We start from the raw sequence: 113,741 nt of genomic DNA, 5'->3' as shown, positions 1-113,741 counted from the left end.
CATCATTTTGTTTTTGCAGTTTACGGATATACAGGGGCTTCTCACAAAATTAGAATATCATCAAAAAGTGAATTTATTTCAGTTCTTCAATACAAAAAGTGAAACTCGTATATTCTGTAGAGTCATTACACACAGAGTGATCTATTTCACGCGTTTATTTCTGGTAATGTTGATGATTATTTCTTACAGCCAATGAAAACCCAAAAGTCATTACCCTCCTTGTGGAGTGTGTCAGTGACTGCCTTCTGGACATCTGTCAGGTCAGCAGTCTTCCCCATGATTGTGGAGCTACTGAAACAGACTAAGGGACCTTTATAAACGCTTAGGAAGCCTTTACAGGTGTTTTTTGTTAATTATTCTTAATTACTGAGATAATGACTTTTGGGTTGTCATTGGCTGTAAGCCATAATCATCAACATTAACAGAAATAAATAACTCTATAGAATAAGTTTCACTTTTTGTGTTGAAGAACTGAAATAAATTCACTTTTTGAGGATATTCTAATTTTGTGAGAAGCGCCTGTATAGCAGCCAGGCGAGGTCAATAGCACACCCTTTTGTCCTCCCTGAGCCAATGACGCTCTATGGATATGCAAAATGTGTGCAAAGTATGACACACATACCCCAAAACTGCTCCATTCTGGGTTCAAGCAACTGAGATCCCAGCGGACTGTATAGTCTCTGTGGCAAAACTTGAAGCTTGACTACCTCAATGCAAAATCTCCTACAGGGCCCCCAACTGTCGCAGGTTTTTAAAATTCATTGCCATTTAATATGGGTCAAAAGGATTTTTGGGGTCCCTTGTAGTGTGAACATCAATATGGACTCAAAATGTCCATTTTTAACTATACAGAATGCATTCAGACCATGACGGAGCAGCATTGCTGGTCAGACAATGTTCATAGTGATACAAGCTGGAGAAATGGTCACTTTCATTGTCCGCAGAAAGAGTTCTGGTTGTTATTGTAACACATGGAGGTTTATTAACCTCTGTGTACTGTGGACTTAGGTTATCTTGGGACCTTTTGATTTGTCTGGGTTTATTGACCATGGTCTGATGTTGGCCTGGTATCTCTGATTCTTCTTATCCGGAATGCTGGTTACCAGAGGGCAAAGGCCGAAGCAGAGTTACTACATAGTGCAAATCACAATATAAGGCCAGGGAATGTTTTTTAAGATACGACGGGTCTTTTGGGTTTTCCCATAATTGCATTTCTCCCCTCGCCGCTTTCGATTTCTGAGGGAAGAGGGCACCAAGTATGGGGGTTTAAGGCTACTTTCAGACTTGCGTTAGGAGGCGCAGCGCAGGCGCTAAGCTCCGCCCCCAGTCACGCCTCTTCCAGTCAGCACCTCCTATGGGCGCATGACATTGCATGCAAACAGTGCACCCTATATTTAGCGTTGGGTACGCTGGCCGTGCGCTGGTATGATTTTGCCGGCGCATGCGCCCTTTTGATGCTGCGCCGACGTGCGCCAAACACACCATGTTGCATTTTTTGTGCGCTCGGCGCAGCGCCAAAAGGGCGCATGCACCGGCAAAATCATATCGGCGCACGGCCAGTGTACCCAACGCTAAATATAGGGTATGCTGATCGCATGCAGCGTCATGCGCCCATAGGAGCTGACCAGAGGAGGCACGGCCGGGGGCGGCGCTTAGCGGCGGCCCTGCGCCTCCTAACGCAAGTCTGAAAGTAGCCTTAGATCCCGCTTTCCTTGTTGGTAATTGGGAGCTGTACGGAAAAAGAAGGCGGACGAGCATTTGCACGGTCACGTCCATCATGGAGGGGAGGAATTAATAAACACTCAGGACAATGATGGTGATTAGTGAACGTGCTGGGATAAGGTGTTATCTGAGCATGCTCGGGTGCTAACCGAGTGACTTCGGCGTGCTCTAATATGTCTCAAGCCTGTTCTACAGCCGCAACACATGCAGAGATTGCCTCTTTGATCTAATGTTTATCACCCACAAACAAGTTATCCAAGGCATACTGGGAGTTATAGTTCTACAGCATCATTTACAGGTACAGTAGTGTTCAAAATAATAGCACAATGTGTTCAAAAACATGAGTTAATCACACATCTTTATACTAGCGTTTATTTCCAGCACTGGGAACATTGCACACTGTTTTCTAATTCTAAACATGAAGAGAAATGTTTAGAATTTATAACTACTTTACAGAAAATAACAAAAAATGCACACTGGGCCGTTTTTAAAAATAGCAGTGTCTGCATTTATCTTTGCAAATTCACAATATGTACTATTTTTTAGGATGATTTACCATTCCTGTGAGTCACTAGCCTAATATTTAGTTGTTTGCCCACAGCTTTTTTTTAGAGCTGCTTCACATCTATGTTGCATAGTCAGTCAATCAACTTCTGGCACCTGTTAACTTTTATTTCAGCCCAGGATACTTTTGATGCCTCAGAAACGACATTTTTGGTGTCACCCCACAAGTGTTCTATCGGTTCGGCCGCTCCATAACCTCAGTTTTGTGGACTGGAACCAAGATTTTGCTTGTTTTCTGGTGTATTTAGGGTCATTGTCTTTTTGAAAAACCCATTTCAAGGGTATATCTTCTTCAGCATAAAGCAACATGACCTCTTCAAGTATTTTAAATATGTGCAAACTGGTCCATGATCCCTGGTATGTGGTAAATCGGTCTGGCACCATAGTAAGAGAAACAAGCCCATATCATGATGCTTCCACCATGCTTCACTGTCTTCACAGTGTACTGTGACTAGAATGCTGAGTTTTGGAGTCGTCTGATGAACTGTCTGCGGCCCTTGCACCCAAAAAGAACAATTTTACTTTCATTAGTCCACAAAATGTTTCTCCATCTCTCTTAAGACCAGTTGATGTGTTCTTTGGCAAATTGTATGCTCTGCAGTACACATCTTTTTATTAACAGTGGGACTTTGCGGGGACTTCTTGCTCAGAGATTAACGTCACACAGGCGTCTTATAACTGTCACAGTCCTCAGAGGGAAGGTAAAAAAAAATATTCAGAATTGAGAGTCCTCAGTGGTTGATACCTTTTAGAGGGAAGGTGACACTTGTCTGTGATCAAAGTATAGGAGTAACCCCGGCACACTAATAACATGAAAGTAAAGTCTTCTCAACGACAGCCGGCCTCCTCCACACCTGACTAGATTTAGGACACAAGGACGGGAGTCACGTGCTGACCCTACACATCGTGGTTACTATAGGTACTGTTCCAGCAGCTGGACTACAAAGGCAAACCTATACCACTTATACACACACCTCAAAACCAAGGATCTAGTCATATCCCTGATGAAAGCTCGAGATGTAGAGCTGAAACGTTGGATTGTAACACCACCCTTTTTTGGATTGTAACACCACCCTTTTTTGGATTGTAACACCACCCTTTTTTGGATTGTAACACCACCCTTTTTTTTCACAATCAATAAAATCACAACAATTAAAGACTGTCGTTGAGAAGACTTTACTTTCATGTTATTAGTGTGCCGGGGTTACTCCTATACTTTAGTCTTGTTTTTTCCCAGAGCACCTAAGTTGGGGTTTGAGCCTGTCATATCTACTTTATACTTGTCTGTGATCATCCTGTAGCCGATCATTGGTAACGTGGGACTTGTCTTTGATCATTCTGGAGCTGATCACTGGCTGAGCCTTTGCCATTGTGACTCTTCTTCCATCCATTAGAACAGTCGTCTTCCGTTTTCCTCCACGTCTCTCTGCTTTGGCGCTCCATTGTAAAGCATTGGAGATCATTTTAGCTGAACAGCACTTCTTTATAAGTTTTACCCTCTCCAGTCAACTTTTTAATCAAAGTCCGCTGTTCTTCTGAACAATGCCTCGAACGACCCATATTTCTCAGGCTTTCAAGGCGAAATGCATCTACAACATTTCCTGGCTTCACCCTTAGATAAGGGCCACCTGATTCCCACCTGTTTCTTCACAGAATGGCTGACCTCACAAATTGAACGCCACACTGCTATTAGTCTGAACACCACCATTACAATTAATTATTCTAATACACAGACTCAAACACATGCAGACCGTGACTGCCGAGTCTGTTGGTTTTATTAGAATCTACTGCAACAACTGGTAAATCGACATGTGGTAATATAAATTATACCAAAAACAGTGATTAATCCGCTCAGTCATATTGGACTGTGAGTATTTTGAACACTACTGTGTTTTTGCATTATTCTTCTGTGTTCTTAGCAGGAGACTGCCCTCTGCTGGTGAGCAGCCTTACTACAGCATAGACCAAGGGAAATCCCAGCAAAGAACCAGTGGTGCAATCAGAGGCAGTAGTGTCGGAGGAGCTTTGAGCTGCCCAGATCCAGAGAAGCACTTACAAGCTCTTTTGTTATAGAGCATGTAAGCGCTGTGCTCCTTGTCTAGGAAACCGACCACTGCCGATAAAGACTACAGTAGTGGCCGGTAACCAAGGCAATGCACAGTAAACTGTAAAATTAAAAATCTCCAGAAATTTTTAATAAGGAGGTAAAACCTTTAATAATTTTATCAACGCTAATAAAAATTGACTATTTCTTACGGTCATCATTTCATAGATTCAGTTTTTATTTTTGCCATATTTAAAAAGACAGAAGAGAGAAAAAAGCAAAAAAAAAAAAATATTAACCGGATCCATCGCCACCCCCTATCCCCGGTATTTACACATGTAATACATTTACTTGGGGTGTCGGAGGAGGTTTAGGACAAAAGGTAGAATAATAAGAAACAACAAAGCTTTATGTATAAAGAGCACAGTCACTATTACACGGTTGTAATTCCTTTATAATTACAGAACACCGTATGGGGAAAGAGTTGACAAAAACTTTGCAAACTCCAGTTTTACTATAGTGAAAGACCTGTAATAGACAAATGACTCTGGGCAACAAGCTCTCACATTTTTGCAGCACAGAAATGAGAAAATTATCACATAAGTGCACTTTATATACTTAAAATGTAAAAAAAAAAAGAAACAGAAATGAAAAAAAAAAAATTTTTTTTTTTTTACGATGACATGTCTATTGATAAAGTCTATAAAAAGGTCTAGATACTAAGTACCGATGCAATAAATAATAAAAAAAATAAAATACACAAAAAAAAAAACAAAACTGAATCCCTGTTCTGGAAGGGAAACACAAGTCCGTAAACTAGTAGCACAGCTGACAATTCATATTCGACTGTCACATACAAGACGACAAGGACGGTACGACATCGAGGTAAACAGCAAATAAATTAAAATAAAGAACATGATATACCGTATATCTAAGCATGACGTCCTCTACACACGGATGGTGAGATCTGCAAGCCAAAAACACATTGTACCGATACTCGGCCGGCCAGGAATGGGAGTTTAGATCAGTTCGAAAGTTTAAAAAAAAAAAAAAAAAAAAACCACAATGTACACATACGCAAGTAAAAAGGAAAAATTACTGCATGTATTTAAAAAAAAAAAAATTTTCAGACACGGAGAAGAATCCTGAAAATACAAATTTTTCAAAACACGATAATATTAAACCAATGGGTTAGGTTTCAAATAATAATAATAATAATAAAAATAATAATTTATTAAAGAGGGTTGTAAACTGCAACATCCATCAGGATGAAAACTTTGGGTTTGCCAATGCTTTGCAATAGCGATACACGAGGGAGCTGTCTGCAATCTGTCCGTCTGCCAACTTTCCCGTTCCACCAAGCGTTCAGGAGTTTTCAACGCAGACAGAGGAAAAAGTCGCTGCCAGATACTTCTTGCCAGAACCTTATCTCCCCTGAAAAAGCAGAAGGATTGGGCATCCAAATTCTAGCGGAGTTTTTTCAAGCAGAAAACGCTTTAGGAAACTCTTATTTTTTTTTTTTTTTTTTAGAGAGTTATTCTTTTCCCTGACGCAGTTTTGAAAAGTTTATTTTCCCCCGAAGCTTTTTTTTTTTGCAGGTTTTTGATTTGACAGCGTTTAGCTTACAGAGGTTTCCTTCAGAAGTGACATGCACTTTCCTTTTTTCCAGCAGGCGTTTTTTTTTTTTTTTTTTTTCAATTTCTTTAGAAGAAAATAAAACACAAATAGAAAAAACTGAACAATTAAACAAATTTTCCAAAAAAAAAAACTAAAATTTTTTTTCTAAGTAGGATCCCATACAAAACAAAACAACAACAAAAAAAAAAACAACTCAGCGTGATCATACCCTAAGAAATTTTTTCAGCAGAAACTCTGCAAAACTGGAGGGGTCGGCCGACTTATCAAGTTTCTTCAGATCGATGGTTCAGATAATGCTGGGATTTCACGCTGGGAGAGGGGAAGTGAGATCATCATTGTGTACGGTCTGGACACAGATCTGCTCATACCACACTCCGTGAAATACTGGAATAACGAGAAAGAAAAAAAATCCTGACGGCTTTCTATAGAATTTTTTTTTCTATAAGTTTACAACCTCTACAAACATGTATAAGCTTTGAGAGCTTATAAAGGGACAGGTGAAAACATAGGCTGATCATCTACACACAGCGGAGGCCATATTATTGGTCAACATTCACAAAACACGTCATCACTGAGGTACGAGACAAACGCCTAATGGCCGCCTTCACTGTGTTTAGGTGAAGTCACCGGAAGGTTGATATGAACACCGCATCTCGATGAGCTAAATACTTACAGATCACCGACACTTGTGATTTATTGCATATGGTCGGCAAATAAATGCCGAAATATGACACACGGTAACACGTAACAGACGAGTCTTAATGTGGAGAACACTTTGGTTTACAGAATGCTTACGTCCGACTATATAGATATATGTATATAAAAAGCTTACAATACATTCTGGATCAGTTTAGTGTACGGTACACAGTCTTTTTTTTTTTTTTTTTTTTTTAATAATGTCCGGTTTTCATGATCTTCTTTAGACGAAGTGATACTTGGCTTCGTGAATGGCTTTGAGACTCCTCTCATAGTTCCAGGTTTCATGGAGTGATTTTACATTAATGCATCGCGGGCTGCGGTTCAGTCTGCATCCCGATGAGAGATGAGGGCTGCTGCTGGCCAGAACTGGTGTTCACCGCCGGCCTGGGGTTTAGACGGGGAGGCAAAGAGCTAGCTGGGCGAATTAACGGTGGCGGGGGCTGGTTGGGAGTCGGCCTTGGTTGTACGAATCGGGCTTGCTGCTGAAGTGGCGGCGGCTGCCGATGTAAGGCCGGAGCAGCTGGAAGCGTTGGCCGAAGAAGAGGCGGCGGCGGCTGATTCAAGGTCGTTACCGAAGCCGGCGGTGCTGGGGCTACGGACCGCTCTGGAGGAGACTGGCCGGTGGGTGGTGGTGGTGCCGCCGTCTGGCTGCTCTGGGTCTAGGAAAAAAAAAAAAAGGATACAAAAAACGGACATCAAACCAAGACCGTTACGCTTACAAAAAGATTCTGTTATGTCAATACAACGATAGTATAAAATAGCGCTCCAGTCATTATATATAATTCTAGACATATTCAATGGCACCAGACATATTGTTGAATGCTACCTTTTATCATCTATTCGCATTTTATCAGTAACGTTTAGAAAAAAATAAAAATAAAGCAAAAAAAAAAAAAAAAAAAAAAAAATCTCAACTGAATACTGTGGATACACAAACACACCTCATCCTCTTCATCAGTGCTCTTTCCTGATGGGACATGAGAAGTGTTTTTTGTGTCATCCCCTAAGGTAGAAGCATCACCATTAGAGGCCTGGGTTCCTTGTTCTGCTTCCCATTCCTGCAATACCTCCTCTAAGTTAAACCGACGCCTGTAGTTTACAAAGAAGTTCTTCACTTGACCAACAGTCTTGTTGCCAATTACATCTGCAATAGCTTGAAAATCTTTACCATATTTGCGGACACCTGGAAGGCAAAGTACAATATTCACCAAAAGACGATCCACTCAAGCGGAGCTTTCTACGTCAATATATCTGCAAGGACGGCTCAGCCCTATAGACGGGGAAGGGATAGAGGGGGGCGGCATTACCCTAAGAGGTTTCGTTACCTATATGGAAACGGTGGGCCGGTGGCAGCTTAGTCTTACACATAGGAGGGAAAATACATTATACCAGGACACAAACAAATATGGTCCAGCAGTAATAAAATGGATATACATAAAAAAAATAATAAAAAAAAAATTTAATCATCCTTTCACTGGATTCACTTCTTAAACTAGAACCGATAATATAATTTTGCACAACCGATAGAATTTTTTTTTTATAGAACCGATAAAAAAAATAAAAAATTGTGGATTGCAATACATATTGTAAAGGGAACAAAAGATAATTAAAAGTCACAGTACTTGGAGAAAAATAGTAAAAAACCCTGAATAAATTATTGAAAAAAAATAATAAGGCAAGGGGTCGTTTTGACCCCTTTTGCAGTTCTAGTGTTTTAAAGCTTACCTAACGTTTCTCCTAAGCCTCTGTACTTGGACGTTCTCTATGGTGAAGCCTACGTCGATTCTGAAGTAGAAGACTTCTGTTGACTATTTCAGTCCAAAAGTCTGATTTTGTAACAAAATAAATTAAATCACATTTTTTTCCCAAGTATAAGGACGATTCTTGATTTTAGTCTCAATATATATACTTTTTTTTTTACTAAAAGAGTTTGCAAAAGAGAAGACTGAGAGGAGACTTAATAGCTGTCTACAAATATCTAAATGGCTGTCACATTGTAGAAGGATCAACTTTATTCTCATTTGCACAAGGAAAGACTAGAAGCAATGGGATGAAACTGAATGGGAGGAGACACAGATTAGATATTAGAAAAAACTTTTTGACAGTTAGAGTGATCAATGAGTGGAACAGGCTGCCACGAGAAGTGGTGAGTTCTCCTTCAATGGAAGTCTTCAAACAGAGGCTGGACAGACATCTGACTGGGATGATTTAGCGAATCCTGCTTTGAGCAGGGGGTTGGACCAGATGGCCCAGGAGGTCCCTTCCAACTCTACGATTCTATGATTCTAAAGGGGCTAAAATAATATAAACTGATTTTATTTTTAAATTAGGGAATTGGAAAGAGTACACAGTCCTCTATGCAAAAGCCTCAATATCCATGCACTGAGGAGCAACAGGATCTTCTGCTCCTAGTGATCAGTGAGGGTCTCAGCGGTGGGGGTGGCCCACAGTGATCAGATATTTACCCCCCCGGTTAATGCCACCCTCTTACATACTACAGTACCCCATAGATGACTGATGCCATTATATGGCGCCTGTTAAAGATGATTTGTTTTAGGATTTTCGGGATGTACCCCATTAACCCCTTTCTGCTGCACCCAATATTCCTTTTGGGACTTTTGTTTTTTTTGTCTCCCCTTCTTTATCCTTATGTCGGCATACCTGCAAGAGGGACGGGTTGGTTTATTGAATAACATTGCAGTATACAGTAAAAATGAAGATCTTGTAAGAAGCCAGTTTAAGGATCTGCAGGCCCCCAAGCTGCCATTGCAACCCATCAGCCTGCAATCTTGTCTCGGGACAGCGGCATCTAAGTAGAAAAAGCAGCGATCAGAAACATCTCTGGTTGCTGCCGGTTGCCAGCTGTATAGCACAGCTGGCATCCATTTACACAGGGGGCGCAGCCGAAACACCAACCAACATTCTTGCAGGGGCGGCACGGTGGCTCAGTGGTTAGCACTGCAGCCTTGCAGCGCTGGGGTCCTGGGTTCAAATCCCACCAAGGACAACATCTGCAAGGAGTTTGTATGTTCTCCCCGTGTTTGCGTGGGTTTCCTCCCACATTCCAAAGACATATTGATAGGGAATTTAGATTGTGAGCCCCATCGGGGACAGTGATGGAAATGTGTGCAAACTGTAAAGCGCTGCGGAATATGTTAGCGCTATATAAAAATAAAGATTATTATTAGTAGACGATGAACCTGCAAACCTCACAGCAGAGACCAGTGGATCCCCAAAATAGGTCTACAAGATACTACGCAAAGTAAATCCACTCATTGCTTTTCCCAGTGACTTGGCGTGCACACACACGATATTCTGGATTATTTCACTCTTCTTCCTTTATAAAAGTATTAGATTCAAATGTAATACTCAACCAACTCAGTATAGTGTCACTACAGTTTGCCTTCTAATTCTTCGAGCACATTTCCTGGGCTATTTGCTGCAGGTCTGACCCAACTTTTACTACATTTGTGGTTCAGGGTATGAAAATGACAGAGTAACATCCGGGCCGAACCTAAGCACAGGGAAACATCCACAATCTATATTATGTATAGGGTTTACAGAAGAAGATAAAATATAAAATACATGTCTTATTTTCCCGTAAAACTTCTTTGCAGACATGTTGAGGGCTGTCTGGCTGCTTATACACAGGCCAGACTCATTTTTGGATTAAAGACCAGATTATTTTTTATATCTTTAGCTTTTGCCGACTTAAGTCAGACAAGAGTATTTGATTTTTTACAATTGTTCTCATTACCCTAGGCTGGAAGCTATGCACGCGAGAGCACATGGAGGATCCTGGTTGGACGGATCATTATCTTTACCATCCTCTGTGTACTCGTATATTGTGAGCTCACGTGAGCAGGACCCGCGCTCTTACTGAAGTCAGACACTTTGGCCCCCGATTCATCTTTTTTTTTTTTTTTCGTCTTGTAACATTCGTTGCTGTTTTTTCTTCTTGAACCAAATTCCTCCAAACGGCTCACACGGGTAGATGCACAAAATCAAACAGGCTTTGGTTTGTTTTTAGTGCCTTTATAGTGCATTAAGTCGCATGGTTTGCTAAATTGTTGCACAGTTGTCTTCAAATGTGCAGAAAAAAATAAATACAAAATTAGACCAATATTGCACTCAATTAGGATGCTGGAGTACAATTCTGCAAAAATCTGACAACATTACACAAAAAGAAAATAAAAAACAAACGTGAACCTAAGTTAATTATTTATATAAGAAAGCGCAAATTAAGTAGAGAGTAAATTGCAAACGTAAAAGCTACTATAAGGACTGGATCACACGAGTGTATACTGATGTTTTATCGGGTAGCAGTCGGCCCAATCGTAGCCTGCTGTGTGTGGCTTCGCATATTGGACCACGTGCACCCATACAAGTCATCAATGTCATCCGAGTGCAGTCCGATTTACGTGGGCAAAGACAATGGAGAAGACGGAGAAATTACATTCTCCATCCTCTCCGCACCTGTGATAGGATTCTCTGATGCGAGAGAAATGGATCACAGTATACTGACACTTGGATCAGACTCATCAATGTGTCTATGGGTGCGCAAAAAGAAAAACTAAATCGGATCCCATACAGGCCATACGTAGAGTATATATATGTATATCTTGTAGATTGTGAGCCCTCGTGGGCAGGGTCCTCTCTCCTCTTGTACCAGTGGTGACTTGTATTGATTAAGATTACTTGTTTTTTTATTATGTATACCCCTCCTCACATGTAAAGCGCCATGGAATAAATGGCGCTATAATAATAAACACACACACACATAATATATATTATATATATATATATACACTCTGTGTTCCAAATTATTATGCAAAAAGAGTTTAGGAGTGATAAGGTTAGAATTTTTTTGTTTGTCATTTAAACTCATTGATGGTGATGTGTGTCAGGGCTCTTTATATCACTGAAAGCAATTGCAGATATCTGTGCAAATTAGTTTGGCAGGTGTGTCCAAATAAAGGCAAGACTACTTAAGAAGGCTGTTCCACATTATTAAGCAGCCTACATTTTTCTGCCAAAATGGGAAAGAAAAAGGATGTCGGCTGCTGAGAAGCAACAAATTGTGGAGTATTTAGGTCAAGGCATGACTACAATCAACATTGCCAAGACACTTCATCGTGATCATCGCACAATCAAGAAGCATGTAGCCGATTCCCAGCACACACGTGTGCGAGCTGATAAGGAAAAACTGAGGACTCTTTCCAACAGGCAATTGCGTCAGGTTAAAAGAGCAGCTGCAAAAATGCCTTGTCATAGCAGCAGACAAGTTTTTGAAGCTGCTGGTGCCTCCAACGTCCCCCGAACAACAAGATGCAGGGTCCCTCAGAGATTTGCAGCTGTGCGTAAGCCATCCTGTCGACCACCTCTATCCACTGCACACAAGCCGAAACGGCTCCAGTGGGACAAACGATACATGAAGACTGACTTACAAACTGTTCTGTTCACCGATGAGTGTCGTGCAACGCTCGATGGTCCAGATGGATGGAGTGGAGGATGGCTGGTTGATGGACACCCCATGAAAACACGGCTAAGGCGCCAACAAGGAGGAGGTGGAGTAATGTTTTGGGCTGGAATCATGGGGAGAGAGATTGTCGGCCCCTTTAGGATCCCTGAAGTGGTAAAGATGAACTCCATAATCTATGTGGAGTTTCTAAAACAGCACTTCCTGCCATGGTTCAAGAGGAAGAACCGTGCTTTCCGCAGCAAGATCATTTTCAGCATGATAATGCACCGTCTCATGCTGCAAATAACACATCTGCATCTCTGGCTGCTATGGGCATAACAGAGGACAAACTTATGGTGTGGCCACCATCTTCCCCTGACCTCAACCCCATTGAGAACCTCTGGAGCATCATCAAAAGGAGTGTCTATGATGGCGGGAGGCAGCTCACATCTAAGCAGCAGCTCTGGGAGGGGATTCTGTCCACATGCAAAACAATTGAAGCACAAACCATCCAAAAGCTGACAAATTCAATGGACGAGAGAGTTCAGAAGCTTCTTTCCAACAAGGGTCCTATGTGCAGATGTAACATCACCGAGAAGAAAGTTTTGACTTGAAAACTATTTGATTTCATTGTGTAATAAGCTGATAATGCTTATCATTTCACAATGGACCATTTTTTTGTTCAAAATAAAAATAAAATGGTTGAAAACTCTGCTGTGCATAATAATTTGGAACTTGCATTTTGAGTGTTTCTTATTTTTAAAAATATACTGTTTTCATAGGCAGTTTGTTCAAAAACATTGCAATTATACTGGAATATTAGATGACTGGAAAATAACAATGACTGCAATTCATATAGGTAATTTAGAGAAAATATGAGGAAATATTTTTTGCATAATAATTTGGAACACAGTGTGTATATATATATATATATATATATATATATATATACACACACACACACACACACACACACACACATACATACATACAGGGGTTGGACAAAATAATGGAAACACCTAACGTTTTGGCATCATAGTCTTCGAACATGTTATAAACATGCAAACCGTGACATATGGTAATGTTTTGTAGTTGATTATTTGTGTTATGTGATATGTAAATTAACTGTTTGCTTTGCAGAATTGTAAGAACATTGATGAGAACCTGATACAAATGGCAGACCTCTCGGATTTTCAAAGAGGCCAAATTGTTGGTGCTCGTATGGCAGGCGCTACTGTAACAGCAAGTGCCCGAATGCTTGGCGTGTCAAGAGGTACTGTCTCCAAAGTAATGACTGCGTTTGAAAGAGAAGGAAAGACGTCTGCAGCAAAGCACAGGTCCGGCCGAAAGTCGAAGTTGACTGAGAGAGACCGTCGGACTCTAAAGCGAATTGTGAGAGAGGATCGCAAGACCACGGCTCCGAAAATCACTGCTGAGCTCAATGAACACCTACAGAACCCAGTTTCCACGAAAACGGTTATTTGGGAGCTGCACAAATCTGGATTCCACGGAAGAGCTGCAATTCGAAAACCGCTGCTCTCAATGACAAATGTTTCCATGTGTTTAGCGTGGTGTAGAAACCTCCAGAATTGGTCCCTCGAGCAGTGGAAACATGTGAGATTCTCAGACGAATCATCGTTTATCCTATTTCCGACCTCCGGCCGAGTGTACGTTTTGAGACAGCCGAAAGAAGCATTCCATCCAGACTGCCTTCTCCCAACCGTAAAACATGGTGGAGGTTCTGTGATGATCGGGGGTGCTATTTCGAGGAGATCCGCCGGGCCAATGATATCCCTTCATGGAAGAATTAACAACCGCGATTATTTAGGCATTTTGGGCGACCAAGTGCATCCTATGGTTCAAGCACTGTTCCCGGAGGGGAACGACATCTTTCAGGATGATAATGCACCAATTCATACAGCTAGAATCGTTCAAGCATGGCACGAGGAACATTGTAATGAAGTTGAGCAACTCATCTGGCCCCCACAATCCCCAGGCCTCAACATTATTCGCATTTATGGTCGATTTTAGAGCTTCAAGTTAGACGTCGATTTCCGCCGCCATCGTCGCTCAAAGAACTGGAGGGCGTTTTAACTGAAGAATGGGCTACCATTCCTTTGGAAACAATTCACACCTTGTATGAATCCATACCTCAGAGAACTGAGGCTGTAATCGCCGCAAAAAGTGGACCTACACCATATTAAACTAACTTTTGTTGATGTTTCCGGGTGTTTCCATTATTTTGTCCAACCCCTGTATATATATATATATATATATATATATATATATATATATATATATATTCTAGGTTCTTCAAAGTAGCCACCTTTTGCTTTGATTACTGCTTTGCACACACTTGGCATTCTCTTGATGAGCTTCAAGAGGTAGTTACAGGAAATGGTCTTCCAACACTCTTGAAGGAGTTCCCAGAGATGCTTAGCACTTGTTGGCCCTTTTGCCTTCACTCTGCGGTCCAGCTCACCCCAAACCATCTCGATTGGGTTCAGGTCTGGTGACTGTGGAGGCCAGGTCATCTGGCGTAGCACCCCATCACTCTCCTTCTTGGTCAAATAGCCCTTACACAGCCTGGAGGTGTGTTTGAGGTCATTGTCCTGTTGAAAAATAAATGATGGTCCAACTAAACGCAAACCGGAAGGAATAGCATGCCGCTGCAAGATGCTGTGGTAGCCAGGCTGGTTCAGTATGCCTTCAATTTTGAATAAATCCCCAACAGTGTCACCAGCAAAGCACCCCCACACCATCACACCACCTCCTCCATGCTTCACGGTGGGAACCAGACATGTAGAGTCCATCCGTTCACCTTTTTTGCGTCGCACAAAGACACGGTGGATGGAACCAAAGATCTCAAATTTGGACTCATCAGACCAAAGCAGATTTCCACTGGTCTAATGTCCATTCCTTGTGTTCTTTAGCCCAAACAAGTCTCTTCTGCTTGTGGCCTGTCCTTAGCAGTGGTTTCCTAGCAGCTATTTTACCATGAAGGCCTGCTGCACAAAGTCTCCTCTTAACAGTTGTTGTAGAGATGTGTCTGCTGCTAGAACTCTGTGTGGCATTGACCTGGTCTCTAATCTGAGCTGCTGTTAACCTGTGATTTCTGAGGCTGGTGACTCGGATGAACTTATCCTCCGCAGCAGAGGTGACTCTTGGTCTTCCTTTCCTGGGGCGGTCCTCATGTGAGCCAGTTTCTTTGTAGCGCTTGATGGTTTTTGCCACTGCACTTAGGGACACTTTCAAAGTTTTCCCAATTTTTCGGACTGACTGACCTTCATTTCTTAAAGTAATGATGGCCACTTGTTTTTCTTTAGTTAGAATTTGTATTATGGCAAGAAAAAAGCAGCTAACAGTCTATTCAGTAGGACTATCAGCCGTGTATCCACCAGACTTCTGCCCAACACAATTGATGGTCCCAACCCCATTTATAAGGCAATAAATCCCACTTATTAAACCTGACAGGGCACACCTGTGAAGTGAAAACCATTTCCGGTGACTACCTCTTGAAGCTCATCAAGAGAATGCCAAGAGTGTGCAAAGCAGAAATCAAAGCAAAAGCTTGCTACTTTGAAGAACCTAGAATATAAGACATGTTTTCAGTTGTTTCACACTTTTTGTTAATTATATAATTCCACATGTGTTAATTCATAGGTTTGGTGCCTTCAGAGTGAATCTACAGTTTTCATAGTCATGAAAATAAAGAAAACTCTTTGAATGAGGTGTGTCCAAACATTTGGTCTGTACTGTGTGTATATATATATATATATATATATATATATATATATATATATATATATATATATATATACACACACACACACACACACACACACCTAAACGCTATACATATATTAATAGGACGACTGCACAGCCGACATAAGCAGTAGTCACTCCACAGTTATGTCACGCTCATTGCCAGACCCTGGAGAACAAGTCTAATATCTGTTACTTATGTACTATATATCATCTATTCCACTCATATACACAGCACGGTACAAAGTAGCAGTATATGGACTAACTACAAACTGCAGCTTTGGCTTACAAACATGTAAAATAGCAAAAATGCAGTAAAAGTAATGTAATAATAAAAAATAAAATAAAAACAAATTAAAAAGTTAAAAGTAAATTCTTTATGGCTCATTGCCCATGAATCAATTCTTCCAATAAATAGCAGAAAATAACGTCAAGCTTCCTGTTCTCTAACTCTGGATATGATTGTACTGATTCCATAATTGTCAAATGACAAAGCTTTTTCTCCATAAATAAAGCTTTCACAAACTATATACCGCATTTTTCGGACTATAACCCGCACCCCAAATTTTGGGAAGGAAAATAGATTAATTTTTTTTTTTTGTAAGATGGGGGTCCGTATTCCAGTATCTTACCTGGGGGGCAGAGCGGGGTCACAGGAGGCATGGTCCCATCTTCAGAAAAACGGAGGCCGGAGACGTGGGGCAACACTGCGGGCCCTGGATCGAAGAAGTGGGTGCCCCCAGCGGTGCAACGCTGCTGTCAGCTGTGAGGCAGAGTGGAGTGCATTTCTTCCCCAGTGGCCATTTTCCTGAAGCAGTTGGCCGCTCAATATCTCAATCTGTGCAAGCGCCGCCCATGGCTTCCAGAAGATGGCTGCCGGAGGCAGCGCATGCGCAGACAGATCTCAGATCGGCCGAGATGTCAATCCGTGCAAGCGCTGCCTCCAGCGGCCCATCTTCCCGAAACTGTAGGCTTCAGGAAAATGGCTGTCGGAGGCGGCATTTGAGCGGATTGACATCTCGACAGGGCCGAAATCCCAGTCTGCACATGTGCAGCCTCTGTAGGCCCACGACTTCAGGAAAACTGTGATCAGGAAAGCAATGCCCTCCACTTTGCCTCACAACTGACTCCGGACCCACAACATCGCACCGCTTCTGACCCCGCCGGCTTCCTGTGATCTCGCTCCACCATCGCCACAATCCCCCCATAAGCTACATTCGGACTATAAGACGCACCTCCCATAGTGAGTCTTATAGTCCGAGAAATACAGTATACACAGACATGTTGGTACCTTCTGGTAAAGTAAGAAAACCCCACACTGGTCACTGAAATAACTTGAAACGGGCAACTAAAACTAAACGAATGACCCTGGCCTGGACAGAAAAGATGGTTCCTTTAGCTTCATATTTTGTTGCACGACCTTTCTTAGGCAATCGATGGAAACAAATGATTTCTGCAACTCTCAATGAGACCTCTGCCTCAGTCCACAGGCATTTTGGTCGACTCCTCGTGAGCAAACTGCTCCTTGTGTCTCAGGTATGAAGATTTTGATCCAATGCTTTGCTCTCAGCCATTCTTGGATGTTTTATCTGTATTTTGGGTCATCATCCTACTGGAGGATCTATGACCTGTGACTCAGGCCAAGATTTCCTACACTCGGCAGCACATTTGACTCCAGAATGCCTTGATAGTACTGAGATTTCATTGCACCCTGCACAGATTAAAAACCCCTGTGCAAAATGCAGGAAACATCCTGAGCCTCCTCCATGTTCACAGAAGGTACAAGGTTTTTTACTTTGTAGGATTCATTTTTTCGCCTGGGAACATAGAACTGATGTGATTCCAAAAAGCTCCAGTGTCATCTCCTCTGTCCAAAGGACGTTCTCCCAGAAGCTTTATGGCTTGTCAATATGCATTTTGGCAAATTCCAGTCTCGCTTTTATGTGATTTGCTTTCAACAATGGTTTCCTCCTAGATCATCGTCCACGAAGTCCACTTTGGACAAGCAAACGATGGGACGGTGCGATCACATACAGATGGACCTTGCTCTTGGAGGTCACCTCTGATCTCCCTGGAAGTTGTTCTGGGCTCTTTGGTTATCAATTGTATTATCCATCAGTTTTCCTCTTGCAGCCGTGTCTTGGGAGGTCGGCTACAGTCCCATATACGTGAAACTATAATTTTGGAGATTTTCTTATGGCCCTTACCTTTAACATATTTGTCTATAATTTTCTTTCTAATCTCCTGAGACAACTCTCTCCTTCACTTTCTTTGGTCCACGTTCAGTGTAATCCACACCATGATCCCAAACAGCACAGTGACTACTTTTCATCCTTCAAATAGGTGACTGGCTACAAGTTTGTTAGTTTAACAGGTCCCTATGGTCAACTTACTTTCAATCTGTTCTAGAGGTACCATCATGTTTAGCCTAGCCATTTTTATTAGTTTTATTTTTCTGTTGAACCACAATTCAAAAGCAATGTCTGATTTTCATTAGCTGATATTCAATAAACGTATATTGAAAATTACTTTGGTCAGTTTCAAGTTCTTTCAGTGACCATTATGGGGTTTTATGTCTTTCTTAGAACAGTACCAATAATTTTGTCCAAGTCTGTAATTTCTTTTTTTTTCGTGTGTATACATCCATACAGTAACCAAGTGAAAATATTCCATTTTTTTCCACCCCCTGCTAAAACTGTTACGCTTCCTTCCAGTTTTTCATTCTGACCACATCATTTCTCTCTCTTACCGTTACCAGGCTGCTCTTCAGCCCCTAAAAATACATGTTGTAGGCTAAAGAAGTGTTTTCACACAGCAGAACACATGCAGTTTTTCACCCCCCTCCCCCCTCCCCCCCCCCCCCAACAAAAAAAACCCTCCAGAACATTGAGGGTATGTGCACACGTTGCGGATTTGCTGCAGATCTGCAAGTGATTTACAGTACAATGTTATTCTATGGGGAAAGAAAAACGCTGTGCACATGCTGCGGAAAACGCAGCGTCTTTTTCCCCGTAGCTTGTCAATTATTTGCACGGATTCAGCAGCATTTTTACACCCATTTCATTATAGGAATCCGCAGGTGTAAAAACGAAGGCCAAATCCGCAATAAATCAGCAAAAAAAGTGTGGATTTTGACCTGCGGATTCTGCCAAGAGATGCAGATTCCATGCAGAAAATTCCGCACAGCAATCTGCAACATGTGCACATACCCTGAAGTATACAACAATGCAAATGAAAGGGGTTTACCCAAACTCTATACATAGGGGGGAAAAATCTGCATAATTAGATCCGCATATAACACATGCAGGTTTTGTGAGGATTGTCGGCCTCTCTGCAGATGATATCATGAGTGCCCTTCACATTGCAGTTTAGTCTACATTTTGAGGTACAAGTGTCTCTTTTATACTTTTTCCCCTTCTGCTTATTCAATCCCTGGTTTTGGCAAAATAAAACTTCAATGTTTACAGTACCCCCAATACAAGTTATAAATTGACCCCATTATACAAAAAGAAGACATGTGGAAAGGCTTCACTTTTTGATCACCACCGACTACAAGAATGGGTGGGATGCACAGCTGCCATCCCTCCTCTATTCTTATTGACTCAGTACTAGGTTAGATGTAAACTCAGCTGATGTGTACAGGGCCTGACACAGGGCGACGTTATGTTCACATAGCAGAAGTAGAGTGGATCAGAGAGTAAAACTCAACCATTGCTGCCTAGACTATCATCATGTATCCCGTTTCAGTAAGTTTGTTTCAGAATATTGTACAGAACTGCATCATCATCCACTGATGTTTGATTGACAGCGCCTCCATCTGTACAGAGGACGGGTGACATCCCAGATGACAGTGGTAGTAGTGTCACAAATAAACTGTATTGTGTATTCAGGATTACAATACACCATTTTCACAGCACCGTGAAATGCATCATTATGCCTGTGTGATCTGCACTTACCTTGCACTGCGAGAAGTTGTTCTTCTGTAGTCCAGCGGGCATTTATTTTCTGATTGGACTGCAAGCAGGAAAAAAAAAATCAAAAATGAAAACATTAATAAACAGTACAGACAAAAAAGGTATACCATTCACTGAATCAAGCCTGGAATGACAGCACGGGCTTGTACATAGAGTGTTCATGTTACCTCTGCAGGTTTGAACTCTTCTATGCCTTCTTCCAGCTTTTGCTTTAGTGCACTGTTGACTTGTTTAGTGTTCTGGACCTGTAAGTGAAAGAGAAAATCACAATATTAAAAAATAAATGAAAAAGACCGGGCCATAAGATGCACCCTCAATTTTGTGGAAGAAATTAGGAAAAAAACATTTTCTTTTAATAAAATAAGGGTCCATCTCATAGTCCGAATTTACGGTAGCTTACCGGGGGTGGAGCGGGGTCACAGTACGCAGAGTTGCTGCTGCAGGAAACCAGCAGTGGCAGGAGTGGGGGTGATGCAAGGCTGCAGGCCCTGGAGTTCAATAAAATGTCGGCGGTGAGGCAAGAGCGGAGTCTCCGCTCTGTGCATGCATTGATTTCCCTGTGGTGAGCTTCAGGAAAATGGCCTCAGGAAGAGGCGAATACACAGACTGATATCTTGGCTCAATGCCGCCGCTGTCGCCGGCTTTCCGAAGCAGGGATCCTGCCTCCTGTGACCCCACTCCACCGCCGGTGGCATACACATACAGATTTCTTTGGAGTTACGAATTTTAATTGCTAACGGTTCCATCGCCACAGCAAACAATAACGGTGACAATGGACATCCCTGACGAGTTCCTCTGAACAACCCAAATGCCTCCGAGGTCTCCCCATTAATCCTAATATATCCTTTCGGGTCTACATACAGTAACTTAACCCAGGAGATAAATCTGTGCCCAAATCCCATACATTTCAATACTGCCCATAAATAATTCCACTCTACCCTGTCAAATGCTTTCCGTGCGTCTAGTGAGGCCACCACCCTTTCCCCCCTATTATCTGCTGGGATTTGAATATTTAAAAACAGTCTTCGCAGGTTAATGGCGGTAGATCTATTTTGTAAGAACCCTGATTGGTCTGGATGTATCAATTTTGGAACAACTCTAGACATTCTTATCGCCAACATTTTGGCTAGTATTTTAACATCTGATGTCAATAACGAGATTGGTCTATAGGATTCTACGGATGAGGCATCTTTCCCTTCCTTAGGAATCACCACGATTACAGCCTCCCACACATACAGATTTCAAATTGTATACCCCATTTTTTAAGACCCCTGCTTAAATGTGGATCTTGAGTCTTCCATCAATTTAATTATTACTGCAGTGGTTACTTCCCCCATGGTTTCCGGATGTCACCAGAACCGTGTTTGGCCTAACCCTAGTTTTTTTGCTTTACTGTTAGCCAGTCAGACTAAATGGTCTGATCAGCTATGCATGATCCCTGCAACCATCTCAATTTTCCATTAAAAAAAAAAATAAAAAAATCAATAAATAGAAAATTCCCACCTGTCGTTTTAAGGCTATCAATTCCATATCCAGCTGACGAAGAATAGTATTGGCAGCGTTAGGGCCACAGGACACGGCTACGACATCATCCTTACTTATATACATCCCCTTTGGAGGACGACACTTAGACCTCTGGGAGTGGTGACGATGTTGTAAACTTTGGTATTCTCTTCTACCGAACGCAACCTTGACCGGCTGAATACACGATTCTCCGCCTGCCTGAAAAACAAGGACGAAAAGCTGTTTGTGTCTCTACATTACATGTTATAGCATCTGCTGAGAGGTTCTGCATTGTCGGATAACAGATTGACATCTGAACACACGAGGTACGTGCCATTAATCACATATTTAAGAGTTTTCCTCATTCTAGGACAATTGTACAGAACTCGGAATAAGTGTCTCTGGTAATCCTGCCTCGCTCACCGCTGCTGCTCCTTCATTCTCAGGATTGATGGGGGACCCAGGTCTTTACGTACCGGCATATTCTAGACCAACGCCATCACATTCATATCCTTGGTCAATTCCATTGTGTATAAAACATTATTTACTAGCCCATTCCTGTAGATTCCTCCAGGCTGAGCCCAGACAACGTATCATCTTCATTCTCAACCCTTGAGGTGCAAGCAGGAGCAGTGCAGGTCCAGAAATGTATTTATTTATGATGCTTGACATATTCTACAGACATCATTGGGAGTCTAGATTGTGAGTCCTTATCTGTATATCTGGAGCCGGGGAGGAAACTGAATTACCTGGAGGAAACCCACGCAAACCCAGGTAGAGCTGAGGACTCCAGCGCTGCAAGGCTACTGTGCTAACCACTGAGCCACCAAATAAAAGATCCTGTCCGGGTTACGTTACAGCTTGTGGAGGTTCTCTAGGGTTAGGTGCAGGTAGACAAGTAAGCTGACCCTGGCCACAGGCTGAGAAAAGCTATAAAGTGCTGGAAAGGAAATGAAAGCATTTATACTTGCTCCTGTTTGTCATCAGGGTTGTAGATAACATACAACAAATAAGAGGCAGTGATCGGGGCGTCATCACATCACACGCTGTACAACGAGCGGCAATTACCTCTTTCTTGGTTTCCTTTTTAGGGTCATAATCGCTATCGTGTCCGTCCTTTGGTTGCGCTTCCTCCATGTCCTCCTCACTGAATGCAAACACAAATCATTTACAAAATTACTCTCAGACCTTCCAAGATCGGACTGCAACTTCGGGGATTCATGAGACTTTGAGATACGACTTAATTTTAAAGCCACATTCGTGCACCGTAAATACATAAAATATGTACAAGGTTTTGGGGATTGTTCCGAAAATTAAAAAAAAAAGTCAAAATGTAAATGGAGCGCGCAACATAATAGGTGGTTTATGCTTCATGTCAGCAATCTGGGCAGACTGAGAAGTGCAAGGATCCTGGGACGCTCTATAGTAGTTAAATGGCTTGTCCAATGTTCATAAAAATGTCTATGTAATGGTATAAAATAATACACAATACCCCGGCAGATGAGAAATGATGACGTCCTGTGATCGGACACGTCCCATTCACCTGGCCACTGCAGACAATTACTGGCCTTATCAGTCATGAGATGTCATCACTTTCAGGCCCGGTGGAGACCACCAGAGCGGGCCAGCATCGGTGCCACAGGGGATGGGACAGGTATATTCCTCTGTCATTTTATACCATTAGATACCTGCACAGACATATATTTAGGGTGGATGACCCCTTTAGATAACAAATTAAAATATATATTTTAAAACTGAATACTTAAAAGATAAAAATGTAATCTATGACCTTTCTAGAAGCAGAAAACTCTTAGTAGCCCAGCTAAGCTCCCACACTGAGCACTTGACAAGTTTCTGTTGTTGCAGATTTCCTGCACTTATTATGTAAATTAGGTTATTTGCGTTTTTTCATTACATGCGTTTTTATACTGTTTTTGATGCTGTGGTATCTGCTTCTTGCGGTTATGTCATGCTTTAACCCCTTAACAACTGCCTATATGCATTAAAATGGCGGCTGCTGGATGGCCTTATCGGGAATTCTTATTATACATTTATAATTTATTCCACGGTGCTTTACATGCGAAAAGGAGCAAATATAGACAAGTACAATAAACATGAGCAAAACAAGGCACTCACTAGTACAGAAGGAGAGCGGACCCTGCCCGCGAGGGCTCACAGTCTACAGGGGATGGGTGAGGATACACTAGGAGAGGGTAGAGTTGGTCGTGCGTAGGTACAGTAGACTGAGATCACTGCAGGTTATAGGCTTGTCGGAAGAGGTGGGTCTTCAGGTTCTTTTTAAAGGTTTCCGTGGTAGACAAGAGTCTGATGTGTTGGGGTAGAGAGTACCAGAGTATGGGGGAAGCACGGGAGAAGTCTTGTATGCGGTTGTGGGAAGAAGAGATAAGAGGGGAGTAGCGAAGAAGATCTTGAGAGGATCGAAGGTTGCATGTGGGTAAGTACTGGGAGACCATGTCACAGATGCATGGAGGAGACAGGGTGTGGATGGCTTTGTATGTCATAGTTAGGGTTTTGAACTGGAGCCTCTGGACGATAGGAAGCCAATAAAGGGCTTGGGAGAGGGGAGAGGCTGGGGAATAACGGGGAGACAGGTGGATTAGTCGGGCAGCAGAGTGTAGGATGGACTGGAGTGGTGCCAGAGTAGGAGGTTGCAGTAGTTGAGGCGGGATATGATAAGGGCGTGCACTAGTGTTTTTGTGGTTTCATGGTCAAGGAATGCACGGATCCGGGAAATATTTTTGAGTTGGAGTCGGCAAGGGCTTGGATATGAGGCTTGAAAGAGAGGGCAGAGTCTAGGATCACCACGAGGCACCGAGCATGCAGGACTGGGGAATGTGAGCAGCCATTGACATTGATGGATAGGTCTGATGGAGGGGTAGAGTGACATTCTGTTTTGTCCATGTTCAGTTTTAGAAAGCGAGCAGAAAAGAAGGCTGAGATAGCAGACAGACATTGTGGGATTTTGGTCAGTAAGGAGGTGATGTCGGGTCCAGATAGGTAGATCTGCGTGTCATCGGTGTAGAGATGATACTGCAAACCATGGGATTCTATGATCTGTCCCTGCCCGAAGGTGTAGATGGAGAAGAGTAGGGGACCTAGAACTGAGCCTTAAGGAACACCGACAGACACGGGGCGAGGTGAGGACGTGGTGTGGGAGAGGGAGACACTAAATGTCCGGTCAGTTAGATATGACGAGATCCAGGATAGGGCCAAATCTGTGACGCCAAGAGATGAGAGAATCTGTAACAGGAGGGACTGGTCCGCAGTGTCGAAGGCAGAAGACCGGTCCAGGAGAAGGAGGACAGAGTAGTGTCGCTCGCTCTTGGTGGTTAGTAGATCGTTGGTGACTTTAGTTAGGCCACTTTCAGTTGAGTGATGCAGTCGGAAGAAAGACTGTAACCGGTCAAAGAGGGAGCAGGAGGAGAGGTGGGAAGAACAGGTCAAGATGTACATGCTGTTCCAGTAGTTTTGAAGCATAAGGGAGAAGAGATATCGGGCGATAGTTAGACACAGAGGATGGGTCGAGGGAGGGCTTTTTGAGGATGGGTGCGATCAAGGCATGTTTAAAGGTTGAGGGGAAGACACCATTTGTAAGTGAAAGGTTGAAGAAATGTGTTAAGAGTTGGGATAAAGACTGTGGCGAGGTTAGGGATGTGAGATGGGAGCAGGTCAAGCGTGCAAGTGGTGAGGCGTGATCTTGACAGGAGGGTGGAGAGCTGATCATCTGTCATGGTGGAAAAGTTGGTTTTGGAGATACAGGGCTGAGCAGCTAAGAGGGGCATTGAGGGCTGTGGCCAAAACTTTCTCTGATTGTATCAATCTTCTGCTTAAAGAAAGACGCAAAGTCTTCAGCAGTAATGAGTGGAGAGGGAGGAGATGCTGGGGGATGGAGTAGAGAATTTAAAGTGTTGAAAAGCTGTTTTGGGTTGAGAGACAGGGAGGATATGAGAGATGAGAAGTTTGTTTTGCGGCAGTGAGCGTGGACTTGAAGCTGGTGAGTGACTGCTTGTATGCGTTTAAGTGCTGGGAAAAATGATATCTCTTCCATCTCCGCTCAGCGACCCTGGAAGCCAGTCTCAGTTTTTTGGTCAGGCTAATCAGTCAGGGTCGCCTGTTGATTGTACAAGTTTTGCTGTGCGTGAGGGGGGTGGCCGAATCGAGTGTTGCTGTTATTGTGATGTTATATAAAGTGGCAGCAGCATCTGTGTCATGAAGGTAAGCTATGTCTATAAGAGGGAGAAGGGACTCAGAGAGTGATTGTAAATTGAGGTGTTTGAGATTTCTGCGAGGGTGAGCAAGTTTGTGGAGTAGGGGTTGCGCAGTAGGAGAGGAGGGGGAAGAGAATGTCAGTAGATTGTGGTAAGACAGGGGGAGGGGTGAGGTAGTGAGATTAGTAAGGGAGCAGAGGCGGGTGAAGATAAGGTTCAGCGTGTGACCATCTTTGTGAGTGGCCGCGGAGGACCATTGAGTGAGGCCAAAGAAGGCAGTGAGCGATAAAAGTTTAGAGGCAGATGGGGTGGAAGCATCAATGGGGATGCTGAAGTCACCCATGATGACAGTGGGGATGTCAGCAGGGAGGAAATGAAGTAGCCAGGTGGTGAAGTGTTCAAGAAAGGTGGAGATGGCTAGTTCTGGGGGGCGGTAGATGACATCGAGCTGGAGGTTGGGGGCGGAATAGATACGAACTGAGTGCACCTCAAACGAGGGAAGAGTTAGCAGAGGGTGGTAGCGGAATTGGGGTAAAGGAGCAGGTATCGGACAGGAGCAATCAACTTCTCCACCACGTTTGTTGCTGGGGCGAGGGGTGTGAGAGAGATGGAATCCGCCACAAGAAAGTGCAGCTGGAGAGGCCGGATCAGACGGGGTGAGCCAGGTTTCAGTGATGCCAAGGAAGGAGAGTTTGTTGGTGATAAAGAGGTCATAGATAAATGACAGTTTGTTGCAGACAGAGCGTGCGTTCCATAGTGCTCCATGTAGGGGGACCGGGGGCTGGATGAATGGGTATGAGGTTATCATCATTGCAAAAACGTGTAGAGGATCATGGCAGGGTGTTAGAAATGAGTGTGGGGAAGTGTTGAGGATGGCCAGGATTTGGGGATATGTTGCCTGCAATGAGTAGCAGACAGAGCATTAGAAGGTGGGAGCAAGATAGGACATGATGCGGCCACGTGTCTGGAGAAAAAGGATTGTGTGCGGAGGAACAGTTCTGAGGAGGAGGTGTGATGGCTGGGAAGGATGGAGGGGGAAATGACTAGTTCCTTTAGGTGGGGGGGGGATTACAGGAAATATGAAAAAAAAAATAGAGTAGTATGGGTTGAAAGTGAAAAGAAAGTGAAACATTTTAGTGAATAAGAGTATAGCACCCCCCAGAGTACAAAAATCTCTTTGGAGAACATGACCAGGGCTGGATTTTCCGGCTCCTGATCACATGATCGCTATTATTCAATGAATAAAGCAGATCAAGTAAAGAAAAAGTATATCAGCTATTAAAATCACTTCTCTCTCTTCTGGCTGATATACATGTCAAAGGAGAGTGAAATGATGTCCCCAAGCCCCCTCCCGTTTCTTCTGCCTTTCCCCGGACCTCCACCTCCTCTTACTGAAAAAAAAAATTGGCAGGCACGTGCACACGCCAAAATCTGCAGGTTTACACCAGCAGGGAATTTACCTATTGGAGCCTTTTGATCCAGTGACCCTATCACAGTGATCATAAACCAGTAACTAGTAAATCCCCTTAGTCAGATTACTTTTTTTTATTTTATAACAATTTTTATTTATTTCATTCTTTGCCATTAGAGTTAGGTTTAGGTTTTTTCTTTTTAAAAAAAAAGTAAAAAAAATAAAAGAAAAATGATGACGATACTCGAGTTTGCATTGGGTGCTTGGGTATGCACCGAGTATCACGGGTGTTCGAGTGACAACCTCGAATCTCCGCCCCGCATGTTTCTCGGTTGTTAGACAGCCAAAAAAAAAAAAAAAAAAACAAACCATGCGGGGATTGCCTGCTACATGGGCAATGCCTGCATCTTTTCTAATGGCTAACAGCCGGTAACATTCAGGGCCAAGACTCGAGGTTGTCACTCGAGCACCAGCGATACTCGGTGCATGCAAAAAACAAAGCAGGCAAAAAAAAAAAAAAAATATTGCAATTGCTTTTTTTTTTTGAATAAAATCGTCATATGCATCCCAAAATGGTATTACTAAATTAAGCTTGTCCCCCCAAAAATAAGCCCTCTTACGGCTACAACAGAAAAATAATTTAAAAAAAAAAAAAAAAAAAAAAAAGTTATGGCTCTTTGGAAATACAACAAACCATTTTTTTTTTTTTTAAACAAAGCTCAGAATTATTATTATTATTATTTTTTTTTTTTTAAAAGGCAGAATTACCGTACATTTTGGTTTTGTTTCCTCCGCATTGGATTTTTTCCCCATTTTTCAGTAAATTATACAGGAACGTGAAAGCTGTAGTTAAAGACTGCAACAGGTTCCACATAAAGCAAGCCTTCGATATGTCGACAAGAAAAAAAAAAAATGTTGTGGCTGCCCTTGGAGGAAGGGGGATGAAAAAAAACGAAAGGAGGAAACAAAAGTTGGGCTGGCCATGAAGGAGTTAATGCATGCAAAATGTGACATTGTGTTAAAGATAAGGAACCATTGTATTCATGTTACATGATCTCATAAGTAGAGTTGAGCGACTTTAGTCGGATCGGGTTGTTTCAGATGAAACTCGTCCGACTAGGGCAAAAAAAGTCGTGAGTTTCGTCCGAAACCCGACCCCAATGCAAGTCAATGGGAAATGAAATAAAGTCGGCATTGAGCGGATGACATTCATCCACTCAATGCCGACTTTTAATCCCCATTGACTTGCATTGGGGTCGGGTTTCGGACGAAACTCACGACTTTTTTTGCCCTAGTCGGACGAGTTTCATCTGAAACAACCCGATCCGACCAAAGTCGCAACTCTACTCATAAGTAATTCGAATATTTGGAGGGTCGGTGTCTTAGTACCTTTCGCCTGGGTTATTTTTAGTTGCTAGCTTCCTTGCTTGACGATCCATCAAACTTGTCCGAGAACGTGTTTTCTTCCAGGAGTAGTAGTACTTTACCAGACTGGCGATGGTCTTATCTGGAAGCTAAAAGTCTTGGAGTTTAATATTTTGTTATAATCTATAGACAGAACTAGAACTACTGCCGGGTAGCCAATGTGCCTGGATCGCTTCTACAGGCATCGAATGGACATTTTCTCTATTAATAGGTATTAGGCTTGGGCTGCATGACATCTTGGGTCACTGTTATAAAATAAAGTAACCCCCATCCCCTTTATAAAATAAAATTTGTCTCCTGGCCCCGAGAAAGCAAAATGAAAGTTTCCAGCCGTTCTAAAACTTAACCAATTTATTAGTACAGCTTAAAAAGTCCTAGGTAAATTAAAAATATTGCATTAAGGCAAAAACCGACACGTTTCAGACATGAAACTGTCCTTACTCATGTCGGTGCCGGGTCTTCCATGACGCTGTCATATTACGTGAGCTCTGCAGCCAATCGGCGGTCAGTACCGGGTGCTGCGTGCTCATTTCCTCTGTCTGAACATCGGATATGCCACGTAAGCACAGCAACCTCATGTCATGCAAGCAGTAAGAGTGCCGGTATGCAAGGTACTATGTTTTTTATTTTACACAGAGGACTATAGCATCTAATTAGGGATTCTCCAAATAGTGAATGCAAAGATGATGAAACTGTTGCTAAGCGGGCAGTCAGACGGCGAGAGGTCACATAGCAATACTCGGACTGGCCGTCGGCTTTCCTGATTGGAGCGTGATATCATGTATTTCTATGCAGCAGTCACGCTCAGATCAGGAGAGCTGCGATCCTTACGCGAGCATTTCGGCCGTCGTACTTTCTATAAGCCAGAAATGTCTCAGATGGCAATACCCTTCCTAGATTTATTTCAGCCCTTGGGATGGATGCAACATGACAATGTGGCCCTCAAAACAGAAAAGGTTATAGACGATCATACATCTATGAGATGAGAGACTTCATATCATCACGCTATGGCGGCACGCTGTATATTACCATTTGCTGAATTCTATGGAAGCTTTTCCCATGGAAGCTGAAGGCTTGTTCAAACAGGACTTTATCTTCAACCGTCCACTCATCAGGGAAGGGAGTAAAATTGGGCAAATCAGCAAGTGACTTCTCGATATTGTGTTTGTGCCAAAACAGCATGCCAAGCGCCTTTAGACAAGAAGCACACTTATGTTACATGTATGTAAAATATTCACACACCATGTATCTAATCAGTGTCCTCCTCATTCTGCACAAAGCATCAAAAGTATAAGAACTGCCCCATATACCTGGTATACAGGTGCAAACTGCAGACATGACAGTGGTGGGGGGGGGGTTTCTTCTGCAGCCTGTTGCCTTATCGCCAGACACAGGACATGAGAATATATATATATATATATATATATATATATATATAATGTAAATTGCTCCTTTATTCTATACACTACTGACAACATGTCTTTGAATTTCCAAGCACTAAAGTTTGTATTAATTTTCAGAAAATGAGAAATGGTCAAAATAACAAAAAAAAGCAGTGCTTGCAGACCTCAAATAATGCTAAGAAAACAAGTTCATAATCATTTAGAAACAACAATACTAATGTTTTAACTCAGGAAGAGTTCAGAAATTAATATTTTGTGGAATAACCATGATTTTTAATCACAACCTTCATGTGTCTTGGCTGCTTTCCACCAGTCTTTCACACTGCTTTTGGGTGACATTATGCCACTCCTGGTACAAAAATGTAAGCAGTTCTTCCTTGTTTGATGGCTTGTGACTATCCATCTTCCTCTTGATTACATTCCAGAGGTTTTCAATGGAGTTCAGGTCTGGAGATTGGGCCGGCCATGACAGGGATTTGATGTGGTGGTCCTTCATCCACACATTGATTGACCTAGCTGTGTGGCATGGCGCATTGTCCTGCTGGAAAAACCAGTCCTCAGAGTTGGGGAACATTGCCTGAGCAGAAGGAATCAACTGTTTATCCAGGATAACCTTGTATGCGGCTTGATTCATGCGTCCTTCACAAAGATTAACCTGCCCAATTCCAGCCTTGCTGAAGCATCCCCAGATCATCACCGATCCTCCACCAAATTTCATAGTGGGTGCAAGACACTGTGGCTTGTACGCCTCTCCAGGTCTCCATCTAACCATTAGACCAGGGTTCCCCAACTACAGTCCTCAAGGGCCACCAACAGGTCATGTTTTCAGGATTTCCTTAGTATTGCCCAGGTGATAATTGCATCACCTGTACAAATCAAGGGAAATCCTGAAAACATGAACTGTTGGTGGCCCTTGAGGACTGGAGTTGGGGAACCCTGCATTAGACGACCAGGTGTTGGGCAAAGCTGAAAATTAGACTCATCAGAGAAGATTACCTTACTCCAGTCCTCTATGGTTCAATCCTTATGGTCTTTGGCAAACTTCAGCCTGGCTCTCCTTTGTTTCTCATTGATGAAAGGTTTTTTTCTAGCTTTACATGACTTGAACCCTGCCTCTAGGAGCCTGTTATGAACTGTTCTTGCCGTGCACTTCACCCCAGCTGCCATTACTTTTGTAGGTCACTTGATGTCATCCTGCACTTGCTGAATGACATTCAAATAATATGCCGGTCATCCCGGTCAGTGGAGAGTCTATGAAGGCGGATTCACCGCCGAAAAGCTTTGTGAGGACATAATAACCAAGTAAAGAAGTTTCTTTTCCATCCAAAACAAGTGTCTCTATTGGTCTGAGCGCCTTAATCAGCCGTACTTCTCTTTCCATGCATTTTACACCCTTCTGGGTGAGTGGCTTGGTGCAGCATGGACCCAGCAGACTTCCAACCATCCTGCAAGACCTGAAAGACGGAGGACCAGTGGTGACATCAGCATCACGTGACGCCCCTTGTGCCCGGCTAACCTCTGAACCTGGAAGCCAGGACGACGAATGGTGCACGATAAGCACAGCAGGCTCTGCAAACGTTGTTATTCCGGCAGCATAACCATGGCAGGTTAGAGTACTTTGTTCCTAACCTCCGCTAGTTTACCACCGGGTATCACACCAGGAGCGCCCCCTCCTCTCTCCTATAATGTCTGCTGCTTGACCTTGTTGTAATGGACTGCCGTCTTAGAAATTTTAAGGATGGAGGCAACATGATGCTCACTGTATCCCTCTGCTAGTAAAGACAGAATTGAGCCCTTCTTTTCCTCACTCAAGACTTTTCTTTTCAACTCCTTTGGCATGGTTAAAAGTTATTTTTTCATTCCTATTACTTTTGGGATATTACTAGCACTTGTTTTGCCATCCAGCTTGTCCTATTGCAAGAGGATTGTGAACACCACAGCAGGGTTTTTTATACTTTCCTTCGTTAAATAAGATTTGGTTCAGGTGATCACCTAATCAGAAGCACATTAAGTAGAATGAGGTGTACTCTGGTTGGAATGCAACTGACACTGGAATGGAATGGCTGTCACACATGGAGAGAAGCTGATTTTTATAAAACTGTGCAGTGGTCTCTTAATTTTTGTCAGAGCTGTATATATATCAATTTATTAAGACAACCGGCTTCGGCAGAAACTCCCCCCCCCACTGTCATGTCTGTATATTATATAATTTATTTTCTCAGTTTTAATTGCTATATAAAACAAAATAGGATCAAATAAAGAGAGGAAATGAAAGTGGAATAGGACAATTTTATTTGTGCATTTTGTATGTTTTGTGTTTGTCCTAAAAGTAGGATGCGCAGCCTGACAATTATTTTACCTGTTCCACATTGTAGCCATGTTTTTCTTTTGCTACTGCAATGTATTCATCCACTGCATTAAATAAAAAAAAAAAAAAAAAGAGGGAAGAAGCATTTTTAGAGATAATCTTATAAACGGTCTACTTTAACATTTACAGATCAATCGCAAGAATACGAAAAAGTGTGAAAGTCTTTATTGAGGCAGATGGATCCACAGACACACTGGCTTTGTGAAAGACAATTACTGCAAATTTAAAATGTTGTGTGCACATACCCTTAAAGTTACAGTCATGGCTGAAAGTGTTGGCACCAGTGAAATTGTTCCAGACAATTATTGCAATTACATGTTTATTTCCTTTGTATGCATTGGGATAAAAAAAAAAAAATTAAAGAGAGAAAGCAGCCAAATTAAACATAATTTCACACAAAACCCCCGAAATGGTCCAGACAAAATTGTTGGCATCCTCAGCTTAAATATTTAGTCACACACAGTTGGTATAAATATCTACAATCAATGGCTTCCTATAACCATAAAACGCTTCTTACACCTCTCAACTGGAATTTTGGAGCACTCTTCTTTTGCAAACTTCTCCAGGTCTCTCATAGGTGATGGCGCCTTCTCCCAACACCAATTGTCAGATCTCTCCACAGGTGTTCAATGGGATTTAAATTCGGACTCACTGACGGCCCATCCAGAACTCTCCAGCGATTTGTTTCCATCCATTTCTGCATGCTTCTTGAAGTATGTTTGGGGTCATTGTCCTGCTGGAAAAACCATGACCTAGGATGCAAACCCAGCTTTCTGATACTGGGCACTACATTGCAAACCAAAATTCTTTGGTAATCTTCATATTTCGAAATGGCTTGTACACAGTCATGATACCAAGTGCCAGAAGCAGCAAAAAGAACACAGACTGTAGGTACGGTGTTCTTTTTATTGTAGGCCTCATTCCATTTTTTGGTAAACAGAATCATGTGCGTTACAAAAAAGCTCTATCTTGGTGTCATCTGTCCACAAGAGGCTTCCCCAGAAGGCTTTTGGCACACTGCAGTCTAGCTTTTTTATGTCTGGGTGTCAGCAGTAGGGTCCTCCTGACATAACGTTTCATTTCATTCAAATGTCGACTGATAGTTCGCGCTGACACTGATGCACCCTGAGCCTGCAGAACAGCTTGAAATTCTTTGGAACTTGATTGGGACTGCTTATCCACCATCTGGACTATCCTGTGTTGCAACCTTTCATCAGTTTTTGTCTGCCGTCCACATCCAGGGAGATTAGCTACAGTGGACATAAATCTCCTTTTACAACATGCATTTTAATATTGAATCCTTAAAAAACACCTAACCAAGTGTAAAAAAGTATATAAACCAATTGATACACAAACAATATTAGACCAATGAACCTGCCTGCCAAGACCCTACAATAAACCTATTCTTACTCCTTCCTTGCTGTGGAGGTTGGCACCCTAAGAAACGATTGTTTGGCGCCCCCACGCAATGTGGACTGTCCCTCCCTTCCCTGATAAAGTCCTATCAATATAGGTGGGAAAACAATAGAGTGAAGAGAAGAAATGAAAAGGATAGATCCTTATAAAACTAAGTATAGCACGGGCTGCTCTATGGGTCTGACAGCACAAGAGCAAAAAAAAATCAAAACTGTCCAAAACACCATGCAAAAGAATAAATAACCACAGTCTGCCCGCACAACGGCTATGTGGCAGATCCTCATGCAGCGGCTCTACACAATAGCACAAATAGAGATCATTTCTCATGAAAAAGCAATATCGAACAGATGATGAAAATTAGCACGAGATGCGGATACCCCAATTTGGCTCTATGGCAAATCCTCATGAAGCAGCTCAAGCAATGACATTGAAGCACAAAATAGAAACTATTTCTCATGAGACAACATTGTCAAACAAACGGTAAAAACGTAGCATGAGTTGAGGACACCCCGACGCGTTTCATCGGGAGGACAAGATAGCATAGATGCCGGATGCCATGATGATGCTTTACCATTTGTTTGACAATGTTGTCTCATGAGAAATAGTTTCTATTTTGTGCTTCAGTGTCATTGCTTTGAGCTGCTGCATGACGATTTGCCATAGAGCCATATTGGGGTATCCGCAACTCGTGCTAATTTTCACCATCTGTTCGATATTGCTTTTTCATGAGAAATGATCTCTATTTGTGCTATAATGCTATTGCGTAGAGCCGCTGCATGAGGATCTGCCACATAGCCATTGCGCGGGCAGACTGTGGTTTATTCTTTTGCATGCTGTTTTGGACAGTTTTGATTTTTTTGCTCTTGTGCTGCCAGACCCATAGAGCGGCCTGTGCTATATTTAGTTTTATAAGGATCTATCCTTTTCATTTCTTCTCTTCACTATATTGTTTTCCCACCTATATTGATAGGACTTTATCAGGGAAGGGAGGGACAGTCCACATTGCGTGGGGGCGCCAAACAATCGTTTCTTAGGGTGCCAACCTCCACAGCAAGGAAGGAGTAAGAATAGGTTTATTGTAGGGTCTTGGCAGCAGGTTCATTGGTCTAATATTGTTTGTGTATCAATTGGTTTATGCGATATTTAATACACTGGGTTAGGTGTTTTTTAAGGATTCAATATTAAAATTTATGTTTTAAAAGGAGATTTATGTCCACTGTAGGATTATACTTTCCTTGGAATATATTGCTTAAAGTGAGATTAGCTACAGTGCCATGGGTTGTAAACTTCTTGATTATGTTGCGCACCGTGGATGAAGGAACATGAAGATCTATGGGGATGGACTTGTAACCTTGTGATTGTTGATATTTTTCAACAATTGTGGTCAAGTCCTCAGACAGTTCTCTTCTCCTCTTTCTGTTCTCCAACCTTAGTTCGGCACACACAGACACACAATGCAAAGATCGAGTCAACTTCTCCATTTTTTATCTGGTTTCAGTGTGATTTTCATATTTCCCACACCTGTTACTTGCCACAGGTGAGCTTGAACGAGCATCACATGCTTGAAACAAAGTTGTTTATCAACAATTTTGGAAAGGTGTCAACAATTTTGTCAGACACATTTTTGGGGTTTTGTGTGAAATGATGTCCAATTTGTCTCTTTTTTTTGTTGAAATTGCAATCATTTTCTGGGAGAAATACTTCATTTTCTGGAACAATTTCAAGGTTGCCAACACTTTCGGCCATTGCTGTATGTGCACACGATGTCTTTTTGGGCAAACCGAAAATAAACTTTTCAAATCCTCCTAAAAAAAAACAAACAACCTCAGTGAAAACACTCTGTGTGCACATAGCCAGTTTCTGCTCCAAAGTTGCCTATAAAAACAGAGCCTAAAATGCACTCGTCTCTTAAGTTTTGCCCCATTTTGCTTACACGTTGTGACCTCGGGAGCTCATGATGCAAAAAATAAGTAAACATGGTATATACCCAACATGATCAGCAACCTAAGTGATCCGATACTTACACTTCAGATCGGATATATTGTGGTAGGGAGACCACACCAGCATTCCTCCATTATCCTTATCTGTGTATTTGGTAGCACCTTAAATATAAAGGGCAAAGTCAGAGACAAACACCGGCCTCGACTAAGAGGATTATTAGTAAAGTAATTGGTTATGCAAATGTCAGCAATTAATAGAAAGCATAGCTGTCATCCGTCCAAACAGTCGGGTCCGGGCTAAAGTAACATCTGATAAACAGTGCATAAAATGTGCCATCCCATAGCATTAACTAGAGGTCATAGGTGTTCGCTACCGCTGGACTCGTGGCTACATGACCGGCCACTAGTTTTGTGTGAAATTTGGCATTTAGGAAGTTATTTACGCGTTCTAACTCATTTTTGTGGTATGATGAACCCTGTAAGGAAAAAAAAAAAAAAAATACAAAGCAGGCATCAAATGGGAAACTTCAGCTGCAGATTCAAGAACGGCCAGGAGAGCAGGTACAGGACGACACTTCTTTGTATACCACTATCCAGCACAGGGTCACAAAGTGTGAGGAGAGGCACTGTGGTCAGGAAGACACAAGTCTGTGCCAGTGATGGGCAAAAAGCCTGGGGAGGACAGAGTGAGAGAGACAGCACTGGCTGTGGGAGCAGATGGATAAAAAGCCCTTCCCTGCAGGGCGCGTATGGGTCGTTAATGTGACTATAGTTGGGGAAAGGTGAGCCGGTGTGGTGGGCTGTCATGCAGGGAGAGATCACCAGGATCTTCTGTGACCTATTACTTTCTGCTTATCTATGTCCTGAGTCAATAGTACTGGCCAAAGCATCACGTCACCAATGGTGCTCTGCAACTTTGTCACCCAAGGTATCCGTTGCTCTCTACTGATTCTGTAGGGAAACTACAAATCCCAGCATTCCCTGACAGCTGCAGACCTTCAGTACATTCTGGGTAGACATTTGATGCTGCACTTTACAATTTGTTTAGCACTGCTGTAGACGTATATTGTGCTGCGTATTAGTGTTTAGCGCTGTTGTGGAGGTATGTTGTGCTGCGTATTAGTGTTTAGCGCTGTTGTGAAGGTATGTTGCGCTGCGTATTAGTGTTTAGCGTCACTGTGAAGGCATGTTGTGCTGTTTATTAGTGTTTAGCGCCGCTGTGGAGGTATGATGTGCTGCGTATTAGTGTTTAGTTCCACTGTGGAGGTATGCTGTGCTGCGTATTAAGTGTTTAGCGTCACTGTGAAGGCATGTTGTGCTGTTTATTAGTGTTTAGCCCCGCTGTGGAGGTATGATGTGCTGCGTATTAGTGTTTAGTTCCACTGTGGAGGTATGTTGTGCTGCATATTAGTGTTTAGCGCCACTGTGGAGGTATGCTGTGCTGCGTATTAGTGTTTAGTTCCACTGTGGAGGTATGCTGTGCTGCGTATTAGTGTTTAGTTCCACTGTGAAGACATGTTGTGCTGCGTATTAGTGTTTAGTTCCACTGTGGAGGTATGTTGCGCTGCGTATTAGTGTTTAGTTCCACTGTGAAGACATGTTGTGCTGCGTATTAGTGTTTAGTTCCACTGTGGAGGTATGCTGTGCTGCGTATTAGTGTTTAGTTCCACTGTGAAGACATGTTGTGCTGCGTATTAGTGTTTAGCGCCACTGTGGAGGTATGCTGTGCTGCGTATTAGTGTTTAGTTCCACTGTGAAGACATAGTGTGCTGCGTATTAATGTTTAGCGCTGTTGTGGAGGTATGTTGTGCTGCGTATTAGTGTTTAGCGCCACTGTGGAGGTATGCTGTGCTGCGTATTAGTGTTTAGTTCCACTGTGGAGGTATGTTGCGCTGCGTATTAGTGTTTAGCGTCACTGTGAAGACATGTTGTGCTGCGTATTAGTGTTTAGCGCTGCTGTGGAGGTATGTTGCGCTGCGTATTAGTGTTTAGTTCCACTGTGGAGGTATGCTGTGCTGCGTATTAGTGTTTAGCGTCACTGTGAAGGCATGTTGTGCTGCGTATTAGTGTTTAGCGCTGCTGTGGAAGTATGTTGCGCTGCGTATTAGTGTTTAGCGCCACTGTGAAGGTATGATGTGCTGTGTATTAGTGTTTAGCATCACTGTGAAGGCATGTTGTGCTGCTATTAGTGTTTAGTGCTGTTGTGGAGGTATGTTGTGCTGTGTATTAGTGTTTAGCGCCGCTGTGAAGGTAAGATGTGCTGTGTATTAGTGTTTAGCGCCACTGTAGAGGTATGTTGTGCTGCGTATTAGTGTTTAGCGCTGTTGTGGAGGTATGTTGTGCTGCGTATTAGTGTTTAGCGCCGCTGTAGAGGTATGTTGTGCTGCGTATTAGTGTTTAGCACCACTGTGGAGGTATGTTGTGCTGCGTATTAATGTTTAGCACCACTGTGGAGGTATGTTGTGCTGCGTATTAGTGTTTAGCACCACTGTGGAGGTATGTTGTGCTGCGTATTAGTGTTTAGCGCCTCTGTAAAGGTAAGATGTGCTGTGTATTGTGTTTAGCACTGTTGTGGAGGTATGTTGTGCTGCGTATTAATGTTTAGCGCCACTGTGCAGGTATGTTGTGCTTTGTATTAGTGTTTAGCGACTCTGTAAAGGTATGTTGTGCTGTGTATTAGTGTTTAGCGCCGCTGTGAAGGTAAGATTTGCTGTGTATTAGTGTTTAGCGCTGTTGTGGAGGTATGTTGTGCTGCGTATTAGTGTCTGGCGCCTCTGTAAAGGTATGTTGTGCTGTGTATTAGTGTTTAGCGCCGCTGTGAAGGTAAGATTTGCTGTGTATTAGTGTTTAGCGTTGTTGTGGAGGTATGTTGTGCTGCGTATTAGTGTTTAGCGCCGCTGTAGAGGTATGTTGTGCTGCGTATTAGTGTTTAGCACCACTGTGGAGGTATGTTGTGCTGCGTATTAATGTTTAGCACTGTTGTGGAGGTATGTTGTGCTGCGTATTAGTGTTTAGCACCACTGTGGAGGTATGTTGTGCTGCGTATTAGTGTTTAGCACCTCTGTAAAGGTAAGATGTGCTGTGTATTGTGTTTAGCACTGTTGTGGAGGTATGTTGTGCTGCGTATTAATGTTTAGCGCCACTGTGCAGGTAGGTTGTGCTTTGTATTAGTGTTTAGCGACTCTGTAAAGGTATGTTGTGCTGCGTATTAATGTTTAGCGCCACTGTGGAGGTATGTTGTGCTGCGTATTAGTGTTTAGCGCCACTGTGGAGGTATGTTGTGCTGCATATTAGTGTTTAGCGCCACTGAGAAGGTATGTTGTGCTGCGTATTAGTGTTTAGCGCCACTGTGGAGGTATGTTGTGCTGCATATTACTGTTTTACGCCACTGTGGAGGTATGTTGTGCTTTGTATTAGTGTCTGGCGCTTCTGTAAAGGTATGTTGTGCTGCGTATTAGTGTTTAGCGCCACTGTGGAGGTATGTTGTGCTGCATATTACTGTTTTACGCCACTGTGGAGGTATGTTGTGCTTTGTATTAGTGTCTGGCGCCTCTGTAAAGGTATGTTGTGCTGTGTATTAGTGTTTAGCGCCGCTGTGAAGGTAAGATTTGCTGTGTAATAGTGTTTAGCGTTGTTGTGGAGGTATGTTGTGCTGCGTATTAGTGTTTAGCGCCACTGTGGAGGTATGTTGTGCTGCATATTACTGTTTTACGCCACTGTGGAGGTATGTTGTGCTTTGTATTAGTGTCTGGCGCCTCTGTAAAGGTATGTTGTGCTGCGTATTAGTGTTTAGCGCCACTGTGGAGGTATGTTGTGCTGCATATTACTGTTTTACGCCACTGTGGAGGTATGTTGTGCTTTGTATTAGTGTCTGGCGCCTCTGTAAAGGTATGTTGTGCTGTGTATTAGTGTTTAGCGCCGCTGTGAAGGTAAGATTTGCTGTGTAATAGTGTTTAGCGTTGTTGTGGAGGTATGTTGTGCTGCGTATTAGTGTTTAGCGCCACTGTGGAGGTATGTTGTGCTGCATATTACTGTTTTACGCCACTGTGGAGGTATGTTGTGCTTTGTATTAGTGTCTGGCGCCTCTGTAAAGGTATGTTGTGCTGCGTATTAGTGTTTAGCGCCACTGTGGAGGTATGTTGTGCTGCATATTACTGTTTTACGCCACTGTGGAGGTATGTTGTGCTTTGTATTAGTGTCTGGCGCCTCTGTAAAGGTATGTTGTGCTGCGTATTAGTGTTTAGCTCCACTGTGGAGGTATGTTGTGCTGCATATTAGTGTTTTACGCCACTGTGGAGGTATGTTGTGCTGCATATTAGTGTTTTACGCCACTGTGGAGGTGTGTTGTGCTTTGTATTAGTGTCTGGCGCCTCTGTAAAGGTATGTTGTGCTGTGTATTAGTGTTTAGCGCCGCTGTGAAGGTAAGATTTGCTGTGTATTAGTGTTTAGCGTTGTTGTGGAGGTATGTTGTGCTGCGTATTCGTGTTTAGCGCCGCTGTAGAGGTATGTTGTGATGCGTATTAGTGTTTAGCGCCACTGTGAAGGTATGTTGTGCTGTATATTAGTGTTTAGCGCTGCTGTGGAGGTATGATGTGCTGTATATTAGTGTTCGGCACTGATGTGGAGGAATGCTGTGCTACATATTAATGTTTAGTAACCCTGTGGAGGTATGCTCTGCAGCATTTTAATGTTTCGCTCCCCTGTGGACATATGTTGTGCCGCATATTAGTGTTATCACTATTGTAGAGGCAAGTTCTGTGTCACTATGGCATTGGCTAAGTAATAAAGGCATGCTGTGCTGTGTTGCAGTGAAGGTATGTTGGGTGGTGCTGAGCAGTCTTATATGTTCTGCATGACTGTACACAACTCTTACTAGAGACTGTATTAGGCTCTGTTCACATCACAATTGGCATATATGCTAGGAAAAACTCCTAGTCCATGTGCCAAATATATTCGTAGTGCTTCATTCACTCAGAGCGTTTCCTTTTTACCCTTAGTATTTGCCATCATATTTGTTTTTTGCTGTATGAAAAAGCAGAGTAGACAATTTCAGAAAAACAAAAATACAGTAAACAAAAAAAGAGCCTATGTGTGACGTAGCCCCCCTGTAGGCATATACAGCGAGATGCTTCACAGCTGTAAGTTCGGAGAGTCACTCAATTCCTCCGACATGATGTGAACAGAGCCTAATGACATAGTCAGAAAATTAACACCCATTAATGGGTGCCAACAGCATGAAAAAAACAGCGTTGACCAAAACTATTATTATCTATTTTGTTTCTTAATAAGTGCTCGGACCAATTATTTTTGTCTGTGCTTTGAGAGGGTCATTTTTGTCATATAACTTACACTGTGATCCTTATGAATTTCAATTGAGTGTCTTAATCAAAAGGGCCGACCCCTATAAAGATATTACAAAATGAATCAGCAAAGAATTTGACCTATCTTGACCACAAAAAAAAGGTTCACGTAAAAGAAAGAATTTCTACCCAAATGTAATTTTTTTCATTAGTATCTTTCACATTTTTTTTTATGTTGAACTGGACACACAATGCAATAGCGGCTACAGGGTTGAATACAACATATTTTTTGCAATTTTCCCTCTCCATTGCAGAGATATTAGCAATCAAAGTATTTGACACCTAATGAGTTAACTTTTTTTTAAGCCCAAGGGGTTGTTTTTGGACAGTTTTCACTGGGGGCGTGTACTTTTCTCCCTGTATGATGCTGACAAATCATAAGCAGGCAGCAATACTCAAAAGGAAATAAGACCATGCCCCCACCATAGCTTAGAGCAAATTTCTCAGCGTGTGAGACAGATAATGACAGCTAGTTCTGATCTAACCACCTGAATCAATGTGGGGGGAGGGGCAGTGCAGCTGAGTTTAGCTGTGTCACATTGCATTATCAGCTCTCCTGATAACGGAATTTGTCAGTAATCATAGTACTATCCATTATGCTTTAGCAACTTTTATTCGCTCTGCAGTTAGATCAGCCTGTCATTTATCTCTCGCACATGAGCAACCTACCTGTTCTGGACTACTCCTGTGTGAGATGTAATGAGACCCTGCTCTGCTCTCACTATAGAGCAATTAATAGAAGTAATGGACGAACCCCATGGATATGCGAGTCCAGCTGAACATCTAAAAAAAAGTTTAGTTTGGGTACCTAAACGGTAACAAAACCCGATTCAGATGAATGGGGGGCCCGCACATCAGTTGTTTGCCCTGCTGTCATCTAAGTGACAGTGTGGCAAACTCAGTAACTGATCATTACTGCCGGTCAGAGAGTTGCAGTTCCCATGCGAGCCAGCAGCTGTGACTGGTGGTAAAAAGGTTACCGCCGGTCACAGGCATCAGCTAACGAGAAAGTACTATTGTCATCAGCGAATGCCTGCTGTCGCTGATAACAGCAAGAGCAGGCGCCCCTAATGGGAGTATTCATCAGCCGTTGCCTGTGCTATAAATGTTTAAAGAAAAAACAATTATGATACGCCTCTTCTATTTTTGATAACCAGCGCAAGCAAAATAGACAGCTGCGGGCTGCAACCCTCAGCTGTCACATGTCGGTTTATGAAGAATAGAGGGGTCCTACAAGTTTTTTTAAATTAAGTAAATTAAGAAAAAATAATTGAATGAGGTCCCTCCCATTTTTTGCCAACCAGCCAGGCTAAAGCAGACAGTTGTGGGCTTATATTCTGAGACTGGTATGGGGCCATTGATATTGGCCCCCCAGCCTGAAAATATCAGCACACAACCACCCCAGAAAAGACACATCTATTAGATGCTCCAGTTCTGGCGCTTTGCCCGGATCTTCCCACTTGCCCTGGTGCGGTGGCAAGTGGGATCATATTTGTGGGGTTGAAACACGCAGTGAGCAGTACAATAAGTGAGGTCACCAGGGTTTATCAGCTATGAACGCCAGAGACCTTTCTCATGGGAGCTGAGTGCTACACACTGCAGGAGCGTGATTACGCTCCTGTATCAATGTGAGTTGGCAGGCGTGGATAGCGGTTGCATCACTGATGTGACCTCTATCCAAATCATCGGATCTTCGTAGGACAGAGATGGATTATATTCACGTTGGACAGGGAAGGGATAGAAGGGATATGGTTGTTCATTATTTTTCTTCATTTACAGTGGACAAAGGCATCGGTGGATTAGACTAAAGGTGAGTATAACTGTGCTTTTTTCAATTTTATTTAAAATAAAGGAGTTTGTCATTATTTCAATTAAAGCATTTTATTGTGGCTGTGTTTTTTTTTTTTTTTTACAATCTAACTTATAGATGCCTCTCCTCTGGGCTTGATGTCATCAGCTATAAAACAGATGATATCCTCTAAGGCTATGTGCACACGTTGCGGATTCTGCTGCGGGTTTTTCCCGCACAGAAACGCAGGTAAAACCGCAGGTAAAGTGACCTGCGGTTTTCCTGCGTTTTGGTCTGCAGTTTTGCCCTGCGGTTTCACACCTCTACTATGTTAAAGGTGTGAATCCGCTGCGGAAACCGCCCAAACAATTGACATGCTGCGGTTTGTAAACCGCAGCAAAACCGCGCGGAAAAAAACGCAGCGTGAGCACAGCGTTTTCGAAAACCCATAGGCTTTCATTGTACTGTACCATGTCAGCGGAACTGCTGCGTTTCCGCAGGGCCAAAACCGCTGCGGAAACGCAGCAGAATCCGCAACGTGTGCACATAGCCTAATAGATGCGCCTTTTCTGGGGCAGCTGCGTACTGCTATTTTTAAGGCTGGGGGAGGCAATATCTAGGGCCCCATACCAGTCTGAGAATACCAGCCCAGGGTCCCTGCTTTAGCCTGGCTGTTTGTCAAAACCAGGGGGGGGGGGGGGGGGGGGGGGAGGGGATGACCCCACGCCGTTTTTTTTTGTTTTTTTAAAACTGATTATTTAAAATAGAAAACGCAGCCTGGTTGACAACTGAGGGTTGCAGCCCACAGCTGTTGGGTTTGCATGCGCTGGTTATCAAAAATAGAAAAGGCCCCACGTAATTTTTTTTAAAGGGATTGTGCAGAGTAACCTACAGACAGTGTCAGGTCGGCGATGTTATACATACTGATTAAAATGATACCTTGGTTGATGAAATCCGTGTTATGGTTGTTCTTTAATTTTTATTTTCAGTTCTTAGTTAATGATATGATTGTGCATATTCAAACTAGGGGGTAGGTAAGTGAGGGATCTGTGACCTGTCAGCAGTCTGCATTATGAATATCTAATCAGAGCACCACATGCAGACCCCACTCCAACCCCCCGAGGCCCGTCCTAGGGCATGAGCATATCATTAACACAAAGCTGGAAATGAAGATTAAAGAACAACCATAAGATGGATTTAATCAACCAAGGTATCATTTTAATCAGTGTAACGGCGCCGACCTGATATTGTGTGTAGGTTACTGTGCACAATCCTGTTGACAAGTTCCCTTTAAATTTATTTATAGCACAGGCTGATGAATAATACCATCAGCGGCGCCTGCTCTCATTATTATCAGCGAAAGCAGGCATAGGCTGATGAGAGTACTACTCCCTCATCAGCTGACGCCTGTGACTGGCGGCAACTTTTCCAACAGTCACAGCTGCTGGCTCAAGCTGTCATCTGACAGGGTGGGAACTGCAGCAGCGAACTTTACTGTTCGGGTTTACCCATCTCTAATTAACAGTTATTACAGACATCTCCGAACAGGCAGTTGGGGGGGGGTCAGTTCAGCAGTGCAGAGTTCGTTAGAAGAGGATAGCTGATAGAAGGATATTTAATGTAACAGCTAAACTCAGGAGTGCTGCTACTCCCCCACACAGGGCCCTAAGGCCTCTTTCACACTTTTACGGATTTTCAACTTTCAAGTTTTTAAAAACTTGAAAAGCTTTAAAACTTTCAAGTTTTACGGATGGCACAGGATCCGTTTTTTGACGGATTCGCAAAATGGGGAAATTTAAAGGACCCGCTGTGGGAGAGAGAGAGAGAGACAGACAGATTTTTTTTCCTCCACCAGAAAGGATTTCAGGGTTAACTTTGTCCCTGACATCCTTTCTCTGGGCATGCGCACTGGAAAATGCGGATCCAACCACAAAAAAAACGTTGCAGGGTCCGTCCAGGCATGCCGACGGATGAAAAAAAATGTGGCGGATCCTCACAAAAACGGATCCAACAGATAACCATCAGTCAGGATCCGCCAGTAATGCAACTCAATGGGGAAAAAAAAACGGATCTGCAAAAAAAAAATTGCGGCTCCATTTTTTTCAAAACCTGGCGGATTTTAACCGATTGTAAAAAACGGAAGTGTGAAAGAGGCCTTAAGGGTATGTTCGCACGGTCAGTAAACAATGAGGGTTGGACGCTGCGTACATCTGCAGCGTCGAACCCGCAGCATCCAGATGTTACAGCATAGTTGATGGATTTCAAGAAATCCCATCTCCACTAAGCGTGCTGAGACGCCTGCAGATCACCCACGGAGACAGAAATACGCCGCGTCTTTCCAGACCGCAGCATGTCAATTTATCTTGCGGAGACATGATAAATATCACCCGTACAAGGTATTGGACACGGTGATTCTGCACGGTTGAATGAACACATGCGGAATTACCTGCGTTAAAAAAACAGCAGCACTTTGGATGCAGCGGACATGTGCTGCGTTCAAAGCGCTGCAGATTCCTGATCGTGGGCACATGCCCTAACTGAACGGTGTGAGTCATCGGTGCTTTATAATCATGCAGGAGATCCAGGCATCCTGTAATTACACCTCACACTGATAAAGCTTCTCTAAAGGGCCTGTTACACATAGCGAGAACGCTAGTGATATCGCTAAAGCGTCACCGATTTTGTGATGTGGTAGCGATATCGCTACATGTGACACTCACCTCCGACCGCCCCCCCCCCCCCCCCCGAGCCATGTACGCGGGCAGAAGATGTCACCCTCGCCGTGTCTGACAGGTATCGACTGCCGAGCATCGCTGTGTTGCTAGTGAGATCTGCCTGTGTGGCAGCTCACTAGCGACCATTTAGCGATGCACCAGTGATCCTGACCGGGTCATATCGTTGTCGGGATCTCGCTGTTGCATCGCTAAATGTAACGGGGCAGTAAGCTATGGAAGGGGAGTGTTCTTCTTTCCTTTATGTGTTGCTGCCTGCTTCTGATTGGTCAGCATCATACAGGGAGAAGAAGCACACTTCGCCAGCAAAAACTGTCTGATAACACAAACAGGCTGAAAAAAACCCATTAACTCATTTGACTGCTAATATCTCTGCAAAGGAGAGGTGAAATAAAAAAAAATAAAAAAATCTGACATAGTGTGTTCAGTTCAACATGGAAAATTTGATTAAAGGTCCTCTTTAAAGAGAGTTCTGCAGTGCACTGTCCCTCCCTTTCTGTGTGAAATCTCCAGAGTCCACCAATGATGAGCTTCAATTCATAAGACCACTAAAAATCAGCCGTAATCTGTCGGGAAATATGCACCAAAAAAGTAGGAGTAATTCACAGTTCCAATAGAAATCAATGTGTAATTTCTAATGCATGGACTTATCGGAGCAGAGCGACCTGCAGGATATTATCTGTTCTCTGCGGGACTTCTAGAAAATGGTTTGCTTTAGGATTGTTGAAAATCCTGCCGACTGAGACAAAATTAGTCTTCTCTTAAAGGAGATTTCTACTTTTAGAAAACTGGACCAAAAATCATTCCTGTAATGTAAAATAACAGATAGCACTGACACCCTTCCCTGAGCGGCTCCCAGCCGCTGTGCTCCGGACTCTGCTTTGGCTGCAGCAGTCATGTTAGCTCAACAACTCACATCACTGCTGCAGCCAATCACTGAGCCCAGCAGCTTGTGCCATCCAAATCTGCCGAGCTCGTCTGTTATTTTACGTTACAGGAATCATTTGGGGACCTTTTCTACGAATGATGAACTCTTTGAAGAGTATCACCTTGGCTTGACCTATTAATCTCATTGCATAAAGCCTTACCGGTACCTGGATACGGATCTTTCAAAACTGAAAAGTTAATTGCATTTCTAAACAAAATACTACTTGTTGTTTTGGTCTCGTGTAAAGGCGACCATACGGGAGATAGACGTTGTCTGAGGATTCATGAGTCTTCAATTCGGAGAAAGCTGCTTCCTAAAGCGGGAGTCACACATAGCAATCTCGCTAGCGAGATCAATGCTGAGTCACAACTTTTGTGACGTATCAGCGATCTCACTAGCGAGATCGCTGTGTGTTACAGCGATCAGCGACCGGCCCCCCTGCCAGTATCGCTGATCGCAGCAAGAAACCTCTGGACATATTTTTGGTCGCTGGTCTCCCGCTGGCCAGCACGCATCGCTGCGTGACAGGTGGGAGACCAGCGATCAGCTGCAAAAAATATTGTTATTCTCACCTTCCGACGTCCCGCGCAGCCATCCTGCCTCTCTCCACGCTCCCGGTCCCAGTGCTCCTTTGTGAGAATGACCGCGAGACGTCGCGCTGCCGCGAGACCGTGACATTCTTGCGGTCATTCTCGCAAAGGATTACTGGGACCGGAGCGTGGAGAGAGGCAGGATGGCTGAACGGGACGTCGGAAGGTGAGAATAACTATATTTTTTATTTTAATTCTATTTTTTTACAGGGATATGGCATCAGCGCTAACGAACACAGCGATGCCGGGCGCTCGGCGTCGCTGTGCTGATCGCTGGTGAAGCTGTCTGCTTGACAGCTCACCAGCGATCACATAGCGACTTACCGGCGATCCTGACACGTTGATATCGTTGTCGGGATCGCTGGTAAGTCGCTATGTGTGACTCCAGCCTAAGTCCTCTGGCAGTGGCTTATCTCCTTTGAAAACAAAAAGAATTGGGCGTTGAAATTCTAACGAATGGATCAGTCTCCCACCACCATCTACAGTACAAGGGGAGAGTCGGAAAGCCCCCCCATCAGAAATGTCCCCCCAAAATCGGCAGGTTATACTGACTTTCATCTAAAGTGCAGATTGCGGAGACTGTGTAACAGGCTTGGGAGGAATATATTCACAAATTTTTATCAGTTCGGAAACACCAAAAAAACTCTCACCAACAAGCCCTAAAACTTTTATCATTTATTAAAATAGTGAGGTGAATAGACCATTATACATAACACATACAGTCTAAATAATTGTGATATAATAAGAAGGCAATTGCCTAAAGGGGGTTTTACACTAAGCGATATCGCTAGCAATATCGCTAAAACGTCACTGGTTTTGTGACGTTATAGCGATATTGCTAGTGATATCGCTATGTGTGATACTTACCAGCGACCGGCTCCCCCGCTGTCCATCGCTGATCGCGCGAGAATGTCCGGCTCCATTTCTTGTCGGGCGCTTCCTGCTGAGACTTCCTGCTGTGACGATGAGCGACGCGTGGAGGCGGGCGGGAGGACGTCAGGATCGCTGTGTGTGAAAGGTGAGTATCGTGCGCTGCGTCGCTGCTGCATCGCTGTGAGATCTTTCTGTATGAAAGCTCACTAGCGATCATTTAGCGATGCACCAGCGATCCTGACCGGGTCGTATCACTGGTCGGATCGCTGGTGCATCGCTAAATGTAAAAGGGCCTTTAGTATCAACGGATGAGACCCCGGGGTGTCAGCTCTGTCAGGCAGATAGGACAGCTGTACTGAGAGATCAGCCTAAAACTAGACGGGGGAGAACTTGTTAATGTTCTCAAGGCAGCTGGGACCACAGCCACCAAGAAAACCACTGGTAACACATTACGATGTAAAGGTTTAATATCCTGCAGTGCCTGCAAGGTCCCCCTGCTCAAGAAGGCACATGTGCAGGCCCGTCTGAAGTTTGCCAATGAACACCTGGATGATACTGTGAGTGATTGGGAGAAGGTGCGGTGGTCGGATGAGACAAAAGTTGAGCTCTTTGGCATTAACTCAACTCGCCGTGTTTGGAGGAAGAGAAATGCTGCCTATGACCCAAAGAACACATCCCCACTGTCAAGCATGGAGGTGGAAACATTATGTTTTGGGGTCGTTTCTCTGCTAAGGGCACAGGACTACTTCACCGCATCAATGGGAGAATGGATGGAGCCATGTACCGTAAAATCCTGAGGGACAACCTCCTTCTCTCCGCCAGGACATTAAAAATGGGTCCTGGCTGGGTCTTCCAGCAACACAATGACCCAAAGCATACAGCCAAGGCAACAAAGGAGTGGATCAAAAAGAAGCACATTAAGGTCATGGAGTGGCCTAGTCAGTCTCCAGACCTTAATCCCATAGAAAACTTATGGAGAGAGTTGAAGCTCCGAGTTGCCAAGTGAAAGCCTCAAAATCTTAATGACTTAGAGATGATCTGCAAAGAGGAGTGGAGCAAAATTCCTCCTGACATGTGCGCAAACCTCATCATCAACTACAAAACACGGCTGACTGCTGTGCTTGCCAACAAGGGTTTTACCACCAAGTATTAAGTATTTTTTTGCCAGAGGGATCAAATACTTATTTCTCACTGCAAAATGCAAATAAATTTAGATAATTTATACAATGTGATTTTCTGGATATTCTATCTCTCAATGTTGAAATTCGCCTACCCTTAAAATTATAGACTGTTCATGTCTGTCAGTGGGCAAACTTACAAAAGGGATCAAATACTTATTTCCTCCGCTGTATGTAATGACACACTGTCCAGGCGGAGGAGAGCAGAGCTGTGACATTACATTCCCTTCTTGCCGCGCTCCTCGGCAGTCGCGCCTCATCAACAGAGCAGAGTGGAAGAGAAGCCGCTGCTCTGTCGACACGTCGCCGGCAGAGGGGACTCTGTGCTGGCGGACATCGGCACCTGACACAACAGGCAGGTAGGTAGCAATTACCAGACAGTCTGTTCTTAGGACCATAGTAAAAAAACAAACAAACCTGATAGGCTAGGTTCAGATTGCGCATAGCGTTGACGGGCTGCGTTAACGGTATAGCATAATGTGATCGCGCTATGCTATACCCTCTAGCGCAGATGAATCATTGGTGCTAGCAGTGACGGCGCCTCAGACGCTGCAGCCCGCGTCCGAGGCTCCGTCACTCAATGACTGCACATCACCAACGCGTGCTGCGCCACATAATGGGGGTCAATGGCAGCGTTAACGGACTACTTAGCGCAATGTGACCCCGGCCACACAGTCCTGGATAACCCCTTTAATCGCATTATCCTTAGTGATAGGTGTTAACGTGTCTCCACAGGGCTTTATTCGCCCTCCCCAGGTCTAGTGATGAGTTTCACCTACTCCCGATTGCGGTTATTTTCTGACGTCCCATCCACATCGCTGCAGACGATCGGCGGCTAACTCTGTCTCCTCGGGCAGCGCTGCTAAGCTCGGCGACTGGCTGCAGCGCTGGTGAGAATAACAGCAGAGGCGGAGACCCAGCGCTGGACCAGGGGAGGGGAAGTAAAGTCCTTTTTTTTTTTTTCTCTCTTTTTCTTCAATGCAGTGGCAAAAGGGTTTCCCGAAACTGCAACACCCTTTCTTTTTTTTTTTTTACTATTGCCCTGAGGCTCCACTCTGGACATGCTGGGAGTAGTAGTTCTGCAACAGCTGTAGAGCTACAACAGAGGAAACATCGCTCTATGGAATCTTATATATGTATGGTCAGATCTTATATATGTATTTTTGGACATTTTATGAATACTTTACAGTTTATATATATATATAATCCATAGAAACGTATAAGGCCACAGCTGTGTGGAGTCGTCGGGCCCCGCTCACACCGCTCCTGCACAGACGCAGGTACCGCACAGCCGTGCCCGCTCTCTGCAGCATCAGCCCTTATATCAGGCCAGTGATGACGTACATCCTGCCCCCCCTATAATCTCCCCCCTATACCGAGGCTACCACCGCCGCCGCCCCGGCCCCACACACAAGATGGCAGACGTACCGGGCTCGTAGTCGGGGATCCGGGCCTGGAAGTCGGCGCCCACCCTCATGCCCACATCTGTGGAGAGAAGAGCAGAGGCTCTAGCGGGTGCTGAGGCCGCACTCACACTCGCACTCCGGGGAGGGGACGGGAGGCTCAGTCACACACACAGATCGAGGCTACCACCGTGCTCGTCGTCGCTGCCGCCGCTCTCCTCGGAGTAGTGGCCATTGGAGGCGCTGGACGGGCTTTTGGTGCCATTAGAGCGGTTCTTGCCTAGAAACTCGATGCTCTTATCCATCATGCCCGGCATGGCTGCGGCTCCCGCCCGGTGTCCGCTGCAGGAGGGGGACTTGTTAATATGGAGGCGCACTCACACGCCGTCTGACTGCTGGTCCTGGTATCACTCCGCTGTCGGGATCGGGGCTCCTGCTCTCGGGGAGGTCACGTGACCGGAGGACTTGGTGGGGGGCTTGGCGGCTGCTGCCTGTGAGGTGGAGGAAGCAGGAGCGGGGTCTGGGCTGAGGGAGGCGATGGCGGGGGCCGCCGGGATTAGCGAGAGGAGGGAGTGGGCGCTGAACTCTTTGACCTGGTGGACGCGGCCGCCGTGAGGTGTCCTGGTGCGGAGTGACACGGCTGCTGGTGACGTGCGCGGCGGGGAGAGGGGACCGGAGACGGCGCAGTGCTGTGTCCTGCGTCACCGCGGAGGGTGTACCGTGCTGCCGCCGTCACAGCATGGCGGGGGCAGCCCCGAGGGGAGAGGGACCCCCCACTGTGATAATGGGGGGCACAGAGACCCCCCCCCCCCCGCTGTGATAATTGGGGGGCACGGAGACCCCCCCCCCCCGCTGTGATAATTGGGGGGCACGGAGACCCCCCCCCCCCGCTGTGATAATTGGGGGGCACGGAGACCCCCCCCCCCCCCGCTGTGATAATTGGGGGGCACGGAGACCCCCCCCCCCCCGCTGTGATAATTGGGGGGCACGGAGACCCCCCCCCCGCTGTGATAATTGGGGGGCACGGAGACCCCCCCCCGCTGTGATAATTGGGGGGCACGGAGACCCCCCCCCCCGCGATAATTGGGGGGCACGGAGACCCCCCCGCTGTGATAATTGGGGGGCACGGAGACCCCCCGCTGTGATAATTGGGGGGCACGGAGACCCCCCGCTGTGATAATTGGGGGGCACGGAGACCCCCCCCCCGCTGTGATAATTGGGGGGCACGGAGACCCCCCCCCCGCTGTGATAATTGGGGGGCACGGAGACCCCCCCCCGCTGTGATAATTGGGGGGCACGGAGACCCCCCCGCTGTGATAATTGGGGGGCACGGAGACCCCCCCGCTGTGATAATTGGGGGGCACGGAGACCCCCCCGCTGTGATAATTGGGGGGCACGGAGACCCCCCCGCTGTGATAATTGGGGGGCACGGAGACCCCCCCGCTGTGATAATTGGGGGGCACGGAGACCCCCCCGCTGTGATAATTGGGGGGCACGGAGACCCCCCCGCTGTGATAATTGGGGGGCACGGAGACCCCCCCGCTGTGATAATTGGGGGGCACGGAGACCCCCCCGCTGTGATAATTGGGGGGCACGGAGACCCCCCGCTGTGATAATTGGGGGGCACGGAGACCCCCCCGCTGTGATAATTGGGGGGCACGGAGACCCCCCCCCCCCGCTGTGATAATTGGGGGGCACGGAGACCCCCCCCCCGCTGTGATAATTGGGGGGCACGGAGACCCCCCCCCCCCGCTGTGATAATTGGGGGGCACGGAGACCCCCCCCCCCGCTGTGATAATTGGGGGGCACGGAGACCCCCCCCCCCCGCTGTGATAATTGGGGGGCACGGAGACCACCCCCCCGCTGTGATAATTGGGGGGCACGGAGACCACCCCCCCGCTGTGATAATTGGGGGGCACGGAGACCACCCCCCCGCTGTGATAATTGGGGGGCACGGAGACCACCCCCCCGCTGTGATAATGGGGGGCACGGAGACTCCCCCGCTGTGATAATGGGGGGCACGGAGACCACCCCCCCGCTGTGATAATGGGGGGCACGGAGACCCCCGCTGTGATAATGGGGGGCACGGAGACCCCCGCTGTGATAATGGGGGGCACGGAGACCACTACTGTAATGGGGGGGCACTGAGACCACCCCTACTGTAATAATGGGGGGGCACTGAGACCACCCCCTACTGTAATAATGGGGGCATGGAGACCACCCCCTACTGTAATGGGGGGCATGGAGACCACCCCCCACTGTGATAATTGGGGGGCACGGAGACCACCCCCCACTGTGATAATGGGGGGCACGGAGACCACCACTAATGGGGGCATGGAGACCACCACTACTGTAATAATGGGGCACTGAGACCACCCCCTACTGTAATAATGGGGGGGCATGGAGACCACCCCTTCTGTAATGGGCATGGAGACCACCCCCTACTGTAATAACGTGGGCACGGAGACCACCCCCTACTGTAATAACGGGGGCACGGAGACCACTCCCTACTGTAATAATGGGGGGGAACTGAGACCACCACCACTGTAATAACGGGGGTGGCATGGAGACCACCCCTACTGTAATAATGGGAGGGGGGGGGAAGGCAAGGGGACCCCCGACTAATAATTGGGACAAGGAGACCACCCCAACTGTAACGAAGGGGGCACAGAGGCGCCTCCCAGACTGTAATGATTGGGGCACGGAGACTCCCCCCTGACTTTAATGATAGGGGCATGGAGACTTCCTTCCAGACTGTAATGATGGCATGGAGATTCCCCATCCCCCCCACTGTAATGATAGGGGCATGGAGACCTTCTCCCGGCCAGCAATGATAGGGGCATGGAGACTCCCCCCAAACTGTAATGATAGGAGCACAGAGACCCCCCCCCCCGCCTGCAATTATAAGGGCATGGAGACTTCCTTCCCCCCAACTGTAATGATAGGGGCACAGAGACCCTGTCCTGACGTGTAATGATAGGGACAGGGAGACCCCCTCCTAGACTGTAATGATGGAGGCACAGAGACTCCCCCCAGACTGTAATGGTAGGGACATGGAGACTCCCTCATGGACTGTAATGATAGGGGCATGGAGACCCCCTCCCCGACTGTAATAGGGGAACAGAGACCTCCTGGACTGCAATGATAGGGGCATGAGGACTCCCTCACAAACTGTAATAATGGGGAGGTAAGGAGACTCCCCCACTGTAATGATGGGGGCATGGAGACCCCCTCCCCGACTGTAATGATAGGGCATGGAGACCCCCTCCCCGACTGTAATTAGCAGTGTACAGAGACCCCCTCCCCGACTAATGAGAGGGGAATGGAGACCTCCTCCCCGACTGTAATTAGCGGTGCACGGAGACCTCCTCCCTGACTGCAATGCTAGGAGCAGGTAGACAACCCCTGACTGTAATGGTGAAGGCACAGAGACCCCCTGACTGTAATGAAAGGGGCATGGAGACACCCCCAACCGTAATACAAGCATGGAGACTCCCCCCTACTGTAATAATAGAGGCACAGTGACTCCCATATACCATGATTGGACACCCCCCTCCCTCACTGTATTCCAGGCATGGAAATGTCAAATCCCACCATAATAGAACCTCCAGGACCCCGGCAACAGATACCTACTGAAACGGCACCTCAGCTCTAGGTACCCCTGTAAAAGAGCTCCTGTACCAGACAACCCCATAACTTAGCCATAGAAACATCGTCAGCGTGTCGTCCGGACGGCCCATATTCAGGCATCTACTATAGGGTCCTGTAACATTGCGTAAGCCACAGCTTGTAGACCCCCGTCACACTGTCAGCTATAGAAACCCCCATAATTGTGCCTTAGCCACAAAAAGCCCCATAAGTGTGCCAGCCATAGAAACCCTCTAGCCGTGCCATAGCCATGGAAACTTTCATAATATTGCCTCAGACACCCCCATAACAGTGCCTCCCCATTAACAACCTATTATATCTCCTTACCTATAGAAACCCTATAGCCAGAAAAGTATAATATACATCTGCCATAGACTCCCCATAAGAATGCTTCAACCACTAAGAATGGTGCCATCCACAGATCCCCTCATTACATTGTGCTTTCCACAGATCCCCTCCCACCCCATAGCATTGTGCTGTCAACAGATCCCCTCCCCCCATAGCATTGTGCTGTCAACAGATCCCCTCCCCCCATAGCATTGTGCTGTCCACAGATCCCCTCCCCCTCATAGCATTGTGCTGTCCACAGATCCCCTCCCCCTCATAGCATTGTGCTGTCCACAGATCCCCTCCCCCCATAGCATTGTGCTGTCCACAGATCCCCTCCCCCCATAGCATTGTGCTGTCCACAGATCCCCTCCCCCCCCATAGCATTGTGCTGTCCACAGATCCCCTCCCCCCATAGCATTGTGCTGTCCACAGATCCCCTCCCCCCATAGCATTGTGCTGTCCACAGATCCCCTCCCCCCATAGCATTGTGCTGTCCACAGATCCCCTCCCCATCATAGCATTGTGCTGTCCACAGATCCCCTCCCCCCATAGCATTGTGCTGTCCACAAATCCCCTCCCCCATAGCATTGTGCTGTCCACAGATCCCCTCCCCCCCATAGCATTGTGCTGTCCACAGATCCCCTCCCCCCCATAGCATTGTGCTGTCCACAGATCCCCTCCCCCCATAGCATTGTGCTGTCCACTGATCCCCTCCCCCCCATAGCATTGTGCTGTCCACAGATCCCCTCCCCCCATAGCATTGTGCTGTCCACAGATCCCCTCCCCCCCATAGCATTGTGCTGTCCACAGATCCCCTCCCCCCATAGCATTGTGCTGTCCACAGATCCCCTCCCCCCCATAGCATTGTGCTGTCCACAGATCCCCTCCCCCCCATAGCATTGTGCTGTCCACAGATCCCCTCCCCCCCATAGCATTGTGCTTTCCACAGATCCCCTCCCCCCATAGCATTGTGCTGTCCACAGATCCCCTCCCCCCATAGCATTGTGCTGTCCACAGATCCCCTCCCCCCATAGCATTGTACTTGCCACAGATCCCCTCTCCTCCAAGTGTTATGCCATCCACATTTCCTCCCCCATAGCATTGTGCCATCCATGGATATTCCCATACCAGCATGTCATCCAGAGATCCCAAATACCTATCGCCCACATGTCCCCCATAAGTGTGTCTTCCACTTGACAGTATATCGTCCACCAGTCCCTCCATAACAGTTACCTTACTAGTCCTTGTAATGTCTGTAAATGACACCAACTGAACCCAATGCATCTATCCCCCATGACAACGTGTCATCCACAGATTCCCCATAAATGTGCCCGCCTGCATTTTCTCCATAACAGTGAGTTTTCCACCAGTTTTCATTTTTGCACTTTTTTTTCCCTTCCCATCTTACAAGATCCATAACTTTGTTTTTCGTCAACAGGGCATGTTTCTTGCGTGATGACGAGTTGCACTTTTGAATTACACCTTATGTAATGTAAGTGGGATAAAATGGTAAAAAAAACAAAATTCCACTCTTGTCTCTTGGGTTTTATTTCTTTGGGCATTCTCTGTGCGTACAATTACGACAATACCAAACTCATGCAATTATTTTTATATTTTACTGTCTTTTTTTTTTTTTTTTTTTTTTAATTTTTTAACTTTGTAAAAAATTATTTAAATAGGTTTGTTTTGTCATTTTTTGTGTGTCCCAAAGGTTTATTTTTTTGTGGGTGAGATGATGTCTTTATTGGGCTACTTACAACTTTTCAATCACTCTTTATTCCATTTTCTGGGGTGATTTTTTTTTTTTCTCCCCCTTTTACAGTGGATTAAATTATTTCAGGTTTTGAAAAAATTTGACTTTTGGGGATGTAACCTGAACTTTTAGGCATTTTAATATTTTATTTTTAATCTATTTTTTTTGGGGGGGTGCCTCTTTAGGGGACGTGAACTTACTATCGTTTGATCACTGTCCATGTATTGCAATACTGTAATTGTAGAAAATCATGCTCATTTGGTGATACCGCAGTTTGCCTGAAATACTGATGAGAAAATGAATAGAGAAGATGATGCTCTGCTTAATTTGATCATATACCAGTCTTAAAGCAAATTCAGACAACTGTGCCCATTTGTATACATGGAAAAAAAAGATTAATTTATTACAAATTTTGAAAAAGAGAATTAGGCACCAGTTGCTGGAATCAAGCACTGTTCACTGAGTCACACCTCAATGCGCCTTAGGAACTCTGTAGGGTGGTGCACTCACATACAGGGGCTTCTCACAAAATTAGAATATCATCTAAAATTTAATTTATTTCAGTTCTTCAATACAAAAAGTGAAACTCCTATATTCTATAGAGTCATTACGCACAGAGTGATCTATTTATCTATTTCACGTGTTTATTTTTGTTAATGTTGATGATTATGGCTTACAGCCAATGAAAACCCAAAAGTCATTATCTCAGTAAATTGGAATACTTTATAACATCAGCTTGGAAAATGATTTTAAAATCTGAAATGTTGGCCTACTGAAATGTATGATCAGTAAATGCACTCAATACTTGGACGGGGATCCTTTTGTATCAATTACTGCATCAATGCAGCGTGGCATGGAGGCGATCAGCCTGTGGCGCTGCTGAGGGGCTATGGAAGCCCAGGTTGCTTTGATAGCAGCCTTCAGTTTGTCTGCATTGTTGGGTCTGGTGTTGCTCATCTTCCTCTTGACAATACTCCATAGATTCTCTATGAGGTTAAGGTCAGGCGAGTTTGCTGCCAATCAAGCTATCATGTCGGACGCTATTCACACCACAGCGTCCGGCAGGCAGAGGTAGTTCCACCTCCGTCCACTATAGCCTCAGTGGCGCCGGCTTGATTTTCTCAGGCTATCGGGGGTTAATCTAGCTGGAGATCAGCTTGGATGTTTGGTCACGCCCACGGTCTTTAAATAGTCGTGCTGGCCTATGGGCGTCGCCGATTATAGCTTGTGTTTCATACCAAGTGGTTCCGGTCTGGAGTGGAGGTGTTGGAGAGAGAGATTCGTATCTGGTGGCGTATGATCCGTTGTTACCTTTTCGCCTTCCCATATTTGTGTTTTGTTGTGCCCTGTTCACATTACTGTATAGTCCTGTGTGTATGCGGCGCGGTGCAGTTTAAGTTCTCCCTGTCTGTCATTACTGTGTGGGGCTTTGGTGGTTTGTCTCCTCACTGGGTGGAGGTTTAAGCTTAGGGCTGAGCAGGAGATAAGGAAAGGTTGGAGGCTCAGGCGTTTGCACCATCAGCAAAAACCCTGGGTTGAGGGTCAGACAGGGTTTCCCCTAGTTAATGGGACACCACAGCCTTAGTTGACCTAAGCCCCGCGTGACATTATAATCGGCCTACATTTTTTCAGGAGTCCATGGATTCCATAACCCGCCAGTTGGCGGCGCTGTCCTTACAGGTCTCCGAGTTGAAAGGGGCAGTTCAGCAGCAGGGCCTGGTAGTAGCGAAGGTGCAAACGGCATCTGCAGGTATCGGTGCAGAGCCGAAGATCCCGCTGCCAGAACGATTCTCAGGGGAACGCAGCAAATTTGTCATATTTCGGGAGGCCTGCAAGTTATACTTTCGCATGCGCCCGGTCTCCTCAGGTAATGAGGCTCAGCGGGTGGGTCTGGTGTTATCATTACTGAGTGGTGACCCCCAAGCATGGGCATTTTCCTTACCAGCTGACTCTGCTACATTTCATTCTGTCGATAATGTTTTTTCTGCACTCGGGCTCATTTATGATGATCCTGACAGATTGGCTCTAGCGGAATCTAAAATCTGCGCCCTCCGTCAGGGGGAACGTATGGCGGAAGACTATTGTTCGGAATTTCGCCGGTGGGCAGTAGATACACAGTGGAACGACCCAGCGCTGCGGAGTCAGTTTATTCATGGGGTTTCAGGAAGAGTTTAACAGGCCCTCCTGATGTATGAGACTCCTGCATCGTTGGAGTCTGCCATGAGTTTGGTTATACGTATTGATCGCCGTTTGCGTCAGGGGGCACAGGAGACGCTACCCCTGAGGGAAAGCAGAGGTGCAAGTGTGGTTTCTGCAGGTGAGCCCACTGAACCTATGCAAATTGCGGGGGTGTCACAGGTTAATCGTCGCGTTCCTGGGTTCAGGAAGCCCGGAGCATGTTTTTACTGTGGTAAAAGAAATCATTATGTTAACGCTTGTCCTGTACTACCGAAGAAGGTCACACCGGCGGAAAACTGTTAAGCTCAGAGGGTATGGAGGAGGCCCAACTGAGCGTATGCATATCCTCCTTGATGGTATCTCAATGTATGCTCCCTGCCAAGGTTATTATCGCGGGCAGAGAGCTACCAATATCAGTGTTTGTGGATAGCGGTTCCGCCACCAATCTCATAGATGAGGAGTTTGCACACACCGCCGGGTTTAAGATCGAAAAACTCCCTCATCCCATTCAGGTGGTTACCATTAATGCCGCTCCCCTCCCACAGGGGGAGATTACAGAGTTTGTAGCTGAGGTGAAACTTCACATTGGGGTCCTACATTCTGAGTGGGTTACATGTAGGGTCCTCCGTAATCTCCCAGCACAAATGGTCCTGGGTTTTCCATGGTTGTCCAGGCACAACCCGGTGATTGATTGGAAAACTCAGGACATAGTCCAATGGAGTGGTTTCTGCCAGGACAATTGCTTGGCCACATGTGTGTCCGCCGTGGCGCCCAGCCTTCCGGAGGCTTTGCAGGATTTTGCGGATGTATTCTCTGAGAGGGGTTGCTCAGAACTGCCTCCACATCGAGCCTATGACTGTGTGATTAGGTTAAAACCCGGGGCCAAATTACCTAAGGCCAGGATGTTTAATATTTCTGGTCCAGAGAGACAAGCTCTGAAAGACTACATTGCGGAGAGTCTAAGTAAAGGACACATCCGGCCTTCGTCCTCGCCTGTAGCAGCGGGGTTTTTCTTCATTAAGAAGAAAGATTGGGGGTTACGCCCGTGTCTGGATTTCCGGGAGTTAAACCAGATTATGATCCGTGATCCCTACCCGATGCCTTTGATCCCTGATTTGTTCAACCAGGTGGCGGGGGTGAAGTGGTTTTCCAAGCTTGACCTCAGGGGGGCGTATAATCTCATAAGGGTCCGTCAGGGGGATGAGTGGAAGACGGCGTTTAACACTCCTGAGGGTCATTTTGAGAGCTGGTTATGCCATTTGGGTTGACAACCGCGCCTGCTGTTTTCGAACATTTTATTAATGATGTATTTGCTCATGTCCTGGGGAAATTTGTGATTGTATACCTGGATGATATCCTCATTTATTCGAGCGACCGGGACACTCATTTAGAGCATGTCAGGCAGGTGTTACAGTTGCTCCGGGAGAATAAGCTCTATGCTAAGCTGGAAAAATGCTTATTTTTTGTTCAGGAGTTGCCTTTTTTGGGATATATTGTGTCCGCCGCAGGGTTTAAAATGGACACCGCGAAGGTGCAAGCGGTGCTGCAATGGGAAAGGCCTGATAATCTGAAAGCGCTCCAGCGGTTCCTTGGGTTTGCTAATTATTATAGGAAATTTCTAAAACACTTTTCTACTATAGCCAAACCGCTCACGGACATGACAAAAAAAGGTACCGATCTGGCTAGCTGGTCTGAGGTGGCGATACGTGCATTTGAGCGTCTGAAGAACAGTTTTGCTTCAGCCCCCATTCTGGTGCAACCGGACGTGTCTAAACCTTTTGTGGTGGAGGTTGATGCGTCTGAGGTGGGAGTGGGGGCAGTACTGTCACAGGCCTCATCTTTGAGTGATATGCATCCATGCGCCTACTTCTCCAAGAAGCTGTCGCTGGCCGAACGGAATTATGATATCGGCAACAGGGAGTTGTTGGCCATCAAATTGACTTTTGAGGAATGGCGACACTTCTTGGAGAGGGTGGCTCACCAGGTCACAGTCATCACCGACCATAAGAACCTGCTCTATCTGGAGTCGGCCAAGCGTCTGTCTCCTAGGCAGGCTCGCTGGGCATTGTTTTTTACACGTTTCAATTTTCTGGTGACTTACCGTCCCGGGGCTAAAAACACCAAGGTGGATGCCTTGTCCAGGTGTTTTCCGGGGGGAGAACCTCGGGAAGAGCCGGTACCCATCCTCCAGGAAGGTGTAGTGGTCTCGGCTCTCACGACTGAGGTAGAGGCGGAGATTGCCGAGGCCCAAGAGGAGGTACCGCCAGGACTTCCCGCCAACAAATCATTTGTACCCCTTCATCTTCGTCTTAAGGTGTTGAGGGAACACCACGACTCAGTACTGGCTGGCCATCCAGGGGTTAAGGGCACCTTGGAGCTGGTATCGCGTCGTTTCTGGTGGCCCAAAATCCGGCAGGACGTGGTCTCGTACGTGGCAGCTTTCATCACGTGCGCTAGGGCCAAGTCGCCCCGAGCCCGTCCTGCTGGCACGCTACAGCCTTTGGGGGTACCTAAAATCCATGGAGATTTCTGTCCATGGCCTATTATCACTGACTTGCCAGCCTCGGCGGGGAACACGGTCATCCTGGTGGTGGTTGACCGGTTTTCAAAGATGGCGCATTTTGTGTCGTTGCCTTCCTTGCCCAATGCAAAGACGTTGACTCAGGTGTTTGTGCAGGAGGTGGTCAGACTCCACGGAGTTCCGTCGGACATAGTATCTGATAGGGGAACTCTATTTGTGGCGAGGTTTTGGAAAGCTTTTTGCTCACGTTTGGGGATCAAGTTGTCACATTCATCGGCGTTTCATCCACAGTCAAATGGTCAAACTGAGCGCATGAACCAAAATCTGGAGCAGTATTTACGATGCTTTGTGTCCGACAACCAAGAGGAGTGGTCTACTTTCCTTCCTCTGGCCGAGTTCGCGTTAAATAATCACCACCAGGAATCATCGGGAGAGTCTCTGTTCTTTTGTGTTTACGGTCAACATCCTCAATTTTGTACCTTACGTCAGGGTGACTCGGGGGGCGTCCCGGAGGAGGACCAGCTAGGAGCTCAATTATCATCGGTCTGGAGGAGGGTGAAACAGCGATTGTTGAGCATGAGTGTGATGTACAAACGGGTGGCTGACAGTAGTGTGCCAGGTCCGGACCTGTGTGTGGGTGAATGGGTGTGGTTAGCGACTAAAAAACATAAAACTCAAAATTCCATCTTTAAAATTGGGTCCAAGGTTTATTGGCCCTTTTAAGATTGCTGCCATCATTAACCCAGTTGCTTATCGGTTGGAACTTCCTTTGGTATACAAGATACACAACGTGTTTCACAGGGCTTTATTAAAAAAGGTGGTAGGCTCTGTGGACACGACGCCGATGCCACCTCCAGTCATGGTGGATGGCGATTTAGAGTTTGAGGTCTCCAAGGTAGTGGACTCTTGAGTAGTGCGCCGTACTCTTCAGTATTTGGTACACTGGTGGGGGTATGATCCGGAGGAGAGGTCTTGGGTGCCAGCCCCGGACATACTGTACATGCGGATCGGCTGGTCAGTTCTTTTCACCGTCGTCATCCGGACAAGCCGGGTCCTATGAGTCTTTAGGGCCCCTGGGGTCCCTCGTAGAAGACGGGGTACTGTCATGTCGGACGCTATTCACACCACAGCATCCGGCAGGCAGAGGTAGTTCCACCTCCGTCCACTATAGCCTCAGTGGCGCCGGCTTGATTTTCTCAGGCTATCTGGGGTTAATCTAGCTGGAGATCAGCTTGGATGTTTGGTCACGCCCACAGTCTTTAAATAGTCGTGCTGGCCTATGGGTGTCGCCGATTATAGCTTGTGTTTCATACCAAGTGGTTCCGGTCTGGAGTGGAGGTGTTGGAGAGAGAGAGATTCGTATCTGGTGGCGTATGATCCGTTGTTACCTTTTCGCCTTCCCATATTTGTGTTTTGTTGTGCCCTGTTCACATTACTGTATAGTCCTGTGTGTATGCGGCGCGGTGCAGTTTAAGTTCTCCCTGTCTGTCATTACTGTGTGGGGCTTTGGTGGTTTGTCTCCTCACTGGGTGGAGGGTTAAGCTTAGGGCTGAGCAGCAGATAAGGAAAGGTTGGAGGCTCAGGCATTTGCACCATCAGCAAAAACCCTGGGTTGAGGGTCAGACAGGGTTTCCCCTAGTTAAAGGGACACCACAGGGGCCCCGGGTATTTCAGCCTTAGTTAACCTAAGCCCCGCGTGACACAAGCACAGTGATACTGTTGTTTGTAAACCAGGTATTGGTACTTTTGGTAGTGTGGACAGGGGCCGAGTCCTGCTGGAGAAAGACATTTACATCTCCAAAAAGCTTATCGGCAGAGGGAAGCATGAAGTGCTCTAAAATTTCCTGGTAGATGGCTGTGCTGACTTTGGTCTTGATAAAACACAGTGGACCTATACCAGCAGATGACATGGCTCCCCAAACCATCACTGATTGTGGAGACTTCACACTAGACCTCCAGCAGCTTGGATTATGTCCTCTCCACTCTTCCTCCAGACTCTGGGACCTTGATTTCCAAATTAAATGCAAAATATACTTTCATCTGAAAGCAACACCTTGGACCACTGAGCAGCAGTCCAGTTCTTTTTCTCCTTGGCCCAGGTACGTCATACAAGAAACAGAAGAGAAAAGCAACATATCTACTTATGGGAACTCCACAATACGTACAAAAGATAAATTTTCTTTATACTTCAATGCCTGACACATACACAAAACAGCAAAAACATTAAAAACAGATTAAAAGATGCAAGAAATTGCAATCATATCAAATCATCAAAGAATGATATAATTTTCCCACTGCAGAAAAACCCCACATGGCATATCCTCCCCTGAAGAAGCCACACAGCGTGTGGCGATACACGTGGGGCTTTGTTCCCCCCCACTCCCTTACCCCACTAGCTGCTTCCAGCATTTTTTGGCATCATACATCTTCATGCTGAATACCGTTTGGTCCCTATGTACCTACAGGGTCTATAAGCTTTTGTGCTTCTCTTCTTGGGTCAGGTATCTAACAATTGTTTGGGCTTTTCTTGCCCTGCTAACCATTTTTGGCTCTCATGGTGCTGTGAATAACGGCTTTTCTACACCTCGCATATATAGACCTTTTGGTCTATGTATGAGCACACTATTTTACATACCTCGTTTGTGATATTCAGTATGTTGAGGTGGCTTGTTTGATATTTACCCAATGTTACTATTGCCATGTGGGGGTTTTCTGCTGTGGGACTATTATCATTATTTCATGATTTGATATGATTGCAATTTCTTGCATCTTTTAATCTGTTTTTAATGTTTTTGCTGTTTTGTGTATGTGTCAGGCATTGATGTATAAATAAAATTTATCTTTTGTACGTATTGTGGAGTTCCCATATGTAGATATATTGCTTTTCTCTTTTGTTTCTTGTACGACGTACTTTTGAATATATCTTTGGTGAACTCATTTCTTACTAATTTGGCTGTGCCCTCCATCCATATATTATTGCCCTTGGCCCAGGTAAGACGCTTCTTGTGTTGTCTATTGGTCATGAGTGGCCTGACACAAGGAATGCGGAACTTGTAGCCCATGTCCTGGATACATCTGTGTGTGGTGGCTCTTGAGGCAATGACTCCAGCAGCAGTCCACTCCTTGTGAATCTCCCCCCAAATTTTGGAATGGCCTTTTCTTAACAAGCCTTTCAAGGCTGCGGTTATCCCGGTTGCTTGTGCACCTTTTTCTACCACACTTTTTCCTTCCACTCAACTCTCCATTAATATGCTTGGATCCAGCACTCTGTGAACAGTCAGATTCTTTAGCAATGACCTTTTGTGGCTTACCCTCCTTGTGGAGTGTGTCAATGACTGCCTTCTGGACATCTGTCAGGTCAGCAGTCTTCCCCATGATTGTGGCGTGTCAGTGACTGCCTTGTGGACATCTGTCAGGTCAGCAGTCTTCCCCATGATTGTGGAGCTACTGACACAGACTAAGGAACCTTTTTTAAACACTTAGGAGCCTTTACAGGGGTTTATTGTTAATTATTCTAATTTACTGAGATAATGACTTTTGGGTTTTCATTGGCTGTAAGCCATAATCATCAACATTAACAGAAATAAATATGTGAAATAGATCACTCTGTGTGTAATGACTCTATAGAATGAGTTTCATTTCTTGTATTGAAGAACTGAAAAACAAAATACCTTTTGTCGATATTCTAATTTTGCGAGAAGCACCTGTATGTATCCTCAAAGTAAAACATAAGAAATTGAAAGAATTGGAGCACTAACCCAGATCCATGCTTGGACCTGTAGAAGCGCTAAGCAAGCATAAAACGGCGGTAGTCCGTCAGGCTCTCTGATCTGCATAGCTCCCCTGCTACCTGCACTCCGCACTTTAATATAATAATAATAATAAATTTTATTTTTATAGCGCCGACATATTCCGCAGCACTTTACAATTCAGAGGGGATTTGTACAGACAATAGACATTACAGCATAACAATAATCACAGTAGATTATAACAAATACCAAGAGGAGTGAGGGCCCTGCTCGCAAGCTTACAGTCTATGAGGAAAGAGGTAGACACGAAAGGTGGGTGGTAACAGTTGCCCTGATTGTATGGACCAGCCATAATGTTAAGTGTGTAACAGTACAGACACAGAGGGCTAATGGATGCATAAAGCATGTGGGAACATGATGCTGGGAACCTGGTTATGGTAAAACTTTTGGCTCTGCCACACAGGGATAGGTTAGGTTAATGTGTTGAGGCGATAGGCCAGTCTGAATAAATGCGTTTTCAGGACACGCTTAAAATTGTGGGGATTGGGGACTAATCGTATTGACCTGGGAAGTGCATTCCAAAGAATTGGCGCGGCACGTGTAAAGTCTTGGAGACGGGAGTGGGAGGTTCTGACTATTGAGGATACTAACCTCAGGTCATCAGCAGAACGGAGGGCGCGGGTAGGGTGGTATACTGAAACAAGGGAGGAGATGTAGGGTGGTGCTGAGCCATGGAGGGCTTTGTGGGTGAGGGTAATAAGTTTATACTGAATTCTGGAGTGGATGGGTAGCCAGTGTAATGACTGGCACAAGGTAGAGGCATCAGTGTAACGATTGGTGAGGAATATGATCCTGGCTGCAGCATTCAAGACAGATTGGAGAGGGGAGAGTTTTGTAAGAGGGAGACCGATTAGAAGAGAGTTACAATAGTCGAGACGAGAATGAATAAGAGAAACTAAGAGTTTTTGCAGAGTCAAAAGTAAGAAAAGGTCGAATTCTAGAAATGTTTTTGAGGTGCAGATGACAAGAGCGAGCCAGTGATCGAATGTGGGGGGCAAAGGAAAGCTCGGAATCAAGTATGACCCCAAGACAGCGGGCATGTTGCTGGGGAGTAATAGTGGAACCACAGACGGAAATGGCAATGTCGGGTGTAGGTACATTAGTAGCGGGAGGAAACACAAGGAGTTCAGTCTTTGACAGGTTCAGTTTCAGATATAGTGAGGACATGATATTAGACACAGCGTTTAGACAATCGCCAGTGTTTTCTAGAAAGGCTGGCGTGATGTCAGGAGAAGAAGCGTATAATTGGGTGTCATCAGCATAGAGATGGTAATGGAAACCAAATCTACTGATTGTTTGACCAATAGGGGCAGTGTACAAGGAGAAGAGGAGGGGGCCTAGAACCGATCCTTGAGGAACCCCAACAGTAAGGGGAAGGTGAGAGGAGGAGGAACCGGCAAAAGAAACAGTAAAGGAGCGGTCGGAGAGATAGGAGGAGAACCAGGAGAGAACGGTGTCCTTGAGGCCAATGGAATGGAGCATAGTGAGGAGGAGCTGATGATCCACAGTGTCGAATGCTGCAGAGAGATCCAAGAGAATTAGCATGGAGTAATGACCATTTGATTTAGCTGTTAGCAGATCATCAGAGACTTTAGTGAGGGCAGTTTCAGTGGAGTGTAAAGAGCGGAAACCGGATTGGAGAGGGTCGAGAACAGAGTTTTCTGAGAGATAGCGGATAAGACGGGAGTGGACCAGGCGTTCCAGGAGTTTAGAGATGAAGGGAAGATTAGAGACAGGTCTATAGTTAGCGGCACAGTTTTGGTCGAGGGATGGTTTTTTAAGTAGTGGATGTATGATGGCATGCTTAAATGAGGAGGGAAAAATACCAGAAGAGAGAGAGAGGTTAAATATTTTAGTTAGGTGAGGGGTGACAGCAGGGGAAAGGGACTGGAGGAGATGTGACGGAAATGGGTCACTGGTGCAAGTAGTTGGGCGAGAAGATGCAAGGAGCCTGCTTACTTCTTCTGTGACTGGTTCAAAATCAGAGAGTGAGTTAGATGCAGTGGGGGAGGGAGGACAGTGCATGGTATGAGGGGATTTGGAGATAATTTCCTGTCGGATCTGGTCAATTTTTTCTTTGAAGTAATTGGACAGATCGTCAGCTCGGAGCTCCGTGGTTGGGGCCTGTACTCTTGGATTGAGTAGAGAATGAAAAGTGTCAGAGACGTTTCGGGTTATTGGACAGTGAGATGATGAGGGTGTTGAAATAGGTTTGTTTGGAGAGGTGAAGGGCAGTGTTGTATGTTCTAAGCATAAACTTAAAATGGATGAAATCTTCGTGTAGATTGGATTTTCTCCACAGACGTTCGGCGCACCTGGAGCACCGCTGCAGGAAACGTGTTTGCACCGTGTGCCAGGGTTGTCGCCGTCTGCGTTGTGGTGTTCTATTTATAGGGGGTGCAAATTCATCCAGGGCAGTTTGAAGTGTTTCATTGTAATGCTTCAATGCAGAATCAGGACATGAGAGGGAGGAGATAGGGGCCAATGAAGACTGCAAGTTCTTCAGAAGTTTCTGGGTGTTAATGCCCTGTATGTTTCTATAAGTCTGGACAGTGGGGGTGACCTGAGCAGCCTGGCAGTTCTTTATAGAGAATGAAAGAAGATTGTGGTCAGAGAGCGGGAGAGGGGAGTTTGCAAAATCATCCACTGCACAAAGCCGAGAGAAGACCAAGTCGAGGGAGTTTCCGTCTTCATGCGTTGGAGAATTAGTAAGCTGCGAAAGGCCAAATGAGGAGGTTAGAGATAAAAGGTGAGTAGCAGATGGGGAGAGGGGAAGAGCAATGGGGATGTTGAAATCTCCCATGATGAGGGTAGGGATGTCACAGGAGAGAAAATGTGGAAGCCAAGTTGCAAAATGATCCAGGAACTGATGGGAGGGGCCGGGAGGACGATACACCACCGCCACTCGCATTGAGAAGGGGGTGTAGAGTCTGACGGCATGGACCTCAAAAGAAGGGAAGACAAGTGAGGGTACTTGAGGGATAACCTGAAAGGTACATTTTGGTGATAGGAGCAGACCAACGCCTCCACCAGCGTAATATGATTTGATGTCACGTTTCACCATGGAATAAAATTGCATATCAAGAAGGATCTGGGTGAGTGCTCCAATTCTTTCAATTTCTTATGTTTTACCTTAAATTCATTTAAAAATATTTACACACCATCAATGTTTAACAGCCTTGTACATTGAATGGTTGAGTTTGATCCACAAGATGGGAATAGGAAACCACTTTTCCTGCATTCTCTAACCTTACCACTAGATGTCACTGAACAGACAAAATGGACCATTTATCAAGTTCTAGAACTAATCCTAGGCTTTGCTTAACCAGTTCATTCCTGGGTTATTCTCCCCCTTTCCTGACCAGGCACATTTTCAGATATTATTGGACATGCACTTTCTAATGGCTCTATAATTTATGTATTTTTTTTAAGGTGGGGGAGGGCGAATGTAAGGAAAGATATCTAATGTGTGTTTATTTTTCAGACTTTTTAAATGACTATTATATTTTTTTTTATGATCACCAAGGGCTACTAAAACATTTCTTAAATTGCGATCCCCTCTCCATAGTAATATATGTGTGTGTGTGTGTGTGTATGTGTATGTGTGTGTATATATATATATATATATATATATATATATATATATATATATATATATATAACTTCAACTGCATGGCAGGCATGACTGGGTTCCCTAGGACCCAGCAGCTCCTCTCCCCTTCATCCAATGATCACATGTTCACGGGGTCCAGAGGAGGAAGCAGGGTAAGTACTTTGTAATATATATATATATATATATATATATATATATATATATATATATATACACAAGCGCTGGTTTGTATACAGAGATCAAGATGGTAAGTAAACATGGAAAAAAAACATGCTAATCTCTTGTTTGGAAAGTTTGGCGTGCTAATTGCTAGTTTCTATGGTCTTTACTAAAGGGGCGTGGTTCACAGGGTAATTCTGCAGAGCAGCGTAAAGACACAGCCCAGAGGATCCTGTGAGCCACGCTCCCTCTTTTTAATAAAGACCATAGGGATTAGGACTAAATAAAAATGTTCATATACCTAAAACTGTATGGCATATCTAGGGGAGCAGCGGGAATAAATTTGATAGCAAGAACTGTCCATAATTGACCTGGTGACCCATTGGTTTTTCATTTATAGTTTTTAAACGTTCTTGTTAAGGCCGGGGTCAGACTTGCGAGAAACTCGGACGAGTCTCCCATGTCAATACTTGTCACTGCCTCCAGCACTTGGGAGCGGCGTGTGCGGCTGCAGGTATTTCTATTCAGCCGCACGCTCCGCTCCCGAGTGCCGGCGGCAGAGTCGGGTATTAAGATGCGAGACTCGTCCGAGTTTCTCGCATGTGTGATCCCGGCCTAATAATCTCATCAGTTATTCAGACTTGCGAGAAACTCGGACGAGTCTCCCATGTCAATACCCGTCACTGCCTCCAGCACTTGGGAGCGGCGTGTGCGGCTGCATGTATTTCTATTCAGCCGCATGCTCCGCTCACGAGTGCCGGCGGCAGAGCAAGGTATTAAGAGGCGAGACTCGTCAGAGTTTCTTGCATGTGTGATCCCGGCCTATTAATCTCATCAGTTATTCACCCTCCCCTGGTCCATTGCAGACTCCACCCCACCTCTACTGATCTTATTGACAGGATGCACAGGTGATGTCATGACTACAGCGCGGGTGACCATTGCGGCCACTCATCAGGCTCGCGATGTAGGCACCACGAGCCACTGAGCCCAATGCTTGGTGTGTCATCGGCAGTGGCAGGGCTGGTCCCCTGTGAACACAGAAGAGCATAGTTGTCATATCAGTGGAGGTCAGATTCCTCATCTGATTGGTCCTTCTTCAGTATTTACCAGGCACAATCTGATATTGATGGTGCAGTTTTGTAGTCCTCTTCACGTGGTGACGTGTTTCTATACTTTTCCTCTGCTATCCAATGTCGTCAAGTATAGTAACACGTCACCACTTCTGTATTTATCATCCACTCCTGGTTTTAGCTTACAAATACTGATGATGATAATAATCTTTATTTTTATATAGCGCTAACATATTCTGCAGCGCTTTACAGTTTGCCCACATTACCATCACTGTCCCCGATGGGGCTCACACTCTAGATTCCCTATCAGTATGTCTTTGGAGTGTGGGAGGAAACCGGAGTGCCCGGAGGAAACCCACGCAAACACGGGGAGAACATACAAACTCCTTGCAGATGTTGTCCTTGGTGGGATTCGAACCACTGAGCCACCGTGCTGCCCTGATGTAAAATACTGACCAAATACTGATCGTGTGAACATGGTCCAGGTTTTATGCTGGCAGCTATAATACACTGATAATGAAGCATTACAGTGTATTATTGCAGTGATCAAGCTATTTCACGGTTAGGTCCTCCTGGTGTGACAAAACTAAACAAAACATGAGAAGAAAAGCTTTGAAAGTTGACAAAAATGAAAACATAAGAAACCTTCTCCCCTTATAAATACTTTACTATGGAAAAAAATATATAAAGATGTGCAATCATTAGGATTTCAGCAACTATAACAACCAGTACTATAACATTAGCATGCTTTTTGTCTCACTTGGTGAATGACTTAGAAAATATACAGCATATATATGTATGTATGTGTGTGTGTGTGTGTGTATATGTGTATATATATATATATATATATGTGTGTGTGTGTGTGTGTGTGAGAATATATATATATATATATATATATATATATATATATATATATATATTCTCAAAGAAATAGTATGGCTGCTCCAGCGATCAGTCCAATGGTGGGGTAAAATATGACTTTTATTTTTCCATTAAAATGGTTCCATGTTTCTTCAGTAAGATTTTTGCAAATAGTCAATCCCTTATGGACGACATGTTTCGACACTAAATGTGTCTTCCTCCAGGACAGGACTGATCGCTGGAGAAACCTTACTATTTCTTTTACATGCAAGGATTTATCCCAATCTGTTTTCCGGCCGAACTGCTACCACAGGCTGGACTTATTCCTGGTTTTCTTCAAAGCGGCGAGCTGGCTGTGCCAAAATTTTTTTTATATATATATTTAGTTGCAGTTCCTGATCATTCCTCTTCACTGAAAATGGTATGGAAGGTAATTAGTACATCGCATGCACCTCAATGCATCTATGAAAACTATAGCCGCTGATTTATAAAAAGAAATTTATGAAAGGTGTTGAAAAAACACTGATCTGTGACAAGATAGGGCAGATTATAGCTCTAATATGGGCTTGTCTGGTTAGTATCTTATAGCCACTGGGGTATTTTAAGTGTTTTTAATTGAAATTGTTATTGGCTTGTATTTCAATAAGCATTTGTTATTTATAGGTGATCCCTTTTGTATTGGCATACTTTTTCTTTTTTTGTTTGATTTATTTATGGTGTCTTAGGTTTTATCCCGCTGCTCAAAGGCTCCACGTCTTCATTCTTTCCAACATACCGAGACAATCCTGACTCCCTCTCCCTGCTGCACTCTGCAGATTACAAGTTCACTACACACGGAAGGTCCATTAGGACTGAAACGTTAACTATAGGGATTGCCAATAAACATCATTTCGGTCAATGCAATTTTGAGTTCTGAGTTCTAACACTTATTTTACTACTGGTTGGAACCCTACTTGGGCACCTCATCTACTCACCAGGAGTGCCATATATTTTCTTAGAGGAGGTATCCAGGTTTTTATAAAAAAAAACAAACAAAAAATGTACCTAAGCACTAACAGGTAATTGCCACTTTTTCCCCGACAGAGCAGTCACATACATCTCCTGCCGGGGATTCAGCAGAAGGACTTCCCGGCCTGGTATTTATGGAGACATCCCGGCAATTTTGCACTCGTAGGAGCTGTGCGAGCACGATCACCACCTGGTGTTCAGCGTAAATCACAGCTGACACCCGGCTCCCAATGCCAGGAGCGGTGCTCCCTCTCCCATCCGATCAGCTCCCCTGCGTCGTCTTCAGAAGTGGCCGATCATTGCCATGGTGACCTGATGTCGTCCGGGTCACCAGGGCGAGCAAGCTTGCTAGATCATGCACAGTGCATGATCTAACTAAGGCCGGGGTCACACGAGAAACTCGCACGATTCTCGCGTCTCAATACCCGTCAACTGTCGACGGCACTCGGGACCGAAGTGTGCGGCTGCATGTATTTCTATGCAACTGAGCGCTCCGGTCCGAGTACTGGTGGCAGTGCCGGGTATTGAGACGCGAGACTTGTGCGAGTTTCTTGTAAGTATGACCCCGGTCTATCTTGTGTCAGTGCAGCGCTGACAGTTCTAAATCACTGCATTGCTTTATAACGGCGATCAGACTGCAAAAGTGAAAATCCCATAGAGGAACTAGGTAAGTAAAAAAAAAAATGTAAAAATACAGTATATATTTTTTTAAATTAAAAAATAATCTAAAAATAAAAATATATTGTAGCCATAACTATGTTTATGGAAAAAAAAAAAACCAATTTGGTATCACCGTGTCCGAAACATCCCGACCTACAAAACTATTCTACTAGTGTGGAAAAAAACAATGCTTTTTCAACATACCGCCAGACAAAAAGTGGAATAAAAAGCAATAAAAAAGACAGATATAAATAAACATGGTACCGCTGAAAACATCATCTTGTTCCACGAAAAACAAGCCACCATATAACTCCATCACCGGAAAAATAAAAAAGTTATAGCTCTCAGAATAAAGCGATGCAAAAATAATTTTTTCAATAAAATAGTTTTTATTGTGTGAAAGTGCCAAAACATAAAAAAAATATATATGTTGTTTCGATGTAATAGTACTGACCCGAAGAATAAAGGTGTCTTACTAATTTTACCACACATGGAACAGTATAAAACCCTTCCAAAAAAGCAGTTCTTGAATTGCTGGTTTGTTCGTTCTCCCTCCCACAAGAAAACGATCAAAAAATGTCATGTGCCTGAAAGCGGGACAAATAAAAACAACTTGTCTTGCAAAAAACAAGCCCATACATGACTGTTGTCCAAAATATGGAAAAAGTATAGCTCTCAAAATGTGATGCAAAAACTAATTTTTGCAAAAGAAAAGCATCTTTTAGTGTGTGACAGCAGCCAAACATAAAAACCCGATATAAATCTGGTATCGCTGTAATTGCACCGACCCAAAGAATAAAGTCGCCTAATTACTTATATCGCACAAGGAATGGGGTAAAAAATAAAACCAATTCTTCACATGCTGTTAATTTTTTCATTCTGTCTCCCAAAGATCGCAGCAAGACTCGGCGCACATTTATCCTGTACTCTAGGCTGAGCGCTTGCACCGGAGTTTCCGTGTAAATCTCTAAAATACATGATTCAGATGGAACCCCTAGCAGAAGATTCCCTATAATGAGGCAGAAGGAGGCACTGTGGACACCATCTGACCTGTGATCCAATGGTATCCGTCCTTTTAGGCGTGCATAGAAGTGACATCGGCCAATTCTGGGCACAATGCTGAACAGAGGCCAGACGGAGTCCAGAGTAACTCTGTTCATTATAGAGAATGGTTCCCTCGGGGGTGTCATGTGAGTCACGTCACTTAGAAATTTAGGTGGAAACCCTGATGTAAGTGCTCAGCGTAGAGTGCTGGATAAATGTGATCCCATACATTATGTAAAATGTTGATAATAAAATCTTCAACTCAATTCACAAAAAAAAACCCATGTCCCCACTGAGGTCTGTTAATGGAAATATAGGGGGCTTCCACGTTATTGGTAACACAAAGGCTCTGGAAAAGCTGCTCTTCACTCCCCCAAAAGAAATTCAGCAAATTCTGCACTCCCAAATCCAAATGTCCCCTTCCCTTCTGAGCCCCAGTGTACCTAAACCACATTTAGCGTCCACATGTTTGGCATTTCTGTGGCGATGAGAGTCAATCTAGTTTGTGGGTGCATGTCTCCAGAAGCTCAGTCTGAGCATAACGCACTGGTGACTGCAATGTCCTGGTCACTACAATGAACCAGCCCTACAATAACAATTTTCAATTTTCACTCAGCAGTATCCACTGCTGCTTGCTTCTGGAAAACACCCATGGAGTCGAATCATCACTTCACCTGTAGATAAATTCCCAAAGTTATAATACAAAAACACAAAGGAAATGCTAACAGTGGCAGGGTGCCAATATACTTAGATTGCCAATAATATGAAAATATGCTAGTAATATCTCTGCAACCAGAAAGCTGGACATAGATAGTCACACATGGACAGTCAGAGATACCCAGAGAAAGTAAACGAAGAAATAAAGCCTACCATGAAGTCCAAAATGTTTTGCAATAAGAGATCAATAATTTTTATTAATTTATATGATAAACAGGTAATAACTGAAAAAAAACTATAAATGTACATAAAAATTGACACAAAATTGAATTCTAAACAAGGCCGCACAGCCAGTGATCAGTCAATGAAACAGATCAAAGCTAAAATGTTGAGTGCCGATCATTATGAAATAAATGATAATATAGTAGGTAACCAAAAATAATTGAGTGAAAAAAAAAAATGTAATAAAAAATATAATTGTATATTAATAGTAAAAATATATCCGAAAGCAATAAGGTGCATATAAGGAGTTGTATAAAGTATATATTAGGTGATGCAGTGCGTTCGGAAAGTATTCAGACCACTTTAAATTTTTCACTCTTTGTTTCATTGCAGCCATTTGGTAAAATCAAAAAAGTTGATTTTTTTTCTCATTAATGTCCCCCGGCAGCCCATCTTGACTGAAAGAAACAGAAATGTAGAAATTTTTGCAAATTTATTAAAAAAGAAAAACTAAAATATCACATGGTCATAAGTATTCAGCCCCTTTGCTCAGTATTGAGTAGAAGCACCTTTTGAGCTAGTACAGCCATGAGTCTTCTTGGGAATGATGCAACAAATTTTTACACCTGGATTTGGGGATCCTCTGCCATTCTTCCTTGCAGATCCTCTCCAGTTCCGTCAGGTTGGATGGTGAACGTCGGCGAACAGCCATTTTCAGGTCTCTCCAGAGATGCTCAATTAGGTTTAGGTCAGGGCTCTGCCTGGGCCAGTCAAGAATGGTCACAGAGTTGTTCTGAAGCCACTCCTTTGTTATTTTAGCTGTGTGTTAGAGTCATTGTCTTGTTGGAATGTGAACCTTCGGCCAAGTCTGAGGTCCAGAGCATCTGAAAGAGGTTTTCATCCAGGATATCTCTGTACTTGGCTGCATTCATGTTTCCTTCAATTGCAACCAGTTGTTCTGTCCCTGCAGCTGAAAAGCACCCCCATAGCATGATGCTGCCACCACCATGTTTCACTGTTGGGATTGTTATTGGGCAGGTGATGAGCAGTGCCTGGTTTTCTCCACACATACCGCTTATAATTATCACCAAAAAGTTCTATCTTGATCTCATCTGATCAGAGAGTCTTATTTCTCATAGTCTGGGAGTCCTTCATGTGTTTTTTAGCAAACAGTATGCAGGCTTTCATATGTCTGGCACTGAGGAGAGGCTTACGTCGGGCCACTCTGCCATAAAGGCATGACTGGTGGAGGGCTGCAGTGATAGTTGACTTTTTGGAACTTTCTCCCATCTCCCTACTGGATCTTTGGAACTCAGTCACAGTGATCTTGGGGTTCTTTACCTCTCTCACCAAGATTCTTCTCCTATGATTGCTCAATTTGGCTGGACAGCCAGGTCTAGGAAGACTTCTGATGGTTCCAAACTTCTTCCATGTAAGGATTATGGAGGCCACTGTGCTCTTAGGAACCTTGCGTACTGTAGAAATTCTTTTGTAACCTTGGCCAGATCTGTGCCTTGCCACAATTCTGTCTCTGAGCTCCTTGGCCAGTTCCTTTGACCTCATGATTCTCATTTGGTCTGACATGCACTGTGAGCTGTGAGGTCTTATATAGACAGGTGTGCGCATTTACAAATCAAGTCCTATCCGTTTAATTAAACACAGCTGGACTCCAATGAAGGAGTAGAACCATCTCAAGGAGGATCACAAGGAAATGGACAGCATGTGACTTAAATATGAGTGCCTGAGCAAAGGGTCTGAATACTTATGACCATGTGATATTTCAGTCTTTTTTAAGAAATTTGTAAAAATTTCTACATTTCTGTTTTTTTCAGTCAAGATGGGGAGTGTACATTAATGAGAAAAAGAGAGAACTTTTTTGAATTTACCAAATGGCCGCAATGAAAAAAAGAGTGAAAAATTTAAAGGGGCCCGAATACTCTCCATACCCACTGTAAAGTTCAAGTGAAAAATAGCTCCAAAGGGTGTCACCATAGATACAGGTGTGCTCAAAAGTTTACCTACCCAGGCAGAACTTTTGCTTTCTTGACCTTTTTTCAGAGAATATGAATGATAACACCAAAACTTTTTCTCCACTCATGGTTAGTGGTTGAGTGAAGCCATTTATTGTCAAACTACTGTGTTTTCTCTTTATAAATCATGACAACCCAAAACATCCAAATTACCCTGATCAAAAGTTCACATACCCTGGTGATTTTGACCTGATAACATGCACGAAGTTGACACAAATGGGTTTGAATGACTTCTAAGGTATCATCCTCACCTGTGACCTGTGACAAATGCAAGGAAAATTGTTCGGGATGCAAAGGAAAAAACCCACAAATAACATTAGCTGAAATACTGGACTCTCTGAAAACTAGCGGTGTGGCTGTTTCAAGATACACAATAAGGAGACACTTGAAGAAAAATGGGCATATCATGGGTTATCATTCATATTCTCTGAAGAAAGGCCAAGAAAGCAAAAATTCTGCCGGGGTATGTAAACTTTTGAGCCCAACTGTACATGGTATGTGTTATAGAAATCTTAATCTTATATTAATCTTTGATAGCTTAATATAATAGAATCTTCTCTGAAGTCTATATTCATTATTTTGCCGATATGTAAGATTTTCTTGTGTGGTGTATTTTTCCAGAATGTCTCTGTGGGATGTTCAAGGCCAGGAAATGACCTTACTTCAAGACATGTGGATGATTTATCAAAACAATGTACTCATTGAAAATATAATTAACTTGTGTTGAAAAGTTTCTCTTGTAGTAATGTAAATGTTCCAAATGTTTGTAAACGTCCTTCAATGTTGATTATAAAAATAGATGTAACCCCAGATGAGTCAGACACTCTGCCTTATCCCTTCTGAGGTGATATGATTTTTCTGAGCTGTCTCCTCATATATGAGAAATAAACCTGGGTGTTGATTCAACCTCAGCCGTGTCTGGCCATTTCATTCCATAGAAAGGAGATTTTTCCTGACAGTATGGGTATCTTTCAAGAGGAAAGAAGAGCACAATAAATTAACAATAGCTATAAATAAGAAAGAGAGATCATAGGTAATTTGTATGAAATAAATCCAACAATGGAAAAAGTAATACTAGAATAGACGAATTGTCACGGTTCCTAGAGTGGACCCACGGGATCGACCGGTCCCGGACAAGCTGACCAGGTGGAACCGCCCTCTATACAGGGAGCGTTAGGAGCAGCCTGGGGAATAGGCACACAGCAATTGCTAGTACCAGGGACCGGCTCGTAGGAGACAGAGAGCATGGCGGTGCAGGTTGTGCACTGGGAAATGTGACGGAGATCAGGGCAGAGCAAAGTGCATTATGGGTAATGTATGGGAGACTAGGACAGAGCAGAGTGCGTTATGGGTAATGTATGGGAGACTAGGACAAAGCAGAGCGCACACAGGGTAAAATACAGGAGACCAGGACAGAACAGAGTACACACAGAGTAAAGTACAGGAGATCAGAGCAGAGCACGTACCGGGTAATGTACGGGAGACCAGGACAGAGCAGAGCGCACACAGGGTAAAGTACAGGACATCAGGACAAAGCAGAGCGCACACAGGGTAAAATACAGGAGACCAGGACAGAACAGAGTACGCACAGAGTAAAGTACAGGAGATCAGAGCAGAGCACGTACCGGGTAATGTATGGGAGACCAGGACAGAGCAGAGCGCACACAGGGTAAAGTACAGGACATCAGGACAAAGCAGAGCGCACACAGGGTAAAATACAGGAGACCAGGACAGAACAGAGTACGCACAGAGTAAAGTACAGGAGATCAGAGCAGAGCACGTACCGGGTAATGTACGGGAGACCAGGACAGAGCAGAGCGCACACAGGGTAAAGTACAGGACATCAGGACAAAGCAGAGCGCACACAGGGTAAAATACAGGAGACCAGGACAGAACAGAGTACGCACAGAGTAAAGTACAGGAGATCAGAGCAGAGCACGTACCGGGTAATGTACGGGAGACCAGGACAGAGCAGAGCGCACACAGGGTAAAGTACAGGACATCAGGACAAAGCAGAGCGCACACAGGGTAAAATACAGGAGACCAGGACAGAACAGAGTACGCACAGAGTAAAGTACAGGAGATCAGAGCAGAGCACGTACCGGGTAATGTACGGGAGACCAGGACAGAGCAGAGCGCACACAGGGTAAAGTACAGGACATCAGGACAAAGCAGAGCGCACACAGGGTAAAATACAGGAGACCAGGACAGAACAGAGTACGCACAGAGTAAAGTACAGGAGATCAGAGCAGAGCACGTACCGGGTAATGTACGGGAGACCAGGACAGAGCAGAGCGCACACAGGGTAAAGTACAGGACATCAGGACAAAGCAGAGCGCACACAGGGTAAAGTACAGGACATCAGGACAAAGCAGAGCGCACACAGGGTAAAATACAGGAGACCAGGACAGAACAGAGTACGCACAGAGTAAAGTACAGGAGATCGGGGCAGAGCGCATACCGGGTAATGTACGGGAGACCTGTACAGAGTAGAGCGCGCAGTGTATAGTACAGGAGATACAAAACAAGCAAAACATACACCCTGGGGAGAGCGCTGGGACCTGAGACGCACCAGTACAGGGTATGCACCAGAGTGAATCACCAGGCGCTGATGTGAAAGAGAGAGAGAGCGCCAGAAATACCGACGCCAGACACCGAGGAGGAGGGCACTTCCAGGTCAGGTCACCTGGAAACCAAACAAAGGAACCAAGCAAGCGCACGCCCGCAGCCTAAGGAGGCACATACCGCGAACGCTCCGGGAGGTACGCAAGCCCGAAGACACCTGACGTGATCCCACATCACTAGCACAGGAGGCCCCGGGAGCGGCGGCAGGGTGGCCGGCTGCGACGGTAACACGAAGGCAGTGTGCCGAAACACATGTTGGGACGGACGCCATCCAGGAGAGGGAGACCTTCACTATTCTAGTGAGTATTACTTTCTCCATTGTTGGCTTTGTTGTCAATTTTTATGTATAGTGATGTTTTTTCTGTTATTGCCTTTTTATCATATAAATTAATAAAAATGATTGATCTCATTAAATTCCCAAAGGTGTATAATTTCCAAAGTGAGGTAATTTGAGTGGGGATCTTGCTCTTCTAGGACTTAGGGGCTCTGTTTTCCAACCTTTCTAGGAAAATCTGTGCTCCAGGAGTCAAATAGCATTCCATACCTCCCAAGGCTCACCATATGGCTAAGCAGTACTGTACAGCCACATGTGGGTAATTCTACGTCCAGCAGAAATTGTGTGACAAATATTGGTGCCATTTTTACCTCTTTCCTCTTGTGAAAATGTAAAATCTGGGGCTAAAAGAAAATTTTTGTGGTAAAAATGTAGTTATTTTCTCTTCACTGCTCAATGGTATAAAATCCTGTGACACACCTGTGTTGTCAATATAATCACTGCACCCCATACATTAATTCTTTGAGAGGTGCAGTTTGTAAAATGGAGTCACTTATGGGGGTTCTGCTGTTCTGTCACCTCAGGGGCTCTGCCAGTGGCTCATGGCACCCGCAAACCATAACAGTAAAATCTGCACTAAATTATGGCGCTCCTTCCCTTCTGAGTTTTGTATTGTGGTTCAAAAGAAGTTCCTGATTACATGTAGGGTATTAGCAGAAATTGCACAACAAACTGAGATGTCAATTTTTTCCTATTAGCCCTCATAAAAATAAAAATTTTGGGGCTAAAGCAACATTTTGGCGGTAATGATGTATTTATTCTTTCTTCACCGTCTAATGGTATAAAATTCTGTGACACATGTGGTGTCAACATGCTCATTGCACCCCTAGATGAATTCATGTTATTTATGGGGAGTTTCTGCTGTTCTGACACCACAGGGACTCTGCTAATGTGACATTGCACTTCTTCCCTTCTGAACTTTGCACTGTGCCTCAAAAGTAGTTTTCGACCACATCAGTGTATTCAGGAGAAATTGCACAACAAATTTTATGGTCCACTGTGCCCCTGTTAGAATTGTGAATATGAACAATTTGGGGCAAAACCAACATTTTTGTGTGAAAAATTTATTTTTTCATTTTCAAAGTTCAACATTATAAACTTCTGTGAAACACCTGGGAATTCAAGGTACATTCTTTGAGGGGTCTAGTTTCCAAAATGGCATCATTTGTGGGGGACTTCCACTGTTTAGGCACTTCAGGGGCTCTCCAAACACGACATGACACCCGCAGACCATGCCATCAAATTGTGCGTCCCAAAACGTCACTCCTTCCTTTCTGAGCCCTGCTGTGTGCCCAAACAGTAGTTTTCCCCCACATAGAGTATCTGCGTACGCAAGAAAAATTGCACAACAAATTTTGGGGTACATTTTCTCCTGTTACCCTTGTCAAAATAGGAAAATTTGGTACTGAAAACATTTTTGTGGGAAAAAATTTATTTATTTATTTATTTTTTTCAGCTCCACGTTATAAACCTCTGTGAAGCACCTGGGGGTTCAGGGTGCTGACCCACATCTAGATACATCCCTTGAGGGGTCTAGTTTCCAAAATGGCATCATTTGTGGGGGACTTCCACTGTTTAGGCACATCAGGGGCTCTCCAAACCTGATATGCCGTTTGTTAATGACTCCAGCAAATTTTGCATTCAAAAAGCCAAATGACGCTCCTTGCCTTCTCAACCCTTCCGTGCAACCAAACAGTAGTTTTCCTCCACATATGGAGTATCGGCATGCTCAGGAGAAATTGCACAACAAATTGTATACAGTGCATTTTCTCCTGTCACCCTTGTGAAAATGCAAAATTTTCAGCTAAAAGAATTTTTTTGGGGGAAAAATTTGACTTTATATGTTCACGGTTCTACATTATAAAGTTCTGTGAATTACTTGGGGGTTCAATGTTCTCACCACACATCTAGATACATTCCTTGAGGGGTTTCCACTGTTTAAGCACATCAGGTGCTCTTCAAACGCAACATGGAGTCCGCCCATGATTCCAGCCATTTTTGCATTCAAAAAGTCAAATGGTGCTCTTTCGCTTCCGAGCCCTGCCATGAGTCCAAACAGTAGTTTTTCCCCACATATGTGGTATTGGCGTACTCAGGAGAAATTGCTGAACAAATTTTGCGGTCCATTATCTCCTGTTACCCTTTTGGAAATAAAAATTTGGGACTAAAGTAAATTTTTGCAAAAAAAAAAAGTAAAATGTTCATTTTTTTTCCTTTGACATTGCAATAATACCTGTGAAGCACCTGAAGAGTTAATGAACTTCCTTTGGGTATTTTCTGTCATATAGATCCCTCAAAGCCACTTTAAATTTGAGGTGGTCCCTAATAAAATGGTTTTGTAAATTTTGTTTTAAGTTTTAACCCTTCTAACTTTCTAACACAAAAAAATGGTTTAAAAAATTTGTGCTGATGTAAAGTAGACGTGGGAAAAGTTATTTATTGACTATTTTGTGTGACGTGTCTCTCAGGTTTAATGCCAAAAATTAAATAGTTTGAAAATTGCAAAATTTTTCTACATTTTTTCACAAATAAACGCACGTCATATCGTACAATTTTTTTTTCTTTTTACCACTATCATGACGTACAATGAGTCACGAAAAAACAAACTCGGAATCAGTGAGATCCGTTGAAGCGTTCTGGAGTTTTGGCTTGGTCATGAAGGTGAAAACTGGTCTGGGGGGGAGGTGTTAAAGTTAGAACTGTCAAGGTGAAAATATATTTTCTTATATAACTTTTATATTTTTATACTGTGAAACAATAAGTTTTTCCTAATTGCTTGCTAATGCAAATGTAACTGTATTAAAGATGGCTGCCAGTGTTCACTTTCACTTAAATTCAGTGTCTAAAGAGTTAAGTTAAGTTTCATTTCTCCTAAGTTTCATTTCTCCTAAAAAAAAGATAACTCAGGAATGTGAAGAAGGAGTAACCATCGGGAGACGTTTGACGAATCAGAGAGAGACACTGGACACTAGATGTATACTGCATAAACCCCGCCTAATGCACGCCTTCCCCTAACACTCAATATAGTATTGTGTATTTTTAAATAAAAGCCAGTTGTTGTACTGCTCCTGACAGGTGTGGATGCAGGACATTAGCTAAGATTGAATCAGCTACGTGTCTGAGTCATTCTTAATCGGTACCAGATGTTTTGCGCTCGCACAATGATTTGGAATGACTGGTGAATGAGGATACAGGAAAGATGTATATCTTTGTACCGTGTTAGCCAGTAGATAGAAAAATATTCAGGATTGAGAGTCCTCAGTAGTTGATACCTTTTAATGGCTAACTGAAAAGATGGTAATACATTGCAAGCTTTCGAGACTACTCAGGTCTCTTCATCAGGCTAGACTAATACAAAATCTGAAGTCACATATTTATGCACAATACAGCCTAGAAAAAATGCAATAGATAAGACAAGTGACGTGAAGCAGAACTATCAATATGGGAGAGGGAGAAACATAAATATAAACATTGGACCAGTTCATAGATAAGGAGTCTGGATGTTTTATGGTCCTCTGATTGGGGTCTAGTTCTGTGTTGCCCTGCAAGGTTTTAAAAGGAAATTCCTTAATTGATGTAAAAAGACATAAATCCATGCGACACATTCATTCCAGCACTGAGAGTGTCAAAGTTCGTCATAAATTTGTACTCCCAAACTCGTCTCTCTATCTGAGATGTGAAGTTACCTTTCAATACCAGTAATTTCATATCCATGCTGCTGTGATCAGGGATACAGAAATGTTTTGCCACAGGTAGATCCATTCTTTTTTCTCTTATTGTGTGACGATGAGCATTCATCCTTGTTCTAAGCTTTTGCCCTGTCTCCCCCACATACAGACCCCCAGTTGGACATTTGGTGAATGAGGATTCATTGTCGTTTACGACCCCGACAGAACCAAGCAGCAACACAGCTATCAATCATGGAGCAGAGCCAGGGAGCTTAAACTAGTAACTTACACAAATATGTACTTGAGGGATTCCGAGCGAACTCTCAGCGCTGACCATCATGGATTCAATCGCAGCGGTCATGCGATGTGACAGCGCAAGAGCGCGACAAGGTAAGTACATTACAACGTCACTCTCAGCTAGGAACTGCACATATTGTGCAGGGGAAAAAAAGAATACATACATTTCCAAAAGAACAATAAACTTCCTCGTGGGTGGTAAGAGGGTGCGATACACGGACGATTACATTGTCATAAATGTACAGTATTATCTGGAACTTATCGGAAACTGAACTGCAAATAATTGATTTCACGTAAAGTCTTTTACATCAGTTATTTAACTCAAATTAAGTTGTAATGAGATTGAGCAAATAATTAACCTCACCAAAAAATTATAAACTTCGTCAGGAGGCGACAGAACATTAAATTACCTAAGTAGCCTGATGGGAATATTGCGCAACACGGAAACAGCAGAAACTAAAATGTCTGTAACACGCTTGACTTGTAGATCTCATCAGTGCGACAGACGTGACACTCACTCTATTTATTAGGACTTCTTATTGGGAGCATTATCCCAATCCCACCCTCTGCTTATTGATACAGGGGTGCAATACGGTGGGGTGGGAGGAATCTCTTCTGGCTGCTCTGTCAAGGGCTAGCGTAAAACAGCCGGCATTGGAGTCTGATGCATTGGATGCTACAATCAATAGGGTTTGCAGCATCCAACTATCAAGATGGGGAGGGTTCTTCCAAAATGTCAGACTTGGCATTACAATCACCGTGGCTGATGGTTGTATAGGGACAGCTCTTTGCCCAAACTGATACTTGGATATATTATTAATTTTTGGGATACATAGGCATTTTAATACATAATAAATCGATTGATCAATTGATATCAAAAGTTTAATGAATTAAACGATCTAGAATAAAATGTCTTTGTTAATTCATAAGCAATATGCGCATTTGAGTTTATTCCAACAGTAATGCTCCATAAAATATAGGTAACATGGTTCTTAAGGTAAATAAATGGTTGTACGATACGCACCACAAAATCATGCCATAAAGTAATAAAATCTGAAATGGGGGGGGAACAAGGCGTCACAAAGCCATGCTAGAAAAAAAAGTTTCCAAAAAACAGGGAAGGGGGAATAGGAAAAAAAATGTTCAGGGGCGTGCTTTGTTTTTTTTTTTTTACTTAAATGCTTGTATTTTGGTCTAAAAGTAATTTTTGCAATTTGATTTCATTAAAGTTGCTGTTCACTACTCAGACAAACCCCTTCCCAATCTGTGCCCCCCCCCCCCCAGTAAAATAATAACACTTATACTCACCTCTGGTGCGGTTCCAGCGGTGTCGGCGCTGGCTCTCAATGTCGCACGATTCTTGCTGCTAATCAGGGCTGGCTTCACTCTCTCCTCCTACAGACAAATAAACACATTCAGAGGAAATGAGAGAGCTGCCACAGAGCTGACTTCCTTTGGATGTCAGTTACGTCTGTAGGAGGAGAGAGTGAAGTCAGAGCTGACTGGCCTCAGGGATTTCATGACATAATGTCATGCAAGCTCTGGGAGAGACAGTGCTGACACCAGAGGTGAGTATAGGTGTTGTTTTATGGAAGGGAAACATAGGGATTGAGAAGGGGGTTGTCACAGTAGTGGACAATCGCTTTAAAGGGTTACCATCATTTTTTTTTATTTTTTAATACTATATGTGAAAATAAGTAACTTTTTAATATATGTTTATAGAGAAATCTGCTTCTTTCTCCTCCTGGACTGATCATTCATTTTCAAAATTCTCAATTAACAGGTAAAATCTGTAGTGAGTGAAAAAAAGAATTTCCCATTACGGTGATAGGCATTCTATGGGAAACTGAAGCTCGTTTCATGAGAACTTGCAACTTTTTGACTCTAACTCCTCCCTCCATAGAATTTTAAAAGTACCAACTGTCACCTCTCTCTGTTGTGGAAAAATCTGTTTTCACTGAGTACAGATTTTACTATTGAATTGCGAGTGAAAGATCAGTCCAGGAGGAGAAAGAAGCAAATTTTTCTGATTTTTTACAAAATTACTTACGGTATGTTCATGAAATAAAAATTGAAAACAACGGTTACTTTTTAAAAATGTTCCACCCTTTGTTTTTTGTTTTTTTTAGAGTCTCTTTTGTTTTCCTGCATATTGTAGGCCTAATGCTAAAATGAGTTAACTGAGAATCCATCAATGAGATCGTTCTGAACAGAAGTTTGTAACTCATTTTGTCTTTTTCTGACCTTGTTTTAGCTAGTTTGTGACCACATCAAAGTTCACCTCAACTTTGATGTGGTCTGTGGTCATAAACCAGCACAGATGAGTTCAGAAAAAAAGACAATAAAAGAAATACAAACTTCCTGGTCAAACCAAGCTCACTGGAAACAAAGAGCATGTCAAAGCCAAAAGGTGTAAAATTTTTAATAAAACCCAACTGCAAAGATTATTTTGTAGCTCAAAATACATGCATATAAAGAGGTTGTTTGGGACTTTAACATTGATAGCCTTTCCTTAGAATAGATCATCACTGATCGGAGGGGGTGCAACACCTACTCCCCCCATACCGAATTGGTATTCTTGGTGTCGGTGGCGGCCACAATTATAAGATCATTTACAGTTTCCTAGTTTATAGAATTGCAATGTATCCATAAAAAACGGATACTATACTGTGACATCTGACTTTTTTTTCTCGCACCCATGGAATTCGAATTAAGGAGGAAAATGTTGCATGAGCTCTCGTAGCTAAACCAAGCTGCTCCCTTCTTGTACTAGCGTGCCAGCATTCACATAAGTTATGATCTCTACACAATGAGCAAACATAGTAACCTATTCATCATTGCATCTGCATCTTTTATTTATCTAGTTTTGCGCCTGTTTTTTTTTTGCGCCATATTCATCGCTTTTTTTTAATGAGTTTACCTGTTTATTGCACATAGGCTTTGCAGATGTTTTGCCTGATTAATTATTTGCACAATTCTCCTCTAGTCCCCATCAGAATGAGTTTGATGTACGTCAGAAATTTTTACACAATACTTTGCGACATTTTGCTTTAATTCACGAAAAAAAAGGTTAAAGAACATTCAACAACTGTGTGTTAGGCGTTGGGTTTCTGCAGCTGCACAGCAGGAATCCAGAGCCATGCAGCCAGCGGTCTCCCATTCCCCTCCAACCTCTCAGGAACCTGCACAGCAATCTCGGCGATCCAGACGCCCTGCTCAGACCAGTTCTCTGGGTCTGGTTGTTGCTGCCACCTCTGGACCAGCAATAGTAGCGCAGCCTGCTCTGCAGCAAGCCACTCCAGAGGCTAAGTCCTCTCGCCGCGCTATTGGGCATGCTCACGAGACGATCTCCCAGTGGAGATCGGGATTCACGTACTCAGGTCCTTCCCCTGATCTGATTGGTCCATCTCAGAGATCTGGAAGGTCCCGGAAGCGCACTGCTATAAAAGGCCCGCATGGCCGCTCGGCCATGCGTTAGTATAGACTCTTATTGCTATCTGTGTGAATGATGATGAATGCATGTGCCTGCGAATGACTCATTAAGATCCCCTCCCTCTGATATTGTGTGTGGATAGGGACTTAGTCATAGTCAGCGCTAGTCAGTGGTGCGCAACAGGCCACAGTTCGCATCTTACAGCACTAGCATCCGAAAGTGCGCCTCCTCTTGGGCAGTGTCATGTGGTGGCTGGGTCGGTCGCCGCGATGCAGTCAGCAGCGCTTGTTGACGTCCGCGGTAGCGACGCCGCACGCACGGTAGGTCTAGACGGACATTGACCCTGAGTCTTGGGCCTATACGGTGTGTGCACACCACTGAGACCTGTGAGGTCAACAGGCTCAGCATTTACATTTAAGTTCTAAGTGTCTCTGTGGTGATAACAGAGTATGCTCAATGCACACCGGGTGGCGTTCAACCCGTGTGCGCTATACCGCCATATTGTGCGCCTGCCATTATCTAGCAGCAGTGTAACACCTACTGCACGGTGGATCCCGGGCGGTGAACGCACTTATTATTATTTATTTATTAGTGCGTTCCGCCATCCATAACACTGTGTGTTCCATTTTGAAGAATTTGACACCAAAAACTGAAAAGAATCCCACAAGGCAAGAAAAAAGAAAAGTAAAACAAAAGAAATGAGCCGGAATACATGTTGGTCTGTGACCACTTAAACAGGCAAAACCAGGGATAAATACAAGTGGGCAAATAACCTACAGTAGGTAAATAAATAGTACATGTTATTAACATAGGGGATTTAGTTGACACTATTTTGATCAAAAGAGCATAAAAGCCATCCCACCACGACAAGGGGTACTCAATCAGGATGGTCCACAACTCTTGTAGTTCACCAATTGTGTCCATCTTTGTGATCCTTGTGAATGAGCCCATGTGATAATGAGTATTAGGTGAGAGCAATCACTATAGGGGCCGTCTTATATGCTGTCCCCAGTGTTCTAGGGGGTTCACACTGTCTTTGCATATACCCTAATATTATTCGGAAGTGGCTCAGTGGTTATGATTATTGCCTTGAAGTGCTGGAATCCTTGGCTTGAGCCAACCATGGGAAACAGCTGCATAGAGTTTGCACGTTTCCTCTGTGTTTGTCCATTAATTCTAATGGAAAATATTGGCCATTTCAAGGACACCATAAACAGTACATGAAGTGCCTTTTGGATATGACCTGTTTAAACTTGGACAATAATAAGGGTCCTGGGAAAGGAAACTGTCACCAACCATCTTTCAGTTTTGTATACACCCATTCACTATTTGTTATTCTTAAAGGGAATATGTCAGCAGGTTTTGTTATGTAATATGAGAACAGTATGATGTAGGAGCACAGTGTGACGAGCGTCAGCTTACGCTGAGTCGTTTTTCTTTAGAGAGTGGACCCTCTGGGCCGTGGCACCCACCCACCTAGGGCGAGCTGACCTTGTGAGAAACCACCCCCTATACAGGGAGTGTCAGGGGCAAGACCAAGGGGGTGAGCCACCACGACAGCTGGAACCAGACGGCCGGCTCACGGAAGCAAGACAAGGCGAAACAAGACGTAAGTTCAAGATAACTTCAGTACGGAACACTTCAGGGTAACAACAGGTGCAAAACGTAAACACACAGGGAACACATAACAAGGTGCGTGCACGGCATGCCAAGGTCCATAGCATGGTACGTGCAAGATGGTAGGCAGAGGCACGGTGACGTCGGACTCCGGACAGCAAGCTATGATCAATCGGGACATCAGGTTCTGTAGCTCTGATGGCGATCGGCAGGGTCCGGGCATCCGGTAAGCAAACCAGGGTTCCGATGACATCGGACTCCGGACAGCAAGCAAGGATCAACTGGGACAACAGGTTCTGTAGCTCTGATGGCGATCGGCAGGGTCTGGGCATCCGGTAAGCAAACCAAGGTTCCATGCAAGAAGACAAGACAAGTTAGAGACATGATGCATGTTAAGGAACACGCCAGGGTCAGGTTCAAGGCAGCGTCCTGCGCATGCAGAGGCATGCCAGGGTCAGGTACAAGAACGGAGGCCTGCACGTGCAGAGGACACGCCAGGGGCAGGTACAGGGACGGAGGCCTGCACGTGCAGAGGACATGCCAGGGACAGGTACAGGGATGGAGGCCTGCGCGTGTAGAGGGACACGCCAGGGACAGGTACAGGGACGGAGGCCTATGCGTGTAGAGGGACACGCCAGGGACAGGTACAGGGACGGAGGCCTACGCATGTAGAGGGACACGCCAGGAACCGGTACAGGGATGGAGGCCTGCGCGTGTAGAGGGACATGCCAGGTACAGGGACGGAGGCCTGCGCATGTAGAGGGACACGCCAGGGACAGGTACTAGGACGGAGGCCTGCGCGTGTAGAGGGACACGCCAGGGAAAACGATAGGGCCTGTGCGTGCAAGAGGACACGACAGGTTACATGGCAAAACCTGCGCGTACTATTATTGAAGCACGGGGATTTATGCCAAGGGGCAGGCGAGGACCTGCGCGTGCTTTAGAGAGCATGTAGAGCACAGTGCAGACACAGCGTGAGGTGCAAGGTAGCACAGAGAGCACGGCTGGGGCACTGGCTAGCTGATCGGGCTGCGGCACTGACAGACGTGCAAGACTCCAGCGAACCTGGCTGAGGCATGGCAGGCGACACAGCTGTCACTGACCGACGAGCACGGCTGAGGCACAAACAGGAGGCTAGGAAGGCCAGGTGCATGCAAAGGGCACACGAAGCAATAAAGCAAAGCAAGACAAGAAACAAAGCAGAGCTAGGCAGGTACGGAACACGAAGCGGAAACTTAGGCAGAGACACAGAGTCAGATCAGAGCGAGAAGAGAGCTAGCAGTGGAGCGTAGGCTGAAGCCCAGAGCCGGGCCAAGGCAGGACCTTGGGACTAGTCAGAGAACGTGCTAGAGAGCACCATAGATCAGAGAGCAGGAATGGTGTGTGAGCCAGGTGGCACAACAGGGCACCATAGGTCAGAGCAAGGGAGAACAGGCAAGAACAGAGGAGGGGACACAAGACTGAGCAAAGCGAAGGCAAGACATGGCAGAAATGGGCAAGGCAGAGAACACCAGAAGGACAACAAGTCCAAGTAGGACAAGGACGAACATAGCACAACGGACAAACATAAGACAAGGCACGGGACAAGAGTCGGAGTACAAGCACAGAGCGTGTGCAGAGACGCACGACAGAGCAAAGTTCAGGGGCACAGAATACAGGAGCGACCCAGCAGGCCAAGCAGCCATGCAGGGAAGCAACACGATACTCAGGCCCTGACCATAGGGAGAGGTGGTCTGATATAGGGCATTAGCATCTCCACTTCCGGGTCAGAACCAGGGGAGAACTTCCAGTTCAGATCTTCCAGGATCACAGAGAGCAGTCACATGATCACGGATTCCAGACATGCAGAGATGATTGCAGAACCAGCCAGTGCTGGAACCTAGGAAGGACACATGATCAGGGGTTCCAGACATGCAGAGATTATTGCAGAACAAGCCAGTGCTGGAACCTAGGAAGGACACATGATCAGGGGTTCTTGGAACACAGAGATGATCACAGAAGGCAGAGCAGAAACGCAGGCATCTTGCAGCCCAACAGTCATGAGGTGAGTGTGCACACTGCTCTAGGGAACATGCAGGATAGCAGACATGAGATGCGCGTGCACACCACTCCAGGGGTCATGAGGCAAAACAGACATGGCGAACATGACAGACATGGTGAGCATGACACACAGGCCCTGATTCCAGCTATGTGTCACTTAGTTTGCTGGGTGCAGCAGTTGCGATAGAATCAAAGGTTTCTCTTCTGCAATTCCAGCAGAGCTCCGAATGCTGATGTGTGTATAACCCCACCCACACTACTGATTGGACGCTTTCTCTGTATATAGGCAGAAAGCTGCTAATCAGTGTTAGGAGTGTGGTTGGACTAGGAGGCACCAGACACCTAGTCCTGTAGTGATAATCTTCTGATAATATATGAAAACACCCGAGTAAGTGACACATCGCTGTAATCAGGCTCTCATCCTTACATTATGCTGCACTTAAATTACACAACAAAAACCTTCTGACAGATTTAGTTCCTCTTTAAGGAATACTTTAAGAATTTAAAGGGGCTTTCCACTTTAACTACAGTGGTCTCTAAGAGCTTTTATACATGGCACTCTCTGTTCCCAGGTACAGCAACGATTCTCTGGTCTTTGTTTTGGAGAGGTGACATCACGACTAGAGTGAACAGCACTGCAGCCAATCACTGAGCTCAGCAGCTTGTGCTGTCTCCATGTGCAGAGCCGCTTAATGCAGTGATTGGCTGCAGTGTTGATATGAGTTATAATGGTAATGTCACCGCTGATACCAAAATACAGAGTGGCGCAAAGTCAGAAAGTCAGCGCTGGACCTGGGGAGGGCGAGTATCTGCTCTCTTTGTTATTTTACAACTATAAAAGTGTTTTTGGAGCATTTTTTATTAAAGGGAAAACATCATTGTAGTTTGAAATGCTTTTACCATTGATTTACACAGTGAAATAAAGCTAAATGTCCTCAGTTCATGTCCTGTACCAGTAGATGGGGTTGTGGTATAACCTACACTCGGCTCTTTGTAGTTGCGCTTGGATAGTTAAAGCCTCACAGCAACAAATAGGAGAGAAAGAGACCGTTCCAGCAGTGGGCGCTATGCTGAAAGATTAGGGGAAATCCAAGCAGCTGCCTTAGGATGTCCCTTGATAAGATGGCTTTTTAGGTGTTCTCCAAGGTACTGAAGCAGCACAATCCTGACAGCTGCCTCCATGTCTCTCCCAAACCAAAGAATTGGCTGAGCCCCTTGTTCCTTCTTGGTTATGTCATTTTCCAGATGGTAAAATTGTTAAAAAAAAATGAACCCTAAACAATACATTGCCAATTAGTAACAATTTGGAAGCGTCGCTGTATGAGAAAAATGGAATAGGAACGCACGATCAACCATGCGCCATGCAGCAAGGATACAATGGCGACTCTATCCACTATCTAATCAAAGGTCTATCCCTCATACCGTGAGTGAGTCTGACAACCAGAGCAATTGTTGAAAGTGCTTTCTGGGCATAGCAGTCTGTAGGAAAACACAAAGGAGTGTGGGCCCCATAGCCCGAGCAAAATAGGACCCAACCGATCACCCTTAAAATAGGTCAGCCTGGTGAAATGGAGGGCACAGACAGAAAAGGGCCCCTGTGCCGGAACAGAATAAGGGCCCTTTGCAGTCCATAAGCTCCTCATAGGAGAGGGATGTGACTTCCTGACCTCTTTGGCCCCTGTACAAGAACAGAATAAGGGCCCTCTGCAGCCCAATAGCTCATCATAATGCATAATTCACCCGTGCTTTGGAGGTGGATGTGACCCCCTTACCTTTTGTAGCACCAATGATATATCCGCCACCCCTGGCCTGATTCTTGTACACCCACCGAGTCATCTCATGGAGCTGCTTTTCTTCCTCCTTTCACTATTTGCAGATGTTTTTGGAGTGGGAGCCTTTTTCTAACTCACATTCCCCAGGAAAGAAAATTTGAGCCCCCCTTCTTCCATGATCCCTATTGGAGCTGCATTGACAGTTTCAGGGGCATACATATGATACAGGCATGGTGGTCTAAACAGGGGCAGATATATGGCACCCAAGAAGTAAGGGGGTCCATTTCTACTTCCAAATCACCAATAGCAGAATTATTGGACTGCAAAGGGCCCATATTCTGCTCTTGCACAATGGCCACCAGTGGGTCTAAGACAGTATTAAACCAATATCCATTGGGGTTGGTAATGAGCCTTATATTTTTTGGGGGGACATCTAACAGCAGCTCTTTCTATCCCGATCGCAGGTTGGGCCTTACAGTAACTTCTCCCTTGATACAAACTAACGAAAAAAAAGCCACATAATCCTACAATGCACCAGTGTGTAGGAGCTGATGAAGCCCCCTACATGCTTGATATTATGGGGGGGGGGTCCGGTGAGGATGTACAGACATATTTAGAGGCGTTCTCTCATCAGGAGCACAAGGTGGAAGCCGACCCCTGTGATGTCTGCATGTCTTAAAGTTTGCAGCAGGAGGGGAATCCTGTAGTGAGTAGGTGGGCACTGAGAGAGGGCTGCCTTAGCAATGAGGATGGCTTCCCCTGTGAGTGAGTAGGTGGCTGCTTGTCTTTTAACTCATTACTTGGCGTCATCCAAGCTGCAGATAATGGAAAGTGATGAGAAGGCATATGGCATCACCTATAGGCTGAGCCTCCGGGGAGGAGAATCTATAATACAGACATATACCTCACCATAGCTACATTCTTTATGATATTGAGATGATAGGTCAGGGGGGTCTTCAACCTTCCTCTACCGAAGTCATAGTTCGGCATCAGATGGCGTGTCACCGTTTAAAGACCCCCATTAATAAAGTATGACGGGACTACGAAACCCCACTAGGGTGGGTATAACTTATTACACATCTGCTGTATTATCACATTTAAAAATGTAAAAAAATAATAATAAGATGTAAGGATCTGATTGATTTTTATATATAGAAAGAAAGCCATAAACTTAATCCCCAACTTTTTGGACGGACAAAGAGGGGGGCATGCGGTGTTATTTAATTAGGGACAAAATATGGGATTGTCTCTCCAAAAGAGGAATGTATGGCATAACCTGCTTGTTATAGTTACCTACTATATAATATGAAAATGATCTTGACCATAGAGAGGTCTTTATTTGTAGGACTACAAGCCCCATCATTTGCCTAGTGTTATATAGTAGAGCTCAATATATTCTTCCTACCCCAGGTACTGGTTGACTTGCAGCAGCTAGGTATAGGTATAGTGAATATTCTTTCTGCACATTCCAAGCAAATCATTGACCTTAATATTATGGAGAGAACTACAATCCCCATCATTCTGTGTCAGCCAGCAGGGCGCCCTGACTAACCTGGACTGCTGAAGACATAGGGATGCATTCATGGGTTAATCAGAGGTTCCTTCTATGAGGTAGAGCACTATGGATTTGGACAGGCAATGAAGAGGTTACATAATCCAGTTGCTAGACACAAGCAGAGGGGACTCCTGTCAGCCAGTGCAGCGCAGGAGCTGCTCATTTCAGGACCTTGGAGAGCAAAGAAGGGGGCTCAGAGGGGAGAAAAAAAACAGGGGGTGCAGAAGACTAGGTGGGAGGATTGCTGGGGCTGAGTGGGGGAGTGATCGAGGTGGATGAGAGGTGCTGCTAAGGATGGCTGGGAATACTGCTCCATCATCCATCCCTTCTTTTGGTGCAATAGCTGCTGAAACCCACTCAGGACCATGAGGACCTCTCTCCATGAAAGACCAGGAGCCTCGGCTCTTCCCACCCCTCCTTTACCCTGAAGCCCCCTACAGCTTTGGACTACAGCTGCTATGACCATGGCAGGGGGTCGGAGAGGACTGGTTGCTCCACAAAATACCTTTTTGGAGAATATTGTCCGGAGATCTAATGGTAAGAACCCCTAATGAGCCCCCCACCACCAATATGTCCCCTATATATCACACTCTTTCTAATCAATGCTTCACTTTCTTACTCTGCTAGTTAACCCTTTAATGGATCCATCTCTTTTTGCAATGATTTTGGTTATGCAAATACCATTACATGTGATCAATCAGTCAAAATAATTGGGAAATTCTTGTATTGCTGGTCTGGAGGTATGTCAAGGCTTTTAGGACCATGAGTAGAGGCGTTTTGGGGTTACATATTTAGAGGCTATATAATGAAACCCAATCGTTGACATTAGTTCTGTATATGGCGGAAAGTCCTATAATATCATCACCACATTCTGTCTTTTTTTCATTGACTTGAGATGGCTTGTTAACAGAAAGGTATCAATATGTTAATCATTGCCTGCACCTGCATAATTTCTGATGGAGAGGACTTTATTACCTATCCAAATATTTACGAATTTTGTATTAATGCTGTGACCTGTGTGCATTTCTCTATTTTACTCATTTTATTTATTTATTTTATTTGCTTCTTTATTTTACATATTTACTTCTTTATCTTTTTTTTTTTTTTTTACTTTTTTTTATTGTATTCTAATCCTTATAGTGACATTGCACCACCATAGATATCTCACATACGTTCTATACTGCAGTTATACATGTCCCCATGGTTCTCATACCCTGTGTGGACCTTTTATGAGCTCAGGATGATGAGATATCGCCTTAAGTAGTTACTGATCTCCAATTTTTCTAATTAATACCAATCATTTCCTATACTTCAGATGTGTTGAGTGTTGAATTATTATTTTCCATAGACTGGTGATCCTGGATTATTATTGCATGGGACTGCTGCATCTTCCCCCCCCCCTTCCTTCCCTGGAGGTCACATTTTTCCTTACACCTCCAGTATCTGTAATTGATTGTTATTGTTCTCTTCTTCTATCAATGCAAAATCCAATCTATCTTCCAGAGAAGGTTGTTTTCTTTGATAATGCTTAGTCCTAATCTGTAACCTTCTAGTCTCATAGGCAATGATCTGCAATGTGAATTCTTTCAGTGTTAAGGTCTTGGCAGGGCTGGATGACAAGTTGTAGAGATGCCGCAGAGTTACAAGATGCAAGTCACTGTCTTTCCCTATATGCTGCACGTCTATGGAAGATCATTAGAGAAAATGGAGAAAACATAAATAATTAATAAACTAATATAATGTACATAGGTTAAGACTGCGGAAGTTGTGGATTTGTTCTTGGAGGATATTAAGCTGTTAGGTAAATGTGTCTGCAAAACAAGATATGTAACCACGTCAGCTGATGTATAGGAGACATGAAACACTATTATCTATCTATCTATCTATCTATTGGTCACATATCTATCCACGTATCTGTCTATCTATCTAAAAATAGAAAAGGTAGGCAGCACTCCAATAATTACTAGTGATGAGTGAGTATACTCGTTGCTCTGGTGTCCTCCAAGTATTTTGTCATGCTCGGAGATTTAGTTTTCGTCGTCTCATCTGCATGATTTGCGGCTGCTGGACAGCCTGAATACATGTGTGGAATGCCTGCTTGTTAGGGAATTCCCACATGTATTCAGCCTGTCTACAAGTCGCAAATCATGCAGATGAGACAACGAAATCTAAATCTCCGAGCACGCCAAAATACTTGGAGGACACCCGAGCAACGAGTATACTCGCTCATCACTAATAATTACCAATTCAAGTGGACTTTACTTTGTTTTGACGACGTTTCGGCTCAAATAAGCCAATCAGAAAGGCACATTTGAGCTGAAACGTTGTCACGTCACATGGGCCAACTAAAGTCCAGTTGTATTGGTAATTATTGGAGTGCTGCCTACTTTTTCTATTGTCATATCAGTTTGCAAACGTTGGATGTTTTTTGCATGGGAGGCTCTGCACCCACAATAGACCTGCTAAAGTGTGCTGTTCCAATTTCCATGTTTTGATATCTATTTATAGTCTATCTATTATCTATCTATCTATTGATGTATCTACTATCTATCATCTATCTATCTCTATATCTATTTATCTATCTATCTATCTAGTTATATTTCAGACCCATTTAGGATTTCTCAGGCCCGAAGGAAGTATTGGATAACGATACGAGGAGGTTTGGTGTAAGGCACCACTGGATGGCCCCAACGTTTTGCAAAATTAGCCCAATTTAAAGGGCAATCCCATATAACATTCCTCTTAAAGTCCCTGTGATCCAGACACACAGCAGGTGCCTCATCTCTGTCTTTCCTTCTTAGCCTTAGATTGGAACACAGGAGCTAAGATGAGTCCTGGTTGTCTTTTGTTGTCTGTAAATAGTCATTCATCTGTTTTCTGGAAATACATGAATATTACTAAACTCACAGAGAACAAAGAATACTTATTTATGTTGCACTGTAAAATTGGATCATGGATGCAAATTGGGACCTGATTTGGTTCCATATTGTGGGTACATCCTTTTCGCTTGCATTTTTTTTTTAAGGAATGTGAGCCTCATAGTCCATAATTTTGTGCAATTTTATAGAGCATTTTTTGCAGAATATTTTTACACTTTCCATTTTTATTTTACTGCTGCAGAGCAGATATGAAATATTCCTTCAGATCATTGATATTTAACTGGGTTCTTGACATGAAGTTAGTTCCATGCATTTATATAAGAGCTCGGCTTGGCAGTCGCTTCCAGTCACGGCGAGGAATAAATAGTATAAAGTGTTTTACTTCATTTATAAACGTATGATGCGGAGGCTGTTTTCTGTCTTTTAGGTCATTAATTGATTGAATCCGTAGCACCAGGGCTTCCACTGCGAGGCGATAAATAAGGAAGGTTCACGTCATTCCGACCGACGCTCCTTAATATTCTCCTGCCTAGAAGCACAACAGGAACATTCTGAGCCTTAAAGGGACATAGCACTGTTGATCAGAATAACTATTCTATGGGAGAGTAGGACAGGACGATATCTGCAGGAGTAATATTTTCTACACTTGGGACCTGATCGAGATACTGTAACGGGATTTCCCGGCAGGTGCCCTTTAAGATGGTTGACTTGTCACTGTAAGACATCCTCTTTTTAAGTGATCACGTTCCATTAATCTCACATGTAGGTGATAAACAGTATTACATTATGGCCATTCTGATGAATTGCCCACCATAAAATACATAAATGGGTGAGGGCAAAATTTCCCAAAAGGTTATCATAAAAGTACTTGCCCTAATTAAACAACCCCTTTGAATTTGTGGGGAGTCCTCAATTATAAAGACTACAGAGTCCTATAACATATATACCATTAGTTCGTGGCCATAAAGTCTCCGTCACTCTCTTAATTAAAGAGGGTTGCCCACTTTAAAAAAAAAAATCCGTTTTGCATTATTCCTATTATAAATACGGTATATAAAACTTACTAATGTACAGTGCCTTGAAAAAGTATTCATACCCCGTGAACTTTTCCACTTTTTTTTCACGTCGCACGCACAAAGTTAAATGTATTTTATTGGCATTTTATGTGATATGCCAACACAAAGTAGCAAGTATTTGTGAAGTGTAAGAGAAATCATACATGGTTTTCTAAATATTTTAAAAATGTAAATCAGAAAATTGTGACTTGCATTTTTGTTCATCCCCTTATAGTCTGTTACCCCTAAATAAAATCCTGAGTAACCAGTTGCCTGCAGAAGTCACAGTTAGTACACCTGTGAGTAATTTATTCTGAGTGTAACTACAGCTGTTCTGTGAAGGCCTCAGAGGTTTGTTTCAGAACATTAGGGATCAAAAAGCATAACGGAAACCAAGGAACACACCAGACAGGTCAGGGATAAAGTTGTGGAGAAGAGGAAGGTAGGGTTAGGTTATAAAAAAATATAACCCAAGCTGTGAAATGGTTTAGATCAAAGCACATTCATGTGTGTGAACGGCCCAGGCACAGTCCAGACCTAAATCTCATTGAGAATCTGTGACGACTTTTTCTGATCGGATGTCTCCATCCATTGTCACTGAGCGAGAGCGAGTGTGCAAAGAAGAAGGGGCAAACATTTCAGCCCCTGAATGTGGAAAGCTGGTAGAGGCAGACCACAAAAGACCCATGTCCAGATAACATCCTCAATCCTGTGTCAGCAGCTCTACAGTCAGACACAGGAGGAGTTATCACATTATCACTGCTGTGTGCAGGGGACTGGCTGACTGCTGATTTCTATAGCTAGGCCAGCCCCCCCTTTCCTATCACAACTAATGCATAGATAAAGAAGGGGTCTAGCAGCCAGCCCCCTTCATACACAGCACTGATATGTCCCAACACATGACACTCTGTCCTGTCTGGAGCATAGGGCAGGAAGTAAAAACTGTATTGTTTTATCTTCAGCCCTGAAATATAATCGCTTGAAGCTAAAGGCCAAAAAAGTGATTCCAATAATAATAGTCTTCTGTGATCAGATTTCGCAATACACAATCTTAGTCCTGAGGAGGCTGGTGCACTTCCTTTAAAAAATCCATGTGAACACTGCTAGATCATCCTTTATGAAAGTTTAAACAATATCTCTGCCTGCCTAACCTTAGTGCCAATTTATCAATGTCCCACCTCCCTGCTGCTGAGTTTCCAACCTGCTAGCCTAACTGACAGCTCCTCAGTGTCCCTCCTGCCTGCTGCTAAATCGGCCCATCTAACTTGATTGACAGCTCCTCAGTGTCCCTCCTACCTGCTGAGATCTCACACTGCTCAGCACATGCTGCAGCTTTTCAGGCTGTGTTGGCATTGACTGAAAATGCATAGGGTATATTCACATGTGATGCTTTTGCTGCTAATTTTATAAACTGTATTTATTGCGTAAAATACTGTATGCAGCATTTTACAATGACGGCATAATCAATGAGATTTATATTAATCTCATACACACTCTGCATTTTTTTTTCAACTTCTAATTTGATATCTGCTACGTTTCGGTCAATTCTCTGTGTTTTCATAACATAAAAATTAGTGAAATAAAGGGTCCTGCTATAATTAGGTGTTATCTGAGCATGCTCCGGTGCTAGCCGAGTGACTTCGGCATGCTCGAAATATATGTTCGAGTTCCTGCAGCTGCATATCTCACAGGTGTTCAGCAGTCACAACACAGGCAGGGATTTGCTCCCTATTTTGACTTGGTAAAATTTTGTCCTATGGCTCATTTGTACTAGAATTTGCAACTTTTCTTACACTTGTAACTTTCCAAAAGGGTTAGAAACAGGGTTGGGTTAATAGCCCAGGAGTCTAATAGATTTATTAATACTTACAGCAGAAGTTGGAGCAAATTATAGAGCAAATCTCTTCCTGACATTTTATTTTTCATTTTTGCAAACACTAAAGATACTCCAGATTTGTTAGCTTGATGTGTTACAGGCCTTGACCACTTTTGGGGACAATTCTATACTTAAATGTATGTCTTTGGGGCTAAAAATAATTTGTTTTATTAAACTCTTTGCTGCGTTTGGCATTTACAGGGTCTTTGTTTTCTCACATATTCAACGTTGATATGGTCTGTGGTCATAAAGCAGCTGAGAGGAACCTAGAAAAAAGAGCCATAAACTCAGATCCTCATAGCGAGCTCACTAATGGATCCTCAGTTAACTCATTCTACAGCGAGCAAAAAGCAGTAGCTCAGCAGCTATAGGAGGCAAGCGGTGTAAAATCTTTTTTGAAACCCAATTGTGAAAATTATTTTTCTAGCCAAAAATGCATGCATTTATGTATTAAAAAAGAAAAAAATATCCCCAAAGACAACCACCCAGACAGAATATATTAATGACTTATTGCTGGGATTGGTCATCATTGTACATCAATATGAGATTGATGGGGTGACAGCACCCCTATTGTTCAGCTGTTACACCCTGGATATAAATCCAACTAATGGTTCTACAATACGGGCTTCCTTCAATGTGTAGTCGTCGCTGCCAGGTGCTGCAGAACAGCTTCTATTCTTTTGTATGGGAGCATTTCTGCCGATGACTGTAAGGGTACGTGGACACGCTGCGGATTGTAGTGCGGATTTGGCCGCGCGGATTTTGTAAAATCTGCAGGTAAATCTGCAGGTCAAACGACCTGCGGATTGCTCTGCGGTTTTGCCCTGCGGTTTTTCATCTCCTCAATGGAGGAGATGGCAAACCGCAGCGGAATCCGCAGAAAGAATTGACATGTCAATTCTTTCTGCGGTTTCAAAACCGTAGAAAAACCGCGCGGAAAAATCCGCACCATCTGCACTGCGGTTTTGTATTCCCATAGGGAATAATGGTACTGTACACCGCAGCAGAATCCGCAGCGTGTGCACACACCCTAAAGCTGTGGAATTATTGGCACTATATAAGTCAATAAAATAAATAAATACCAGCAAGAGGCCGTTACACATTGAATGGAGCATTAAGAGGTTTGCCTCAATGTGACAGAGGGGCTTTTGGGCCCCTTCTGTACCTTGCAATTTCCTCTGCACCCCATACAGCGAGGCTCCATCCTACTGTCACAATCCAGGCAACAGCCGGATCAGTTATACTACTTATTGTTAAAGGGGTTGTCCACTGCAGTGGCATCCGTGCATGTTCCTGCAGTCGGACCCCCATGTATCCTGCCGGTAGCTGAGAACTTGTTTTCACTCAACAGCCCCTATAACTTTAAAATACAGGTGAAAATAAGCTTTAGTGTTTGAGTAGGGGGCCTGGTAATCCTTAAAAAATCTGGATAAAACTTTTTCGGATTTTGTGTTGTCCATGTGCTACCAGATTTTTCTAATCTTAGGCCTCTTTCACACTTCCGTTTTTGACCATCAGTCAAAATCCACCAGTTTTTGAAAAAAACGGTTTTGCCATTTTTTTTGGCGGAATCGTTTTTTTCCCTATTGAGTTGCATTACCGGCGGATGGCTATTCGTTGGATCTGTTTTTTTGCGGATCCGTCAAAATGTTTGCGTCCGCCGGCATGCCTGGACGGACCCTGCAACGTTTTTTTGGCTGTAGGATCCGCATTTTACAGTGCGCATGCCCGGAGAAAGGAAGTCAGCCAGGGATTTAACCCTCAAATCCTTTCTGGCGGTGGAAAAAATTCTCTCTCTCTCTTGCATTCAACGGATCCGTCAAAAAAACAGTCCGGTGGCATCCGTTTGCATCAGTTACAGACGGATCCGCTTTCTGCCATTTTGGCGGATTTTAACTGACAAGCAAAAACGGAAGTGTGAAAGAGGCCTTACCTGTCGAAGCATCCCATATGTTCCCTTTCACATCTCTCCTATACATATCTGTAGAAGAGTTGGCTGATTCCTGCAGCTTCTCTTCCAGCTTAATCCCTGGACTGAGACATCTGAGGAAAACAGAATTGTTTTGACTTTTTGTTTTTATCCTTCATTCAGCTTTAAAATCGTGGGATAAAAGTAAAGTAAATTATATCCAGTTCTCTGTATTTCAGGACCTTTAGATTTGTCAAACACGCAAACATACATATACAAACACACACACATACATATATAAACACATTTAACACAAAAACACCCAAACATGAATTAGTTATGGAATAGAGAACTGAATTACAGGGGCTTCTCACCAAATTAGAATATCATCAAAAAGATAATTTCAGTTCTTCAATACAAAAGGTGAAACTCCTATATTCTATAGAGTCATTACACACAGAGGGATCTATTTCATGTGTTTATTTCTGTTAATGTTGATAATTATGGCTTAGGCTAGATTCACACTAGCTTATTTTCCACGCAGCGCTCGGCGCCGCTAAGCCTCGCCCCCTGCCGGCTCCCTGCCCGCCCCATCCGGTCATCGCCGCCTACTATCGCACACAGCTGCATACGATCTGCGCACCCTATCTTTAGCATAGGGTGCGCAGACCGTGTGCTAGTAGGATTTTAGCGTGCGCTGCACACTTTTGAAGGTGCGCCGAGCGCGCCAAAACGCAACATGGTGCGTTCGGCGCACCTTCAAAAGTGCGCAGCACACGCTAAAATCCTACTAGCGCACGATCTGCGCACCCTATGCTAAAGATAGGGTGCGCAGATCGTATGCAGCTGTGTGCGATAGTAGGCCGCGATGACCGGATGCGGCGGGCAGGGACCCGGCAGGGGGCGGGGCTTAGCGGCGCCGAGCGCTGCGTGGAAAATAAGCTAGTGTGAAACTAGCCTTACAGCCAATGAAAACCCAAAAGTCATTATCTCAGTAAATTAGAATACTTTATAACACCAGCTTGAAAAGTGATTTTAAAATCCGACATGTTGGCCTACTGAAATGTATCCAACTTGAATAAAGAAGATAGGTAGCACTCACCAATCTTGTAAAAGTTCTGGCTTTATTGATGATATTAAAACATCATGGCCGGGAGAGTGAAGGAAAGAGTGTGCAGGTGCTACTGCCTATCTTCTTTATTTAAGTTGGATTTATCAAGCTTTTGTTTCTGAGGTGTGCACCCAAAAGTCTTGAAGGTAAAGCCTGCGGTTATCAATTTACACCTGTATTGCGGTTGCATAGTGGTATTAGCAGTGCAGTCCTCTTTTTATGTTGAGAAGTATGGACTGCTGAAATGTATGTTCAGTAAATGCACTCAATACTTGGTCAGGGCTCCTTTTGTGACTGAATGAATGGGTTAATGTGGATATAATCTGTGCTGCTGAATAATGTTAGGTCCAGATGTATATCACATAAGAATGGTGGTTTATTCAACGCGTTTCAAAGTATAAGCGACTTCTTCATCAGGAAGCGCCATATCGTCAGGTCAGGCGAGTTTGCTGGCCAATTAAGCACATGATACTGTTATTTGTAAACCAGGTATTGGTACTTTTGGCAGTGTGGACAGGTGCCAAGTCCACACTGGCACCCGTCCACAAAAAATGGCATAGTGGTCATGGGAGATTTTAACTATCCAGACATTTGTTGGGAATCTCTCTCAGGCAAAACTAACAGGCCAAGCAAATTCTTATCATGTCTTGCTCACAACTTTATCTTCCAAAAGGTAGGGGAGAAAACAAGGGGATCTGCTACCTTGGATCTAATCCTTATAAACAGGGAGGAAATGGTTGAGGAGGAAAGAGTGACTGAAACCCTAGGAGGTAGCGACCATGCTATTTTAGAATTTTGGATAACTAGAGGAGGAAGACCTGTGAAGACTCAGAGGTCAAGGTTAGATTTCAGAAAGGCAGATTTTAAGTGACTCAAAGAGAATCGGAGGGATCCAATGGCTGGATATCCTTAAGGACAAAAATGTCCAGAACAGATGGAAAATCTTGAAAAATGAGATTCTCAAAGCACAATCGTTAACAATTCCGAAAAGAGGGAAGAATAGGAAGTATTTAAGGAAATGAGGATGAATGAACACAGAAATCTTAAACACATGCTAAAAAGGAAGAAAGAAATGTTTATCAAATGGAAAGAGGGAGGCATATCTAAAGAAGAATATAATGCTGTCTGCAGAACCTGCAGGACACAAATCAGATTAGTAAAGCTGACAATGAATTAAGGCTTGCAAGACACGTCAAAAGCAATAAAAAAGGATTTTGGGGATATGTCAAAAGTAAAAGAAAAGTCAAAGATGCTATAGGATTTTTACAGGATGAAAATTATGAAATGGTAAGACAGGATGTTGAGAAGGCCGAACTTTTAAATTCCTATTTTGCTTCTGTTTTCTCTCAGAAAGGAAATGTAACATCAACTGATCTTCACTGTCCTATTAAAGGATTAGAAGAATCCAGGATATCTATAAACAGAAAAATAGTGAGGAAACACTTAGCTAACATAAATGAATTCAAGTCTCCAGGTCCAGATGAATTACACCCCAGAGAACTGAAGGAGATAGCAGAAGAAATTTTTGAACCACTCTCCATAATCTTTGAAAATTGTTGGAGAACAGGAGAAGTCTCAGAAGAAGGGAGAAGAGCAATTGTTGTCTCTATCTTCAAAAGGGCATGAAGGTGGACCCAGGATACTATAGGCTGGTGAGTCTGATTACTATACCAGGAAAGATCTTTAAACAAATTATTAAACAACATGTATGTAAGTACCTGGATAAGAATGGAGTGATTAGCCAGGGTCAGCATGAGTTTGTAACTAATAAGTCATGTCAGACTAACTTAATTTCCTTCTGTGACAGAATCACTGACTGGGTGGATCAGGGAAATGCTGTAGATATAGTATATTTTGACTTCAGCAAAGCATTTGACAAAGTATCTCACACAATCCTTATTGAAAAAATGACTAAGTATGGAATGGACAAGGCAACTGTTAAGTAGATTCATAACTGGCTTAGTGATCGGAACCAAAGAGTGGTCGTAAATGGCTGCACATCCAGTTGGAAGAATGTCTCAAGTGGGGTACCACAGGGCTCTGTTCTGGGCCCTGTATTGTTCAAAATCTTTATCAATGATTTAGATGAGGGAATTGAGGGTAAACTGATTAAATTTTCTGATGATGCAAAGCTAGGAGGGATAGCTAATACTAGAGAAGAGAGAGAGGATTCAAAATGATATAAATAAACTGGAGCAGTGGGCAGCAACTAACAGAATGGTTTTTAACAGGGAAAAATGCAAGGTACTACATCTGGTCAATAAAAATGAAAAAATATACAGAATGGGAGGAATAGGTCTAAGCAACAGCACATGTGAAAAAATATTAGATTATAAATGAAACATGAGTCAATAGTGTGATGCAGCAAAAAAAAAAGGCAAATACAATTCTGAGATGTATTAACAGAAGCATAGAGTGTAGATCACATGAAGTCATTATCCCCCTCTACTCCTCTTTGGTCAGACCTCATCTGGAATATTGTGTCCAGTTTTGGGCACCACATTTAAAAAAAGACATCAACAAACTGGATCAAGTTGAGAGAAGAGCGACCAGAATGGTGACCGGTCTGCAAACCATGTCCTATAAGGAACGGTTACAGGATTTGGGAATGTTTAGTTTGCAAAAAAGAAGACTAAGTGGAGACTTAATAGCTGTCTACAAATATCTCAAGGGCTGTCACATTGTAGAAGGATCATCTTTATTCTCATTTGCACAAGGAAAGACTACTGTAGAAGCAATGGGATGAAGCTGAATGGGAGGAGACACAGATTAGATAAAGACTTTTTGACAATTCGGGTGATCAATGAGTGGAACAGGCTGCCACGAGAGGTAGTGAGTTCTCCTTCAATGGAAGTCTTCAAACAGACATCTGTCTGGGATGATTTAGTGAATCCTGCAGCGGGTTGGACCAGATGATCCAGGAGGTCCCTTCCAACTCTACAATTCTCTGATTCTATGATCTGTCAAGTCAGCAGTCTTCCCCATGATTGTGGAGCTACTGAAACAGACTAAAGCCCCCGCCACACACAGCGATCATCTAGCGACACACCAGCGATCTTGACAAGGTCATATCGTTGTCGGGATCGCTGGTGGGTCGCTATGTGTGACGGGGCCATAAGGGACCTTTTTAAACACTTAGGAAGCCTTTGCAGGTGTTTGTCGTTAATTATTCTAATTTACTGCGATAATGACTTTTGGGTTTTCATTGCCTGTAAGCCATAATCATCAACATTTACAGAAATAAACACTGGTGAGTGAGAATCACCTGCATATAGATGTCACTGACCATAGGGGGAATGAACCACCACTTCGGAGTATAATCCAAAAAATACAATCTTTATTTAGGTAAATAATACATTATAGAGATAGATAAAAGTCTGCTAGATACCAGATTGCAGGGACCAGAGTTACCAAAAGGTGCAAAGCAACTTTAAAAATACTCAACAGGCAAGTAAGTACTAATGTAGCAATTAATCTATGTACACATTACAAAATAATAAAATAAAATATAAATATAATCACTAGTAGTATGGCTCCAGGTGACAGTGCAAATGATTATAAATACAGTATAAATAGAAAGTGCCAGTGCATAGCGTCTCCTGATGAAGACTTATCTACTGTATATAGAGGTGTTGTCAGTCATTGTACAGGGGGAGGAGGTGAACTGTGACATCACTTATTGTGAATGGTGTATCTTGTGTTATCTACTGTATATAGAGGTGTTGTCAGTCATTGTACAGGAGGAGGAGGTGAGCTGTGACATCACCTATTGTGAATGGTAGATCCTGTGTTATCTACTGTATATAGAGGTGTTATCAATCATTGCACAGGAGGAGGTGGTGAGCTGTGTTACCACCTATTGTGAATGGTGGATCCTGTGCTATCTACTGTATATAGAGATGTTATCAGTCATTGTACAGTAGGAGGAGGTGAGCTGTGACATCACCTATTGTGAATGGTATATCCTGTTATCTACTGTATATAGAGGTGTTATCAGTCATAGTACAGGAGGAGGAGGTGAGCTGTCACATCACCTATTGTGAATGGTTGATCTTGTGTTATCTACTGTATATAGAGGTGATATCAGTCATGGTACAGGAGGGGGAGGAGGTGATGTGATTTATCCTATTGAAATTGGTGGATCATGTATTTTCTACTGTATATAGAGTATTATATAGTATTAATATAGTATTACCTTTCATTGTAATCCTGTCTGTGGTGATAATGAGATTGTTGAAATGCCTTTTGTAAAGGACAAGAATCATGAGTTGAATATCCCCAGTGTCCAGCTTTAAAACTGCGAAGATTTCTAATTATTTTTATACAGATTGTGTTGTGAATAAAAAGCATTGAAAAAAAAAGTTTAGAAAATAAATGTAACATAAGGACCTGATTTAAACATTCGTTAATTTTCTGATGGTATGGTCCCTTTAAACAGCACTTTATTTGCAGTATTTACGGTATTTATTAATAGTATTTTACTATGCACTTATTATAGTACTTGTACAGAATATTATTGAATAGTTCATTGTACGGAATATTAACCAAGAGCGAAAAAAAAATCTTTCTCTGAATATTGGGGCCCTGAGGATAAATCCCATGATGAGTTATTGCCGGACTGTCCATGGTCTAATGCTGGTGGTGACTTCAAAGGTGGATAATGTAAGAGCGCGGACATTATCCTGTATGAAACTTTAATGCAATGATCCCATCCCATGCATTGACCTTCCGCTAGATAAACTTGTGACTTGGGAAGGTATTGATACTGAGGAGCCGGCTATTATTAAGGCAAGTAATGCATGACCACAAGTTACTGTTTACTCCATAGGATATTAATAGGTTCCACTAATGGATCTTTCATGTAGCTCGGATGGCTGTTTATCAGCATAAAGCCTTATACACCCTGGCATGATGAGGTTTTCTCCCACAGTGGTGTATGATCTCATCGAGGATTGAAATGTGAGCATTGAGAAAACTATATCATACTAATGAGACTGAGCAGAGTGGCTGCGGCACAGCTCTGGCCAGATGCACCTGGGAATTTAAAGGAGTTTTTTTTTGCAAAAAAAGTTAAATGGGCTCTGTGGGATATTGTTTTACTCTATAGGTAAAAAAAAAAAAAAAGAAAGGTAATGAGCCGTTCTTTCCCCCTGCCTCTCCATCTCTGCCTCTCTGTCACTGCCTTCTAATCTTTGATGACTGGGTGGTGTCATGTCTAAAGGTCGTGGCCACTGCAGCCAATCATTGGACTCAGGTTGTTGCAGGCAGCGTTGGATAGCCGGCGCTGGTGGTCATGCTTATTGAATTAAAAACTGAACCCCTTTGAGCTTGGCCTTTTTATGACAATTTATACAAATGGTCCAGTATAAGAAACAAATTTATATAATCCTGATTGGTAAGGTGCCGTCCTGTTAATATGCCTCATTTAATATGCAAATAGCCGCTTCTAAGAGAAAGTGTCTCTATTGTCACCCAATAGGTCAATGTCAGTCTTATCCTTTTAGAGAAGATTTTGGCTTACTCTGAAATTGTAAGTCATGTGGCAAGGCTAGTTATAAGGTGTCTACCTACAATGAGTGGCAATAGAATCGCAGCTTTTTTCCTCCTGAAAGAGGTTATTTACATACCATTTTCCCAGGAAGCATTGCTGGACCTGCAAGGGTGAGTTTACACCACTTGCCTTGTAGCCCGTTAAGTGGTTGTCCGGCTTTGGGATGAAAGATTGGATTATATGGTACCAGCGTAGAGAGCGTGGCCACAAATATGTAATTTTGCATACATGTGGACACATGCCAACTAGACGTGCACAGCCTCACTCAATAAAAGTGAAGTGAACAAGTCTAGTCAAAATGTGGCCTGTAGTATTCAAATCGCATACTTGCAGTCACATGGCTGTCCACTGGAACCTGAGAATCCTCACGGTGCAGAGTGAGCACTCTGTGAGGATTCCCAAGTCTGTAGTCACATAGGGTAACTGCAGACTTGTATTCCAAGGCCAGACAACCCCTTTAGGCGTTCATAATAGCCTGTTTCGACTGGCTGGCTCCGCTTCAGCTGTCTTCTGAACTTCTGAACAATCAGTAATAGGCTACTATTGTTCTTCGCAGCACAGGTCCTGTTTCCACAAGACCATGTGCTGCCGAGAAAGATGATCTTTTAAGAAAACCAAAAGAACATTTCACCTGGCGAGGTTGTCGGGTGATTGGCAGCCTGTTTACAATTCACAATTATTGTGAAGCAAGTGTTCCTAGAAACACTCGCTCCCAATAATTGAGCAGTGTGAATGTACCTTAAATAAGTTGTCCGCTACTTGGACAATTTCTTGTCATACTCCTTGCTTGGCCCCATAAAATAATAAAGCCTATACGCCCCCTAGTGCTGGCGGCATTCCAGCAGTGTCAGCACTCGCTCTCCCCAGGACTCTTGTGCTGTTGTCATATGTGACCCCACGGCCCAGTTACGACTGGCGTCACTGTCCACACCCACAGGCCAACAGGCAAGTCGAACGGGTCAACCAAGTCTTGACCTCCTACCTGCGGAACTTCTCTAACGCCCATCAAGACAATTGGGTTGATCTTCCGTGGGCAGAGTTCGCCCATAACAATCACTCCAATGAATTCACCACCAAGTCTCCATTTTTTATGGTCTCCGGTCAAAACCCAGGGGTACCTCTTCCAGTGTCTTCATCCTCTGGCGTACCCACCGTTGATGCCCTCTCCCAAGAGTTTTCTCAGGTCTGGAGGAAGACCAAGGAGGCTCTCATACAAGCCGCGGCCCGGGTGAAAAGACATGCCGACAAGAGGGGGAGGGATCTCCCACCGTACCATCCAGGAGACAAGGTTTGGCTGTCGACCAAGCACATCCGCTTCAATATCCCTTCTTATAAGCTGGGTCCCTGGCTTCGGTCGAATTGAGCAGGAAGAGGAAATCCGAGATCAGCTGCAGCCCCGACGTCCTCTTCATGTTCGATTTTTCCGAAGGTGGAGACAGTGATTGCCAACACTCATTGGGCACCGGGGTCGCATGTCACAACAACCGCCCTGGGAGAGCGAGTGCCGACACTGTGGGAACGGCGTCGGCATGGGAAGTAAGTATAGGTTTTATTATTTTGATCAAGAAGTAGTTGTCCTAGTAGTGGACAACCCCTTTAAGTCTCCCTACACCAGCTGGGAGAGAAATTTGACTCTTTAGACAGCCCCAATTGTAATTCCTTCTCCCCCCTGTATTGAAAAAGTAGTGCATGCATGCGCTGTTTTTTTTTGGTTGTTTTTTTCGTGCCACTACATTTTTATTGAAGTTTTTACAAATAATTATTTTTTTTATTAAATCTCTTGTTTATTGGGTTTTGTATTTTAAATTACAGAAGGTATAATAATCATATACAACATGTAACATTAGCACTATAAGTACCTTTAAGGGTATAGACAAGCCAAACATTAAATGTTCATATTTAAAAAAATATGATATACAACTAGTAAAAGTATAAAGAAGAAGCATTACAATACATCGTACCACTTCAAGATCCACTTTTTCATATTGACATGACCCTTCTGTGTTTCTATTAATATTAATACTAGTATCCATATATTTGTTTTTGTGAACCACTTAAGTGGATAAACAAATCTAGTATCTTTGCTATTAATAAGCTTATAGAGTAGAATAAGTATTGAACTCCTCGTGTAAAATAAACGAGCGGGTCCAGGAATACTTGTCTCACCTATATTTGATAGAATAGAAACAATATAAATAAGAAAAGAAAGAAAAAGAAGAAAAAGGTTGGAATAAGAAGACTTAGGCTGAGTTCACACGTGGCGTTTTTTTCGCGTTTCCGCGGTGGTTTTAACCGCGCGATTTTGCCGTGAAAATGCGAAAAATAAGCATCCCATGCATTCCTATGGGATTCCGCAATGCTGTGCTAATGCTGCGGTTTTTACCGCGGCGGAATTGCTTCGCGGTAAAAACCGCAGCATGCTCATTAATTTGCGGAATCGCGGCGATCCCGCACCCATAGGAATGCATTGTTCCGCTTACTTTCCGCATGTGGCTGTGCACACCATGCGGAAAGTAAGCAGAACATTTGCGGATGGTACCCACGGTCCGGAGGAGAGGAGACTGTCCTCCGGGCTTTGGGTACCATATCCCTGTAAAAAATAGAATTTAAAAATAAAAAATATTGTTATTCTCACCCTCCGACGTCCCGCGCAGCCTTCCCGCTTCTCTTCACGCTCTCGTTCCCAGTAGTCCTTTGCGAAAATGCCCGCGATGACATGCGTTCTCGCGGGATCGCGAAGTCTCGCGGTCATTCGCGCGACGTCATCGCGAATTACCGCGAGACATCGCGATCCCGCGAGAACAGACGTCATCGCGGGCATTTTCGCAAAGGATTACTGGGAACGGATGCGCGGGACGTCGGAGGGTAAGAATAACACCATTTTTTATTTTTTTTTACATTCTATCTTTTACTACTGATGCTGCATAGGCGGCCTCAGTAGTAAAAAGTTGGTCACACTCGTCAAACACTATGTTTGACGAGTGTGACCAACCTGTCAGTCAGTTCTCCAAGTGATGCTACAGATCGCTTGGAAAACGCTAGCATTTTGCAAGCTAAATACGCTTGCAAAATGCTAGTTTTTCCGTGGGAAAATCGCGGGAATTTAAAATGCGATTTTCCCGCGGACTGGAATTCCGGAATTCTCGCGGTAATTTCCGCGAGAGTTCCGGTACGTGTGCACCTAGCCTTAGATTTGACGAAAGAAGGAGAAAAGAGAAGATTGGAGGAATAACGGAAGGGGGAGAAAAAAAAAAGGGGACGAAAAGAAAGAGCGGATGGGGGGGTAGAGATGGGACCAGGGCAAGGGGAAATCCCGTACCCCCTTTTAACCTGTGTGGCTTCAAATAAACAACTTCTGGAAGTTAGGGGAATTATGGAATACAATCCATTCACACCAAGTCACATTGAATTTATCTTGTGTGTTAAAGCATTCAGCTGCCAGCTCTTCCATACGAAAGATCCTAGATAGTTCCTCATGCCATTCTCATATAGATGGTTGTTCTGTCATTTTCCAGAGCCTCGGGATAATTGCACGAGCCGCGGCTATGCAAAACCTTAAGATGTCTTTTTTTAATGTGGTTCGGCGAACCTGGGAGCATAGACAGTAGCGCCACTTCAGGGGACCCTACAATAGTTATACCTGTAATCAACGTATAATTTCTGAAAACTTTATCCCAGAAACCGCGTATCTTCACGCAATCCCACCAGATATGTAGCATGGTTCCCGTCTCTGCGTCGCAGCGCCAACACTTATCAGAATATGAAGAGGAAATTTTGCTAAGCTGGCTTGGACAATAATACCACCTTGTTAGGACTTTTTAATTTCTTTCCTGCGCTACACATGAGGATGACATGGAGTGAGTACAAAAGAAGCTCCCCTGCCAGTCTTCCTCTGTATATTCTCTACCCAACTCTCTCTCCCAAGCTAGTTGGTAAGGAAATTTTCCCTTTTTTGTTTCTAAAATCATATTCTGATAGAATACGGATATTGCGTGTGCCGGCGGCGAGCTAGCAAGGAACAACCTTTCAAGTGAGCAAGGAGTAGAACAAACTCTACATGGATAAGTTGCCGATGAAAGAAACGATCTAAGTTGTGCAAACTCCAGCCAATTCACCTGTAAGAAGGGCGCCCTCAATCGAAGCACGGCAAAGGTAGGGATATTCCCGTCTGATAGTATCTGTCCCAATCGGATCCCCTCCACACTCGTCCAGCCCAGGAACGCCCGCCTGTTCATTCCCGGTGGAAAGTCAGGATTACAAAAAAGAGGCGCCAGTGGGCTAAGAGTGCCCTCAGGTATGTAAGTGCGTCTGAACGCATGCCAGGTCTTTAAGGTAGCTAAAGTGATCTCCGCTTCTGGTCCTAACTTTCTAGTAGCTATTGGTTCAATCCAGGGAAGGTGATGCAAAGGTATCCCCAAGCCCTCCTGCTCGACCCCCACCCACTTTTTAACATTTGATCCGAACTGCCAATCAAGTAGTCGGACAAAAGCTGTAGCCCGGAAGTAGGTCCTAAAATCAGGCAAACCCGCACCTCCATTTCCCCTTGGTGGCATCAAAATCTTCAATTTTATTCTCGGTCTCAGTCCACCCCACACAAACCTAGTTATAACTGCGTTAAGTTTTATAAAGAAGCTCCCAGGAAGATGGACAGGGGCTGTTTGGAATACGTACAGGAACCGTGGAAGGATATCCATACGCACTACATTGATTCTCCCCCACCATGACAATTTTAATAACTTATAGGAATAACTTATAGGAACTTATATCAGACGCGTCCGCTCTTCGCCAGTCGTTACACTGGCTGCCAATTCATTACAGGGTACAATTCAAAGTACTTGTTCTCACCCACAAAGCTCTCCACAGTGCGGCACCACCTTACATCTCCTCCCTCATTTCTGTCTATCGGCCTAACCGACCGCTGCGCTCTGCAAATGACTTTCGACTAACCTCTGCCCTAATCCGTACCTCCCACTCCCGACTCCAAGACTTCTCCCGTGCTGCGCCAATCCTCTGGAATGCTCTACCCCAAAATATTAGGACCATCCACAATTTGCATAGTTTTAGGCGCTCGCTCAAAACACATTTGTTCAGAGCGGCCTATCACATTCAGTAATCAAAGTCATGTTTGTGTGTGTGTAGCCCATTCACTATCTCCATCTAACCCCCACCCCCTGAAGATGGCTGGACCGTCATTGTAAATACATCATTGTAAATACAAACCTGTGCTTTGTATCCCCCCCACCTCATTGTAGATTGTAAGCTCCCACGAGCAGGGTCATCTTATTTCGCTTTAATTATTGTATTGTTAACGTTGTTACTTATGACTGTTGTGTTTGAAACTGTTCAACTGTAAAGCGCTGCGGAATATGTTGGCGCTATATAAATAAAGATTATTATTATTATTATTAGGAAGCCAACTGCCCCTCTACCTGTGAAAGTAGCGCAAAGTGGTTGTAGGAACTTAGCTTCGCCAAATCAGTTGGGATACAAATCCCTAGATATTTAATGAAATTCTCCTTCCACCGAAAAGGGAAGCTTGCTTTAAGTTGGTGCACTTCTCCTGGGGAGAGAGATATGTTCATGGCCTCTGACTTTGAATAATTAACTTTAAAATTGCTTAAAGCACCAAATTTCTCGAATTCCCTCAAAATACATGGGAAGAAAGTGTGGGGTCTAGACACATACATTAATAGGTCATCAGCAAATAGTGCTGTTTTATGTTGTGTTTTGCCTATTTGCATACCATGTACCGTATATACTCGAATATAAGTCGAGTTTTTCAGCCCCCTTTTTGGGCTGAAAAAGACCCCCCTTGACTTATATTCGGGTCACAGTTCAAACTTACCTGGTCCCCGTCGTCTCCGCATTCCCCGGTATGTGTCTGCGGTCCCCTGCAGCCTGTCAGTGTCCCGGCGACGGTGTTACAAGTCGCTGTGCGCCGCTTTCTCCCAGCGTGCCGCTCTCTCCCGTCCTCCGGCAGTGACGTGCAGGGGGCGTGATGACGTGGATAGCACGCGCCCTCTGCCTGAGTCACTGAAGAG

General features: G+C 44.1%; 2 protein-coding genes across 6 annotated transcripts in view; one reads left to right on the top strand and one right to left on the bottom strand.

Annotated features, from left to right (window-relative positions):
* Positions 1-4,547: 4,547 nt before the first annotated feature.
* Positions 4,548-51,106, bottom strand: RCOR3 (REST corepressor 3). 4 transcript variants are annotated; one of them, XM_073553404.1, is made up of 12 exons: positions 50,588-51,106; positions 50,441-50,497; positions 35,647-35,724; positions 32,198-32,250; positions 29,465-29,626; positions 28,400-28,524; positions 22,439-22,517; positions 21,371-21,589; positions 20,035-20,112; positions 19,850-19,907; positions 7,609-7,850; positions 4,548-7,326 (listed from the first exon to the last, which is right to left on the bottom strand). In XM_073553404.1, exons 1-12 carry the CDS (start codon positions 50,730-50,732, stop codon positions 6,967-6,969), a joined length of 1,656 nt encoding a protein of 551 aa, XP_073409505.1. In that variant the 5' UTR covers positions 50,733-51,106; the 3' UTR covers positions 4,548-6,966. The 4 variants fall into 4 exon arrangements, with proteins under 4 accessions (XP_073409505.1, XP_073409506.1, XP_073409507.1 ...); XM_073553405.1 differs by having other exon boundaries at positions 50,603-51,105; XM_073553406.1 differs by having other exon boundaries at positions 50,606-51,105.
* Positions 51,107-93,465: 42,359 nt separating this feature from the next.
* The window catches only part of KCNH1 (potassium voltage-gated channel subfamily H member 1), a 386,099-nt gene continuing 365,823 nt past the window's right edge, over positions 93,466-113,741 (top strand). For both annotated transcript variants that reach the window (XM_073553403.1, XM_073553402.1), the window contains exon 1: positions 93,466-93,856. In XM_073553403.1, the coding sequence (XP_073409504.1) occupies positions 93,778-93,856 (79 nt within the window). In that variant the 5' untranslated portion in view covers positions 93,466-93,777. The remainder of the gene's footprint in view (positions 93,857-113,741) is intronic.

This window comes from Dendrobates tinctorius, unplaced genomic scaffold (genome assembly GCF_039654945.1).
Source record: "Dendrobates tinctorius isolate UK_male_01 unplaced genomic scaffold, ASM3965494v1 ptg000201l, whole genome shotgun sequence".
In the NCBI taxonomy this organism is placed as follows: Eukaryota; Metazoa; Chordata; class Amphibia; order Anura; family Dendrobatidae; genus Dendrobates; species Dendrobates tinctorius.
Note: the sequence above shows the minus strand (reverse complement) of the source record. Positions and strands in the feature narration are given on the sequence as shown.

Bases quoted from the DNA above. Each gene is read 5' to 3' on its own strand.
- RCOR3 (XM_073553404.1), bottom strand. From the start codon at position 50,732: ATGCCGGGCATGATGGATAAGAGCATCGAGTTTCTAGGCAAGAACCGC. The intron at 28,525-29,464 runs GTAATATACAGC...CAAGACTTTTAG, and splicing joins TCCATAGAATTCAGCAAATG to CTTCCAGATAAGACCATCGC. The intron at 7,851-19,849 runs GTAAGTGCAGAT...TTTGCCTTCCAG, and splicing joins ACAACTTCTCGCAGTGCAAG to GTGTCCGCAAATATGGTAAA.